Here is a 144,179-nt window from a genome sequence, read left to right on the forward strand (position 1 = left end):
AATAGTACAAGGAGAGGGGTAGGGAGAGAGTTAGAGACAGAGAGAGAAGGGGATAGGGAGAGAGGAAGAGAGGGAGAGAGATAGGGAAAGAAAGAGAAGGGAGAGAGGGTGAGAATAGGATTAAGAGAGAGAGAGAGAGAGAGAGAGAGAGAGAGAGAGAGAGAGAGAGAGAGAGAGAGAGAGAGAGAGAGAGAGGGATAAAATAGTACAAGGAGAGGGGGTAGGGAGAGAGTTAGAGACAGAGAGAGAAGGGGAGAGAGAGAGAGAGAGAGAAGAGAGAGATGAGAGAGAGAGAGAGAGAGAGAGAGGAGAGAGAGAGAGAATGGAATAGGTAGAGAGGAGGAGAATAGGATAAGGAGAGGGGAAGGGAGAGAGAGTTAGAGACAAAGAGAGAAGGGGATAGGAAGAGAGGGTGAGAGGGTGAGAATAGGATTAAGAGTGAGAGATAGAAAGAGTAGGGGATAGGAAGAGAGTGATAGAATAGGATAAGGAGAGGGGGAGGGGAGAGAGAGTTAGGGACAAAGAGAGAAGGGGATAGGAAGAGAGTGAGAGAGATAGGGAAAGAAAGAGAAGGGAGCGAGGGTGAGAATAGGATTAAGAGAGAGAGAGAGAGAGTATGGGGTAGGAAGAGGGATAAAATAGGATAAGGAGTAAAATAGGATAAGGAGAGGGGGAGGGAGAGAGTGTTATAGATAGAGAGAGAAGGGGATAGGAAGAGAGTGAGAGAGATAGGGAAAGAAAGAGAAGGGTGAGAGGGTGATAATAGGATTGAGAGAGAGAGAAGGGGATAGGAAGAGAGGGAGAGAATAGGATAAGGAGAGGGTGAGAAAGGTAGTTAGAGAGAGAGTAGGGGGAGAGGGGGTAAGATAGAGAATAGGGAATAAGAAGAGAGGGAGAGAATATGATAAGGAGAGGGGGAGGTAGAGAGAGGGGAGAGAGAGGGAGAGGGAGAGGAATAGAGAGAGAGGGTGGAGATGGGGAGAATAGGGTCGAGAGAGAGAGAGAGAGAGATAGAGAGAGAGAGATAGAGAGATAGAGAGAGAGAGAGAGAGAGAGAGAATAGGATAAAATTACAAGAGGGGGAGGGAGGGAGATTAGGAAAAGGAGAGGAGAGAGAGAGAGAATGGGATAGGAAGAGAGGGAGAGAATATGATAGGGAGAGGGGGAGGCAGAGAGAGTTAGAGAGAGAGAGAGAGAGTAGCGGGTAGGAAGAGAGAGATAGAATAGGATAAGGAGAGGGGGAGGGAGAGAGAGTTAGTGACAAAGAGAGAAGGGGACAGGAAGAGAGGGAGAGAGATAGGGAAAGAAAGATAAGGGTGAGAATAGGATTGAGAGAGAGAGAGAGAGAGAGAGAGAGGAGAGAGAGAGAGAGAGAGAGTAGGGGGTAGAAAGAGAGCAATAGAATGGGATAAGGAGAGGGGGAGGGAGTTAGAGAGAGAGAGAGAGGGGATAGTAGGAAGAGGGATAGAATAGGATAAGGAGAGGGGGAGGGAGAGAGAGTTAGAGATAGAGAGAGAAGGGGATAGGAAGAGAGGGAGAGAGATAGGGAAAGAAGGAGAAGGGAGAGAGGGGAGAATAGGATTGAGAGAGAGAGAGAGAGAGAGAGAGAGAGAGAGAGAGAGAGAGAGAGAGAGGAGAGAGGAGAGAGGAGAGAGAGAGAGAGAGAGAGAGAGAGAGGAGAGAGAGAGAGAGTAGGGGTTAGAAGAGGGATAAAATAGTACAAGGAGAGGGGTTGGGAGAGAGTTAGAGATAGAGAGAGAAGGGGATAGGGAGAGAGGAAGAGGGAGAGAGATAGGGAAAGAAAAGAAGGGAGAGAGGGTGAGAATAGGATTGAGAGAGAGAGAGAGAGAGAGAGAGAGAGAGAGAGAGAATGGGATAGGAAGAGAGGGAGAGAAGAGGATAGGGAGAGAGAGTCAGAGAGAGAGTAGGGTGTAGGAAGATAGGGATAGAAATAGGATAAGGAGATGGGGAGGGAGAAAGAGTTAGAGACAAAGAGAGAAGGAGATAGGAAGAGAGGGAGAGTAGGAAGAGAGGGAGAGAGATAGGGAAAGAAAGAGAAGGGAGAGAGGGTGAGAGTAGGATTAAGAGCGAGAGAGAGAAAGAGTAGGGGATAGGAAGAGAGGGATAGAATAGGATAAGGAGAGGGGGAGGGAGAGAGAGTTAGGGACAAAGAGAGAAGGGGATAGGAAGAGAGTGAGAGAGATAGGGAAATAAAGAGAAGGAGAGAGAGAGAGAGAGAGAGAGAGAGAGAGAGAGAGAGAGAGAGAGAGAGTAGGGGGTAGGAAGAGGGATAGAATAGGATAAGGAGAGGGAGAGGGAGAGAGTGTTATAGATAGAGAGAGAAGGGGATAGGAAGAGAGGGAGAGAATAGGATAAGGAGAGGGTGAGAAAGGCAGTTAGATGGAGAGTAGGGGGAGAGGGGGTAAGATAGAGAATAGGGAATAACAAGAGAGGGAGAGAATATGATAAGGAGAGGGGGAGGGAGAGAGAGGGGAGAGAGAGAGGAGATTGGGAGAGAGGGAGAGGGAGAGGAATAGAGAGAGAGGTTGGAGATGGGGATAATAGGAGAGAGAGAGAGAGAGAGAGAGAGAGTAGGATAAGATAACAAGAGGGGGAGGGAGGGAGATTAGGAAAAGGAGAGGAGGAGAGAGAGAGAGAGAGAGAGAGAGAGAGAGAGAAAATAGGGGAGAGAGAGAGAGAGGAGTGGGTGAGGAGAGGGTGAGAGACATGAGGTAGAGAGAGAATGAGAAGGAGAAGAGGGTGAGAGACTTGGTAGAGAGAGAAGTGTGAGGGGGAGAGATATGAGATAGAACTCAAGAAGGATAATTAGGGCTCAGAAAAGACAAAGACGGTGATGGGGGAAGGAAGACAAGAGAGAGGAATAGAAGAGAGACATGCATGTATACAAACATATATACATATATCTATATAAATATATGTATATATCACTATAGATATGCATATATAAATACATAAACATATATTATATATGTGTAGTATATGCTAAGTTTACAAGCATACATTTTGATGTCTTCATAACCCGTACGAGTTTTGTGAAACTAAAAATGATGTTTTTCATAACTCGTACTAGTTTTGTGAAAATCAAAATAATGGTTTTCATAACCCGTATAGGTTTTGTGAAACTCAAAACCATAATTTTGGTTTTTCATAACCCGTACGGGTTTTGTGAAATTCAAAATGATGGTTTTAGTTCTACCTAACTCATACGGGTTATGTAGAACTATGAATGGTACTTTTTGTTTTTCAAAACCCGAGTAGGTTATCTTGCACGTTAGAACCCATGCGGGTTTTGGCTTGGTAAGAGGGTTGGAAAATGACCCTAAGGCTTGCAAGTCCATTTTCCCTCCATTTTTGTCCCTTTACACGTTTTTTCATCTTCCAACATGATTTCTTGAATCATCATCAAGTTTACAAATGATCAAGTGGGTATCTCTAAAATTTTCACCATAATCTCACATGTCTTCTCATCTTTCTGACCATATAATTTTTTCTATTTTTAGACAGCATTAGCATAGTAAACTTTAACTTTCTTTACCAGTGCCTTGACAGTCCTCACAGACATACGTCTTCCATTTTATTAATAACTTTTGATATACTTGTCAAATTCAAAATAAATTACATATTATTGTTCTACACTAGATTCTATACAATTAAAAAAAAAAAACTTTTCATTTTTTATTATTTTGATGCAAGTTATGCCCAACGCACGAACAGGGTACCAAATTTTCAAGATGCGGTCACTTCAAAAAATCATTAAAAAAACAATACTCAATGAAAAATTACAAAAAAATACACAACTTCTAGATCTCAATCTTACCTATCATCCTACCAAAGGGTTTTACAAAATACTAAATCTAATTATATATTTTGTGCAGCGCATGAAAACAGCTATGTTATGTTTTTCAGAAAAAATCAGGAACAATTTTTCGTGCGAGAGAGGTTTGACCCTCTTAATCTTATCCAATTTTAAAAAACTTTAATAGTTTAGAAACTAAATTAAAAGTACTAAAATTCTTATTCTTTTCTCAACTCCTAGTTTTGAGTCTATGACCTTCGAATATCTCTTTGAAGTTTAGGTTTACCTGTTTTCAGAAGAAAAAAAAAGTGGCCACTTATACCCCCCTTTTTGTTCACCATCTTGGTGCACTTACCCTGTAATCTTCCAATAATCTTCACCAAGACACTTCAAATGAACTTTCCTCTGGTCCTTCCAGACAGTATAATTATTTCCATCAAATCTAGGACTCTCCTTCTTAAACACATAGGTTGCCATCTCGGATCTCCTGAAGCGGTTGAGCTTGTTTCGGAGGATCTAGCTCTGATACCACTTGTTGGCAACAACAAGAAGGAAAACTGACAGGGGAGGTGAATCGGTTTTCACCAGATTAGATCAATTAAGCACAATCTCAAATATGATCAACTGCATTAAAAATAAAGATAACAACAACACACATAACACCAATATTTTTGACGTGGAAAACCTGGTTAAGGGAAAAACCATGGTGGGAATCTACCCACAATGAGATATTACTCTGCAGTAGTATGTAAAAATATTACAATGGGGAATGCACATGCATTCAAGCACACTACCTAAAGCTCACTGCTCAAATTACAATGACCCAAAAGGCTCCAACCCTCAGGGAAGGTTCACTACCTTACAAAAATATTCAGACTACAATCTAGAGAGCGTGAATTGAAAGAATGGAATCTGCTAATGCCTGATGATAGTTCTAGTTAAGCTCAAATGTCTTGTCTTCACCAATCTCTGCTCAACACACCACACTAAAAGATGAATTCACTTGTTTGCACATACACTACTCTCTGATAATGTAGACTCTTACACCTTTGACACCAAATTACATGAATATTACACCCATTTATACAGATCATCAACCTTGACTACAAGGTTGACCAAACCCATAACACCGAATTACAAAATTACATGACACGATACATAAATCAACCACCAAACCAATACAATGACATAGATAGCATAACATGGACCTAAATCAAATCTTCAAACACTCATCACCACCGAAAATCACACCAAGACCAACCACAACACGTTATACCACCAAGAATACCGCATAACACGAAGAATATCACCGGACCATGAAGATCATCCGAAACTCGCACAATAATAATTATGGATCACCAAGACATATAGGACATGATTAGGAAACACCAACAAGCATGTTAGAACCATCCGCAATAGCTGCACCAACACCACTTATGAAAATCTTCATCGGTCAACACACTAATGTCCAAGAACACTCAACAACAAAAACTCAGATAAGAAAGGTAGCTTCTGGAGCACCAAATTGTGAACCACTTAAAATAAAGATACACACGAAAATTACTAGGGCCAAAATTAAGTGGTATTCCCTTGGCCCTAATTTTAAAATTCCAATTTCCTTTCATTTTTTGAAATTGTGTCATCCTCTTCCCCCAACAAAGTTCAAATTGTGTAATCATTATTTTCTTGAATTTTGCATTACTCAATTTTGTAAGCCTTGTTCTACAATTCAAAATTCAAATTTTCCCTCTAGTGCATGAGTTTTACCACTATTAGTCCTACCTATCCTATCCCCGTTAGACGAAGCATTAGAATTAAGGCTTCCCAAGGTTTAATTACTAAAGAGATGGAGCCTAATTTGGGTGACTTATTTAATGAGAATCATGCTAATTCTTCCCATCCTAATCATGTGCCTATTCACCCCATTGATGGATCCCATGATGAAGAAGAAGCTTTAACTAGGGTTTCTTTAGATCAACTTTCTACATTAGACAGTCAATTTGACAACTTTCAACAATGGATGTCCCAAGAATACCCTAATAGTGAAGCTATTACATTAATTGAAGGTCTTAAACGCATGCTTCAAAGTGATAAGAATGGAATTGATATATTGTGTGGCACTGCACATATTATTGATCTAATGTCATGCCTATCAAGAGTTGTGTCGAAATCCTAGGTTATTCACAACCTTCAACACAAGTCAATTCCTCTATTCCTTTGACTAATCCTATGACTAGTATTCCTACCTTCACATCTAACATCATGGCTACTTCAACTCAAAATGTCATTCCTACAACCATAGGTCATGGGGGAAATCCCTCTTCTTCATTTAATCTTCCATCTTTACCTATGTATTCCATGAGTGTTCTTGTTATTCCTCAACCAATCAGTGTGACACAAGGGTGCAATTCCTTCAACAACTTTATTCCTCCTTTAAGTGTTCCTTTTACTACCCAATCATCACCAATGCCTACTTATCATAATGTCCCAACACCTTATTCTCAGTCCATGTCTTCTTTCAACAACATCACACCACCTTCTCAATCACCTATGTCTAACATCAATTCTTCCACCGAAATGACAATCAACAATCTTTCTCAAAACCATGTCTTCCTTACAACAACAAATTGCTTCCATGAGGTAATTCAAGTTTAGTGTGCCCACCTTTAATGTTGCGAGCCCACTTTCTCTTGATATTGTTAAAGTCGTGGCACCTAAACATGTGGAGATCCCTCAATTGGAACTCTATGATGGAAAAGGTGATCCTCTAATGCATGTCAAAACATTTCAAACCTTGTGTACTAATTTTTCTTATGATCAACGATTGGTTGCAAATTTGTTTACAAGAACACTAAGAGATAAGGCCTTACAATGGTATGTCTCTCTGGCTTCTTATTCTATCACTTTCTTTCAACAATTGGCAAATGCTTTCATACAACAATTTCAAAACAACACTGGTCCTAAAATCACTTTGACTGATTTAATGCATTGTAAACAAGGTGTTAAAGAAAAAGTGACTGATTTCATTGGAAGATATAAGGATTTGTGTGCTCAAATTCTTTTCATGTACCTGATAATGATATTCAAAGAATTTTCATTTCTAATTTACAAAAAGATATCAAGGAAAATCTTCTTTTGTCTGAGTTTACTTCCTTTTGGCAGTTGTGCCCAACACTCCACAATTATCGACTGGTTGTGAGTCAAATGGAGCAATCCACTCCTATGGCTCTGAGTGATAAGGGGGAGAGTGTTCAACAACTGTTTGTGAAGTTCAAACCAACAAAAAGCTTCATCAAGTTCAATGATCCAATCAACAACAACTGTGTGAATGCTAGGTGTGCCTTCTATTTCAAAATTCTTCCAAAGAGAAAGACATTTTACTCCTTTGAATGAATCTATACATAGTATTATGTCTTAGTTATTGCACATAAATGTTATCAAACTTCCTCCTATAAAACAAATTGATCCTTCCAAATTTGCATCTCCTTATTTTGATAACAATTCCTTTTGCCATTTTCATCGTCAGCCTGGTCATGATACTGAGAAATGTTTTGCATTGAAAAATAAGGTTCAAGACTTGATTGATAATAATACTATATATGTGGCAGGTGTGAATGATAAAGGGAATAAATTAGTTGCTCCTCCTAATCAAAATCTTAAGATTTTCACTGATCCCTTGCCATCTCATACCTCTAACGTTATTGAGATTGTGCCTAATTCTCTCACTTCTAAAGAATTCACCTCTATGGCTCCAAACTTGGTTAATATGGTAGAAACAAAAGATACGCCTAAGGTTCCTTGTATTACATTTGACCCTAGTGAGACCATTAGAGCACTCGATGGCCCTTTATACATAGTTGCAAAGGTTAAGGATATCCCTTGTCGTGGTGCCTTGATTGATCCCTCTCGCATGGTTAATGTCATAACTGAAGAGTATCTTTTCACTTTACGATTGCATAAGCCACTATATGAAACTTCTAATGTGGTTGTGAAGTTATTTGATGGCTTCTCTTGTCCTACCATTGGTTCTATCACTCTTGTTGTTGAATTTCATGCTAAGTCCATGGATGTTGACTTTATTATCATACCTTCTTCTGATCAATTCTGTGTGAAGTTGGGCTATCCTTGGCTATCTTTCATGAAGGCTATTGCTTCTTCAATCCACAAGTGTCTTAAATTTCCTCACAATGGAGAAATCATAACCGTGAACCATACTTATTTTGTCCATCCGAAAGAAGTCCCGATGTTCCTATTGATCTCTTTTGGCTTAAACAATTTCAATCTCTTCCATCAAGGAGCAATGCTCTTTTTCAATCTTATGAAAAAAGGAAGAAAGATATGATCTTATCCTTAAGTCAACCTAGATCGCCAACACGACATTCCTATTATTCTTCAAGATGAGGTTCTTCCCCTCTCGGATAGAACTAATCTCCCTCTTAAGGAAAATTGTCCACCTACTCCTATGGATGTGACTTTACCTTCTCTTAAGGAGAACACCACTATTCTTCCTAAGGTTAGACCTATACCTCCTCCTCATGATGGACTTAGTCTCCTTCCTACACCTAATATTCCTCCTTTCTATGGTGCAGTTCCACCTCCTTCCTCTCATCGTGAGAAGAGGCCTACTTCTCCTATTGTTCAACCAAAAAGACCTCAACCTCAACCTTCAACTACCAAGGAGAGAAACATCCCTACTTTTTCAAGTGTTCCTCCTTCTCAACCTTCCACTAAGACTCGACAGAATCGTTTGCGAGAGAACACCGATGAAGACGTTGTGTTTGAGCTCGTGAAGCTATCCCTCAAAATACTCAATCTCCTCAGACTCCAACAGTTGACACGATTCCCTTTTCTCCTAGGCAAGATGTTCAACCTACATCTCTAGATCATAAGTTGCATAAAACATGTGTTGGTTTTACTCCTATTCATGTTCTTGCTCCTATTTCTCTAAAATTTGATAAAGAAATGGGTGAAAAATGTTATTCATAATGGTAATACAACTCCTAATGCTTCTGATAGTGAGTATGAGTATGTTGATGTGGACAAACAATTATCGGATGAGTTTTCACAAACCCTAATCCTAGCTCTTAGAATCGAATAAAGTAACTTACAACATGAGCATAGTCCTTGTTTGGATCTTGTGATAGCTCCATCTATTGTGCTTGATATTGCTCCTCTGGCGTGTTTCTCACCTTCCTGAAATAGTGATCAACAAGATTGGGAGGCAAATGTCGTGCTAGATTAGCGATATTAGCACTGTAGATATTTCTCCCTCTCCTTTATTTCTCTTTTGTGACCATTATTATATATGTATCCCTGTTCTTCTATTGTTCCCTTAATGTCTACTTGGGGATGTGTTAGACACAATGCACCACTGAGAGGGGGGGGTGAATCAGTGGTTCTCAATCTTTTCCCTTTAATTGTTCTAGGTGAGCATACTGGTTAACAGATTCTAACTCAATGCAGACTTACCTATTAGTGAGGAGACTAAACATAAATACATTCACACACAAAGGGACATCACATAACACTATCATGTACGAGGAAAACCCAAGATGGGAAAAACCTCGGTGAGCAATGCTTCTGGAGTCTACTGCTCCAATCCAGCCTCACAATCAAAACTCTGTTAAAGTGTTCAGGGCTACAACCCAAGGAGCACCAACCCCTGATTTAGGGCACCAACCCAAGGAGCACCAACCCCTAATTTAGGGCACCAACCCAAGGAGCACCAACCCCTAACTGATTTATGGGCTACAACTCAAAGGAGCTACAACCTCTGCACTGAGGTACAACTCAGTGTTCACAGAGATAAATTCAAATTCAAAATTAGTACTACTGTTACAAGTGAATCTTGTAACCATCTCATATACCTCTCTCTACTGGTGAGACACCTTCTCTGCTACACTGGTTCACCTCTCTCTACTACTCTGATTGTTGGTAAACACTGCATGTTCACCTCTCCTCTATTCTACTCAGCTGGATCTCCTCCTCAGTTCTCTACTCTTTACCGATTCTATACTCTGCCAGTTCTATGTCTGCCTTCTCTGCATCTTCCTTCACTTCTACTCTATCGATATGGACACTACCGGTTCTGCACTACTACCGGTTGAACACCTCAACCTGATTCTCCCTCACTCTCAGTCTCTTCTCAGATACTCATTGAGAAATTGACTGTTTTTTCTGTCACATGCAGAAGCAACACTTAATCACTTCGCAACAACACTATCTTCTTCTATTCAACAACTCTACCCTCTCATCTAACGACAACTGTCTTTGATTTTGGCTTGCATATTTATAGACTGGTTTTCCTGCCAAAAACCAATTCAAACTTGGGTAGTTAGAGTTTCCTCACTTACCTCGAGGCAAACCAAATCCAATTAGATCTTGTTCGATCTGATCTACCAGACAACAAACTATACATTTCTGCCATTGTCGCGCCTTCCAATACACATTTTCCAAATATAGATAACACGACCCTTTATCTCGACTTGCATCTGTCAAACGGCCATTAATATCTCTACTATTTCCTTCTTGAGGTCTTCTCACAAACTGATTTTCTTGCTTTGATCCAGGTGCCACCAACTCCCTGATTTGTCTCTGTCGCTCATTCTTCCTCGAGCCACACTCTTCTGATCCGATCCACAAATCAGGGGATCCATATTGAATGCATAATATTGGAGACATCTATCTCTACATGACACTCCATTGACCTCTGCATGCTTGCCACCTCATCTCTTTGTGGCATCCATGTCGGCATCTAGCTCTGCTTGAGTCACTATGTCAGTATGGATTGAATCACTGACCAACTCCATTACCGGGTTCATCTACCTGTATACTAACCCTGCCGGTATCTCACATTCTACCGGTTAATTCCTCAAGTCTTCTCTTTGCTGAACTGCCGGTAGAAACACCTAAACTAGTCTTCAGACATGTCTATCCAAAGCATGCACATTCCCATGAAGTGGGAATTCTTCTGCATCTACACCTTGTCCATATTACTGGTGGACATACATACTGTTAAACACTCTTGATGACACCATGTCATCAATATTCAACAAGCTCCATCTTCAACCCAACCTTTCTCCTCTGACTACATCTTCTTAGCCTTGCCTTCTCCCAGATCATCTCAGACCATATCACAACCCATCACTCTTCTACTACACCGACATCCCAAACATTCCTTCTTAGTCAGTCTAGTGCATATCTCTGATTTCATGCACTTGAGGTATTCCTTTGATTCACCGGTAGATCCGGTGTGAGCCGTCAAACACCCGTCTCTGCCTCATCGGCCTTATCCCATGGAACTATAATACACACTATGCATAATAGGAGATAAGTTCCACTTACTGGTGGAGGGACACCTTGTCTTCTGCATCCTGCATTTCACTCATGTGACTTCCCTATTTGTGTAATGCATCTTCAAATAGGCACATGTGATCCGGTGTGGGCACATTCACTATCAATCATTGCTTCTCATGATGACTACATCTTCATCTAGTGGGAGTCCTACTATTCTGCAACCACACAACATACCAGTGACCTATTCATCCTTCTCCTTCTATGTTGATGTGATTTAGGTAACATTATTCCTCTTCATCACAAACAACATCCAAGCACCTTGCTCATCCTGCTTGTACACTGGTCATGACCTTTGCAAGCTGACAACCACTTACCTGGTTGATCTGACTTTTCCATGTCAACACATCACTTACCAGTTGACATCCGGTGATACACTATACCGGTACCGGTAACCTTACCATTCCATTCACACAAGTCAGGCACTAACTTGTGTACCGATAACACCAATGATCATTCCTCTGAATGACATTCTCTTCCTTACCTTATCGGTGTCCTGCAACACAAAGTGATATCAAAGATATCTCAACCTATACTCCTCCATGACAGTGTTGCACATACATCTCTCATACCGGTAGTCATCCCATATCGGTTGACATCAATGGCAACCCAATGCCAATAGGATGATGCAAAGCATTGAGATCTTTCCTTGGTCTCTTCCATGTTGACTCAAAAGACATCCTCTCTTCCCTTTCTTCTAAGGTAGTGTCCTTCTTTGGGGAATGAATATTATTATATGCATATACATACATGATATACATGAGTTATCATACAACATACTGACCCCGAGGAAAATGACACTACCTCATGTTTTGTATTCATTATCCTTGGGTTTATACCTCGATTGGGGGCTAAATCCTTGCAATAATGTGCTCCCTTCCTTCTCTCTCTTGGGTGTATCCTACCTTAAAGCAATCTCCCCCGATAAGGCGCGTGCAATCTCTTTAATGTGGGGGAATACACTCCGCTCATACTTTCCTTCTTGTGATACTTAGAATTACTTAGTGAACTTTGTTTTGCTTTGCAATCTTTTGCATCCTTGCTTTCATGATTCATAGTGAAGGGAACTTTGCTACTTGTAGTCATGGTTCTCCCTTTCTCGATATTCCCTTTTACTTTGTCAATCGAAGTCGTAAGATCCTAAGTCCATTGGGGGCTTGGCGCATCTTGCCTCCTTGATGTGGTAAAAGTCTTTCAATCTCGTTTCTTTGTACTTCACTGATAGTATTGGTGTACGCTTATACTCCCGCTAAAGTGGGGGCTAAATGTTAATTTTCGACTACATTAGGGTCCTCACGCATGTGAATTCGAATCCTCTAGCCTAATCGGAGATTGGAGATTTCTCAGCTTACACAAACAACTTCTTCCTTGGCCTTTGCATCACCCCGTCCACACTCTGCCTTGGAGAAAGGGGTAGGACAAGGGTGTGGCACCACTGTCCCCCCTTGGACAGGGGCGTGACACCCTTTTCCTCCTAGGATAGGGGCGTGGCTCCCTTATCCCTGCCTTATATTGGGGCAGGACCCTTCCTAGGGTTGCATTGTTGGTTGTGCATCAGGTAGGAAATTCCCCCGATGTCGGTCCATGACGAAATTCAAATCCACAAACATGTATTTAAGGGGCAGTCATCCTCTCATTTTCATAAGTGGGATAGGTCAAAGTTGGAGAGATTTAAGTTGCACAAGTGATCAAGCATTCAAACATTCTTTTCCAGCATTGAGCATTCTCAAGTCTTCCTTCAAGGCTAGGTGTTGCATTCAAGTCAAGGATTCAACCATTGAAGAGGAGATTTATTTCAACATTCAATTCCACACAAGCATTTCTATCAACATTGCTACTACAAGCTCCCTTGAGGTGATTTACAATTCAGTCTTTTATCTACATCTACTTGCAAGTACTTTCTTTCATTACTTGGGTGATTCCAAAACTGGGGTTTGACCTAAAGGCAAACCCCCAATCCCAACCCATTTTCCTTTCTTTTCTATGTGTAGGTTGTAGGTGCACAGTTGTACTTTCAGATTCGGGCTCCATTTGTAGATGCAGGAAAACCCTTTTTGTTTCATGGATTTTTTGGAGGACTGTGTACATTCCCGCCACGGTCCAAACAACTTTTCTTCAAACTCATAGGGCAACTTCATCTCAACATTTTACTACCAGATCCAAGTGCACAGCTTCATCCCATATTCCGATCTGAAGTTATAATCGATTCTTTGTCACTTTTGCACTACATAATTCAATCAATTCCTTTCTAAATCAAACAAGAAAGAGGGGATCAACTTAGCATTCCCAATTCATTCAGAATTCAATATGCCATATTTGTGTGGAGAGATTGAATCTAGTGAATTATCCTCTCCTCTTTCTAATGTCATCTCTCTTTGAGGGAAAGGGTAGTTTCCTTCTTGATTTATCATTCACCATTTTCCCACCGTTACATTCATAAACTTGGGGGGCATTAATCTTTTTTTATCCTTTCTAAGGATCTACTTTTCATTTGTTGAGTGGCGTTTTGATTTCATTCCTTGTGTGAAGTCATTGTTTTCTCAAGGATTCTCTCTTATGCAAAAGGTGTCTATCCTTGACTACAACCTCTTTTTCACTGTGCAATGTATATCTATTATAAACAAACCCTTCACTTTGGGTCAAAAGTGTTGGTATTATGGATATGTTGCATTGGTTTTGTCATTGATGTCAACACTTATCAACACTTATCCTTCTGGAGATCTTTGGTTATGTTCACCGGCAAGTTTAGTGACTTATGCACAGTCACCGGTATTTGGTTCACCGATAGGTTATATTGTCCACCGACACTTAGGATGACTTGTTATCATATGGAGATCATTTGGTTATGTCAAAGACTTGGTTTGAACACTTGGTTTTGGTGTTTTGGTTAGTGGTCTAATTGGGTTGACATATTTGTTGTTACCGACAAATTGGTCTAGGTTATGGACCGACATGCGTTATCTATTCCAGATCAGCACGACGCATTATGAAGATGATTTAATCAATTGGTATTGTTGTAATTACATTGAGCCGACATGATGCATCACATCTTGACTTACTTGTTGTAATTGAATTTATTGTAATATTCTTAATTAGCCGACCTACACATTTGGTCTTAGGTTTTGGTATATTTGTAAGATCTCAATTATGAGATGAAAATATATATGTAAGGTTATGGTATTGTAACATGGTATGCGTGAATATTGAAGATCATATGAGCAAACCATATAGAAGGTTCAAGGAAGGTTTGAAGGAGATAATCAGAGCTTAACCAGTACTGAATCCAGCATTGGAGATGCTACTTTGAGTAGTACATTATCATTGGATTTAATCATCCAATTGTAGTCAGTGAGACTTCCATCTTGTGATTGAGCAGTGAGCTCTAGGCAGTTGGTGTTGGAATTATGTGAACTGGTATGTGGACATAATGACATTGTATGTTGTCATTGATGTCAATATGATGAAGAGGTGTGAACCGGCATATGTGAGAACCGATATAACACTGTGAACCGGAATTTGTGCCAAAGTGAAGCAGTGTGCTTGTTCATGATGAATCGGCATATGGAAGTATTGTATGACTACCGGTTGGTAGTCTCAACTTTAAGATTTCCGGTTGATGTGCTTCAAGCCTGTGTGGCTCAATTGATGATATTGTGTGATGAGTTAGAATTGTAAAGAAGAATAGATCATGTTGCCACGCAAGCCTATGTGCGTGAAGGATTTTGCATGAGGGAGATTGTTCCTATCTACCTTGGGAATGTGCGAAGTCTGTAAAACGGTGATAACATGTGATGGGTTATCAACCGCCATAAAATCGGTGGAAATGGACAATGGAGAATGTCTTGAGTTTGGATCAAGATCTACTGCATTTAATGCAGCGTGCTCAACGGTCAGGATTGAATCGTTTGAATTCCTTAACCTAATAGGTTTAGGGTTTAGGGTTTATGCTATTGACCTATCTGTTTTCCTATAAGGTCGATGTTGTGTCTCTTTCTGAGGTTGTTGGCAAAAGTTGTGTGTGTGTATCCAAGAGAAGGGATACGTAATTCTTTCTAGACCAAAAGGAGAGAAGTGATACCTGCAGAGTGTAAGTGCAGAAGGTGAAGAGGAGCTTAAGCGGATCTGCATTGGCATTGAGTGCTATTACGAGATCATTGTAATACTTGTTGATCTCTAACCACCTCAACAGTTGGAAAATCCCTTAATAGAGTAGCCTTAACCGGCTTGCTGAAAATCCTTTAACAGGGTAACTCAAAGCTACTGAGTTCAGAATCCTTTAGCTATTGAGTTCTTGAAATCCTCTAACAAGGTAACCTTTAACAGGGTTTAACCCTTAACCGGGTATTGTAGCCATCCCTTAACCAAGTGATCTCTAATAGGATCAGTTCCTAGCAGAACCTTTTGTAATGTCTCTAACCGGACAAGGCTCCTAACAGAGTGGACTTCTAAAGAGTTCAAAAACAGCTTGTGGGTATTCATCCCCACCGTGGTTTTTCCCAGTTGGGTTTCCACGTGAAAAATATGTGTGTCATGTGTGATGCTTTTATCTTGTGATGCTTTGCTATTGTTTGTCAAGCATATGATGGTTCTGTGTTTTATGCCTATCAATAAAACATGTTGAACTAGCTGTTATTATGATCTAATGATAGATTACTTGTTTATGCATAAGGGTGAAATGGTAGTGTAGTCTCGAGTTGAGTGAAAAGCTAAGTGAGTAACCGGTTAATGCTTGTCTCAGACATTCTTAGCTTTACCGGTTGCACTCTGTTTCAAACTGGTGTCACTATCTGCCAGTCATTTGAAGTGTCTGCTGTCAAACCGGTTTTGGACTGTATTTTTGTTTATACTGATTCAACCCCCCCCTCTCAGTACCAGTTTGGTACTATTCGCTCATCATTAAGTTATTAGTTGGCCTTTCTGCATGTGCAGACCCCATTTGTATACACGTACTATCTATAGTAGTATCATCTGATTGTGGGTAGGGTTTCCCACCATGGTTTTTCCCCTTACAGGGTTTGCACGTACAAATCTCTATGTTATGTGTTGTGGATATTGTTTCTCTTTCTGTTTCATGCATTAAGTTTCATCGGTATTGATATTAACTGTTAATCTGTTAATCGACATTAAGTTTGGTTTACCAGTATTATGTATCAAGTTTGATTAAGTAATAATTGGGTTGAAATAAATAGACAACTGATTCACCCCCCCCCCCCCCCCCCCCCCTCAGTTGCCTCCGGGTCCTAACAAAAAGTGTGTCATCCTTCATCAAGAACCTCTTTCACCTAGCATTAGGAGGAAGGTAGGCACTTTTGTTCCCCTTCCCTTCTTTTGGTAGAAGATGTGATGTTTGTTCAATAACTCCTCTTGAGGGTAGATGTATTTTGAACAAAGATCTCTTCTCCTCCAAGGATCCTCTTTACACTTGTTGTTGTTGGAATCAAAGAACACTGAGAGGGGGGGAAGGGTGAATCAGTATTCTTCTAGAATGGATAAATTTAACCTTATTAATACAACAACTCAACAACCGGTAAACATAAAAGCATATAACAATAAGAAATAGTGCAACCACAAAGATGAACACCATAACACCATAGATTTATACGTGGAAAAATTCAAGGAAGAAAAACCATGGTGGGATTGGAGACCCACAACATCTATCCACTGATCAGATGAATAAATATTACAATAAGGGGCTTGCACATGTAGGAAGGCACACTACCTAGAGTTCACGACTCATCACAATGGAGTCTCACTAACTACAAAAGAGGTTAACCAACTCAAAGTATTCAGACAACAATTCGGAAAGAAGAACCTCTTATGATAGCATCAAACATACCAGATTACAGTTCCAGTTAAGCTCAATACCAGAGGTCTAAAACCTCTTACATAAACCCAACTCAATCACCTATGATCGACCAAATCCTCTGCACAAATGATTATTACATTATTTGCTTCTTGCCTATGTATGTGTATCCTGCAATGAGATCTTACATCACCCACCCAAATGATAATTCAGTAGATACATTACATAATCCATAAATAAAATCATAAGACATGTCAGCCTAAGGCCAAACAAACATCATCCAATCAATAAAACATTCGGGAAGTGCATCAGAGGATCCACCAACACATTTCATGAAACTGGTCCATAACCTAGATAGCACCGAACCCAAATTAGATCCACATGCCAAAGAAATGACACCAATTAGTCGAGGCATGGACACTATCACCATCAGCAATCCCTTCTAGAAGCTGCACCAAGACCACTTATGCATTACATCAAGGATCTTCAATAAAGCTCTGCCAGTGAAACCCTTATCAGACCTACAAATCAGGCTTACTAGAACATAAGATAGCATCTGATCGTCAAGTCAATACCAACTGAATGTGGTACACATCAAAACACATGAATAACCAATCCAAACCAATTCCACCAACCAAAGCATACTAGATTAATATTGTAATCCAACCACTCTACCAGAACCAACTGGAAATCGGTAAACAACCCAAATAGCTAGTGTTACCATCAATGACAAAACATCAATACAACACAATAAATTCCTCCAAATTCCTCTGCACCAATTAACCATCCATAGACCTGAACCAAACTCCCCTAATGGGATACAACCAATCTAAAATTTTGTTTCTCCTCCTTGTGCCAACAATCTTCCCCTTTAGACTGATATCTTGTTAAGCTCTATTCTTCACATATATATCTCTCCTCCTTTGACATCAATGCCATAAATATGACATAAGCACCAAAGAAAAATCATAGAGCCTCTGAACCACACAACTGAATACTCCCCCTAACTAGTAGCACCAACTCATCAATCCAAAATGAATAGAACCTCTGTAAATGCATATCAGATTGATGCTAATCAACATCACTCAAGTTTCTACCAGAGGGGTAGAAACTCCCAATTTTTCTCTCAAATGCTCAAATGATTCCTCAAACCAATCTGACTATCTTTCCTTCTCCATCAAAAAGTTATACTTGATAGAAATGTTCTTAGTCTTGGAGTGAAATACCAGATTGTTTGATATGTCAATAGCTGCAGAGTTATCACAATGAATAACAACCAGATCATTATAACTCACTTGTATATCCTTCAACATCTACTTCATCCATAGAACTTAAGTGCAATTAGTTGTGGATGCAACATATTCAACTTCAGCAATAGATAAAGAAATGTATGACTGCTTCTTGTTGATCCATGAAACCAACTTCTTTCCAGGAAAGAATGCTCCATCGGATGTGCTCTTTTGGTCATCAACATTACCTACCCAATCTACATCTGTATATGCTCATAGTGTAAAATCCTCATATACCAAAAACTATACCAGAAAAACCTTGAAAATATATGAAAATCCTAGCTACCGGAGCAAGTATTCAACATAATCAATTCCTTCCTTCTGAGAGTATCCTTTGTAAACCAATCAAGCCTAGATCCAAAAACATCTAAGTCCATGTATTTTCCTTTTCTAACTGATCCAATTTCCCTTACATAGTTTACATCCAACATTTATCTTTACAAGCTTCAATTACTGATGTCGGTTCAACTTGAGAAATTAAACATACCTTATCAGCTGCCAACCATCTTCTTGCCCAATTATCTAATCTTCTGAATGATTCAACCTTACATACCTAGGAGTCTTCTGACTTTCTATTTCTCTGCTCTGATCTTCAGTTACAATTGAGTTTTCTAATGATGCTGGGGTAATTGGTTCAACATTATGTTCTGGTACAGGCATTACCGGATCAGTTATGATCATCTCCACTGTCGGTTCTCATTTATAAGTTTTGATTAACAATCTTCACAATTCTCTGCAGTCTTTTGTTATAACATCTATATGCTTTGCTCTTAGTTGGACAACCAATAAATATTCCTTCATCACATCTAGGTTCAAACTTCCAATTTACTATCAAGGATTTTGAAATACTTAATTGGAGATGTATGACCAAATCATAACTCATAAAGTGACTTACCGATAAACCAAACCATATCCAAGATCCAACAAATCTTCGTCGTTTATCCTTCAATTTGACTTCTCCAAAGATCTGAAACGAGCTTTCAGACCACTACCAGGGGAAATGCAAGATCCTTCATTAATTTGCCTCCCCTTAAGGCGAATGCCTTCGTTATCGGATGAGTTTCTTGCTGGTGCAGGAACATTCTGCTCTGTCGGTTGAGTAATCGGGGTATATCCTTCATCCAAATGAACATATGGGGTAATTGATTCTACTGGTTGAGCCTCTGAATTCATAACCCACTTCTTCTCATGCTCCTCTTGAATGTCATCAACCTTCTTCTTTCATTTTTCATCAGATTTATCACTTCGTGTAGGTAGGTTCTTGTTTCTGCAAAATTTAGTAATATGTCCTACTTTATTGCATGCATAACAAGTGATATTATTCTTCTGAAATGCCTTATTGTAACCTTGACCATTCATTGACCTACATTGATTAGCCATATGTCCAAACTTTCCACATGCATGACATTTCACATTCATTCTACAATCTTCTACCTTGTGACCATACCTTTTACAATTTGAACTTTGACTAGGAACTACATTGTTATCCTGATTTGCTCTATTTCTACAATGTCTTGCCATATTACCAATTTCATTGCAAACAAAAAATCTACCATTGAATTTATGTGCATTGGGTTGCCTTACCAGCGACCTCTGATTTCGGTTGACCTTCTGATCATTCTGCATACCGGATGTCTGATCTTCATTTGCAGTACAAGAGCTCTGACCTTGTTCAAATCCAAGTCCTCTAGTGTCTCCCTTGTACCTTTGATCCTTCAATAGCTCATCAAGTTTAGCAAAACTTATCTTGAACTTATCTTTGTATTCATTTGTAGAATCCAAATCTCCTCTTAGGATTATCATCATTCTTTCCAGCTCTTGCTCATTGTTCCGTGATTGCACCAATTTAGTTTTCAACATATCATTCTCATGTGCCAACCTAATGCATTCCTCAGATCTATCTTTCAGAGATATAGCAAGATTTTCTTCATTCTTCTTTCGATCTTCAATCTCCTTGCACATCCTCATAGTTAGGACTTGCATTTCATTCTTCATTACACCATTCTCCTGACTCAACTTTTGACATTGTTCCTTAAGGGCATCATTCTCTTCATCATCCTGATTTTGCATAAGTTCCTTCCTTTTAGCTTGAGCATTCTAGATAGCTTTTCTTGTAGAGTGATAATGAATTCTTTTGTAGATCTAAGTTCATCTTCCATCTTTATGTTCTTAAATTTTTCAGATTGAAAATCTTCAAGAGCAACTTCAAGCTGCTGCCTTAAACACATCTCCATGGATTCCGGTTTCAGGATCCTCCTCAAGCTTTTAGGCTTCTGCAAAAAGAGGACCAGGCTTTGATACCAATTGTTGGAATCCAAGAACAATGAGAGAGGGGGGGTGAATTAGTGTTCTACCAGAATGGAGAAATTTAACCTTATTAATACAACAACTCAACAACCGGTAAACATAAAAGCATATAACAATAAGAAACAGTGCAACCACAAAGATGAACACCATAACGCCATAGATTTATATGTGGAAAACCTCAAGGAAGAAAAACCACAGTGGGATTGGAGACCCACAATATATATCCACTGATCAAATGAATAAATATTACAATAAGGGGCCTGCACATGCAAGAAGGCACACTGCCTAGAGCGCACTGCTCATCACAATGGAGTCTCACTAACTACAAAAGAGGTTAACCACCTCAAAATATTCAGACAACAATCCAGAAAGAATAACTGCTTATGATAACATCAAACATGCCAAATTACAGTTCTAGTTAAGCTCAATATCGGAGGTCTAAAACCTCTTACATAAACCCAACTCGATCACCTATGATCGACCAAATCCTCTGTACAAATGATTATTACATTATTCGCTCCTTGCCTATGTATGTGTATCCTACAATGAGATCTTACATCACTTTTATAACCCGGGACCTAACCAATTAGGTCGGCCACCCAAATGATAATTCAATAGATCCATTATATAATCCAGAAATAAAATCATAAGACATGTCGGCCTAAGGCCAAACAAACATCGTCCAATCAATAAAACATCCCAGAAGCGCATCGGAGGATCCACCAACACGTTTCATGAAACCGATCCATAACCTAGAAAACATCGGACCTAAATTAGATCCACACACGCCAAAGCAATGACACCAATTAGTTGAGGCATGGACACAATCACCATCAACATCCTGAATCCCTTCTAGAAGATGCACCAACACCACTTATGCATTACATCAAGGATCTTCAATAAAGCTCTGTCGGTGAAACCGTGACCGGACCTACAAAGCAGGCTTACTAGAATATAAGATAGCATTCGATCATCAAGTCAATACCAACTGAATGTGATACGCATCAGAACACATGAATAACCTATCCAAACCAATTCCACCAACCAAAGCATACCAGAGCATACCAGATTAATATTGTAATCCAACCACTCTACCAGAACCAACTGGAAACTGGTAAACAACCAAAACAACTGGTGTTGCCATCGATGACAAAACATCAATGCAACACATAGTCAATTCCTCCAAATTGCCAACAGTTGCAAGATATCCCTTTTTCAAATATCTTATCCTTTCTTGTAAGAGTATTACCTCTTTAGCTTGGATTTATGAACATTGTTGCCTAAAAGGATATCTCCTTGGTGTTGAAGGTGGGTATCCTTGTTTCTAGTTTCCTTAAGACATCAACATAGGCCTATGTTGACATCTTAAAGGGTGCGGGTAGAGCATATCGCCCTCTTTGTACTATATTGTACTATATTTTTGCATGTCTTAAACATGGTGTTCATTCTCAAAACTAAAGCAAACAAACTCTCACATGAGATGCTTCATACTTGAAAATGGACATAGCATTTATATATGTCTTATACGGGGTGCACATTCTCGAAACCAGAGTGAACAAACTCTTACACAAGATGTCCTCAAAACCAGACATATATTTGTCTTACATGGGGTTAGACATTCTTGAAACCAGAGAAAAAAAACTCTTACACGAGATGTTCCTGATACCAGACACACATTTGCATTTTCATTTCATGTCTTACAAAGGTTGTTGCATGCTTGAAACTAGAGAAAACAAAGTCTTATACAAAATGCTTAACACCTAAGATCAGACACTAGTTGCACACACAATAGGATGAGTGGAACTAGCAAAACACAGCTAGACTATTCCTACTCTCCTCCCCAACATGGATCACCTAGAAAAACACATCTAGAATGTGTATCCATGTCTTCTCTCACTCTTCTTCTCATGGATCACCTAGAAGAAACACAACTAGAATGTGTTTCCATGCCTCTCTCTTTTCTTCTTCTCATGAGCTCATAGCTTTTGCTATTTGTAGTTCATGGATGATGTGCGCTCTTGCTTTTTTTATGTGATTTCTTGTGTTCTTGAGATGGCATTTTCAAGAATGACATTAGTGGTTGAGACATTTTGATATCGAGGTCTCTTCGACTAGTTGACTTGAGGTCTTGTTTTTGGTTTTTAGGTTTTTTAGTATTTGAAAATATAGAAATTAATTTCTATATTGAAATTATTTGGTTGGTGATCACTTTCTTTTATACACTAGAGCTATGATTTTCTCTTAGAACGTGCTTATGCAGATTTACATGCAATCTCACAAAGTTGTACATACACAAGAGCTTCTTAACCAAAAGGGTAATATTTTCTACTTGGCTACTAGCTTCCTAACTTCTTCTTCCCCACTTTCAATGCTTAAGCATCATCATGGTCAATCTACCTAATGAAATTGTGGATCCCAATCTCAAGGCTCTCAACTATAAAGTTGGAAGGATCATGTTGTCCATGGATGATCTCCTCCCTCTTAACCACCTTTTGCCTTTTATTCATGAGTGTGATGCTCTTAATTGGCCATATTCTAGCAAGTTCCCTCACTTACAATTGAAAATTTTCCCTATTTATGCTCAACAACCTACAAAGGATAAAGAGGATGAGGGTGTTCTTACTAGTTGGAAGCCTATTAATGATGGTACTTTCCTTGTTGATATATGTGATAAACTTTATGACTGTGATGTCCTCTTATGATTGTCGCTCTTTTACTTAATGATTTTATCTATGTTTATCATTGATCAAGTTCTTGATCTTACTTAAGACTCTAAGAGTACACCTATCTATCACCCAATTTTTTAATACTATATTTATAATAGGGAAAGCATGCCACCTAACTTAGAAAACATGTAAACTCTCCAAATTAGGTGATCTTTGTAGCATTACTCCTAGATTAATCTACATTTGAAAGAAGTGTTTTGATGTGGTTTTTCTATTGTGTGGTCAGTGGAGCAATCCGTGCAGAATCCATCTATAATATTATGAGTTCTGTTATTCATGTCTTGTCCATTTCAACTTTTCTATCATTCATTCCTGCCCACGACTAGTCTCGGTTATATCAAATTTGAAGAAGGCTATCCATTCATCACATGGAAATTAAAGCAGGACCATTCAAACTCGTAAGGTGTGTCGTGAAGTTGAATAAAGGCAGGCCCATCACTAAAAGTCGTCCAATTTGTACTTGACTGTTACGAATACCAACTCCATGCTCGCCCACATTATTTGACCACACCATGCACAAAAATAATCATTTTCTTTTTCTTTTTGAAGTTTGAGTCATAACTTTGAACTCTCCGATTTTAACTATTCCCCAAGTGGGGCATGTGGATACCTAGTTGTTTTCCATGACACTTTTTAAAAACTAATCTCTTTTTGACCTTTCCAAAATATGGTTAAGAATGTTTTTGGATATACCTAATTATGTTTGTGTTTTTTGTTTTGTTAAGCATGATATGATCGTTAGTAGTGATTAAATTATAGATCATTGATTTGAATTTTCTTATTAAGAGTTACATCGAGTCTTGTAAAAAAAAAGTGGGTTTTTATGTCTATTGTATAATGTTGAGAAAAAATGAAATAAATGTTATATTTTAATGATTAAGATGTTAATGATATCAGTTTTCCATAATTCTCACTGATTTTTGCTGTTGATTAAGATGTGCTATTGTAAAGGTAAATATTGTATACCTTGTACTTTTGAGTCTATTTTATACTCACTTTGAGGTTATCCATTCACTTATATAGATAAAATTCTTGATATAGAAATGACACCGATAGTTTTAATTTCAAATTTAATGTTGAAAGTATTGCATCTTAATTGGACTAAAATAGTAATTAATTGGGTAGAGCATGTTATTTATTTGGTCATTTTTACTATAATTTTGTTAATATTAGTAAATGAATATTTATACTATTAAGTGTTAGGTCAAATGAATATTTAAATAATTGCCAACAAATAAGTGGATCTGGAGGAGGTTATTTAGGAAGCTGTTTGGTAGGTGGGAAGTTTATGATGGGATTACTTAACTAGCATAAATTATGTAGAAAACAACATAGATATCATTATTGAGGCGATTAAAATCAAATCGATATTAATTTATGCTTTTCAAAAACAAATAAAATCTAATTTTTGCTTTCTAAGGTGGTCTGTTTTTTGAAAACAAATCAAGTCCAATTTTTGCTTTTTAAAAACAAATCAAATTTAATTTTTGCTTTTTAAAAGAAAACCAAATCTAATTTCTCTCTATACAGTGGGTCTCTTTTAATTTTTCTTACACAATTATTTTATAAACCCATTCTTTTAGTTTGTTTCTTATCATAATCAATTATGATGTAAATTGTTTTCCTTTTTTTTTTTTAATCTATTTACCAATTTAATATGGTAAAGAAATTAGAAAGGAAATTTCAACTACAACTTTGTTTAAGTGATAAAAAATATATACTTTCAATTGCTTTTAAATGCATATTATTTTGCAATAGTTTTGGATATGAATGTGGGTGTTTGAATTAAAGACACATTTATTAAAAAAAAGACATTTTTACATAGCATTAAAAATATTTAAGATCCTAGCAATAAATGTGAAAATTTTATTTGTGTAGTTTGAAAAGTTATTTAAGTGAAAACACAAGGAGTTATTTTTATTTTACTTTTTAAAGCATGTGAAAAAATATATAAAAAAAGGTTAGTGGAGAAAATGAGCTTTGTATTTCCCACACAATTTTATTACCAATATTTCTAGAAAAAAGTACAAGGTTCAAGGTTCATTTTTTGGGTTATATTGTCATTATCAAGAAATTGCCTTTGAGACATTGTATTTGATTTTCTAAAAAAAAATAGCATATCAAATAAAAATTATGATCTAGATGAGTTGGACGAAAAAAAAATTCTAATATTTGTAGAAATATTTAAATTGAAGACAAGATTTAAATCTCATAAAAATTCAAAGTTCAATAAACATTGATGGTTTCAGAACCACTTTAAAAGGCTGAAAATTTGCAAATGGCTCTTAAGTGTTTGAAGCTTAGACAAGACTTAATGGATTTTTAGAGGCGTGGAGGGACTCAATAATATTTCTAAGGACTTAAAACTTTTCATTTAATGGGTAATTTTTTTAAAAAAATGAATGAACACATCCAATGCGACAACTAATTTTGATAAGGGACAAAGACTGACAAGGATGTAGAAGGGACTAAAACATCTATGGTTTGGACTAGCCATTGAGTAGCAAAGTCAAAGAAGCATGGCCAATGACATTTAAAGGACAAGAAGGATACAAACCAAAACTAAGACTTAAAAATATCTAACACTAATGTGTAAATACATGGGATACCTGCTTTAAATTTGGTACAACTTCAAATCTTCCCCATTGTAAGGAAGATGCAAGATTGTGCCATTGGGATATGCCAACTTAATAGAATTATTTCCACATACTTGATTGATCTTGAAAGGACCCTTACATAGAGAATCAAATTTACCATGTGTACCTCTAGGCTCTCTTTTCTTATTTCAAAGCAACACCAAATCTCCTACAATGATTTTTTTTGGCCTAGCCTTTCTATTAAAGATCTTCTCCACTTTGGCTTGATGTAGAATAATTTTGTCCACCATGTCTTCCATTTTCTCCTCAATCTTACTCAAGTACATGATCCTCTTCTCCAAATAACTCTAAAATTATTGATCTTCTATGATAGTTTACAATTTACTGGCTAGCAATTTCAATACTAAAGGTAAAGTCCTACCAACACCATGCACCAACTAAAAAGGATACATACCTATTTCCCTTTTTGATATAGTCCTATTGGCCCACAAGGCTCCATATAGCTTCTTATGCCAACTTCTCTACTTTTCATCAACTAGCTTCTTCATAATAGAAACCAATTTTTTGTTGCTAGATTCAGCCCATCCATTACCACGAGGATAGTAATCGGACGAATGATACAAGGTAACTTCATGTTCATAAAAAAAAAAACTGTTTTAGAAGATAAAAAATTGGAGGAATTATTTGTTATGAGATTCTGAGGCTCTCTAAAGTGTACTAAAATACTATCTTTTATTAAATTTCAAATTATCTTAGAAGTTGTGTGATTTACAAGCATTACTTCCATCCTTTTTGTGAAGTAGTTTGTAGTTGTAATTATATGAGTATGACCAAAATTTCAAGTTAGATTAATTGCCCCTACAAAATATAGACCCCACTATTGAAAGGGCTTTTCAATCACCACAAGTTTCAAAAGGAGAGTTGCCAACTATGGCCTACCAACAAATTGTCTACACTTTTTACACCTAGCTACCAAATGATAGGTACCTTTGAACATATGTAACCACTAATATCATTTTATGAGTATCTTAAAGTAGTAATAGTTGAAGGAAAGGGTCTACCACATGCTTCATCATGAAAAGCTTCTACTAGCTTTTGTTGTTGACCTAAATATCCACACATCTTAGGAAGGTTCCATCCAAGGCTTTTTTGCACACTATGTCATTCTAGTTAACATTTTTAGATGCCTTTAAATTTAGATTTCTTTTCTCCCTTGGGGACAGATGTGAAGGACATTCTCCATTATTGGGATAATGGGCTACATTAAAAAACCATTCATCTTCTAAATTTACAAATGAGACTAGTGGATTCACATCTTCTAACTCGAGCTCATTTTCAACTATTAGCTTACAAAGATCTCTATCTCTAACCAATTTTGTAGGTTTGATCTTAAGATCATTTTATTTCAATTTTTCTACCTAGGCTTCCCTCTTATTACAACCTGTAGACACCTAAAAATGGTCAACGCTTGCAGGGTCATACTTTAACATTTGCGCATTGCCTCATTTTAGGTTTTTGCGTCGCATTAACATTTCTCCTATGTCACGCACTTGGTTTTTATCATTTGCAAGCATCGAGTCATTCTTCTATCATCTCGCCTTCGAATTTGGTCTTGTCGACAACAACCTTCAGTCATGATTTTGGTCGATCTTTGTCCTTGTCAATCTTGTCATATTGCGATCGATTCGTCATCGATCCTTGTCCTTTCCAATCATGTCAATTTGGTCAATTTGTCATTAATTTTTGTCAACCAATCTCAATCAAATCATTTATCAACACTGGTCATTTATCAATTCAAAATCATGATCGAATCAATATCAACGATCCTTTGTCAAGACCTAATTGTCATCCTTGTATTTCTAATTCATCTTCCAAGGTTTTATGATTTATTCATTTAATCTTGTTTGGCATTTTCCCTCTAGGTTAAATAATTTATTTATTTATCCTAAGTCTTCTTGTCACAATTAAATGTTTATTTAATTGGCTAATTATTCCTCTTTGTGAATTAATTAATAAATGACAAATTATTAATTAATTTACCTAATTTCTAATTTCATTATTTCCTCATTTCCTAATTTCTTAATTGTCTAATTCTTAATTTCAATTTCCTCCTACTTTTCTCCAAAATTCATGGAAATGACATGTCAATTTGTCATAAATTTGTCATAATTGACAATCAATCAATTTTGACATAGAAGTTGTCATAATTTGTCATAAATTATCAATCAACAAATTTTGCATAGAAAGTGCATAATTTGTCATAATTGACATAATTGATTTGCAATTTCCATTTGAATTGAATCATGCTAATCTTGTCTTTTCTCCAATTTATCTATAAATTGGATGAATTTCTTCAATCAAGGCCCTTAATTAATAATCCTTAATCAGACTATCGAATTTATGCTTCTAGTACTCTTGATCAAAAATCTCGTCTACTTGCTTTCAATTGTGTGTGCACTTGTAGGTGAGATCCACAACTATTTGGAGAGGAAAGAAGAACAATGGAGCTGCATGAAGGAGTATTCAAATCTTGCCTATGGTTTGCATAATCTTTGCTTTTGAATGCTTTTGTTTCATGTCTCTATTGAGTGTGTCTTAGGATAGATTCATTGCAATGGATGCATTTGTGATTGAGCTATTATGTTTATCTTGTCTTGTGATGATCTCCTATTTCCTAACGTACATTAATTGGTGAACCCGACGTGAACACTAACCTTCTAACCTCTATATGGTGTTTTGAGTGCTCTCAAGTTGATTTGCAGGCCAAAAAACCGAAAAACAGGGTCGTGCAGGGTTTTCTGGAGACTCTTGCACCTGTGTGAAGCAACCTGCGCCTATGTTGAGCATTCTGTGCTTGTGTAGATGACATTCTGCGCTTGTGTCATGGGTTCTGCACCTGTGTCATGAGTTCTGCGCCTGTGTAAAGTCCAGAACAGAGGTAAAAAAAATGCAGTGTTTACTTGAAATTTGTTTAGTTTTTGCATTCTGTTTTCTGTGCTTTGGTTTTTTGTACTAATTATTTGTGCAGAATCTTGGCATACGCATGGCAAAGACAACAAATCAAATTACTAACATGTTTATGCAGAATCGATAGTCAAAGACAACAAATCAAACTTCTAACTCGGGTTTTGCAGGTTGCCTTGGAGAAACAATCAAACTTTGTGTTTGCATTTAATTTTTAGGCACCTAGTGATTCTAAATAGGTTGGAATGAACATTTGTTTGCTTTGATTGTTAAGTATGACATTGGAGTAGGAGAGTATGCTCTCATCCTTCTTAGGGTGATCAGAAATCCAGATCTTCGATACCATGCTTGTGTTGTTGATTGTGTGTCACATTTAGAGGGCCTGCCTTCCTGACCACTTTGCTTTTGCAAGCAAGTGATAATCGTGAGAAGGGAATGACCCAAAGTGAGTACGGCTAGAATTCCTTGGCATTCTAACTCACTATAAAAAAATACCCGATGAGCGAAAGCTTTGAAGGAAGTGTTACATGGGAATTGCAGTTACTTGGGAAGTGATGACCCTTGAACTCTTTCTCATATCAACATCTAAGTAGGGCCTCTTGGTCTAAATCGTGCTTGCGCGACTACATTTGTTTGGTATCTTGATGGGCTTAATGTCTCAATCACGCTTGCGTGACATCAAGGAGTAATGCTTAACATAAATCCTTACTAAACACCTTGTTTTAGAGGCCAAAAACCCTTCTAGTTGCTTGAGAAGGACAAGTTCGGATACTTGGAAGAGATACTAAGTTCGCCATGGGGAGATTTCCATGGGGACTGATGCTTGGCTTCCCTGAGAAGTGAGTGCCGTGGAGGGGAGCCCGTGGGGTCAAGCATCTATGTATTCTCCTTGAATCCCATAATGAGTCTACCTCTCAAGTACCTAATGTCTTTGCCTACCATAAGAAATGTGGAAATGAGCATGATTGTCTTGAGTCTAAGTTGCAATATCTTGTATTCTTTGTTTGTCAAAAGTTGAATTGTGTATCATTCCAAAAACAAGACAAATTGATTCAAAACAAGGTTAAACATAAGAGCATTTCATCCAACAAAGATTCAAAACTCATCTTCAAACATGGTTGTCAAATATTGTTCAAAATCTTGTCTCAACATTCATGTCACTTGCATTTAAGTTCATCCTAGGTTGCATTTTGCAAAGGTCATTGTCAAGTACCAAGGTTAGGTTTCACCTAAGTCATATTCCTTTGCATATCAATAAGAGTCATCCATTTGCATGTGTCCTCTTGCATTAAAGTCATACCATTGTCATACATTCATACATTGCATACCTTAGGTCTCTTCATCAAGCTTAGGTCATTATCATATCATATTAAGGTCACTTGCATAGTAATTTCCTTTTGCATATAATCTCAAAACTAGGTTTTGTCATACTTGAGTAATCCAAATATTTGATAAACTCTAAGTCATTGTTAGGAAGTCTAGACCTTATTAAATCTTTTATCCTTTTGTCATCAATATCATTTGGTCAAACCTAGCTTAGTATCCAAGCATATAGGGGAGACTTTGTCATTTGTCCTTTTGTCACTTGCGTCCTTTTGTCCTTTAAGGTCTAGATATCATTCCAATTTCCCAAGGGTCCCTTTCTTAGATTTGCATTCCAAAAAGTTTGTCAAAATCTTCAAAAACAACCAAAAACATAGGTTGCATTCTTGCCATAGATTGCATTCTCATTTATTTGGTTCGCATTTAGTTGCATATCATACATTATCCTTGAAAAATTCCAAAAATATTGCATTTGCATAGTGACATGTCTATTGAAACAAGGTTCCAAGCACCAATGATGCAACAAAGTTTGACATATCAACCGATAATGCAATCGCAATTACATCCAACCCAACAACAAAGCAACATTGGTCAAACTTATCATGATGATGTAAATGTCCAAATACAAAAACTAGAGGAGAAACTAGCTCAAGAAAATGAGATATTGGAACAAAGATTGAAAAACATTCAAAAGAATAGATCACAAATGTCCAAAATGTTTCGAAAACTTCCAGGTCGAAATCCAAATATTGAGCCAATTGATGTCAAATCTCTTCTTGAACGATCAGACATACCAGCTCTCCTCTCCCAAATAGAGATGATGAAACAATTTCAAGAAAAGAGACAACATCAATTTCAACATTATGTGCCTCCACAACAAGAACAAGAAGGTGTTTACTATCAATCAGATTTTCAACCAATACAACCAATGGTTCAACCAATTGTTCAACATATACATCCAACACAACCAATGGTTCAATTTCAACAATATGTCCAGCCAACTATACAATGTCAACAAATAGTTCAACCAATGGTGGAATATCAACAAGTTCAATCAACATATCAATGTCAACAACTCCAACCAAACATTCAAAAACAAAGGTTGCAGCACACACCAACCCATGTCTCAAGCATGTCGGAACAATTGAATCAAGTCCAATATCAAAACATGACATCAAACCAAGACCAAATTCTTGCCAAACAAGTTCAAATTCCAGATACAACTATGTCAAAACCTCAAAAGAAAGGTGGCTTTATTGCAATGATCTTAAGGAAACGACCAAGTGAGTTCTTTGAGGAAGATCAAAATAATACAATTCTGTCTAGCAATGCCTCATCCCCTTGCAAGCAAATTGACTCTCCAGTGGCATCTATCCCTACACCTTTAGAAGTTTCACAGGAACCTTCCATATTGTCCTCATCAAACAATACCCCCAAGGATGCAATTACCCAAGAGCTATCCATAATTGATTGCCATGATAATCCAATTCATGATGCACATCCTTGTCATGTTTCAGAAATACAAGACCCAATGCCACCATGCACTTTATTGCCATTACCTATTTTAGAGGACCCCATTCGAAGTCACTCTTCCTCATGTTTAAGCATTGATTCCTTGCCAAAATCTATCACAAATGTTCAAAGTGCATCCCCTTCATGCCAAATCATTGATCCCTTGTCAGAATCCCCCATGCATATCCAAAGTCCAACCCCATGTCAAGAGGATAATTTAGAGCATGAAGAAATGTGTCTTAAAACAAATCAAGATCAAGATCCTGAAACCTTATCATCCCATCCAATTGTTGACCAGGACTCCATGTTCCCAGACACTCACGATGATTCCCCTATTCTTGTCCATCCTATCCAAAGTCCTATTGACACTCCATTCCTTGAGCAAGATCAAGATATCCTAGTCCATCCAATCCCAAATGATCCCCTTCCATTTCATGAAAAAAATGTCCTTTCAAATCCCATTGACATTCCAAATATCCCTTCCATCCTTTCCGATGATCCCATTAAAAGTCAAGAGCAAAGCAATTTTAAAGAGGAATCCAATGATCTTCCTCCTTGTCAAGGTCAAAGTATCCTTCCAAATTCATTTCCAACACAAGACCCTATCATTCCTTTAGATCCTCCACAAGATCCACTTGTTCCTCCATCTCCTCGTCCTAATCCAACATATACACTCCAAGATCACATTTCTTGTGATGATCCCATTATGTCTCCCATTCCATCTCTTGAAGAGCCTGTCATTGAACCATGTCCACTACACAATCCTAGTCCCCCTCATGATCCTAATCCCCCTCATGATTCTAACGTGTCAGTGCAAGATGTTCATGAACCCTCGACATGCATAATGGGTTCTTCCACTTTGGTGCAATCCGATCCACTTCAAGATCTCATTATTTCTCTCATATCATATCCACCTCATAATGGACTCGTGTCTTCATCCCAAAGAAAAGAGTCTCCTACAAGTCAAGATATTCATAAAGGCAAAGGAGTAGACCTCCATGAGCAAGAACCCCTTCATATCAAAGAATATACTAATGGTCATGGCTACAGAGCTCACACTCAAGGCGTTGGTATCCCTTCAAAGTCAAAATCCAAATGTCCACCTTCCCCATCATCCCTTCCATCCATTCTAGGTCCCTATATCCCTCCATCTCCTATGCAACATCAGCAAAGGCACACATCCTTGAGTAAATTCCATCCATACAAAAGAAATCCATTTCATTCATATCCATCCATGCATTCCTTTCCTCCTCCAAGCAATTTGGATGCCAAGTATAAAAGTCATAAGTCTAAAAATCCATATGTATTCAAGGATCAACATGTCCAATATAATCGACATGTCAAAACAAAGAAAAATATGATCTATAAAGAAAAAGAAATATCCAAAAGGCCACAAAGGCCCATTGAGCAAAATAAAGCAAAGTCAAAATATATATGGGTTCCTAAATCCCTTGTGCAAGCAATGCACTCCAAGGAACCACAAAAGCATGAAAAATAAAAAACCATGTGGATCCCTAAGCAGCTCCTTGAAGCACAAAATCCTAAAGAAACATCAAAATTGGCATCCAAAATTGCTATTCCTCCATCCAAACCTTCCAAGTCTGTTCCTCCATCACCTTCTTCATCCATTTTGGGCCCTTATGTCCCAAAATCCCAAGCTATTCCTCCATCCAAATCTCAATATCCAAAATACGTCTTTCCTCCATGAGTCCATCACCCCTCAAGGTGTGTGCCAATGTCGATCTTGCCAACATTTCCATCCACTGAAGCACAATTCTTCCAATACCCTATCCATTATCCAATGCATATGTTTCATCCTTCGATCCCTTTGATCCAATCCTTTGCATAAATCCTTGCCTTAGTTTCATGTCATTTTCCATGTCCTTATCCTACCAACGTCTTTGAGCATACTTTTAAAGGTCATGGTCCATTTATTTCAAGGCTACTATCCAAAAAAAAAAAAAAAAAAAGATGCTTGAGTCCTTCTTCCATCCCCTATCATGTGTCCATCTTCTATTGAGAAAGTCAAAATACAAAAAAAAAGTAAAAAAAAAAAAAGACAAAAGAAAAAAAAAAAAGTAAAGAAAAATAATTCGTCCACTGGTGAAAACCTGGCAAACAGGTGCCTTGGGCAAGTACCATGATGAAAACCTGGCAAACAGGCGTCATGCGTAATTTATGAACTTCTTGCACAATCACACTTGGGGGCAGTTTTCCTCCTTCATATCCTATTGCCCTTCATTATCCTATCATACCATGTCATTACCCTTCCTTGTCCTATCATCCCTCATGTTCATTTTCCCTTTCCACATTTGATCTTGACAAGGTTGAGGATCATCATGAGCATCATGCATCTTGTTTGCAGCTTTTAGTCTATCATAGCTTTTGGTCATTTGCCCATTTGCTTATTTCAACCTTCCATCCATATTCCCTGGCTTATTGCAACTTTCTGCCACTGTCCCTTAGCCAATCCCGACCTTCAATCCATGTCCCTTATCCATTCTTGGTCTTGCTTATCCTATCCATATCTTATCACTATCCATACACTCTTTTTCATTCCTTGATCTTGATCTGACATAAGGACGCAAAATTTAAACATGGTTTCAAACACCTCTTGACATGTCCCTCATGCCATGTCACTACTTTACATTATCATATCTAGTCTCTTGTCCCATCACATAATAGCCCTTGAAAATTGCATCCGCATTGTCTCCATAATAAAAGGCCTTTGTCTTCCCTCTATCCACCAACATTTCAGCAAGCCTATTTATTCACCTGTCATATTCCTTGCCTTGCTAGACACTGGGGGCAAAGATCATAAACATTTAAAAATGTCCTGAAAAAAGATCATAAACATTTAAAAATGTCCTGAAAAAAGATCATAAAAAATTTAACAATGTCCTGAAAAAAGATCATAAAAATTTAAAAATGTCCTGAAAAAAAGATCATAAAAATTTAAAAATGTCCTGAAAAAAGATCATAAAAAATTGAAAAATGTCTTGAAATAAAAACAAAAAAATGGAATAATGTCCTGAAAAAATCTCACAAAAATTGAAAAATGTCCTAAAATAATCCCTAAAAATCATATAAAGTCCTGAAAAAATGAACACAAAAACATTTCAAAACATTAAAATCCAAAAAACAAGCATTTTGCAATAAATGATCCCTTTTGTGCATAAGACAAATCACTGAGCATACATCCAACAACTTGCAATCCAACATTGCACTTTAATGAAATCATGCGTACACAGATGAACTTTTTCAATCAAACCAGACATTCAAATTGATCAAAATTGTCATATCAATCAACCTCAATATCACTTGTCCTTGGCACACTATCATGGGTCTTATACAGGGTGTGGTATACTCGAAACCAGACTATGTCCTGTCTTAGACGGGGTACCGCAATTCCTGAAACCAGACAGCATGATTGTCCTATCAGCGCTTTCAACTTTTGACAATGAAGATCAAGATGTTTGTTTGATTTGTTGGAATTTGTGCATCTTATCTCTTTACTGATTTATCTTTGGCTTCGATCATGTTCCTATGTTGCTCAATGATGTCACTGAGTGATTTAGAGTGACCGGGATGGATCATGGTCCTTTTTTTTTGATTGTGAGTGTTGCTTGTCTATGTTGTGTCTATCTTTTGCAAAAAGGGTTGCATTTTAGCTCTGGCCTTCAATGCCATGATGCTACACATCCATTTTGCTACATAAAAAATAAAGGTTCTCACCTACAAAGTACATTACTGAAAGCAAGTTTTCTTCATCTTTAACTGTCTTCTGTCTCATTTTCTTCTTACTAACATTTCTTCCGTCAGTTCGGATAGTCAGTTCAGTCTAGTGCTCCGATTTCCCCGCACACATATACTACATCCTGCATCCATTGGTTAGTACATTTGCATTACATCAAGCATCATATCAAGCATTTTATCCATGTCATATTATCAATGCATCAAAAACACAAAAATATATCCATACATGTTCATAAACAGTGCATAAGTCATCCATACATGGAAAATAACATCAGTCATAGCACATTGCATCCCATCATATCAATGCATATCATATCCACATAATATCGGAGTACAAAATTGGACTGTCTGTCCTAAGTATGGCCCGCAGGCTGACTATATAATGTCAAACTACATAATGTCCACTGTCTGTCATAAGGAGCACGTGCCTCTGTCACTGGGTTCTCCCTCTATCCTCCTCATCCCTACCATGTCTCAAGTCCTGCTAATATATCTCTGTTCGTGCTTCTGAGTCTATGTCGTAACATGAAGCAGTCAGGTCGGTTCTCCTGCGTGATCAACGGATACTGTCGACTCTGCATCACAATTGGGGCACATTTTCTCAGTTTTAGGGTTTGCTCCTACGGGTTGCATTTCCTCATTTTCATGTCCACCTCAGGGTGTTTTTCATCCATTCTGACCTATCCTACCCTTATCCCCCCTTTTCGGATCATTTGCGTGTTGTTTTGGACCAAAACTGAGTTCCCAATGCACAACTGCGCTTGTGTCAAGGAACCTGCACTTGTGTCATGTAACCTGTGCTTGTGTACCCTTACACAAGCGTAGAAAACCTTACACAAGCGCAGAAGACCCTACACAAGCACAGAAGTCAGTTTCTGCATCCCCTGTGGGCCCCGCAATGTCCCGCAAGCAAGTCAAATTCATGAAATTGAAAACATGGGTTTTTGAGATACATATCGCTGCTCCCACATCATCCGATCGTTTGTATGTGCGTACACATTCTCCGAGGTGATCTACCATTTGAATGTTTTCCATCTCTCTGCAAGTGTCCTTTTCCAGAGCAACAAACCCTCTTCTTGGGCTAGTGCAAATGAACAATTTTCACTCTCTTGGTCCCATTTATAGATCTTTGTCAGTGCATAGATGGACGTGTGTCCTCTCCATCTTATGTTGATCGCGGTCTTGTGCACCTTAAATTGCTTGTCCTTCATGTATCCGATCTCCGATTGTCAGTCCGTTCGATCCTATCATTTTTATCGATCAATTGGCCTCTTTTTTTGCATGTTTCCGGCCAATTCCTCGAGGGGGGCATGCATATGTCATTATTATTGTCTGGGGCATTTTTATTATTGTTCTTTGAAACAACGCTTAAAATCGCATTGTCTCAAAGAGGGGCAAAATGTAGACACCTAAAAATGGTCAACGCTTGCAGGGTCATACTTTAACATTTGCGCATTGCCTCATTTTAGGTTTTTGCGTCGCATTAACATTTCTCCTATGTCACGCACTTGGTTTTTATCATTTGCAAGCATCGAGTCATTCTTCTATCATCTCGCCTTCGAATTTGGTCTTGTCGACAACAACCTTCAGTCATGATTTTGGTCAATCTTTGTCCTTGTCAATCTTGTCATATTGCGATCGATTCGTCATCGATCCTTGTCCTTTCCAATCATGTCAATTTGGTCAATTTGTCATTAATTTTTGTCAACCAATCTCAATCAAATCATTTATCAACACTGGTCATTTATCAATTCAAAATCATGATCGAATCAATATCAACGATCCTTTGTCAAGACCTAATTGTCGTCCTTGTATTTCTAATTCATCTTCCAAGGTTTTATGATTTATTCATTTAATCTTGTTTGGCATTTTCCCTCTAGGTTAAATAATTTATTTATTTATCCTAAGTCTTCTTGTCACAATTAAATGTTTATTTAATTGGCTAATTATTCCTCTTTGTGAATTAATTAATAAATGACAAATTATTAATTAATTTACCTAATTTCTAATTTCATTATTTCCTCATTTCCTAATTTCTTAATTTTCTAATTCTTAATTTCAATTTCCTCCTATTTTTCTCCAAAATTCATGGAAATGACATGTCAATTTGTCATAAATTTGTCATAATTGACAATCAATCAATTTTGACGTAGAAGTTGTCATAATTTGTCATAAATTATCAATCAACAAATTTTGCATAGAAAGTGCATAATTTGTCATAATTTGTCATAATTGACATAATTGATTTGCAATTTCCATTTGAATTGAATCATGCTAATCTTGTCTTTTCTCCAATTTATCTATAAATTGGATGAATTTCTTCAATCAAGGCCCTTAATTAATAATCCTTAATCAGACTATCGAATTTATGCTTCTAGTACTCTTGATAAAAAATCTTGTCTACTTGCTTTCAATTGTGTGTGCACTTGTAGGTGAGATCCACAACTATTTGGAGAGGAAAGAAGAACAATGGAGCCGCATGAAGGAGTATTCAAATCTTGCCTATGGTTTTCATAATCTTTGCTTTTGAATGCTTTTGTTTCATGTCTCTATTGAGTGTGTCTTAGGATAGATTCATTGCAATGGATGCATTTGTGATTGAGCTATTATGTTTATCTTGTCTTGTGATGATCTCCTATTTCCTAACGTACACAACCAATTTTTTTTTGTGAGTACACCTTTTATTATGGGGTCAAGCACATAAACCACAAAAGGAGAATGCATAATATCAAACTTGAATAATTTAACAACCTTGCCAATAGAAAATGCATGTTTCTCTATCCGAGAGTAGTTCAAGTTATGCTTTTTGAGTGGGACACTCATGAAAGAAATTGGAGTTTCTATATTTAAAAATTTCAAATTAACCTGCAACAAGATGACTGACATGGTATGTTCTAAAGCATAGCAATAGATAATGAAATCTTTATTGAAATCTTAATACAATAAAACATGAGCATGAGAAATGACTTCCTTTATATCCTTGAATTCTTTCTTTCCTATCTCATTCCACTTAAAGCCTTGCTTTTATTTCATCATCTCCACGATGTGTTTGGTGATATAAAAATAATTATGACAAACTTTATCAGAAAATTCACTTGTCCAAAGAATGACTTTGATCACTGATCTTTTGGAAGGAAGATTTAACTATTGAATTGCCCTTACTCTGTTTGGATCAATTCTGATTCCTTCCTTAGAGACACTGTGTCCTAAAAAATATCCTTTTGTGATGCCAAAAATAGATTTCTTGGGATTGCTCAGGAAATACCATGTTCCTTACACCTTTACAAGATTCTCTCTAGATCTTTGAAATGATTCTCCCTCTTTTTTGAAATTAGAGTGAAATTATCAAGGTAAATAAATATGATCTTGTTTATGAGATCTCCAAATTATAGATCCATAGATCTCTAGAAGGTAGCTCCCACTGTAAAAAAATAAAAGGAATGCGGTATTAGGCAAAGGTTCCCCATGGTGTAATATAAATTATCTTATGTTGATCTTCTTTTGCCACACTTATTCGGTTGTAGCCTGAAAAACCATCCAACATGGACATCATCTCTACCCCTGTTATATTTTGAATTACAAGGTCTATGATAGGGAGTGGGTAGTGTGGTGGCCATTTGGTGGAATTGATTATGTGTTGCATTGATGTTTTGTCATTGATGCTAACACTATCTATTTGGATGCTTTACTGACACCCTTTTGGCCTCGGTAGGTTGAGTGGTTTCTGGTTGATTTGGATCTGACATGATTTTGTAGACTTAGGTATGATTTGGTGATGGAATTGGCTTGTTCATGATACTCGAGCTCATATTCAGCCAGTTGATTTTGGTCTAGTGATCGGATGCTATCCTGCTTTCTTAGAAGCTTAGTTTATGGTTTCGGTGAGGGTTTTACCGACAAAGCTTTTGATGAAGATCTTTGATGAATTGCATAAGTGGTGTTGGTGCAACTTCTAGTGGAGTTTCAGGATGTTGTTGGTGATCATGGTCGAGACTTGGCGGATGGAGATCGTTGTTGTAGCATATGGACCTATATTGGGTCTCGGTTGATCTAGGTTATGGACCGACTTTAATGTAACGTGTGGATTGGACCTCTCAATGTGTTTCTGAGATGTCTTATGTGTTGGATATTACTTGTTTGGTCTAAGGCCAACATGGTTTGCAACTATGTAATTGGTTTGTATATATATTATGTAAGATCTCAATGTGGATCATCATGGTACGAGATATGGCTATGTAATGTGCAAATAATGTAATATCATTCAGGTAGAGGATTTGGTTGATCATTGGAGATCGAATTGGGTGTATGTAAGAGGATTTAGTCCTCCGATATTGAGCTTAACCGAAATTGTACTCAGGCATAGGAGATGCTATCTTTTTCAGTTCAACACTTCTCCGAATTGTAGTCTGGATTTCTATGTAGTCAGTTAGGCTCCTTTTGTGATGAGAAGTGTGCTCTAGGTTGTTGGCCTTCCTGCAAGTGCAAGCCCCTCAATTGTAATTCACATACTTACTGCAAAAGTATTATCTGACTATGGGTAGGCTTCCCACCGTGGTTTTTCCCTTTATCGGGTTTTCCACGTACGATTCTTGGTGTCATGTGGATGGTATTTATTTTATGATTATTATTTATGCTTAATTGGTTTAACTGCTATTTCGGTATTAATGTTTTGGGTTCCAATCTTAAAGTTTAAATTGCTAATAGTTCTGATAATCTGTGACAGTTGATTCACCCCCCCTCTTAGTTGTCTTCCGGTTATTTGAATTGTCTAACAATTGGTATCAGAGCTTTGGTCCTCTCTGTAGAAAGATTAACCTCTTGAGGAAGATCCTATGATGACTAACAATACAAGTTCATCCAGTTCTTCTAGAGCTATCTTTCAGAGGGATATTCCGAGGCTTGATGGAACAAATTACACAGTATGGAAGATTTAGATGGAGACTCATCTGAGATGTCTTGGCAAGGAGATTTGGGAGATAACATAGAATGGTGTCACACCCTATAATCCGGGATCTGTCAATCCTCCTCCAGCAAACCTGGACAAGGAGCTTGAGAATGATTGTAGAGCAAGAGAAGCCCTCTTATGTGCACTTTCTGATCATCAAATAATGGGATTAACTGACAAATCATCTGGAAAGGCTATATGGGATAAGTTGGAGACTCTTAATAAAGGTGACCCTAAAGTGAAGATTTCTAAACTTGATGGTTACCGAGTGAGATATGAAAACCTGAAGATGGAAGAAGATGAAAGGATTACTACATTCATGGAAAGGGTAAATGAGATTGTGATGGGAATTCAATGTTGTGGTGGAACTCTGAGTGAAGATGAAATTGTTTCTAAAGTTCTGATGGCCCTACCACTAGCTTACAAAATGAAGGCTACTACTATCAATGAGTTTAGAACAATGGCTAATACATCTATCAACAGAGATACTTTGGTTGGGAAATTATTTGCTTTTGAGCTTGAAGAATTTTGACCTTCTAGAGCTGTGAAGATTGAACCTTCTTTTCATGCATCTACATCTACAACTGGTAAACAAGATTGGAAAGCTTTATATGTAAAGGAATTAGAAGATATGAAGAGAGAAGATGACGAGTTTGAGAAACTTGAAGCACTATTTGCTAGAAGAGTACCTAAAGGACCAGTAGGAAGTAAGTATGTAGGAAAAGCACCTTTTAAATGTTTTGAATGTAATAAGATTGTTCATTTTACATCTAGATGTCCTACAAGGAATTAAAGACTTGAAGAAAGAGCTAGAAGATCATTTAAGCCTAACCCTAGATATTAGAACAAGTATAAGTACATGAAAAACATAGACAAATCATGCTATATAGCGGATGAGGAAGGCATTACTGATTCTAATGATGAACTGACAAAAGACTCTACTAGTGGTTTCGATAATGGGGAGGAATGGGTGTTCCTGGCTATCAAAGAAGATGATCTGACGCTGGAAGTGAATGTACCTAAAGAGAAGGCACTTGCTGCTAAAATTCAAGACAAGGATGAATGGGTAATTGACAACGGTTATTCACATCATATGACTAGAGATAAAGAGAAGTTTCTATCTTTGCAAGAATTTGATGGCGGTCTAGTTAGATTTGGAGATGACAAAGCATGTATGATCAAAGGAAAAGGAACTTTATCATTAGATGGTAAGAACAATACTGACAATGTTTATTATGTTGAAGGTTTAAGGCATATTCTTTTGAGTGTAGGATAATTGGTAGGTAAGGGATTTCAATTACAGTTCAAGGATGGAAAATGCAAAATCATTAACAGATCGGGTTCGGAGATTGCAATCGGTACACAAAAAAAGGGTAATATATTTCATTTGAACTCTGGTGAGAAGACATGTTTGATTACACATATTAATGAGAGTTGGCTATGGCATAAAAGGCCGTGTCATGTAAATTTTGATTTCATTGTGAAGATCAGTTCAACTAAGGCAGTTAGGGATATACCTAAGATTATGAAGCCCTATAATCTGGTATGTAAAGAATGTCAAATGGGTAAATAGGTCAGAACCTCTTTTAGGACTATACAAAATAAATCAGATGATGTTCTTGATCTTATTCATACTGATTTGTGTGGCCCTACTAGAGTTAAAAGTTTTCAAGGTGATAGATATTTCATGCTAATCATTGATAATTATTCTAGATTGGTGTGGGTTACTTTTCTAAAAGAGAAATATGAAGCATTTGAAAAGTTTAAAATCTTTAAGGCTAAAGTGGAAATTGAGATAGGATTGAAGATCAAATGTTTGAGGTCAGATCATGGTGGAGAATTCACATTCGGTGAGTTTAATAACTTTTGTGAGAAGCATGGTATAAGAAGACAATTTTCTGCTCCACGGACACCTCAGCAGAATGGAGTTATGGAAAGGAAGAACATAACTATCTTGGATGCTACTAGAACAATGATGATGGAAGCTAGTATACCTCATATCTACTGGAGAGAAGCAGTGAGCACAACGGTTTATACATTCAACAAAGTACAAATCAAAGGAGAAACTGGTAAGACACCTTATAAATTATGGTTTGGCAATACACCTATAGTTAAGTATTTCAGAATTTTTGGTAGTAAATGTTATATCAGGAGAGATGATATCATTGGGAAATTTGATCCTAGATGTGATGAAGGCATATTTTTTGATTATTCTAATGAAAGAAAAGCATATAGATGTTATAACAAGAGATTGCAGAGAATTGTGGAGAGTACTAATGTCAAAGTAGATGAGCTGAACATAAGTCAAATCAGAGTTTATGAGAAGGAACTGACAGTGAAAATGATTATATCCAAACTGATAATACCTTTATCGGAATAGAGTGTTGAACCAGTTACTCTGGCAGTATTAGAGAATTCTGCAGTAACTGAAGAACAGGGAAGAGGAACAGAAAGTTAGAAGACTCCTAGGTATGTGAGATTGAATCATTCAGAAGATCAGATCATTGGGGATAAGAGCAATGGAGTGATGACAAGAAGAAGACTGACAACTAATGAGGTATGTTCAAGTTCACAAGTTGAACCGGTATCAGTAATTGAGGCATGTAAAGATGAATATTGGTTGAAAGATATGGAAGAAGAATTAGATTAGATTGAGAAAAATAACACATGGACCTTGGTTCCCCGGACTAAAAATAAAAATGTTATTGGAACTAAATGGGTTTTTAGGAATAAATTGAATGAGGATGGTCAAGTTATAAGGAATAAGGCTAGATTGGTTTGGAAAGGATATTCTTAGAAGGAAGAAATTGATTATGGAGAGACTTTTGCACTTGTAGCTAGGATTGAAGCTGTAAGATTATTTCTTGCCTATGTTGCTTATAAAAACTAAAAGATTTATCAGACGGATGTTAAATGTGCATTTTTGAATGAGGATCTTGATGAGGAAGTTTATATTGAGCAACCTAATGGGTTTTCACTATCAAATGATACAAATATGGTTTGCAGGTTAAGGAAAGCTTTATATGGATTGAAACAAGCACCTAGAGCTTGGTATGCAAGATTGGATAAATATCTTTTGAAGCTTGGTTTTAGTAAGGGCAGTGCTAACAATAATTTATATTATAAGATCACTGATGTATATTGATTATTGAAGTATTTGTTAATGACATTATTTTTGGAGGTGAAGATAAGTTATGCATAGAATTTTCTAAGAATATGGAGAAAGAATTTGAGATGTCTATGATAGGTGAGATGAAATTTTTCTTAGGTTTACAGATTACTCAGACTGCCAAAGGTATTTTCATCTGTCAAACTAAATATGCTAGGGAATTGTTGAAGAAATTTGGTATGGGAGATTCTAAACTGTTAAGTACTCCTATGGTTACAAGTGAGAAATTGACAAGAAAATATGCTTTTGCATCGGTGAATCCTATAGGATACAAATCTATGATTGGAGGTCTACTTTATTTGACTCAAACTAGGTCTGATATTATGAATGTTGTTTGTATTGTTTCAAGATTCCAAAGTGATCCTAGAGAAAATCACGAGATTGCGGTGAAAAGGATTTTTAGATACTTGCAAGGTACATCAGAATATGGTTTGTGGTACCCTAAGGATGATAACTTTACTTTATGTGCATATACAGATGTTGATTGGGCTGGAGATATTGATGACCATAAAAGAACTTCTGGTGGACCTTTCTTTCTTGGAAAGAAGTTGGTTTCATCGATTAGCAAGAAACATTCATGTACTTCTTTATCTACTGTTGAAGCTAAGTATGTTGTTGCTGCTACTAACTATACACAAGTCTTATGGATGAAGCAAATGTTGAAGGATATAAGGGTGGATTGTGATGCACCGGTAGTTATTCACTGTGATAACTCTGCTGCTATTGATATATCAATGAATTCAGTATTTCATTCTAAAACAAAGCACATATCTATAAAGTATAACTTTTTGAAGGAAAAGTTGGAAACAAATGAAGTTAGACTGATTTATGTGAACAGTAAAGTGTAGATTGCAGATATTTTCACTAAATATTTGCCCAAGGAATCATTTGAGTACCTGAACGACAGATTGGGAGTTTCTACCCCTTCGGTAGAGACTTGATTGATGCGGTTTGGCATCAGTCCAACATGCATTATTAGAGATACTATTCATTTCGGCATTGATATGGGATGCTACTGCTTAGGGGGAGTAATCAACTTTGTGATTCAATGGTTTATGTTTTTGCTTTGATATTTTTGTCAGATTTCTAAAATTGATGTCAAAGGGGGAGAGATATTAATGTGAAAAAGACAAAGAAAGAAAAAAGAAAAAAATCATTAGGGAAGAGATATGAATAAGAAAAGTAAAAGGGAGAGATATTGACATTTAGAGCTATATGTAGGATATTATTGGCTATCTTCCATTGGGGGAGACTTGTTTGGCATTTCTTGGTACTTAGATGTTTTTCACATCTAGTGTTGCCATCAATGCCAAAGGGGGAGATTGTTGGCCATTTGGTGGAATTGATTATGTGTTGCATTGATGTTTTGTCATTGATGCCAACACTAGCTGTTTGGATGCTTTACCGTCACCCTTTTGGTCCCAATAGGTTGAGTTGTTTCTGGTTGATTTGGATCCGGCATGATTCGGTAGACTCTGGTATGATTTGGTGATGAAATTGGCTTGTTCATGATACTCATGCTCATATTCGGTTAGTTGATTTTGGTTTTGTCATCGGATGCTATCCTGCTTGCTTAGAAGCTTAGTTTCTGGTTCTGGCGACGGTTTCACCGACAGAGATTTTGATGAAGATCTTTGATGAATTGAATAAGTGGTGTTGGTGCAACTTCTGGTGGAGTTTTGGGATGTTGTTGGTGATCATGATCAAGACTTGGTGGATGGAGATCATTGCTGTAGCATATGGACCTATATTGGGTCCCGGTTGATCTAGGTTATGGACCGAATTTAATGTAACAAATGGATTGGAACTCTCGATCTATTTTCGAGATGTCTTATGTGTTAGATATTACTTGTTTGGTCTAAGGCCGACATGATTTACAAATATGTAATTGGTTTATTATCTGGTGGCCGACCTAATTGTTTATGGTCGAGGGTTTGTATATATATGATCTGTAAGATCTCAATGTGGATCATCATGGTATGGGATATGGATATGTAATGTGTGAATAATGTAATATCATTCAGGAAGAGGATTTGGTCAATAATTGGAGATCGAATTGGGTGTATGTAAGAGGATTTAGTCCTTCGGTATTGAGCCTAACCAGAACTGTACTCAGGCATAGGAGATGTGTTGGTGTAAATAATTATTCATCAAGGATATTATTACACTATACTTAAGTTTACTTAGGAAATGCATTTCATAATAGTTTGGGTATGAGACACTTGGGTGTTTGTGCCACATTGGGATAGTGTGTGTAGGAGAATTTTCACCTTTTATGGTGTGATCTTGTTGTTACACTCCGCATTCAGTGGGTGATCCACCTCATGTGGACTATTATATTATTTCTCCTACCTACCCTTGTTTCTTATTGAGCCACATGTCATGTTTGTGTGCTCACATATCCATATAGCCTTGCCTATATAAGCAGGCTTATATTCATTGTATGTAATGCTTAATGATCCAGTTGATCATATTTTTCATCTTGATAGAATATAGTTTATTTCTATCATCTATTTTGTTCTCTCTTATTTGTGCTTTCCATTGCCTCTTGATCTTGGCAAAATCTCACATGGTATCATAGCCATTAGAGTGTCATTGGTTTGCTAACTGAGAGAAATTTGATGCTATTTGGGGTTGTGTATTTTGGAGTTTTTTTTATTGCAGGTTATTATTGAAGCTTGATGGGTCAAATATGAGGTTACCATTGGATTCAAGAGGTCCAAGAAAGTCAGTTTTGCCTTTTGTTTCATCCAAATCAAACTTCGGAGGCCAAATCTAGAGGCATTTGAAGTTTGACGCTGTGGCGGAAATTTTCCAGAAATTATAATTTTGTAGGCAATTTTCAAATAGCGATATCTCACTCATCCAGACTCGTGTTTACGAGCAATTTTTTTGTTTTGGGGTAGAATTTCGTGATCTGTATAGTGGTGCAGAATTTTTCTGATTTTCGGATATAGGTGTAGACACCTAAAAATGGTCAACGCTTGCGAGGTCATACTTTAACAATTGCGCATTGCCTCATTTTAGGTTTTTGTGTCGCATTAACATTTCTCCTATGTCACGCACTTGGTCTTTATCATTTGCGAACATCGAGTCATTCTTCTACATTCTTCAATCATCTCGTCCTCGAATTTGGTCTTGTCGACAGCATTATCCAGTCATGATTTTGATCGATTTTATCTTGTCGCATCAATGAGCATGCTTATTTGTCATCATTTTGGACATCGTCAATCCTAATTAGGGTTTTGTCCTCTTTTCAATCTTGTCATCATGTGATCGATTTGTCATCGATCGTTGTCACTGTTTGATCTTGTCATCTTGCGATCAATTTGTCATCGATCGTGGTCCTTTTCAATCTTGTCGTCTTGCAATCCATTTTGTCATCAATTCTTGTCTTCTTGTCGATTTTGTCATTTTACGATCATATTGTCATCAATCGTCATCTGTCTCAATTATGTCAATTTGGATCAATTTGTCATTGTTCCTTGTCAATTGGCGCATTTATCAAAGCATTTATCACATTGGTCATTTATCAATCCAAAATCAAATCAAATCGAGTCAATTGTCTTTCAAGACCTAATTCATCTTTCAGGGTTTTGTGATTTAATCGTTTAACCTTGTTTGTCATTTCTTCCTCTAGGATTACTAAATTATTTATTAATCCTAAGTTACAATTAAATCTTTATTTAATTGGCTAATTATTCTTCCTCTTGTGAATTAATTGATAAATGAAAGATTATTAATTAATTTACCTAATTTTCATTATTTCCTAATTCCTAATTTCATTATTCTTAATTTCCACCTAATTAACTTGTCTTTAGTGCTCCCTATTTTTGTGCTTCATGTGTCATACTCTTGACATAGCAATTTGTCATAGAGTCTTGTCTTGACATAGCAATTTGTCATAGAGTCTTGTCTTGACATAGCAATTTGTCATAGAACTTGTCTTGACATGGAAATTTGTCATAAAATCTGTCATAAAATTGTCACAAGCCTCTTTGCATAGCAACATGTCATAACTTTGCTATTATTGATTTGAATTTCTATTCGAATCTATTTCATGCTAATTTGTCCATTTCTCCAATTTATCTATAAATTGGATGAATTTCTTCAATCAAATCCCTTAATAACCTTGATCCTTGAATCTTGATCCTTAATTAATAATCCGAATTTCCATTAAACTACCGAACTTACGCTTCTAGTACTCTTGAGCTTTTCATCAATCTTGCTTTCAATTGTGTGTGCACTTGTAGGTGAGATCCACAAACCCATTGAAGAGGAAAGAACAACAATGGAGCCGCATGGAAGAAGCATATGGTTTGCATAATGTTTTCTTTTGAATGCTTCATTTTCATACCTTCATTGAATGTGCTTTAGAATTAGGTTCATTGCAATGAGTATTTCTTTGATTGAGATATCATGTCTTGTGTTTTGATTGATCTACTTATCTTTTGATGAATCCTAATTTCTACGCTACATTAATTAGTGAACCCGACGTGAACATGCTTGGATCTAATATTTTTTTGAATGTTTTGTGAAGTTGCAGATTTTTTTTGTGGAGAATTGCAGATTTTTCTTCGAAGAAAAAAATAGTCATAATCAATTGATAACGTAAAAAATATCGTATAGAATTAAAATAAACGATTTCTGGGTTTATTAGATCATGTTGTTACCTTTCCAGATCATTTTATGGTTTGTAATTTGGATAGATATTGACAAAGTTATGACATTTTTAATTACGCTTCTGTAAATGGTCAAAATTTTGAAAAAAACAAAATCATGCAACTTTAATCTAGATTAATTTAGCTTGGCAAATTAATCATGCATTCATGCAAATTTTATCTAGATTAATCTAGGGTGGTAAATTTGATAAATTTCACATAGATTAATCTAAGAGGACAAAGAATCACAAAATTTATGGATTAATTTTGATGGTGATTCATTTCTCCTGATTTTCTAACATTGTTGGTAGCTTTGTGGCGAAACGCTTGACAAAGAATTATTTCACAAATTACTAACATACTTTATGCAGGTTCGATAGTCAAAGAATAAGCATATCAAACTTCTGACATGTGTTTTGCAGGTTGCCTTGGAGAAACAACCAAACTTTTGTGTTTGTGTTTTTTTAATTAGGCACTTAGTGATTTATAAATAGGTGGGAATGAACACTTGTTTGCTTTGATTGTTAAGTGTGACATTGGAGTAGGAGAGTATGCTCTCATCCTTCTTAGGGTGATCAGAAATCCAGATCTTCGATACCATGCTTGTGTTGTTGATTGTTTGTCTCCATTAGAGGGCCTGCCTTCCCGACCACTTTGCTTTAGCAAGCAAGTGATAATCGTGAGAAGGGGACGACCCAAAGTGAGTACGGCTAGAATTCCTTGGCATTCTAACTCACTATAAAAAAATACCCGATGAGCGAAAGCTTTGAAGGAAGTGTTACGTGGGAATTGCAGTTACTTGGGAAGTGATGACCCTTGGACTCTTTCTCATATCAACATCTAAGTAGGGCCTCTTGGTCTAAATCGTGCTTGCGCGACTACATTTGTTTGGTATCTTGATGGGCTTAATGTCTCAATCATGCTTGCATGACATCAAGGAGTAATGCTTAACAGAAATCCTTACTACACACCTTGTTTTTAGAGGCCAAAAACCCTTCTAGTTGCTTGAGAAGGACAAATTCGGATACTTGGAAGAGATACTAAGTTCGCCATGGGGAGATTCCATGGGAACTGATGCTTGGCTGCCCTGAGAAGTGAGTGTCGTGGAGGGGAGCCCGTGGGGTCAAGCATCTATGTATTCTCCTTGAATCCCATAATGAGTCTACCTCTCAAGTACCCAATGTCTTTGCCTACCATAAGGAATGTGGAAATGAGCATGATTGTCTTGAGTCTAAGTTATAACATCTTGTATTCTTTGATTGTCAAAAGTTGAATGTTATCCCATTTCAAAAGCAAAACACATTGATCAAACATAAGATTTAAACACCAAAGATATTCATCCAACAAAAATTCAACAAGATTCAAAGATCATCTTCCTAAAACATGGTTGTCAAACATTTGTCAAAATCTTGTCTCAACATTCATGTCACTTACATTTAGGTTCATCCTAGGTTGCATTTTGCAAAGTCATTATCAAGTATCAAAGTTAGGATTCACCTAAGTCATACTTCTTTTGCATATCAATAGAAGTCATCCATTTGCATATGTCCTCTTGCATAAGAGTAATATTATTTCATAATTAAACCTTAGGTTTCATCTTAGGTTGACATTGTCATACATTTGCATTTGCATATCCCAAGTCTCTTCATTAAGCCTAAGTCATTGTCATATCATATTAAGATCATTTGCATATTAATTATCCTTTCGCATATAGTGTCAAACCTAGATCTTGTCATACTTGAGTAATCCGAATCTTTGATAAAACCTAAGTCATTGTTGGGAAGTCTAGACATTATCAAACTTTTGTCCTTTTGTCATCAATATCATTTCGTCAAACCTAGCTTAGTATCCAAGCATATAGGGGAGACATTGTCATCTTGTCCTTTGCCATTTAAGTCCTTTTGTCCTTTGAGGTCTAGACATCATTCCAATATCCTAAGGGTCTCTCTTAGATTTGCATTCCAAAAGTTTGTCAAAATCTTCAAAAACACCAAAAACATAGATTGCATTTTCATTTATTTAGGTTGCATTTAATTGCATATCATACATTATACTTGAAAAATTCCAAAAATATTGCATTTGCATAGTGACATGTCTATTGAAACAAGGTTCCAAGCACCAATGATGCAACAAAGTTTGACATATCAACCGACAATGCAATCAAATTTTAATCCAAGGCAATCACAATTATATCCAACCCAACAACAAGGCAATATCGGTCAAACTTATCATGATGATTTAAATGTCCAAATACAAAAACTAGAGGAGAAACTAGCTCAAGAAAAGGAGATATTGGAGCAAAAAGTGATAAACAGTGAGAAGATAAGATCTCAAATGTCCAAAATGTTTCAAAAATTTCCAGGTCAAAATCCAAATTTTGAGCCAATTAATGTAAGATCTCTTCTTGAACGATCAGACATACCAGCTCTCCTCTCACAAATAGAGATGATGAAACAATTACTAGAAAGGAGACAACATCAATTTCAACATTATGTGCCTCCACAACAAGAACAAGAATGTGTTTACTATCAATCAGATTGTCAACCATCACAACCAATTGTTCAACATATGCAACCAACACAATCAATGGTCCAATTTCAACAATATGTCCAACCCACTATACAATGTCAACAAATGGTTCAACCAATGGTGGAATATCAACAAGTTCAACCAACATATCAATGTCAACAACCGCAACCAAACATTCAAAAACAAAGGTTGCAACACACACCAACCCAAGTTTCAAACATGTCAAAACAATTGAACCAAGTTCAAAATCAAAACATGACATTAAATCAGAACCAACTTCTTTCCAAACAAGTTCAAATTCCAGGTCCAACTATGTCAAAACCTCGAAAGAAAGGTGGCCTTATTGCAATGCTCTTAAGGAAACGACTAAGTGAGTCTTTTGAGGAAGATAAAGATAATACACTTATGTCTAGCAATGCCTCATCCCCTCACAAGAAAATTGACTCTCCAGTGGCATCTATCCCTACACCTCTAGAAGTTTCACAAGAACCTTCTATATTGTCCTCATCAAACAATACACCCAAGGATGCAATTACCCAAGGGTTATCCATAATTGATTGCCACGATAATCCAATTCATGATGCACATCCTTGTCATGTTTCAAAAATACAAGATCCAATGCCACCATCCACTTTATTGCCATTACCTATTTTAGAGGACCCCATTCCAAGTCCCTCTTCCTCATATTTAAGCATTGATTCCTTGCTAGAATCCATCACAAATGTTCAAAGTGCATTTCCTTCATGCCAAAACATTGATTCCTTGTCAGAATCCTCCATGCATATCCAAAGTCCAACCTCATGTCAAGAGGAGAATTTAGAACATGAAGAAATGAGTCCTAAAGAAGATGAAGATCAAGATCCCGAAACCTTATCATCCCATCCAATTGTTGACCAGGACCCCATCTTCCCAGACACTCACGATGATTCCCCTATTCTTGTCCATCCTATCCAAGATCCTATTGACACTCCACTCCTCAAGCAAGATCAAGATATCCTAGTTCATCCAATCCCAAATGATCCCCTTCCATTTCATGAACACAATGTCCTTTCAAATCCCATTGATATTCCACTTCCTCAGAAAGATCAAGATATCCCTTCCATTCTTTCCGATGATCCCATTGAAAGTCAAGAGCAAAGCACCTTTAAAGAAGATTCCAATGATCTTCCTCCTTGTCAAGATCAAATCATTCCTTCAGATCCTCCACAAGATCCACTTGTTCCTCCATCTCCATGTCCTAATGCTCCATATACACTCCAAGATCGCATTTCTTTTGATGATCCCTTTATTTCTCCCATTCCATCTCTTGAAGAGCCTGTCATTGAACCATGTCCACTACATGATCCTAATCCCCCTCATGATCCTAATCCCCCTTATGATCCTAACATGTCAGTGCAAGATGTTCATGAACCCTTGACATGCATAATGGGTTCTTCCACTTTGGTGCAATCCGATCCACTTCAAGATCTCATTATTTCTCTCATATCATATCCACCTCATAATGGACTCGCGTCTTCTTCCCAAAGAAAAGAGTATCCTAAAAATCAAGATATTGTTAAAGGCAAAGGGGTAGACGTTCACAATCAAGAACCCCTCCATATCGAAGAATATACTAATGGTCATGGCTACAGAGCTCACACTCAAGGCGTTGGTATCCCTTCAAAGTCAAAATCCAAATGTCCACCTTCCCCATCATCGATTCCATCCATTCTAGGTCCCTATATCCCTCCATCTCCTATGCAACATCAGCAAAGGCACACATCTTGGAGAACCTTCCATCCATCCCACATGCCTCCATATCATTCCCATCCACACCGACATTCATTTCCTCCTCCAAGCAATTTGGATGCCAAGTATAAGCATCATAAGTCTAGCAATCCACATGTATTCAAAGATCAACATGTCCAATCTAATCGACATGTCAAAACAAAGAACAATATGATCTATAAAGAAAAAGAAATATCCAAAAGGCCACAAAGGCCCACTAAGCAAAATAAAGCAAAGTCAAGATCTATATGGGTTCCTAAATCCCTTGTGCAAGCAATGCACTCCAAGGAACCACAAAAGCATGAAAAATCAAAAACCATGTGGATCCCTAAGAAGCTCCTTGAAGAAAAAAAAGAACAATCTAGATTGGCATCTAAAATTGTTGTTCCTCCATCCAAACCTTCCAAGTCTATTCCTCCATCACCTTCTTCATCCATTTTGGGCCCTTATGTCCCAAAATCCCAAGCCTTTCTTCCGTCAAAATCTCAATATCCAAAATACATCTTTCCTCCATCAATCCATCACCCCTCAAGGTGTGTGCCAATGTTGATCTTGCCTTCATTTTCATCCACTCAAGCCCAATTCTTCCAATACCCTATCCATTATCCAATGCATATTTTCCATCCTTCCATCCCTTTGATCCAATCTTTTGCATAAATCCTTGCCTTAGTTTCATCTCATTGTCCATGTCCTTATCCTACCAACGTCTTTGAGCATACTTTTAAAGGTCATGGTCCATTCTTTTCAAGTCTACTATCCAAATAAAAAGACGCTTGAGTCCTTCTTCCATCCCCTATCATGTGTCCATCTTCTATTGAAAAAGTCAAAATACAAAAAAAAAAGAGAGACAAAAAAAGTCAAAAAAAGAAAAAGAAAAAAAAAAGACAAGAAAAAGAAAAAAAAAAAAAGAAAAATAATTCGTCCATTGGTGAAAACCTGGCAAACGGGCGCTTTGGGCAAGTACCATGATGAAAACCTGGCAAACAGGCATCATGCGTAATTTATGAACTTCTTGCACACCACACTTGGGGGCAGGTTTCCTCCTTCATATCCTGTTGCACTTCATTATCCTATCATACCCCTGTCATTACCCTCCATTATCCTTTTGTCCCTCATGTCCATTTTCCTCTTTCCTCCTTTGATCTTGACAAGGCTGAGGATCATCATGAGCATCACGCATCTTGTTTGCAGCTTTTAGTCTATCATAGCTTTTGGTCATTTATCCATTTGCTTATTACAACCTTTCATCCATATTCCCTAGCTTATTGCAACTTTCTACCATTATCCCTTAGCCAATCCCGACCTTCAGTCCATGTCCCTTATCCATTCTTGGTCTTGCTTATCCTATCCATATCTTATCACTATCCATACACTCTTTTTCATTCCTTGATCTTGATCTCGAATCCGAATTTCTATCAAACTACCGAACTTTCGTTTCTAGTACTCTTGAACTTTCTTGCTTTCAATTGTGTGTGCACTTGTAGGTGAGATCCACAAACCCATTGAAGAGGAAAGAACAACAATGGAGCCGCATGGAAGGAGTGTTCAATTCTACGTCTGGTTTGCATAATTTTCATTTTGAATACTTTGTTTTCATACCTCCATTGAATGTGCTTTGGAATTAGGTTCATTTCAATGAGTGTTCTTATGATTGAGCTATCATGTCTTGTGTTTTGATTGATATACTTGTTTTGATGATTCCTAATTTCTATGCTACATTAAAATTGAAAAATAAAAAGCCCTGAAAAAAATCTTAAAAATTGAAAAATTGAAAAAAGTCCTGAAAAAATTCATAAAAATTGAAAAATGTCCTGAAAAAATTCATAAAAATCAAAAAATGTCCTGAAAAAAATCAAAAAAATTGGAAAATGTCTTGAGATAAAATCTCTAAAAAAAAAATCAAATAAAGTCCTGAAAAAAAGAATGAACACAAAAAAATTGTAAAACTCAAAAAACAAAAACAAACATTTTGCAATAAAGTATTCCCTTTATGCATCGACAACTCACTGAGTATACATCCAACGAATCGCAATCAAACATTGTGCTTTAATGAAATCATGCATTAATAGATGAACTTTTTCAATCAAACCAAACATTCAAACTGATCAAAAATTGTCATATCAATCGAACATCCGCATTAAAAATTATTTGTCCTTGTTCTTATTATCATGGGTCTTATACAGGGTGTGGTATACTCGAAACCAGACTGTGTCCTGTCTTAGACGGGGTACCGCATTCCCTGAAACCAGACAGCATGATTGTCCTATCAGCACGTTCAACTTTTGACAATAAAGATCAAGATGTTTGTTTGATTTGCTTGAATTTGTGAGTCTTATCTTTTTTATTGATTTATCTTTGGCTTCGATCATGTTCCTATGTCGCTCGATGATGTCACTGAGTGATTTAGAGTGACCGGGATGGTTCATGATCCTTTTCTTTTTTTGATTGTGATTGTCGTTTGTCTATGCTGTGTCTGTCTTATGCAAATCGGGTTGCATTTCAGCTCTGGCCTTCAATGCCTTGATGCTACGCATCCATTTTGCTAAATAAAAATAAAGGTTCTCACCTACAAAGTGCATTACTGAAAGCAAATTTTCATCATCTCTAACTGTCTTCTATCTCATTTCTTCTTACTAACATTTCTTCTGTCCGGTCGGATAGTCAGTTGGGTCTAGTGCTCCGATATCCACGCACATATATTGCATCCTGCATCCATTTGGTTAGTACATTCGCATTTGCATCAAGCATTACATCAAGCATTTTATCCATTTCATTTCATAAATACATCAAAAATCAATAAAAATACATTCATACATGTTCATACACCAGTACATAAGTCATCCATACATGCAAATAAGACACAAGTCATAACGCATTGCATCCCATCATATCGATGCATTTCATATCAGAGTACAAAATCGGACTCTCTGTCCTAAGTATGGCCCGCAGGCTAACTACAAAATGGCAAACTACATAATGTCCACTGTCTATCCTAAGGAGTACGTGCCTCTATCACTGGGTGCTCCCTCTGTCCTCCTCATCCCCGCAATGTCCCGTAAGCCATTAAAATTCATGAAATTTAAAACATGGGTTTTCGAGATACATACCGCTGCTCCTGCGTCGTCCGGTCGTCTGAATGTGCGTACACGTTCTCCGAGGAGATCTACCCTTGGAATGTTCGCCATCTCTCTGCAAGTGTCCTTGTCCAGAGCAACACATCCTCCTCTTTAGCTAGTGCAAATGAGTCATTTTCACCCTCTTGGTCCCATTTATAGCTCTTTGTCATTGCATAGATGGACGTGCGTCCTCTCCATCTTATGTTGGTCGCGGTCTTGTGCACCTTAAATTGCTTGTCCTTCATGCATCTGATATCCGATTGTCAATCCGTTTGATCCTATCATTCTTATCGATCAATTGGCCTCTTTTCCGCATGTTTCCGGCCAATTCCTCGAGGGGGCATGCATATGTCATTATTATTGTCTGGGGCATTTTCATTATTGTTCTTTGAAACAACGCTTAAAATCGCATTGTCTCAAAGAGGGGCAAAATGTAGACACCTAAAAATGGTCAACGCTTGCGAGGTCATACTTTAACAATTGCGCATTGCCTCATTTTAGGTTTTTGCGTCGCATTAACATTTCTCCTATGTCATGCACTTGGTCTTTATCATTTGCGAACATCGAGTCATTCTTCTACATTCTTCAATCATCTCGTCCTCGAATTTGGTCTTGTCGACAGCATTATCCAGTCATGATTTTGATCGATTTTATCTTGTCGCATCAATGAGCATGCTTATTTGTCATCATTTTGGACATCGTCAATCCTAATTAGGGTTTTGTCCTCTTTTCAATCTTGTCATCATGTGATCGATTTGTCATCGATCGTTGTCACTGTTTGATCTTGTCATCTTGCGATCAATTTGTCATCGATCGTGGTCCTTTTCAATCTTGTCGTCTTGCAATCCATTTTGTCATCAATTCTTGTCTTCTTGTCGATTTTGTCATTTTGCGATCATATTGTCATCAATCGTTATCTGTCTCAATTATGTCAATTTGGATCAATTTGTCATTGTTCCTCATCAATTGGCGCATTTATCAAAGCATTTATCACATTGGTCATTTATCAATCCAAAATCAAATCAAATCGAGTCAATTGTCTTTCAAGACCTAATTCATCTTTCAGGGTTTTGTGATTTAATCGTTTAACCTTGTTTGTCATTTCTTCCTCTAGGATTACTAAATTATTTATTAATCCTAAGTTACAATTAAATCTTTATTTAATTGGCTAATTATTCTTCCTCTTGTGAATTAATTGATAAATGAAAGATTATTAATTAATTTACCTAATTTTCATTATTTCCTAATTCCTAATTTCATTATTCTTAATTTCCACCTAATTAACTTGTCTTTAGTGCTCCCTATTTTTGTGCTTCATGTGTCATACTCTTGACATAGCAATTTGTCATAGAGTCTTGTCTTGACATAGCAATTTGTCATAGAGTCTTGTCTTGACATAGCAATTTGTCATAGAACTTGTCTTGACATGGAAATTTGTCATAAAATCTGTCATAAAATTGTCACAAGCCTCTTTGCATAGCAACATGTCATAACTTTGCTATTATTGATTTGAATTTCTATTCGAATCTATTTCATGCTAATTTGTCCATTTCTCCAATTTATCTATAAATTGGATGAATTTCTTCAATCAAATCCCTTAATAACCTTGATCCTTGAATCTTGATCCTTAATTAATAATCCGAATTTCCATTAAACTACTGAACTTACGCTTCTAGTACTCTTGAGCTTTTCATCAATCTTGCTTTCAATTGTGTGTGCACTTGTAGGTGAGATCCACAAACCCATTGAAGAGGAAAGAACAACAATGGAGCCGCATGGAAGAAGCATATGGTTTGCATAATGTTTTCTTTTGAATGCTTCATTTTCATACCTTCATTGAATGTGCTTTAGAATTAGGTTCATTGCAATGAGTATTTCTTTGATTGAGATATCATGTCTTGTGTTTTGATTGATCTACTTATCTTTTGATGAATCCTAATTTCTACGCTACAATAGGTTTTTCAGAAATCATGAAATTTTGATTTTTACAACTTTGGAGGCTTCAATTGGGCTCATATGGACTCCTTTTCAGGTGCCATTTTTTTTGAAAGTGCATATTTTTTCATCTAATTTTATAATCTGCCATTTGTTTGTAGTAATTTTAAGTAGAAATTGTACTTTCATTATTTGGCCATTTTTGGCATATTTGGTACTTGCATTTTGCTTGGATCTCAGTTTAGATCACTAGCAGTATTTGTTGAAGTCTCTTAGATCTCATTTTGAGAAGTTGTAAATTGAAATCAGAAGTCCACTTAGCCTTGTTTTGCAAGTGGCCTATTGTACACGCACTACATATAAAGTGCCAAAATCATCATTTTTTGGGGGTACTTTGATTGAGTTAATTTGGGGGTGTCTCTTGTGCTTTTGTGCTCTTGTGTTCCTTCCTTTTTGCTACTATGGGTTCTTCTAAGTTTCCTCTCTTAACTCCTCATAATTATGCTACTTGGAAAATTGATGCATGGAGTAAACTTATGGAAAAAGGACTAACTCATTACATTGATGGAACTATTGTTGCTCTTGCTGATCCTTAGGTTGATCCAGTTGGTCACTTGGATTGGCTCACTAAAATTGTCATGGCAATTGGTACCTTAAGAAAGTATGTATCAAAGGATCTCATTTTTCATATTGAGAAGTGTACTCTAATCAAGGATGCTTGGAAAAAGTTTCAAGACTTGTATGGTCAAGTTGATGAGATTAGGGGATATCAAATTGATAGTGATCTCACCATGTTAGATCCCAAGAACTTTGATACTATACAAGATTATGTCACTAAGGAAAATGAGTTGAGGGCACAACTCAAAGATTGTGGCATTGATAAGAAGGATACTCAATTGATATTCAACTTGATAGGCAAGCTTCCACAAGAATATGCAGCATTTGTTTCTAGTTTCCAAACTCATAGGATGACAATGGGTTCAAGCTACACAATGCCTACATTTGATGCTTTCAATGAAATGTTGATGATGGAACAAACTAAGTTGATAAGCATGGGCATTCTTAAGGCTTCTAAGTCTCAAGCATTAGTGGCAAATCAAGGGAACAAAGGAAATCAAGGAAAGGACAACTCAAACAAGAAGAAATGGCAATTAAAGCCTAAGGACAAAGCACCATCTTCTCCACAAAAAGGGGATACATCCTCTTCCAAGAGGGATAATTCACCAAAGAGGGAGAGACCTACTTGTGCCTATTGTAAAAAGTTTGGTCATGAGGAGTGTCGTTGCCATTTTAAAAAGATTGATGAGCTCACACATATCATCAAACAGAATAACATTGATTTGCCTAATGTCTACAAGAAGGATGATTCATCAACTTCCACTTCCTCGCATTCAAAAGGAAAAGGGCAAGCATTCATGGCTTCTACAAGTGGGAAGACTCACTTTTTGGGGACAAGAAAAGGAAAAGCTCTATGTGCTACTATGAGTCATGATACAGAGAGATGGCTTCTAGATTCAGGTGCTTCTCATCATATGGCATCTTCGCAGTCTATGTTCTCTACATTTGAGCCTTGCACCATGCCATAGATTTTGATGGGCAATCATACATACATGGATGTGATTGGGAAAGGATCTATTGACATTGGGGATAACTCCTTCAATAATGTGTTGTGTGTACCCCACTTGACAAACAATCTCCTTTCTATCTATCAAATCACACATGGTGCAACTAAGAGAGTTGTGGAGTTCACACCTGAGTTAGTTTTCATTAGAGACTTGGAGACTAGAGCTATCATTGCAACTGGGGTGGTTGATCATGCATCTTGGTTATACTCCTTTTTCAATTTTTGTTGATGATGATGAATTCACATTTGATGATTCTACACATGATGATCACACTTCTTGTGATGGTTCAATTTTTGAGGAGAACTTTGGACACTTGAACATGGGGATTCTCACATGTGACCCCGTTCTTGAGCCTTGTATTTCATCTCCTCATATTGATACCACATCACCTATTGCACCTGATGATGCAGATAGTGCGACAGTTTTGCCTTCATGTGATTCAGTGCAGCACGATATTCATTGTCTTCCAGCTTCAGATTCATGGGATGATTACTTGACAGACATTGTAGGTTTGTTTGTGGAATCCTACATTATAGATTTGGGAGAAATCATTGATGACATTCATCTTCTCTTTGATGAAGGTGATCCTTCTTCGATTGTTGCGAGGGAACACTATGACCCTCTTGTTCATTCTCTACATGATCATTCTTTCGAGGTTGACATGATTGTGGATACTTATGTACAACAGTTGGAGGAGGTCTCCTTATTTTTTGAGGAGACATGTGAGTCTTTGGGACATGTTCTACATCTGTCTCCACTAGATCTTGGAGTGCCTTTTTCAGTAGTGTGGCACAGTTTACCACCTTTGGAGGGGGTATCTTTCAACATCAACATGAGGACACTTGAGCAGTTTTTAGAGATTCCTTTCATCATGAGTTTTCTTCATACATCTTCCCTTCATGATTGGGGAGACTTCATGGATACACCTTTGGTTTTATTTCTTCCTAAGGGGAGGAATGTTGTTTGATGATCGTGGAGCAGTTTCTTCATACATCGAGCTTCTATCATTGGTGTAGATTCCACATCAAGGGGGGGCTTCCTAGTCTCTCTTCTTCTTTTTCTTCTTCTCTCATATGGGGGGGACTGTTTCCTCACATAGGGTTTTGTTCTTCACATTCTTCTATGAGAGTTCTCTTGTATAGCTTTCATCTCTCTTTTGGGGGAGGGTTTTTTCCCATTGGGTTTTTCTCTCTTTCCCCACTTTGTGAGAGATTTCATTGCATTGGTTTTCATGCATTCACATTTGTACATGGGTACCTAACATGGCCTAGTAGCTGGGACCCATCTTGCATTGCTTAGTTGCATTCTAGACTTAAGTGCATTCCCCTAAGTTGCACTTAAGGGGGGGTGTTGGTGTAAATAATTATTCATCATGGATATTATTACACTATACTTAAGTTTACTTAGGAAATGCATTTCATAATAGTTTGGGTATGAGACACTTGGGTGTTTGTGCCACATTGGGATAGTGTGTGTAGGAGAATTTCCACCTTTTATGGTGTGATCTTGTTGTTACACTCCAAATTCAGTGGGTGATCCACCTCATGTGGACTATTATATTATTTCTCCTACCTACCCACACCTATTTCCTACCTACCCTTGTTTCTTATTGAGCCACATGTCATATTTGTGTGCTCACATATCCATATAGCCTTGCCTATATAAGGAGGCCTATATTCATTGTATGTAATGCTTAATGATCCATTTGATCGTAATTTTCATCTTGATAGAATACAATTTATTTCTATAATCTATTTTGTTCTCTCTTATTTGTGTTTTCCATTGCCTCTTGATCTTGGAAAAATCTCACAAGATGCTATGTTTTGCAGTTCAACACTTCTCCGGATTGTAGTATGGATTTCTATGTAGTTAGTGAGGCTCCTTTTGTGATGAGCAATGGGCTGTAGGTTGTTGGTCTTCCTGCAAGTACAAGCCCCTCAATTGTAATTCACATACTTATTGTAGAAGTATTATCTGACTATGGGTAGGCTTCCCACTGTGGTTTTTCCCTTTACTGGGTTTTCCACGTACAATTATTGGTGTCATGTGGATGGTATTTATTCTATGATTATTGTTTATGCTTAATTGGTTTAACTTGTATTCCGGTATTAATGTTTTGGGTTCTGGTCTTAAAGTTTAAATTGCTAATAGTTTCAATAATTTGGGACAACTGATTCACCCCTCCCTCTCAGTTGTCTTCCAGTTATTTGAATTGTCTAACATAGTGTGTATATTGAAACATGAACCTATTGTAAACTCACCAAAAGCCCAACCACAAGCCTAGATTCTACAAACAATTCAACAAATTCAATAGAGCTCTAAATCAAGTGAATGCAAATGAAATAAACTATGTATACTTTCACACACATGATAAGATTGACTCCAATATTTTCCAATCCTCTAAGACCTTGTGAATAATAGTATTTTCTCTAGACATTAAGAAATAGCACAAGATTTGTATATTGAATAATGTTGGGAAAAAATAAAATAAATGTTAGTCATAAATGATTATGATGTTTTTTTTTGGCAAGGTGGCAATGCCACTTGATTTATTTTATTAATAATATATAATTTTTACAATATATTTAAAAACTAGTTCAAACTGAGCTCCCAGAGAAAATAACCAGCAAGAAAAACTCCGGTCATTGCTCATCAACATGACTGTAGAAGAGAAGTAGTGAACAATCCTCTAGTCGGAGCTAGTTACAAAATAGAGATCAACAAAGGAGCATGTAGGCTCATTTACAAATAGGAGCATGCAAGCTCATTTTATAGAATGGGAGGATGCAAGCTTATTTATGAAATAAGGACATGAAAAAGAAATAACATAGGCTGCCAAAAAGCAAGAGGACTAAACCAACATCGAAGGACAGATCCATCTTCATGGGATATCTTGAAGGCCCTGCAACAAAGAACTCCTGCAACCAAAATTGACATACCCCTGCACCAAAAAATACCTGCAACCAATATATATATATACTACAAAACACAGAGAATTTACAAGAAACACCAACTTGTATAAATGAGAAATCATTTAATAAGAAAGATTAAATGCTCAACTCTCTACAGGCTATACTTAATAGGTTTGGGAAGCTCATCAAATCACACCCCAATCAAGAGGAATCAATAACAGTTTTCTCACAACCCATATTAGCGAGGCAGTCAACCAATACATTACCTTCATGATAAACATGTGAGATGATGAGGTGCTCAAACATATCAAGAAGAGTCGATATTTGTTCAAGAATATACCGGAAATGCCAATTATCATCTTTTCTTGCCTTACAAGCATTAATGATAATAGCCGAATCACCTTCAATATGAAGGTATTTGAAATTCAAATCCTTAGCCATAACAAGACCTTCTAAAAGAGCACAAGCCTCGGTCATATTATTTGTGCCAGAAGAAATTAGCATAGCTTTTAATGCTAATAAAAAACCCAAATGATCATGAAAAACTATCCCTATTCCTGAATCACTAGGATTTCCACGGGAGGATCCATCAAAATTCAATTTACAAAAAGGGGCATTAGGAGGATGCCATTTTATGGAATTTCTATCTACAGGTGTTTTCTGAATCCTTGGAAAGGCGGATGATACAAGAATAATGATACTTTTCCAAGAAGAAATCATAAAATTGTCCCAGGAAGAGAACTCTGAATTCATATTGAAATATTTCTGAACATGAGCATTAACTTGCTCAATAATACTTCTTTCTAAAATCCCAAGAACAACAGAGAAATCTGATGAATCACATCTAAAAATGCGCTTGTTTCTTTCCCACCAAATGGCCCATATGACTAAAGAGGGAGTTATAAACCACAAACAAGCAAATAGAGAAGATGAATACAGAACTGGCCAAGACTGAAACATGTCCCATAAAGATAAAGGCAAAGGGAATGAAAGAGATAACTTTTGGAGTACAAAATGCCAACAACTACTCGCAAACTCACAATGAAGAAAAAGATGATTGACATCTTCAAGAGGTTTACCACATAAGACACAAGAAAAGGAGGCTGCTATATTAAATTTGACTAAACGATCACTAGTCAAAATTCTATTTTGTAGCGCAAGACAGGAAAAAACACTAGCTTTAGGTAATATTGAATTATTCCAATAGATCAAAAAGGTACGATGAGGAGCATTTTGATTGGCCATTTGTTGAACATCAAAATATCCTTCTTTAACAGAGTAGTTTCCCGATTTAGAAGGACACCAATTAAGTTGATCTTTGATGTTAGAAAGGAAAGCCACTCGGTCTTGTAAAACAGATTTAAAATTTTGAATTTCCTGCAAGGACAATGGAAGAGTAGAGGGATCCTTCCATGAGACCTTGTGAGAAAATAGATCAACACTATCTACATAATCAACCAATCTAACTCCCCATGATTGAGAAAGAACAACTAAAATAGAAGCAAGAGAATCATGTTGTGAAAGAGGGGGAAAGCCATTCCAGGAGTCTTTCCAAAAAAGAATATCCTCCCTCGAATGGACCTGCTAGGAGAGAAAATTAGAGACCACTTCCCTACATGAGATCATAAAGTTCCAAATAGCAGACCCCTGTGGAGGATTGAAATTGTGAAGATCCTAGCAGGATTCTGGGAATCCAAATACTTAGCCTACATAATTTGGCACCACAAAGATTGGGGCTTAGTATACATAGACCAAACTAGTTTTCCCCCAAAAGCCCTATTTCTTTTAGATAAGTCATGAATCCCAGCACCACCAACTTGCTTGGAAAGAGACATCTTGGTAAAAGAAATCAGTGGAATCTTTTTGTTGGTATTTTGGTATGGTTTTTTCATTGATGTCAACACCTATCAACACTTATCAACTCTGGCACTTTGGAGGATTGGCAAATATTCACTGGCAAGCAAGTGACTTTATGCACAATCACCGGTATCTGGTACATCGACAAGATATATTGTTCACCAGAACTTGGAATGACATGGAAAACATCTGGTTATGTCGAAGACATCTCTTGGACACTTTGTCTTGGAGATTTGTTCATTGGTATATTCGTATTTGCATATTTGTTGTTACCGGCAAATAGGTCCAGGTTATACACCGGCAGGCTTATCTATTCCAGATCAGCATGACACGCTTTGGAGATGATTTTGTTGTTATTGTAAATGCATTAAGCTGACATGTTGAATCGAATATTGCATCAGTTATTGATTTACATGTAATTGTTTTATTATATAATCTTTTAGAGCTGACCTACTAAAATTGGTCTTAGGTTATGGTATATATGTAAGATCTTATTTATAAGATCGATATGCGATTGGGATAAGGAATTCTAAGAAGGTATATGCGAGATTAAGTAGAGCTATACACATAGACATCATTTGAAGGTGAAGCAAGGTTTTTGTAAAGACAATCAGAACTACACCGGTACTGAATCCAGCATATGAAGATGCTATTTTGAGCAGTACATTCTTATTGGATTTAACCATCCAATTGTAGTCAGTGTGACTCCTATTTGTGTTTGAGTAGTGAGCTCTAGGAGCTTGTCCTTTCTGCATGTGCAGACCCCATTTGTATACACATACTATCTGTAGTAGTATCATCTGATTGTGGGTAAGATTTCCCACCGTGGTTTTTCCCCTTATAGGTTCTCCAAGTACAAATATTGGTGTTATGTGTTGTTGATGTTATTGTCTTTCTGTTTCATGCATTAATCTTTACAAGTACTGTAATTAACTGATAAACTGTCTACCGACATAAAGTTTGGTTTACCGGTATTAAGTATTAAGGTTGGTTAAGTTGTTTTGGTTTTAATTTATTTGACAACTGATTCACCCCCCCCCTCTCAGTTGTCTCCGAGACCTAACACTTTTTATCTTCTGTCATGTTATTTTTCCAAAGAAAAGATCGAATAATCTTTTCAATTTGGGAGATGACTGATCTAGGAGCTTGAAGAACTGAGATATAGTAATTAGGAATGGTAGATAGGACCATTTTAATAAGAAGTATCCTACCTAAAAGAGACAACCACCTAGCCTTCCAAGCAGAAATACAAGATTTAAGTCTCTCAATAACCGAATTCCAAAAAGAAGACTTAGCAGATCCCATAAAGAAAGGAATCCCCAAATAGGTAGAAGGAAGAGAGTCTACTAGGAAACCTAAGATATTCACAAGTCTATCAGCCACCAACTAAGGAGTATTAAAAATAAAGATCCTGGATTTATGGTGGCTAATCTATTGGCCAGATCCAACAGTATAAGTATCCAAAATAAATTTAATATGAGTAGCCTCTTGAATAGAAGAAGACCCAAATAAAACTGTATCATCAACAAAAAGGTTATGAGTGACTGAAATATCAGAATTAGGAATTAACACCCCTTGCCAAAAGCTCAGATCCCTTTGCTTAATAACCAATCGACTAAAAGCTTCTGCCATAATGATAAATAAGAAAGGAGATAAAGGATCTCCTTGTCTAACACCCTGGGTTGAAGAAAAGTATCCAGAGGGAGCTTCATTAATGATGATAGAATATGAAGCAATAGAAATACAACTCTTGATCCATTTACACCAGCTTTCAGAGAAACCAAATTTTCTCAAAACTTTGAGCAAAAAATCCCAACAAACTTTATCATAATCCTTCATCATATCAAATTTGACCACAAAAGCTAGGATATTGGACAAATTTATGGAATGCAAAGTTTCATGAGCAACAATTGCTCCCTCACAAGTTTCTGGACCCGGAAAAAAACCTCCTTGTTGAGGAGAGATGATATGAGGAAGGAGAATTTTAAGTCTTAAATAAATAGCCTTGGTGAAGATTTTGTAAATAGAGTTGCACAAAGAAATGGGTCTAAATTCAGCAAAAGTTTGGGGATTCTTAGATTTTGGGATAAGGGCAATATAAGTGATGTTATATTTTTTAAGGATATACCCACCCCTCCTAGACTCTTCCAAAGCCATTAATAAGTCAAAACCAATAAAATCCCAACATTTCTGAAAGAACAAGATAGTAAACCCATCAGGACCCGAAGCTTTGTTAGGGGCCATGGAAAAAACAACAGAATGAAGTTCATCTAAAGAAAAAGGCCTCATAAGAAAGTCATTATCCTCATGAGAAACAAGGGAGGGGATAGAATCTAAAAGAAAATCCACATGATGATCCATAGAGGAAGAAGAAAAAGGAGATAACAATTCCTTAAAAAAAGACACCCCTCCTATCTAATCTGCTGATTTGAATTAAGGACATAACCAAACTTAGAATCCTTAAGACTAAAAACTATAGAAGCAACTTGTTTAAGCTTGGTTGCAGCTTGAAAGAAGGCAGTATTCCTATCACCTTCTTTAAGCCAAACCTCACGAGACTTTTGCCGCCAATAGATTTCAACCCGGGAGCAAAGGATCTCCCAGTAAGCTTACAATTTCTTTTGAGCATCATTAGTGGAGGAATTAGTGCCATGTCTAATAATCTCCTCATTAACAACCTTCAAATCATTGGCAACTACCTCTTTTTGATGAAAAAATATTCTTAAAGACCAATTTATTCCAAGCCATAATTTGAGATTTCACAAATTTCAGTTTGGAATAAAATTGAAACATCTTAGTACCTTTGCAAAATGGAGCACTTATCCACCATTACTTTAATAAAGAAAGAAAATGAGGATGAGTGAACCACATTTTCTCAAACTTAAAAGAAGGTCTAACAGAGGAAAGATGATCCAATTTATCAAAATTGAGCAAAATTAGGAAATGGTCAGAATCTGAGGAGGTAAGAATCTTAGAAAAAAAGGAAAAGTTGCTCAAACGTAGGTTTAGGGAAATAAGAAATCTATCAAGGCGAGAGGCAATCTGGCATTTAGATCTCCTATTAGTCCAAGTGAAAGAACCATTAGAAGGAAAAATATCGAATAACGCACTGTCTTGTACAAAGGAAGAAAAGTCGTCAATAACCTTCTGAGCTGTAGGATTACCCCCTCTTTTTTCATCCAAGGAAAGGGGAGCATTAAAATCACCCCCAAGCACAATAAAAAAATCATCATATCGTAAAAACAATTCAGATAAGGAATCCCATAAGTCGGTTTTATCTGAAGGAGATGTCGGGCCATAAATATTAAACAGAACAAAAGAGACTTCAAACTAGTCAACCTTTAACAACTGCTAATGAGAAGCAAAAGATAACATCTCAACTTTGACTGATTTAGGATTCCATAAAGTTATAAGACCACCAGAAGCACCCAAAGAAGGAACATGAATAACTTTCCAAAGGGACCATTTGGAAATTATGTTATCAAAAGAATCCTGAGAAAGTTTAGACTCTTGCAATAAGATGATATCCACTTTTGAAGAATCAAGAAATTTCTTGATCCTTCCCCTTTTGTTAGGGGCATTTAAGCCCCTGACATTCCAATATAAAATCCTCATTTATCACAAGGAGATCAACATGCCCTCCTTGTTTTGACTTGGGAAGAAAATTTCTCTACAATAGTGGATTGAATACGATGTTAATGATATCAATTTTCCATAATTAATTCCAATTCTTGTTGTTGATTAAGATGTGCTATTGTAAAGGTGAATATTGTATACCTTGCACTTTTGATTCCATTTTATACTCACTTTGAGGTTATCCATTCACTTACATAGATAAAATTCTTGATATAGAAATGGCACCAACGCTTTTAATTTCAAATTTAATGTTGAAAGTATTACATCTTGTTAGAGTTATCTTGTATTAGCTAATAATTATTTATTTAATTATTAGTCTATTATACTCCACGCTTAAGCTAAACTTAGGTATTTAATAATATTGTAGGTATTTAATAATTATTCTAATTATTAAATACACATTATCCCTTTAGGGTTTCTTTAGGGTTGCACACCTTTATGGTTGCAAATATCCTTTTATAAGGATTGTATTGTACTTTTTCATTACTGATTTCCCTCTCTAAATGATAATCTTTTTTTCAGAGCCATCATTGTGTTTTTGTCTCCAATATTCTCTTGTGACAGGTATTTTGCTTGCAGGTGTTCTTGGGATCTCTGAAGCTATATTTTCTCAACTTCTTCACATCTTAATTGTACTTAAATAGTAAATAATTGGGTAGAGCATGTTATTTATTAGGTCATCTTTACTATAATTTTGTTAATATTAGTAAATGGGTATTTATACTGTTAGGTGTTAGGTCAAAAGAATAATTAAATAATTGTGAGCTTATAAGTGGGTCTAGAGGAGGTTATTTAGGAAGTTATTTGCTAGGTGAGTAGTTTCTCATGGCATTACTTAACTAGCATAAATTATGTAGATAAACAATGATAGATATCATTATTAAGGCAATTAAAAACAAATCAAATCAAATTTTTTCTTTTCCAAAACAAATCAAATCCAATTTCTACTTTTTAAAAATAAATCAAATTTAATTTTTTCTTTTTAAAAACAACCAAATCTAATTTATCTTTATATGGAAGGTTTTCTTTTTATTTTTCTTACACACAATTATTTTATAAATCTATTCCTTTAGTTTGTTTTTTATTATAGTTAATCATGGTGTAAATTGATTTTTTTAAATCTATTTACCAATGTAACATGATACAAAAATGAGAAATGAGATTTCACCTACAACTTTGTTTAGGTGATAAAAAAAAAATATTTTTAATTGATTTTAAATGCACATTATTTTGCAATAGTTCTGGATATGAATATGGGTGTTTGAATTAAAGACACATTTATAAAACAGAACTTTTTACATAGAATTAAAAATATTAGAGTTTAAAATCTTAGTTATAAATGTGAAAATTTTATATTTGCTGTGTGAAAAGTTATTTAAGTGAAAACATGAGTTAATTTTGTTTTACTTTTTTAAAGCATGTGAAGAAAAAAAATATATAAAAGGTTAGTGGAGAAAATAAGCGTTGTATTTCTCACACAAATTTATTACAAATATTTGTAGAAAAAAGTACAAGGTTCAAGTTTCATTTTTTGTGTTATATTGTCATCATCAAGAAATTGCCTTAAGAAAGCAGTCAATAGCATTGTATATGATTTTCTAGAATTTTTCAGCATATCAAATAAAAATTATGATCTAGATGAGTTGGATGGAAAAAAATATTATAATATTTATAGAAATATTTAAATTGAAGACAAGATTTAAATCTCATTAAATTTTCAAACTTTGTAAACATTGACAGTTTTATAACCACTTTAAAAGGTTGAAGCTTTGCAAAAGACTCCAAGTTTTTGATGCTTAGACAAGACATAATAGAATTTTAGAGGCATGGAGGGTCTCAATAAGAATACTAAGGACTTAAAAAAATTATGTAATAGGTAAACAAATTTTAAAAGGGAACGACCATATCCAATGCAACAACTAGTTTTGACTAGGGACACAGATTGGCAAGGATGCAGAAGGGACTAAAAAATCTATGGTTTTGACTAGCCATTGATTAGTAGAGTCAAAGAAGCATGACCAAATTACATTTAAAGGAATAGAAAGATGCAAACCAAAACTAAGACTCAAAATTGCCTAACTAATAATCTATAAATACAAGGGATACCTATTTTAAATTTGGTACTTCAAATCTTGCCCATTGTAAGGATGAGGCAAGATTGTGTCATCAAGATATGTCAACATAAAGGAATTATTTCCACACACATAACTGATCTTGAAAGGAACCTTCCACAGAGAATTAAATTTACCATGAGCACCTCTAGGCTCTCTTTCTTATCCCAAAGCAACACCAAATCTCCTACCATGAATGTTTTTGGCCTGACCTTTCTATCAAAGATCTTCTCCACTCTGACTTAATGTACAGTAATTTTGTCCACCATGTCTTCTATTTTCTTCTCATTCTTACTCAACTAAATGATCCTGTTCTCCAAATAACTCTAAATTTATTGATCTTCTATAACAATTTACAATTTACTAGCTAACAATTTCAATAGTAAAGGCAAAGTCCTACCAAAACCATACACCTACTTAAAAGGAGACATACCTATTACCATTTTTGATATAATCCTACCCACCCACAAGGATTCATATAGCTTCTTATGCCAATTTCTTTGATTTTCATCGGCTAGCTTTTTCATAATAGAAACCATCTTTTTGTTGCTAGATTTAGCCTATCCATTACCTTGATGGTACTAATCAAATGAATGAAATAAGGTAATTCCATATTCATATAAAAAAACAACAATTTCAGAAGATGACGAATTGGAGGCATTATCTATTATCAACTTCTGAGGCAGTCCCAAGCATACTAAAATATTGCGTTTTATGAAATTACAAATTATCTTAGAAGTTGTGTGCTTTAGTGGAATTACTTCCACCCATTATGTGAGGTAGTTTGTAGTTGTAAGTATATGAGTATGACCAACATTTGAAGTTGGATTAATTGTCCCTACAAAATATACACCCCACTATTGAAAGGGATCTTCAATCACCACAAGTTTTAAAAGGAAAGATGTCAAATGTTGCCTACCACCAAATTGTCTACACTTTTCACACCTAGCTACCCAATGATAGACATATTTGAACATATCTAGATAGTAATAGCATTTATGAGTATTGTAAAAGAATTAATAGTTGAATAAAATGGTCTACCACATGCTTAACATGAAAAGATTTTAATAGATTTTGTCAGAAACCTTTATCCATACATCTTAGAAGGTTCCATTCAAGGCTCTTTTTTACACTATGTCATTCTAAATAACATTTTTAGATGTAACTTTAGATTTATTTTCTCCTTGGAGATAGATGTGAAGGACATTCTCCATTAGTGAGATAATGAGCCATATTATTCAAAAACTAGTCATCTTCTAAACTTACAAATGAGACTACTGGATTCACATCTTCTAATTCAAGCTCATTTTCAACTATTAGATTGCAAAGACCTCTACCTTTGACCGATTTTGTAGGTTTGATCTGAAGATCATATTCTTTCACTTTTGCTACCTAGGCTCCCCTCTTACTACAACCAATATTTTGTTGTGTGAATACACTTTTACTATGGGGCCAAGCACATAAACCACAAAAGGAGAATGAAAATATATAACTTGAATACTTTGACAACCTTACCTATAGAAAATGCATGTTTCTCTATCTAAGAGTAGTTCAAGTCATTATTTTTGAGTAGGACACTAATGAAAGCCATTGGAGTTTCTATATTTTTCTTATTAACCTGCAAGAAGATGGGTGACATGGTATGTTCAAAAGCATAGAAATAAATAATGAAATCTTTATTGAAATTTGGATACACTAAAATAGGACCATGAGTAATGACTTCCTTTATATTCTTGAATGATTTCTTTGTTGGCAATTGACACTTAATTGGTTGGTTTCACTATGTTGTCATTGATGGCAACATGGTATTGTGTTCCGACTTCATGTTTTGGTTTAGTTGTGTACCGACAGTCACTTCACAGACACTACACTGGCCCCGACACTGGTATCGACAGGACGCAAGGATTTCTTTGGTTACCAACAATGCATGCCGACATGGTTTAGTAAAAGGTTATTAGTATTAGAGACCGACATCTCTTGGATCCAACATCAACAATTGATTTTAATATTTATGCATTCATGTTATCTAGCCGACATGTAATTTGATATTGTATATATATTTGTAAGCTGACATAAGGCATGAGAAATGGTATAGGGTATATAGATCAGTTTGATAGATCATAAAATAATATATTGACAGTGCCCTTTGCCATTGTTGTCAAAGGGGGAGAAGGATTCTGTAGTATGCCAGATACTACATGTGTTGACATCAATGCCAAAGGGAGAGATTGTTGGCATTGTGTTGTCATTGATGTCAACCGGTATGGGATGATCACCGATAGTAGAGATGTGTGTGCAAAACTGCCATGGAGGAGTACAGGATGTGATATCTTGGATATCACCTTGTGTTGCAAGAACACCAGTAAAGTAAGGAGAATTTGTCAACTGTTAAGAGAAGTGTTGACAATGGGCAAGGTGTTTGAGTGGTCGTTTGTGATGAAGAGGTAGAATGTTACCTGAATCGCATCAACACTGGAAGAGTAGAATGAACCGGTATGCTGTGAGGTTGCAGAACAACATGACTCCCACTGGATGAAGATGCAGTCATCATGAGAAGCAATGACTAAACAGTGAGTGTGTCCACACCAGATCACATGTGCATGTTTAAAGATATGCTGCAGAAATAGGGAACTCACATGAGAAAATGAAAAGGTGTTACTCCACCAAGTAAGTGAGGCTTATCTCCTATATGCATTGAGGCAAAAGCAAGGACTTAAAGGATCACACTAGATCCACCGGTGAATTGAGGAAATGTCTTAAGCACATGAGATCAGATTAATGCACTGGACCGACATAGAAGGCATGCTGAAGAAGAGTGATATGTTTGTCATTCAGACAAATTGGCTAAGCAGATATAGTCAGAGAAGAATGGCCTGACCGATGAAGGAGTCTAGCAAAGGTTGATGACTGGTGCCATCAAGTGTGATAACTGGTAGGTAAAGCTCATCGATAATATGAGCAAGGTGCAGATGCAGATGACTCTCCACCTTGGGTTAATGAGAAAATGAGATTGCTCAAAGAAAGATATGTCTGACGACCAGTCAAGGTGTTCCACCCATAGTTTAGTAGGATGCAGACATGATGAGGTTACCAGTATAGTGTATGATATTTGACAGGGTTAGTAAACTAGCAGGAAAAAGGAACTGGTTGAGTGGTTGGTTGGTAATCCCATTTGGACCAACATGAAGTGCCAAGTTGGTAGTTAGTCGATATGAATGCCATAGGGAGTTAATGTGGAAAACCTACATTTGGATAAAGATGGAATGTACATCGATAGGGTTGTTGTAGGGTTGGTGGTTCAAGGTCTGGAAGACAAATATGAGTCAGCCAAGAGTGATTGAGAAGATCGTGGCAACATAGGAAACAACACAATAGATCTTTCGTGATTGACCAAGGGATCAACCATTAGGGTAAAAAGCAAGTCGCCAGAGGTGGAAAGCGTGATCCAGGAGATGCGAATATGGCGGAGTTGTGCAATCGGATGTTAGAAAGATCAGATCATGCAAGATATGATTGGATTCTGGTTTGCCTCGAGCATGGTGAGGAAACCCTAACCACCTAGATTTTGAATTGGTTTTTGGAGGGAAAACCGGTCTATAAGTATGTGGTAGAATAGAATGTTTGGTGCTGTTGAAGAATAGAATATTGTGTGTTTGTGAAGTTGAAGGCTTCTGCACATAAGAGAAAATTAGCCAACTGCTCAAGAAGCATCTATAAAGAGATTAGGAATGAGAGAGAACCTAGTTGAAGTATTCAACCGGTTGGAGAAAAGAACCGACAGTGCAGAAGTGAAGGAGGCTGTACAGAAGATACACAAAGAATCAATAGAGAGAAGAATTGGTGAAAAGCAGAGCAGTGAAGAGGAAATTCAGTGAGAGTAGTACAGAAGAGAGATAAACTGGTAAGTCTTACTAGCAGAGAAGCAGTAGGTGAAGAGCAACAGAGAAGTGAGTTGGTGAAGTAGAGAAGGTATCACCACCAAGGGTAAGATATATATAATGGTTGCAAGATTCACTTGTAACAAGATAACCACTTATGTATTTTATGTTTACTTTGTGAACACCGAGTTGTAGCTCGGTGCAGGGGTTGTAGCTCCTTGGGTTGGTACCCTAAAGTCAAGGTTGGTGCTCCTTTGGGTTGTAGCCCATAAATTAGTTAGGGGTTGGTTCTCCTTTCTTTGGTGCCCTAAACTTTGTAACTATGTTTACTGTGAGGTTGGATTGGAGCAATAGACTTCAACAACATTACTCATTGAGGTTTTTCCCATCTTGGGTTTTCCTCGTATATGCTGATGTTATGTGATGTCTCCTTGTGAGTGTGTTTGCATTTAAGATAGTCTCCTCTATAACTGGTAAGTCTGCATTGAGTTAAATCTATCAACCGGTATGCTCCCATAGGATTGCAAAAAGAAAAGAGATTTGAGAACCACTGATTCACCCCCTCCCCCTCTCAGTGTTGCATTGTGTCTAACAATTGGTATCAAAGCCTAGGTTCCCAGTTAGAAGAGTGTTCTCCAACTTGGGTAGATTATGGCCCAAGGACACAATGGTTTGTCTAGTATCAATCTCCGCTCTTGTATTTGATGGTTCAAACTTTTCTGTTTGGAGCTGCAGAATGAAAAATTTCCTATCCTCCCTAGGGTTTGATGTATGGATGTCAATAGTTGATGGTCTCCCTAGAAAGGTCAATCTTACTATCGGATTTGTAGAAGAAATAAAAGACCAGTGCAATGAAGAAGCCATGAAGGCTATTTTTAGTGGACTCATCAGTGATGTCTCTTCACAGGTGGACAAGTGTAAAACAACAAAGAGATTATGGGAAAGATTGAAGAAGCTCTATGGAAATGAACCTTCAAATGTACAACCAGAAATTGAAGCAAATATGAGAAATACCTCTCATATTTATCTAGATGATGAACATAGATCTACTAGCAACCATAGTAGTGATGAAGAAGGAGATCATCTCTTCGTGGCTCAAGAATCTGAAAGTGGCTAGGCAAATAGTTCCCCTCAATAAAATATGTTGAGCAGTGATGATGATGAAGAGGAAGACATGGAAGATAGATCTTGCCATCAAGATCCTTCTGATGATGAAGAATCAACAGAAGTTGACCTTGAAGGAGAACTTGTAAATACTCTTGAATAACTCAATAGAGTTAAAAGGGAATACAAGCTATTCAAGAATGCTTCTATTGTGGAGCAGAACCGGTTAGTCAAATGCCTTGAAGAATATGAGAAATGCATCTCAAAGTTGAAGACTCAGGCAAAAGACACCAAGAAATGCCGGTGTGAAGATCTAGCCTCTTAGCTTGAGATAAAAGACAAAAAATTTTAGTGGCTGCTTGAAGAAAACAAAGGCCAAACCTCTCCAGTTAGAAATGTTCCTCTAAAGAAGGTTGACCTGACCACAACTGGTGTGGACTTGTAGACAAAAGTGAAGATCAATGCTGCAAGAAGACATCTTCATACAGATCCTAGAGGTAACGGGAAGATGGAAGAAGAAAACTCCACCAGAAGTAGGAAGAAGAAGAAGTAGCAAACGAGATCCTCCATCGGCAGAGGACATAAAAATGCTACCACCCATAGGGGGAAGCAAGCATGGGAGAAGAAGAAGAGATCAGATGGAAGAGGTTCTCAGAATGGATAGCCAAGGATCCATTCTCAAAAGGGTGAAGATTGGGATGCAAAACCAGCAAGATCTCCTCATGCATGGCAAAGTAAATATGTAAGTCATATACTGTCATTTACCGATTACTGCTTTACATGTAATGATTATGACCATAAGGAAAGGGAATGTAGAAAGAGATCTAGAAAGAATAATGTAGGATCTCTTAGAAATCATGTTTATGGGAAGGATGTATCTAGAATTAGATACATGCATGTTCCTTCTCCTGATTATGCAAAAATTGTTTGTCATAACTACAATGGATCTGGCCATAGAGAGTTTGAATGCAGGAAGAGGAACCTATAGTTACATGGAGACCAACAAAATGGTCATGCTCTGCAGATAAGTGAAGACAAAGCATATGGAAGGCAGAGATCTGCATGGAACCAAAGGAGAAATGTCCCTGTAGGAGTAAGAGGTTCACTAGTTTTGGTTGCTAGTCAAAGCAACATGACCAGGAGAAGATGGTCAAACCGGCATGTCAAGAGATTTCCCAATCATAAGGTTGGGATGGATTTTGTGTGCTACTATAGCACTACTTCTGGCTATTATGGATAATCCGCAAGTGCAAGGATTAATCAACAGGAGAAGAAGAGACCTACTGCCAAGCATGAAAAATAGGAAGAAGAATGAGTCCAAGTAGGTATGGAGGAAGAAGACTATGGACCGACATTGTGCACTCATTGCACAGGTGATATCTCCTAAAGCCTAAAGGAGATGCAACTTCTCAGGGGGAGCAATACATTGAATTCATTATTCACCCCCTCAACAAAGAAGGCAACATGGAAAAACATTATGTTGTCAGTGTGAAGAAAGAAGAAGAGAAGATAAGTGTGTGTAGAAGCTGCGTTGACTACACACCTATATATTAGTGTTGGATCACCACTGCATGTTTAAATGAGTAAAAGTTAACAAATGGTATCAGATGTTACTGACATGTATGCTAACAGGTACTTGCAGGTTATGGAAGAAAATGAAGCTGGAAGTTCATTGCATTAGCCCCAGTAGCATGGAATGTGGAGTTCATGTCTCAGGATCATGTTATAGGCTATGGTGGATACAATGGAGTTGAAGGATCATCAGATGATTACTTATGCATAGCTAAACTGGTAAATGGTGAAGAGTGGAGTCTCGGTACTGTACCTGACTAGAGATAAGAACCTGAGATGTATGACTCAGGGGGAGTTCAAGTGCTCATCATGAAGAGTCTCATAACGAAGAGTCGGCTTGCTTGAACTTGCAAGGATACCGATTGCCCAAACTGCAGGAGATGGAAATTGCAGAGGTGTTGTAGGTTGACCGGTAGATTAGTAGTATTCACTGACACATCAACAATTGGTATCAGTCATTCTGCAAAATGAGCTCAAATGGTTTCGGACTTGCATACTCAATCAGTGTTAGCTGATGGTTAAGTTCCCCATCTCAAGTGCTCTGACTTGAGAAGATGTAACAACCGGTGACAAGATAACAAATGATATCAAAGGAAGTGTTACATCCAATAATGACAAAGGGGGAGAAAATAATATACTGACAATGCCCTTTGCCATTGTTGTCAAAGGGGAAGAAGGATTCTGTAGTATGCCTGATACTACACGTGTTGACATCAATGCCAAAGGGGGAGATTGTTGGCATTGTGTTTTCATTGATGTCAACCGGTATGGGATGATCACCGATAGTAGAGATGTGTGTGAAACACTGCCATGGAGGAGTATAGGATGTGATATCTTGGATATCACCTTGTGTTGCAAGAACACTGGTAAAGTAAGGAGAATTTGTCAACTGTGAAGAGAAGTGTTGACAATGGGCAAGGTGTTTGAGTGGTTGTTTGTGATGAAAAGGCAGAATGTTACCTAAATCACATCAACATTGGAAGAGTAGAATGAACCGGTATGCTGTGAGGTTGCAGAACAACAGGACTCCAACCGGATGAAGATGCAGTCATCATGAGAAGCAATGACTAAATAGTGAGTGTGTCCACACTGGATCACATGTTCATGTTTAAAGATATGCTGCACAAACAGGGAACTCACATGAGCAGATGAAAAGGTGTTACTCCACCAAGTAAGTGTGGCTTATCTCCTATATGCATTGAGGCACTCTAGTTTGGTGAGATAAGAGTGAAGAGGCAAAAGCAAGGACTTGAAGGATCACACTAGATCCACCGATGAATTGAGGGAATATCTTAAGCACATGAGATCAGATTTATGCACTGGACCGACATAGAAGGCATGTTGAAGAAGAGTGATATCTTTTTCATTCAGGCAAACTGGCTGAGCAGATACAGTAAGAGAAGAATGGTCTGACCAATGAAGGAGTCTAGCAAACGTTGATGACTGGTGCCATCAAGCATGATAACTGGTATGTAAAGCCCATTGATAATATGAGCAAGGTGCAGATGCAGATGAATCTCCACCTTGGGGTGATGAGCAAATGCGATTGCTCAAAGAAAGACATGTCTGATGACCGATCAAGGTGTTCCACCCACAGTTCAGTAGGATGTAGACATGATGAGGTTATCGATATAGTGTATGATATTGGCAGGGTTAGCAATCCGACAGGAAAAAGGAACTGGTTGAGTGGCTGGTTGGTAATCCCATTTGGACCAACATGAAGTGCCAAGCTGGCAGTTAGTCGATATGGATGCCACATGGAGTCAATGTGGAAAACCTGCATTTGGATAAAGATGGAATGCACATTGATAAGGTTGTTGTAGGGTTGGTTGGCTTTAATGAAAGGTCACACAAATCATAGGACTTGCTGCAGAGTGATTGCAGGGGTTTGTGGCTCGAGGTCTGGAAGACAACTACGAGTCAACCTAGAGTTATTGAGAACATCAAGGCAAAAGAGGAAACAAAACAACAAATCTTTTGTGATTGACCAAGGGATCAACCATTAGGGTAAAAAGCAAGTCACCAGAGATGGAAAGTGTGATCCCGGAGATGCGAATATGGCAAAGTTGTGCAATCGGATGTCAGAAAGATCAAATCATGCAAAATCTGATTGGATTTTGTTTTTCTCGAGGATGTTGAGGAAATCCTCACCGATAAGATTTTGAATTGGTTTTTGGAGGGAAAACCGGTCTATAAGTATGTGGCAGAAGAGAATGTTTGGTGTTGCTGAAGAATAGAATATTGTGTGTTTGCAAAGTTGAAGGCTTCTACAAGTAAGAGAAAATTAGCCAAGTGCTCAAGAAGAATCTATAAAGAGAGTAGGAGTGAGAGAGAACCTGGTTGAAGTATTTAACTGGTTGGAGAAAAGAACTGGTAGTGTTCATACTGGCAGTGCAAAAGTGAAGGTTGCTGTAGAGAAGATACATAGAGAACCGACAGAGAGAAGAATCAGTGAAAAGTAGAGCAGTGAAGAGGAAATTCAGTGAGAGAAGTACAAAAGAGAGATAAACTGGTAAGTCTTACCAGCAGAGAAGTGAGATGGTGAAGCATAGAAGGTATCACCACCAAGGATAAGATATATAATCTGGTTGCAAGATTAACTTGTAACAAGATAACCACTTATGTATTTCATGTTTACTTTGTGAACACTGAGTTGTAGCTCGGTGCAGGGGTTGTAGCTCCTTGGGTTGGTGCCCTAAAGTCAGGGGTTCATACTCCTTTGGGTTGTAGCCCATAAATAAGGTAGGGGTTGGTTCTCCTTGGGTTGGTGCCCTAAACTTTATAACTGTGTTTACTGTGAGGTTGGATTGGACTAGTAGACTCTAGCAACATTGCCCACCGAGGTTTTTCCCATCTTGGGTTTTCCTCGTATATGTTGGTCTTATGTGATGTCTCCTTGTGAGTGTGTTTTCATTTCAGATAGTCTCCTCTATAACCGGTAAGTCTGCATTGAGTTAAATCTATCAACTGGTATGCTCCCATAGGATTACAAAAAGAAAAGAGATTTGAGAACCACTAATTCACCCCCTCCCCCTCTCAGTGGTGCATTGTGTCTAACAATTTTGATATAGAAATGCCATAGGAGATTATGTGTTAGGTCCCAGAGACAACTGAGAGGGGGGGGGGGTGAATCAGTTGTCTAATAAATTCAAACCAAAAACAACTTAATGCTTAATACTGGTAAACCAGTTAAGTATGCCGGCAGACAGTGTTAACAGTTATTTGCTATACCGGTAAATATTAATGCATGAAACATAAACACAAAGTCATCCACAACACATGACACCAATATTTGTATGTGGAAACCCTGTAAGGGGAAAAACCATGGTGGGAAACCTTACCCACAATCAAATGATACTACTACAGATAGTAAGTGTACATAAATGGGGTCTGCACATGCAGAAAGGCCAACAACCTAGAGCTCACTACTCAATTACAAAAAGGGAGTCACATTGAATATAGTTGGATGGTTAAATCCAATAAGAATGTACTGCACAAGATAGCATCTTCATATGCTGGATTCAGTACTAGTGTAATGCTGATATGCTTTCACAAAAACCTAGCTTCACCTTCAAATGATATCTTTGTGTATAACTCTTCTTAATCTCGCATCTACCTTCACACACTTATTTTTTGCATTCCACATCCGATCTTACAAATAAGATCTTAGATTTATATCATAACCGAAGACCAATTTTAGTAGGTCGGCTCTACAAGATATTACAATAAAAACATTTTACAAACAATATAATATCTAATGCAATAACCGATTAAACATGTCGGTTTAATGCATTTACAACAATAATTAATCATCTCCATAGCATGCCATGCTGATCTGGAAAAGATAAACCTGCCGGTGTAACCCTAGGTAACCCTGGACCTATTTGCTGGTAAAAGCAAATATGCAAATATGAATATACTGATGAACATAACTCCAGGACAAGATGTCCAAATGATGTCTTCGACATCACCAAGTGTCTTCCACATAATTTCGAGTGCCGGTGGTCATTATATCCTGTCGGTGAACCATATACCAGTAACTATGCAATAGTTACTTGCTTGCCGGTGAATGCTCCTGGATCTCCAAAGTGCTAGTGTTTTAGTAGGTGTTGACATCAATGACAAAACCATACCAAAATACCAACAATCTCCCCCTTTGGCATTGATGGCAACACAAGATGGAAAAACCATCAAAGTGCCAAAACAGAAATGCCAAAAACCAATAATCTCCAAAAAGATCATAACCAGAATACAGAGAGTAATAGTCTCTCTCAAACAACAATCTCTCCCCCTGGGAGTAACATGTGTTATCCAAAGTTCTTTAAAAGATAATGTATTTTTCCATAGATATCTCTCCCCCTTTGACATCAAATGCCAAAGTTATAATAAAACCAAGTTCATATACAAAATACCAATCAATTCAATATACCAACTACTCCCCCTGAGAAGTAGCTTCCTCATCAAAGACCGGAGTAAAAGATTTGTCTATTAATTTTGCCGGTTGATGACAATCATCAACTGTCTAAGTCTCTATCGGTGGTGGTATGACTCCAAGCTAATCTCTGAGATATTCAAAAGTCTCCTTAGGAAAAGGTTTTGTGAAAATATCTACAAGTTGTTCTTTAGTATTCACATAAACCAATTTTATCTCCTTTTCTTCAACTTTTTCCCTTAGAAAATTTAGTTTGATAGAAACATGTTTTGTTTTAGAATGTAATACCGGATTCTTAGATATATCAATTGCTGCAGTGTTATCACAATATATAGTAATAGGTTCCTTGCATTTTACCTTTATGTCTTTAAACATTTGCTTAAGCCATAGTACCCGTGTACAGTTAGTTGCTGTTGCAACATATTCTGATTCTGTTGTTGATAAAGATGTACAACTCTGTTTCTTACTCAACCAAGAAACTAGTCTGTTTCCAAGAAATAATGCTCCGCCGGTGGTGCTTTTTCTATCATCCACATCTCTTGCCCAATTTGCATCTGTGTATGCACACAGATCAAAATTTTCATCTCTAGGATACCATAATCCATGATTTGCAGTGCCTTGTAAGTATCGGAAAATCCTTTTTACTGCTGATTCATGATTTTCTCTAGGATTACTTTGAAATCTAGAAACACTACATATTGCATTCATAATATCAGGTCTGGTTTGTGTCAAATACAGTAAACCTCCTATCATAGATTTGTATCTAGTTGGATTAATAGGTGTAGATTCATCCCTTTGAGATAATTTGTCATTTGTAGTCATAGGTGTGCTTACCAGTTTAGAGTTCTCCATCCCAAATTTCTTTAGAAATTATTTCAAGTATTTGGATTGACTAAAAAATATACCTTTGTCAGTTTGTGAAATCTGCAATCCTAAAAAGAATTTTATTTCTCCAATCATAGACATTTCAAATTCTTGTTGCATTTTAATAGAAAATTCTTTACATAATCCATCTTCTCCTCCAAAGATTATATCATCAAGAAATACTTCTATAATCAAGATGTCATCATTAGTTATTTTGTAATATAAATTGTTGTCTACATTTCCTTTAGTAAAACCAATCTTCAAAAGGTATTTATCCAATCTTGCATACCAAGCTCTTGGAGCTTGTTTTAGTCCATACAGAGCTTTTCTTAACCTGCAAACCATATCATTATCATCTGTCAAAGAAAATCCATTAGGTTGTTCAATATAGACTTCCTCTTCAAGATCTCCATTCAAGAATGTAGATTTAATATCCATTTGATAAACTTTGTAGTTCTTGTGAGATGCAAAAGCCAAGAATAATCTGACTGCCTCAATTCTAGCTACCACTGCAAAGGTTTCATTGTAATCAACTCCTTCCTTTTGAGAATATCCCTTACACACTAGTCTTGCTTTATTTCTGACAACCTTACCATCTTCATTAAGTTTGTTTCTAAATACCTATTTGGTTCCAATACATTTTTATCTTTAGGCTGCGGAACTTGTTATCACTGTTTTAGAAATGGGTTTTCTTTTCCCCATGATTGGCTGAGTTTTGAAATTTTTGGGTCAGGTATGCTATTTGTTGCTTTGAATCTGTTCTAGGTCTTTAAGGGTGGTACAATTTCACACCTAGTTTAGCACTTGCTAGGGTGGTACAATTTCACACCTAGTTTAGCACCCGCCTTGGCACATTTTGCATTTTGCATTGCATTTCCCCTTTAGCACTTAATTAATTAAATTAATTAGGTCTAAGGTTCTATTTTATCATCTCCCATATCATAAAGTTAGGCCCTTTTCATTAAAGCGTACCCCTTTCATTTTATTCTTCCAATACATCATTTAATCTAAAACCCTAATTAGGTCCTATTTTGAACTTTAAGGCCTCATTTCGGTGGTCAAAACATCTTGAAATCAGCTGTAACTTTGGGATTCTCTCTAAAATCATCATATCCGACGGCCCTGAAAATTTGGTGAAAAGTTGTTGGGACCATGGCGCCCGGAGTGCACATGGTCCTGGACATTTCTCCCAAAATTTTAGGAGCGCGATCCAATCATAAAATAAAGCTTAACCCCAAGAAATTGGTGGGAGATTCAATCTCTAAGTCGGCCTAAATTTGAAATTAAGACCTAGGGTTTCATATATAAGAGCTCTCTTTCTTCATTTGAAAGGATCCAAATTTTGGTTTTCAACGGCCTTCTACGCAGCGAAAGAGCAGATCTTTGAAGACTTCAACAATATCCAACATCCATCCATCAAGCATTCATCAATTTCATTCATCCATTTAGGGCTTTGAAGACATTGAAGAGCAATAGGGGATCACCGACTGAAGATTGGCTTGTACCCCTCCCTTGGGGTTGGGTATGATTTCATGTTGTTTTCATGTCTTTGCATAAGCCTCATTATATCATTTGTATTCATGCTTTAAATCACTTTTCATCTTGATTTGGAGCATTTACATTATCATTTACAAGCAATTAGGGTTTACTTTCTAGGTTGCTCTAGTTTGCTTACTTGCATTTTAGGATCTTGCACACACACAAGGTCTGCACACACATTACTTTTATAATACAACTTGGCTATTCATGGAGGTGGAAATCACCAAAGTGGGGGTTTGACTAAGGCAAAACCCTATATAGCCGCCCACCATACCTTTTCAGACATAAGTGCAGATTTCTATATTCGAAGGATGCCGCAAGTTGCAGATCCGACGGGAGCAGATGGAAACTGAGCTACACACCAAATTCCAACCCAGAAAGCTAGGACAGGGGCGTGGGGCACCTTGGTCTTGCCAGGACAGGGGCGCTAGGTGCCCTGGTCCCTGGGATAGGGGCGCTGGGCGCCCTGGTCCTTGTCCATTTCAGGGAATTTTAGTAGTTTCAGAGGTAGCAGCTTCGGTATTTCAGGCTTCCGGCTTCAGCGACAGATCTTGCAGAATCAAATCCATTCAAGGTACACATTTACATTTCTCCTCTTATCCTTACAATTGTTCATCATTAAATCTCAATTCTACAATCTTGTGCTCAAAGTTACTAGTTCATACTTACACTTTAGGGTTAATAGTTGAACTTGCATCATTCTATCTATCATTTGCAACAAAGGAATAGAAATCCTAATAGGTAGCCCGTGGCTCTCTCTTCCACAAAAAGAAGTAGCCAATTGTGTGATACCTCTAGGCTCTTTCGTATTCCACAAGTGTGTGATTGAAAGTGAGATTAGGGCATGTTTGCTTAGTGTCACTTTTTCCCCCACACATTTTGGTGAACCCGACGTGAATTCCAATCTTCTCTAATTCTGATTTATGTTTTCAAATTTGAGTGTTTATGCTATTTCAAATTCAAATTTGTATTTACAAGTTTTAATTTCTTGCAAGATTCAAAAAAAATTTAGAGGAAATTTTTGCTAAAACCCTAAATTTTTCAATTCAAAGTTGAACTTGTGGATAGCTTAATTGGGATCAATAATTTCAAATCTGATTTAGGAACTCATTTGAATCATAAACTTCATTTTCTAAATCTACATTCTAAGTGCTTGCATTGATTAAAATTAAACATTTCCTTCTATTTTGCATGTGTTATCATTTGAAAGAGAAAAATTGTTGTCATGATGCATTCATTTCATAGATGTGATAATGGGTTAGCTTCCCTTGTTTCAATTTTTCCTTCTCCTAAAGAACCTCTCCCCATCTATAACAACATTTTAGTGCCTAAAAGAGTTTCCACCAATCCCTTTGATACTCTCCCATGCTCTAAGGATGAAGACTTTAAGAGTGATCTTGACAATTCTCCTAAAATGTGCCATTCCTATTTAGCTATCCTAGAGGAAGAGAATGATATCATAAACACCTTTCTTAATGTTACTTCACCTTCCCTACATGATTCCTCTCTAAGTGAAAAGGTATTGATTGACATTGACTTATTTTCTCCTAAAGTTGGTCCTTCCAATGGGGGCATGTTAGTGCAACTAGAGGTTATGAACACTTCTTTCAAAGATCTCCTTCCTAAGCATGAATCTTTGGAGAAATATGTTCATGTTCCTCCTAAAAAACACTCCCTTCATGAGGATCCTTTTGTGCAAGAAGATGGCATTATCCCCACATTTCCTAGTGATGGCATTTCCTTTTCCAACAAAATTCCCACTAGAAATGATGAATTAATGATAAATGCTTACCCTTCTCCTAAAGTTTGTTTTACCCATAAGCATCCCTTAGAGAAAGAAGATGAAATAATAAGCAATTTCCTTAATTCTCTCTCCCCTAAAGATCATATTGAACATATTTTGAGGAAAGAGGATGAGTTTAACACATCTATTGATGCTCTCCCTCCTAAGGATGAGGAATTAATAAACAATGTTATCTCCTCTCCCGAAATTGACAATACTTCAAACATTCCTTTCAACAACCTCACTATGTGGGATGAACCATTAGAAGAAGGTGTAGATTATTCTCTATCCCATGAGAGAACCCTAGCCAAAGGGGATGAAATCAAGATTGAAAACTCCCTTGATAGTTTCTCACCTTCCTTGAATCTCAATTATTCTCCCTCTAAAAATAAAGCATCTCCCTCTCCTCAACTTGGTTCTACTCATAAGGAAACCCTAGTTCAAAGCAAGATGGTTAACATCTCTTTCAAAGATCTCCCTCTCAAAAGTGAGACTTTAGAGAGTAATGTTGATCCTTCTCCTAGAGATTTTATTCCCCATGTAGATCCTTTGATGATAGAGGATGATATGATCTTTCCTAGTATTACTCTTCCTACTAGAACATCAATGCCTACCCCTTGTCTCTCTCCTAAAATTTATTTAATCCGTGATAAGATTTTAGTGCAAGAGAAGACTATCAATAATTCTTCCAACACTTTTGTTCATTCCTCTAAACCATCCTCAATCAATTTGATACATGTGAATGAAACACCTAACAAACCTCTCTTCACTATCCAAGGTGCTTGTCCTTCTCAAAATTCTCAACCTTTAAATAAGCCTATCTTAGTGGTTCAAGGTGGTTATGCTAATGATTCTTTTTGCACTCCTAAGAAACCTATTATTACTGTGCAAGGAGGTTATTCTTCTAAGAGCCCTTATGAGTATGCTAAGAAACTGACTAGAGAGAGTTATAATGCGGTTGCTCATACCTATAATACTAGAAATAATAGGCAGCCTAATCCTCCTCCTGTTACTCTAGTTTCTCTTCCTAATCCTCAACCAATTCTTCTGCAAGCTCCGTGTATTTCACAAGTTCTTGGTAAGGAATATGATCTCATAGAACAACTTAAAGATACCTCTGCTAAGATATCCCTTTGGGATTTGATCCAAACTTCTTCCGCTCATCATGGAATGTTACAAGATGCCTTGAAAGATTTGAATGTTTCTCCACCTAATACATCTAGTAATATAGTGTCTTTGGTTAACTCCGTGATGAATCCTAAAGCTCAAATTGTGTTTACTCAAGATGAGTTGCCTACTAGTGAAATTCAACATCAATATGATCCCTTGATGATTGTGGTTATCATAAATGACACTGCTATAAGATGAACACTGGTAGATAATGGTTCTAGCCTTAATGTGTGTAGCATTAATCTATTGCATAAGATGAATGTGGATACATCCCTTATTGAGCCTGACTCTCATCCCATTCGAGGCTTTGAAAATGTGGCTAAGTCTTCATTAGGTATTATCACCTTACCCATCACAGTGGGACCTGTTACTTTGCCTACTCCTATCCATGTTATGTCGGGAAATCTAACATACAACTTGTTATTAGGGAGACCTTGGATTCACAATATGCAAGCTGTCCCCTCTACATTGCATAGACAAGTTAAATTTATTTATATTAATAAGACATATACCTTGATAGGTGATACTAATTTTCAAACTTGTTTGCAAACATCTACTTCCAAAGGGAGTTCTTCTAAGCCTTCCTCTTCTAGTGATGACTCGTTAGACAAGATACCTATGGATGAATCATTACCCTCTGATAATCAAAATTCTTTGGATGAGTCTAAAGTTCCTGAAGAAGATTCTTCTCAACTTGAATCTACACATGAAAAGGCTTTTGATCCTGAGAAGGTTCTTGCAGAAGACGATTGGGGATCTCTTGATTTCAATCCCACCTTTGTAGGTGAGTATAGGGTTCCTCCTAGAGAGCTTAAAGTTAAAAAGAAGGAAGAAACTAGAGATCAATCAGTCTTACCTGAACCTATGAGCAATAATTTTGTGGCCACTTCTCAAACTTCTTCTCCTCACACCTCTAATTCTGAAGAATTTGATTCTTTGTCTTATGAAAAACCACCTTTTCTTTCTAAAATGGCTAATCGTTATGGTCGTGGTTTTCATATTTTGGCTAAGAGTGGCTATAGTGGAAATGGTTGTGGCACAAATGAACAAGGAATTAAAGTTCCTTTAGAACATAACATGCATGAATATTCATTTGGACTTGGATATAATCTTTCTAAGCCCACCAAAGAATCTAAAAGACCATCTCTCAATGTGAATGCTATATTTAGTAGTGATGATGATCTCACTTCAACTAAATCATCTTCTACTTCTATCAACTCTCATTCCCCTCATAAGGAAATCTTGGCAATGAACAAATCTCTTTATGACTCCCCTCAAATTTCTAAATCCACTTATGAATCTTTATCTCCTATTCATCATAAAGTCCTTTCCTCCAGGGATAAGGCTCTAATAAATTACACTCATCCCTCTTCTAATATTTCTTGTGACTTTTCTTCTTCAATTTTTATCACTTTATACATGTTTTTGATCTCACTTATAGTTGAGCATTTAGCATGTCATATTCAAATACCTCATTCAATCTATCATGTCTTTAAATAACATTAATGGCTGTTGTGTTGCTCATCATTATGTGACATTTGTAGCTCATTTACTGGGGCTCATTGTCATTCATGATGGTACAATTTCAAGTGCAATCATATTTTTGAAGCAACATAATAGCCTAATTTTTCTATGTTATCTCTTGTTCCTATGGGGTAATAGTGTGGAAATATTGATCATCTTTTAGAATTCTCTTTTCCTAGATATGGGAGAAGATGTGTATTCTCTTTCTTATCCTACCCACTTCTTGTGAGGAGCATTTTACATACACTAATGTCTTGCTTGCATGAACTCATGTGAGTATGTAGTACATTTTGCTTATGTCTAAATCTCTCCCTAGAAGATTGTGTAAGTCCTTCTCATTGACCTTATCCTTGGGAGGCAATGATCTTTCCTTATTTTTATCTAAGGATCCACTTTTTCCTATTTCGTGGATGGTGTGAACTTTATTACTTGATGTTATTCCTTGTATGCATTTGTTGTTGTTTGTTCAAGGATTCTCTCTTAAAAGAGGTGCAAGTCCTTGACTACAACCTCTTTTGCACTTGGTAAAATACATCCATAATGAATTCACTCTCCCAATTGGGTTAAAAAAAGCGTCATCCTTCATTAAGAATCACTTTCACCTCGCAAAAGAAGGAAGTATTGCATTCTTATTCTCTTCTTTGTCTTATTCTAGAAGATGTTATATTTGTCTAAGACAATTCCTCTCAGGGATAGGTGTCTTTTGTACAAAGATCTCTTCTCCTCTAAGGATCTCCTTTACGCATACTAAAAGATATCCCTTTTCAACTATCTTATCCTTGCTTAAAGAGTGCAAAACTCTCTTGCTTGGATCTATGACATTGTTGCATTTTTGGGGGTATCTTCTTTCGTGATGAAGGTAGGTATCCTTGTTCTACTTTGCTTATGACATAAACATTACACTTTTTGAGCAATGGGTCATTCTCGGAACTAGAGTACAGACTCTTAGAGCGAGATGTCTCCATTTTTCTTTTATGCAAGGTGATTATTCTCGGAACCAGAGCACAGACTCTTAGAGTGAGATGTCACGCTTTTGTACTATACATATACAGGTTGTAGCATACTCGGGCATAGACTCCTATGAGGTGCTTCTAACCTCACTTACACACACATGCACGAGGTTGAGTGGAACTAGCGGTATAAGGCTAGACTTTATCACTCTCCTCCCTTACATGGATCACCTAGACAGACTCTAGGGGCTAGTTTTCCATGTCCTTTTCCCATGGATCACCCAGACAAGATCTAGGGGCGAGAAGTCCATGTTTTCTCTCTCACTATTCTTCTCATGGATCACCAATGTGTGTATTCATGCTTTTTTCCTTTCTTTTCTTCTCTTTGCATTTTATTTCCATTCACATCCTTCATCTTGTGTTAGAGAACTCTCAAATCCTCACACTCTTTGCTGTGTTGGAATTGAGATTTAGTCCTCTTTCTTACCAAATGATTCTCCATTAGTTTTTGATCTCATATCAAATCTTCTTGTGAGCATTTGTCATCAATATTCTTTGACAATTCGAAGTGGTAAACATGATACCCTATTTCAACTCACTAAAATTAGCAAGCCGAAACAGGGGGGGGCATATAGCTACCCTCAAATTTTCATCACCTTCCTTAGTAAGCATTAGGTGATTTTGTGATCTAACATGTGGTTTTGTAGGTTGTGGTTCCTAACTGAGTACTGCAGATGCTGCTGGGGGCTTCATCCGACAACTTATGGATATATCCTTTTTCAAATAATGTTTACTTTTCTGTACTTTAGGTTGCATATGCACGTAGTGTTCGTATGACTGCTAAAGTGGGGGCTAAATGTAGTGTCGTAAATTGTACGCACTTGCTAGGGTGGTACAATTTCACACCTAGTTTAGCACCCGCCTTGGCGCATTTTGCATTTTGCATTGCATTTCCCCTTTAGCACTTAATTAATTAAATTAATTAGGTCTAAGGTTCTATTTTATCATCTCCCATATCATAAAGTTGGGCCCTTTTCATTAAAGCGTGCCCCTTTCATTTTATTCTTCCAATACATCATTTAATCTAAAACCCTAATTAGGTCCTATTTTGAACTTTAAGGCCTGATTTAGGGGGTCACAACATCTTGAAATCAGCTGTAACTTCGGGATTCTCTCTAAAATCATCATATCCGACGGCCCTGAAAATTTGGTGAAAAGTTGTCGGGACCATGGCGCCCAGAGTGCACACGGTCCCAGACATTTCTCCTGAAATTTTAGGAGCACGATCCAATCATAAAATAAAGCTTAACCCCAAGAAATTGGTGGGAGATTCAATCTCTAAGTCGGCCTAAAGTTGAAATTAAGACCTAGGGTTTCATATATAAGAGCTCTCTTTCTTCATTTGAAAGGATCCAAATTTTGGTTTTCAACGGCCTTCTACGCAGTGAAATAGCAGATCTTTGAAGACTTCAACAACATCCAACATCCATCCATCAAACATTCATTAATTTCATTCATCCATTTAGGGCTTTGAAGACATTGAAGAGCAATAGGGGATCACCGACTGAAGATTGGCTTGTACCCCTCCCTTGGGGTTGGGTATGATTTCATGTTGTTTTCATGTCTTTGCATAAGCCTCATTATATCATTTGTATTCATGCTTTAGATCACTTTGCATCTTGATTTGGAGCATCTACATTATCATTTACAAGCAATTAGGGTTTACTTTCTAGGTTGCTCTAGTTTGCTTACTTGCATTTTAGGATCTTGTACACACACAAGGTTTGCACACACATTACTTTTACAATACAACTTGGCTATTCATGGAGGTAGAAATCATCAAAGCGGGGGTTTGACTAAGGCAAAACCCTATATAGCCGCCCACCATACCTTTTCAGACATAAGTGCAAATTTCTGAATTCGAAGGACGCCGCAAGTTGCAGATCCGACGGGAGCAGACGGAAACTGAGCTACACACCAAATTCCAACCCAGAAAGCTAGGACAGGGGCGTGGGGCACCCTGGTCCTGCCAGGACAGGGGCACTGGGCGCCCTGGTCCCTGGGACAGGGCGCGCTGGGCGCCTTGGTCCTTGTCCATTTCAGGGAATTTTAGTAGTTTTAGAGGTAGCAGCTTCAGTATTTCAGGCTTCCGGCTTTAGCGACAGATCTTGCAGAATCAAATCCATTCAAGGTACACATTTACATTTCTCCTCTTATCCTTACAATTGTTCATCATTAAATCTGAATTCTACAATCTTGTGCTCAAAGTTACTAGTTCATACTTACACTTTAGGGTTAATAGTTGAACTTGCATCATTCTATATATCATTTGCAACAAAGGAATAGAAATCCTAATAGGTAGCTCGTGGCTCTCTCTTCCACAAAAAGAAGTAGCCAATTGGGTGATACCTCTAGGCTCTTTCGTATTCCACAAGTGTGTGATTGAAAGTGAGATTAGGGCATGTTTGCTTAGTGTCACTTTTTCCCCCACACAGTTTTTGTAATACTTTCTGAAATAATATCAATACACAGACCATTGGCTTTGAGTTTAAACTTTGTGTTGTCTTCAAATATGTTTGCAAATGTTTACTATTTCATTCTGAGTAATCTAGGGTTATTCCTTTTGAATATGGGTTGTAAGGCAATTCCAAGTAGATATGCTTCTTAGCTTTTATTTTTCAGGAGGGGAATTAAATATGCGGGAATCATTTCTATCAGTAAATTCTTTGTGGTATACTTTGAATTTGATAAATGCAGTTTAGTTTGGTATGAATAAATTCTTATGTATGTCAGGCATATGTGGGGATCTGCAGAAGCCAAGCTAATAGAATGTGTGGGGATATTTGATTGTGGGAGTATTGCCTAAACTTAGATGACTCTGTGGCCAATGGATAAGGCACTGGTATCTATTGAGGTTGTCTTTTTTTACATATCTTGTAGGTCAATGCTGAACATGAGTACAAGTTTTATTTCTTTGTTTCAGTTGGTTTTAAGGTGATAAGATCCACTGGTTTTTGGACTGGTTTTTTCTGTGGATTTGTCTTTTAAAAGTGTGAACTCAGTTCACAAAAGGGTATACCCACTTGAACTTTGGACAAGTTCGAAGTGTAGAAGGTTAATCAAACCTTGTCATATGTTGTTCTGAAAGTTTCCTTCTTTTTGGTCTCTCTTCTGCAGACAGAGTTTATCATATTACTATAAGAGTCTTAAGGGGAACCAGATTTTGGGAACAACAAAAGTGTTGACTCTGCTGGGGAAAGTCACAGTGAGAATCCAGATGTAGATTTATACTTTAAATTTATAAGGAAAATCAATGTGTGTTTGTGGAATAGATTGGTGCCTCAGTAAATATAGCAATGGTGTCTGTTAGTCTCTATTTGGAAGTTCCCTCTATTTCTTTTGGTATATGATTTTGGTCTTAAGATTTGCAACATTTTATTCAATGCTTGTTTTCATATTTCCCACAGTCTAGTGGGTGGCGACTCTGTTATTTTGTAACTAGTCCTTGTGAAATAAATACAATTCTAAAAGGGAGACAAGCATAATGCAAGGAGGAAAAAACACCAGATCATTCATGAAGAAGCATCCTCATGAAACCTTGCAAGAAGGTTTGCCTGAACAGTCATGAAGAGGTCAGAAGAGATTAGTGCTCCATGAACCATCAAATGCTACTTGGGTGCAGAAAAACAACAATACCGGTAAGGTACCTGATCGAACTATTTATGCAAAATCTAATTCTTCTTCCAGAGAATCTGAACATGATATATTAGGTTTCCATTCTGGATTATTTGGAAATATAGATAATGTTCATGCTTTAGATCAAGATATATCTCATGTTAGCCTTTCTGGGAGAGATAAGACTAGTTCAAATGCAATCAGACATTCTGTGCCCAGAACAGTTGATGGAAACATCAGCTTGATTGATATAGACCAAGTTAATGTATCTGACTCTGATGAGAATTTCCCTGATCGAGATAAAGTGTCACAAGAAATAGAAGATTTAAATAGAAAGGTTCATCACTTAATCTCTTTAAGAGCCCAAAAGGAAGCAAATAGGGAAAAAGAAGTCAAAGCAAAACTAATGGAGAGAGATAGGCTTCTTAGACAGATAGCTGATCTTGAGTTGTTGGCTCTAGAAAAGGAAAAGAGTGATGATGAAGGTCCTGTGATTAGAGAAATTCTAATCCCTAAGGCCAAGCCAGCATGTAGGTCAGTAATCCAACCAAATAGGGAAGTGCTTAGTGATCAACAACTCCTAAGAATAATGTTGATAAAGGAAGGTAGAAGTGGGTGGATGATGGAACTGGATCTAGAAATATAGAGGAAATCTCTCATAGACTATCAGCACATGAGAGAGAGATGGAAAGAATGAGGAAGGAAAAGGAGGATCTACAAATGGAGTTAGAGAAAGCTGAGTTGGAAGCAACTAATCAGGAAGTTAAAAGAAAAATTAGTTATCTAAAAGCTCCCCCTATCATTTTTCTATCAGAAGATCTTAGTAAGCCCGATTCTTAGCAAATTTCCCTCCCCTCAGTTAAAATTCAGCCTACTTTGCCTGTTAATACAACAACAGTTAATCAAGCCCCTATAAACAATCAGCATAACCAAGTCTCTCAGATCCCCAATGTCAGAATGAACATGGGTAATAATAATGTTGTTAACCCTTTCCAAAGGAGACCCATCAATTTAGAGCAGTATAGGCAATTGTTTTTTGATGGGATCCCAGGATATCCCAACCATGTTCCCACTGAGTTAAGGGAAAAACTCCATAAATTTGCTAGAAATATTGCAATTAGTGCTGAGGAGCACTTAAAATCTTTTGGTGACTTAATAAATGATTATGAGATAGTGGATGAAGATGTTATAATGAAATTATTTGTTCAGTCCCTGGTAGATGATGCAAGAGATTGGTACAAAGGTCTCCCAGTTAATAGCATTGGGTCTTGGGAAGACTTTAATAATTGTTTTCAAGAACAATACGGTGACAAAACTAATGTGAGCTTCATGCTCAATGAGTTTAATAACATTAGAAAATCTGATAATGAAATGGTCACCAATTTCAATGCTAGATTCCAGAAAGCCATGCATAGATTGTATCAAGTGATGAGGTTAGATGATAACATGTGTCTGAACACCTATTATAATGCATTTGATTCTAAAATGGCTTATATCTTAAGGGATAAAAATCCACATAGCCTGAGAGATGTATTTAGAATTGCTATTAATGTGGAGAGAAATAGGAAAGCATCCAGAAAGTTAGGAAGAAGAATTGATGGTAGGCTATGGCAAGAAACAAAACAACAACCTAACAAAGTTGTTAAGGAGGAAGACAAGATAGAGAAGTTGGTTACTGCTATGAAGGATCTAACTGCCAAGGTAAATAAAAATGATAAGCCTCATTATAATTGGCAAGATAGACCCCCTAGGCTACATGATATGCCCTATAATACCAACTGGAAAGATGGCAAGCCCCAGAATGAGAAGCCTAAAATTGCTCAGAGTCAGGATACCCTAGATCCATAAAAAGGGAAAAATTTCCATAATATAGAAAACACTCCTTGGTGTATTGCTTGTGATGGGCCACATTCTCCTCATCAGTGTGCAGTAGCTCAAGCCCTTGAAGAATCCATGAGACAAGAAGCTGAACCTGACATTAATATGTTTGAGACCATTGTAGAAAGTGATGAGGAATCTATACAAAGTGAATATAGTGATGTGTCGGATAGTGAAAAGTCTTCTCAAGGACAACTAACACTCGATTGGCATCCCACTTTGAATGTGGTGACTATTGAAGATGAAGAAGTTCATCTAAGAAGGCCTAGTGAGGAAGAAGTAAAAAATCTCACTAAATCTGCTATTGCTAAAGCAAAGCACAATTACAACTTAAGGAGCACCAAGAAGGACACTGATCAAGGTGAGCTTGGTTCTATGTTTATAAAAGAGTTTTTTCAGAAAAAGGCTACAAGTATTACTATTTCCCCTCAAATTCGTCAAGAGAAGAAAGAGCAAATTAAAGATGCAGCCGAGAATGCAGATGATAAAAGTACCAATGATATACAAGGAGCTACCACAACAAAAAGGGCGAGTCAGCCTAAGGCAGAAAGAATTAAAACTAATGCTGAGTTGAGCGACAATTCCACATTTGATATGGCTCAGGCTCTTACACAGATGAAAGTTATTGTCCCATTAATAGAATTACTGAAAATAAAAGAACATAGGGATGCTTCCTTGTCTTTGTTTTCTAATATATCTGACAGTGACACAGACCTACCCACTGGTTTAGTTAAAAATGGAAAGGATCAGGAGTTCCAAACCCCAGAGGTTTATGTTGGAACCACTATTACTCAAGAGCCTTCACAGGTAGATCCTTTTTTATGTTACTTTGTTAGTGAATAACCGGCTGATAAAAAACTGTATGATAGACTCAGGAGCAGCTGCTAATGTAATGCCTTATGGTGTTATGAAAGAACTAGGATTGTCAGTAACTACTGTATATGGAAAATGCTATGCTATGGATAAAAGAGAAGTACCGATGTTGAAGTGAAGATAGCAGCATTTCCTGAGGCAACTTACAAAATCGATGTTATTGTTACTGATACCAAACCCCATTATGGCATGTTGTTATCCAGGCAGTGGGCAACAACAGTAGGAGGAAATGTCCAATTAGATTTACCTTATGCCACTATCCCAATCAATGGGAATCAGGTCAAGTTGTATAGAGAACCACATGCTCCTAGAGTAATTGAAAAGGTGGATCCTAACATGCTCAATTGTATGATAGATGTTGATCTTGATAATTTTAGAGTCCAACCAATTTTACCCCAGTTGAAGAATTCTGACTCCATTGTGATTGAATTAGAGTCACAATAGCATGGTTTATGGCAGATGTATTTTTATGGAGCTTGCTCCAAAGAAGGGTCTGGAGCAGGAGTCCTTTTTGTATCCCCATCAGGTATAACTTTTAAATATTCTTTTCTATTAGCCTTTCAGTGCACAAACAATACTGCAGAATATGAAGCTCTGTTATTAGGGCTTGAAGTTGCAAAGAGGCATGGGATACAATTGTTGAAAGTTTTAGGAGATTCAGAATTGGTTGTCTCTCAGGTAAGATCCAAATATGCATCCAAAAATGATAGGCTAAAAAGGTATAAACATGCGGTTTGGGATGTCATTGAGCATTTCAGTGCACTTTCTATTAATTGGATAGAGAGATCAAAGAATATCATGTTAGAATTTTTAGCTAATGTTGCATTGAAAAATGATGATGCAACACTAATTGGCATATCCATTGTGGAAATTGTAGACATCTAAAACTCGTCAACACTTGCAGAGTCGTATTTTAACATTGGCACATTGCCTTATTTTAGGTTTTTGCATCACATTAACATTTCTTCTATGTTGCGTACTTGGTCTTTATCATTTGCGAGCATTGAGTCCTTCTTCTACATTCTTCATTTATCTCGCTCTCGAATTTGGTCTTGTCGACAACAATCTTCAGTCATGATTTTGGTCAATCTTATCCTGTCGTATCAATGTGCAAGCTCATTTGTCATCATTTTGGACATCGTCAATCCTAATTAGGGTTTTGTCCTCTTATCAATCTTATCGGTTTGCGATTGATTTGTCATCGATCGTTGTCCTCTTATCAATCTTATCATTTTGTGATCAATTTGTCATCGATCGTTGTCCTCTTATCAATCTTATCATTTTGCGATCGATTTGTCATCGATCGTTGTCCTCTTATCAATCCTATCATTTTGCGATCGATTTGTCATTGATCGTTGTCATTTTCAATCTTGTCGTTTTGCGATTGATTTGTCATCGATCATTGTCCTCTTATCAATCTTGTCGTTTTGTGATCGATTTGTCATTGATCATTGTCGTTTTCAATCTTGTCATCTTGCAATCGATTTGTCATCGAATCGTGGTCATTTCCAATCTTGTTGTTTTGCAATCTATTTTATCATCGATTGTTGTCATTTTTGTCATTTTGCGATCGATTTGACATCGATCGTCGTCCTTCTCAATCATGTCAATTTGGATCAATTAGTCATTGTTCCTCATTAATTGGTGCATTTATCAATCAAATCATTTATCAATTCAAAATCATGATCGAATCGACATCAAATCAATCTTACATCAAGACCTAATTGTCATCCTTGCATTTCTAATTTATCTTCTAGGGTTTCATGATTTATTCATTTAACCTTGTTTGTCATTTTCTCTCCATTTTTCTCTTTAGGATAAATGATTTATTTATTTATCCTAAGTCTTCTTGTCACAATTAAATGTTTATTTAATTGGCTAATTAATTCCTCCTATTTTTGTAAATTAATTAATGAATGAGAAATTATTAATTAATTTACCTAATTTTCATCAATTTCCTAATTTCCAAGTCATTATTTCTAACCTAATTTTCTAATTTCTCCTAAATTCCTAAATGTCTATTTCTATTTCAAATTCTTATCATAATTCCTTGCATAGCAATTTGTCATAAATTGTCATAAATCATTGCATAGCAATTTATCATACACTTGTCATAATTTTGCTATTTCTGATTTGAATTTCTATTCGAATCACTTTCATGCTAATCTGATCTTTTCTCCAATTTGTCTATAAATTGGATGAATTTCTTCAATCAAAGTCCCTGGTCGAATCAATCATGCTTCTAGTATTCTTGCGCTATCATCTTGTCTACTTGCTTTCACATCATGCTTATGCACTAGTAGGTGAGATCCACAAATAAAGCTATTTGAAGGAGAAAGAAGGACAATGGAGCCACATGAAGGAGACATTCAAGTTTGCAATGGTTTGTGTTTGAATCGATGTCTTGTTTTCATGTCTTTATTGAATGTTTTTAGGATTGTTATCACTACATTTCAGTTTTCGTGATTGAACTAGGCCAAATTCCTATTTGCTTTGATGATTTCCAATTTCCTAGCTACAGAAATAAAGTCTAAGCCTGCCATCCCTGATAATTTGTATAATTGGCAAGTTTTTGCCGATGATGAAGATATTCTTAGGTTCATTCAATGTGTTGATGATTATGATGGATAGAAGATTGATTGCGATGCATTGGTGGAAGTGGTTGACAACAAGGAAACAATGTTCGGAAATGACTTGGTCCAATTGGAAACAAATGAGATACCTAAAGTGTTGGTAGAGCTAGAAAGTATGTTCAACTATAATGACAGTCACTTACATTAGCAGTATACCACCAAGTTAAAAGAATTGGAGGAGGTAAACCTAGGAGCTGAATCATCCCCTAAGTTAGTATACATTGGGAAGAAATTACCCCCTCATGTCAGAACTAATCTTATTAATTTATTGAAGAGATATAAACATGTTTTTGCTTGGTCTTATGAAGACCTAAAGGCATATAGACAAGACTTGTTTCAGCATGAAGTCCCTTTACTTCCAGATGCTAAGCCTTTCAGACAAAATCAGAGACCTATTAACCCCCTGTTAGAAACCTAGATGTAGCAAGAATTGAATAAGTTAAGAGAAGGGGGGATTATAAAACCTATAAGACATTCTTCATGGGTCTCCAATTTGGTCCCAGTAAGAAAGAAAAATGGGGACATAAGATTGTGTGTGGATTTTAGAAATTTGAATGTTGCTTCTTTAAAAGATAATTACTCTTCCCCCAATATGGAAGCCATGCTGCAGAGAGTAACTAGTTGTGATCTTTTGTCCATGATGTATGGTTTTTCAGGATACAATAAAATGTTGGTGAAGGAATCAGAACAATTCAAAACTGCCTTCACTACTCCATGGGGAACATATGTCTATGTAAGAATGCCATTTGGATTAAAAAATGTTGGAGCTACATTTCAGAGAGCTATGGATGTAGCCTTTAAAGAATTCATCAACATCATCATGGTGGTTTATCAAGATGATTTAACTTGTTTCTCCAAACAGGCCGATGACCACTGTGGACATTTAGAAAAGGTTTTCAATAAGGCTTAGGAATTTGGTGTGTCATTAAATCCCAAGAAGTGTCATTTTGGTGTCACTAAAGGAAAATTATTGGGGCATATTGTGACCAAGGAAGGGGTAAGAATAGACCCTGAAAGAATTGAGGCAATAAACAATGTGCCTGCACCAAAAAAAGTCAAAGGTATCCAATCTTTTTTGAGTAAGGTTAATTTTGTTAGAAGATTCATTACAAATTTTGCAGAGATAGTGAAGCCCATTGTAAAATTGCTTAAGAAGGATACAACATTTTGTTGGGAGCGAGAAGCATCAAGGGCTTTTGATGAGATTAAAAAGGCCATTTAGGAAGCACCAGTGCTGAAATCTCTGGATTACAATAAGCCCTTTTCTCTGTTCTCTTTTGCTTCATACCATACAATAGTTGTAGTTTTGTTACAAAAAGATAATGAGGGATATGAACATCCCATAGCTTTCTATAGCAAGTCTTTGCAAGCAGCAGAATTAAGGTATGAAACCATGGAAAAATAGGCTTATGCTTTAGCTAAAGCTGTTAAGGCTTTTAGGCCATACCTTGTGAATGCAAAAGTCACTGCTTATGTCCCACATGCTACAGTTAAGGATATTTTGTCCTAGTCTGAGGTTACATGAAAAAGGTGCAGATGGATCAATAGAATCGAAGAATTTGAGTTGGAAATAAAGATCACCAAATTGGTGAGGGGCTTAGGTCTAGCCAAGCTTATGACAGAATCTAATCTTCTGAATGTTGAGATAAATAATGTTAAAATCAAAAGTATTTCAGTCACTAGTATTGAAAAGCAACCCTGGTACTCAGAGATAGTGCCTTTCTTAAGGGATGCAAAATTTGCAGAAGGGATGACACACAATCAAAGAAGAACCCTGAAATTGAAGTCTCAGAAATATGTTCTCATTCAAGGTGACTTGTTTTGGAGAAATAGAGATGGAGGGTTGTTGATGTGTTTAGATGAATTCCAGGCGAAGAGAATGCTGATTGAAATGCATAATGGAATATGCAGGGGTCATTACTCTGCTAAGACAACTGCTAGAAAAATAGTCCAGGCTGGGTATTATTGGCCTACCCTATTCAAGGATGCTCATGAATATATCAGGAGATGTGACCCATGCCAAAGGTTTTCATCCAAGCTAAAATATGAAGGAGCTCTACCCTTGAATCCGATTACAATGGAAGCCCCTTTTGTCCAATGGGGGATAGACTTTATTGGAGAGATTGTTGAAAAATCAGGAAGAGGTCACAAGTGGATTAGAGTAGCTACAGATTATTTTACAAAGTGGATTGAAGCTATTCCTACTAGAAAAGCTACAAGAAAAATTGTTATTGATTTCTTGATGGATTGTATCATAACTAGATTTGGGGTTCCTGTGAAATTAGTAATGGACAATGCTATGAGTTTTTGGTTAGAAGAGTTTGTCAATTTTTGTACTAGTCATGGGATACTCATGTCTTACTCTTCACCCTATCATCCTCAAGGGAATGGACAAGAAGAATCCAGTAATAAAAGCCTCTTGAACATTATCAAGAAAATCTTAGAAGAAAACAAGAGGTCATGGGATCAAAAGTTGAGACTAGCTTTGTGGGTGGACAAAATCACTATCAAGAAAGCCATTGGAATGTCACCATTTGAATTGGTATATGGTGCACAGGCTAGAGTGCCTGTAAACAATCTTCTCCTAGTGTATAAGTTCTTGCAAGATGAAGACCTGGAAATGTTAGAGCCTATGGAGGATCGAATGATTCAGCCAGTCGAAGTGGAAGAAATTAGGTCATTAGCCCATAAGAGGAACTTGAAGATCCAATTGCAGTCTAAGTACCTTTTTGATAAAAGGAAATCATTGAAGAAGTTTTAATTCGGTGATGTTGTTCTTCAATGGAATGCAAGAGGCCAGGACAAAGGAAACATAAGAAATTTGAATCATTATGGATTGGCCCTTTTGTGGTCAGTGATTTAAATGGAAAGGATTCATATTTTATGAAAAATTAGGAATTTCCAATGCATGGACAATTCTTGAAACATTATTTCTCTTGAAGTCCATGCACGGTAGGTCCTCTATTTGTAGATATTTGGTTTTCTTTTGTTGTTTTTTTTTGGGTTTGTGTTTTGGTCTATTTCTCTAGAGTTTCTTGAGTTTCTTGTGTTGACCTTGCGATCAACCATCCCCTGTCAGAGCCACTATTATCACTATTTTAGAAATGGGTTTTCTTTTCCCCATGATTGGCTAAGTTTTGAAATTTTTGGGTCAGGTATGCTATTTGTTGCTTCGAATCTGTTCTAGGTCTTTAAGGGTTAAGGGTTTAGTTTTTAATCGCTCAAATGTTTGATAAAAACCCTTTGGCTTCTATTTCTGCATTACTTTATTCACTTAAGTAATAGGTCTGTAAGTCATGTAAAGTGTCCCCTCTTGTTGCTTGCCTAGGCGGTCGCTAATTAATTGTAAAATTTTTACGCCTATCGCTAATACCTTTTCTTGAATATTGTCGGGTCTTGTAAGTGTCGTACAACTCTCGGATTAATCTACGCCTTTCACTATTTCCTTAGGTGAAGTTGCGGGTGTGTTAAGCTATGTGAAATAGCAAAAAGCAAAAGCAAAAGCAAGAGTGATCGTGTGCATTGACGGCCAGCTTAACAAGACCCCATCTCATTTTGAATCCAATGGCTCACGTTGATTCACAGCCAAAATAAGAAAGTAAGTTACCTTTCGCGAAATGGCGAAAAGGTTTGGCAGGACCCAATAGTGAAGATTTTTCCACGGATAAAAGGTGATCGAGTCCTCAAAGATCTAACGGTCCGCGCTGTTTCACGGCTGAGATATGCCTCTATTTTACTCTTCGCAAAAAGGCAAAAGGATAGTGGGCCTGGGCAAGGAGGTTTTAAAAAAGCATAACAAATGTGCAAGTCCTCGAAGATCTATTGGCTAGCACACTTTCGCAAGGTGAAGATGCTTGAAAAATAACTTTCGTGAAGTGCCAAAAATGACATGGCATTCCAACTGAGTAGTCCAACTCTTTTAAGTGGCAAGTAGGAAAGTGACATGTGGCCAAAGATCAAAGTGTTCAGTGAATTAAAGTTAAGGGTTAAGGGCCGATGGGCCCAGAGGACATGCAAGGCATGAGGATAAATGATTATAAACTATGTTTTGATCCAAGGGTTCTCGTTGTTTCGTGGCTGCAAACCAGCCGAAGATTAAAGCCTGCGAAAAGGTGAAAGACAAATGGAGGTTCTATCCGACATGATGTGGCATGATAGTTGCTATTGTTTGTGGGGCTCGATGGTGTTTTGTTGGATGACACGTGGTTTTAAAAGGTGATTGAAGCCACGCTAAGGTGTAACCAGTGGTTATGTGGGAATAGCGAAGTAAAACACGTGGCTGACTCAGAACTGAACCTGAAGGGGCTTCCAGGGCTAATGGCCAAATTCCACGTGGCATCTATTTACCGGTAAACATGTGGAGTATGTAATACCCAGATAAAAGGCCCGCTTAAAAGACATTCATTTCAAGACTGATCCAACAGTTCTCGTTGTTTCGTGACCCAAAGATGAAAGCGGATTAACCTCTGCGAAATAGCGAAAACCATTAGCTATTAAGATGAGGCGCAGTTAGTTAAAAGAGTTAAAGGCCGGGTGGTTAGAGTTCTATACCACACTTGGCGTGGCTTCACGAAAGAAGAATGCTTGAGGGATAAAGCCTGCGAAGTCGCAAAAAGAAGGTAGGGCCTGACATTAAGGTAAAGAAGTAAAACAGAGATAAAGACCGATCAAGTCTCATTTGATCGGACGACTGGCATAGTTTCGCTAGGTGAACGTGCAGGGATGTTATGCTTTGTGAAATAGCGAAAGAGCAGAAGAGAAAATACATAGGTTTGTTATGACCTGTTGGAGCGAAATTTTTGAATCCTTCTATGAATTCAATTCTGAAGGGATGACCGAAGCATGTGGTATCAATGTCATAGTTAAGAGCCCGACTATCGTATATGATCTTGCATCGATTGAATGAAGGAATCATTTTGAAGAGCTATTGCAGAGAAGCGGGTGTGGAGCGGATTTTTTCAGGTGCAGAACATAATTCTTCAAGCCAAGAACAGGTTCTCTTGTACTCTTGCTTAGCAATTACTTAACAGTTTGTTTAAATTGGGGTTTTGATCTGTTTTAGAACTATTATGGTTAGTAATTAAGTTGGTTGCATAATAATTTTAAGATGGCACCTAAAAGGGAGTTCTCAGGAAAGGTTAATTACCAAGAGAGGGCAATCTGTGATGATTTCCTAGAACAGTTGACCATGTCAACTAATGTGGCAGCTAAGGTAAAAGAATTAGTGCCAAGAGTTCCTTGCCTGAAAGTAGGAGAAGGATTGTACAACAAAGGTAATTGGCTGAGAGACTCACAGATTGGGTTGTTTGGGTTGGGTTTATTCAAGATCAGACTTGGTATGAGACACTCCCCAGCCCCAATAAACAACATTTGGGAGTTAGATGTAGGCAAATTGGTAGTTCTTGGAGTGTTCATGGATGTGGACCTTCTAACTCAGGTTGCACACAATTATGACCCAATTACAAAAAGTATTAGGGATATAAATGGAAAAACCCTCATTGAAATAAATAATGAGGAATTCAGAAATGCTTTTGGGCTTACGAAAGTTTCCAATTTTTTAGAACCCATCAACTTTAAATCACTAGCTCAGGTTTACAATGCACAGAGGAATCACCTTAGGGATGGGCCTCTTAAAGAATTCTTCGTGAAGATAGGTGGATTAATAGTTGTAGGACCTAATTCTATGGAGCCTTTCTCCTTAAATCTATTCACCCTAAGAGCTAAAAAATTATACTAGTCACTCTGCCAAATTCTTGGAGAGGATGCTGAAGGAAAGATGCCAACTCATTACATGTTAATGATTTCTCAAATTTTGAATCCCTCTCTGGCAGTGACATTTGATTATGCCTTCTACATTACTAGTGCCATTCATGAAGGCTTGATAGGGATAAAGAATGGGAAAGTGGATAGGCCTTTTGGATGGTACTCCCTCCTCATGCACTTATTTTTATTCAAGGGTGGTGACTATTTTGCAAATGGAATGGATCTTGTGAAAGAAAAGGATGGAGAGAAGATGCCAGTTAAATTATGGAGTACAACACTTTGATGGGACAGAGAAGATGCCAGCTACTTGAGATTTGATAAGTGCTTTGCATCCAAGATTAGGACTCTTATATGTTCAGAGAATGTAAGAGTCCCTAAGGTTCTTTTGGAATTCATTAGGCCAAAAGAGTTTGCTGACAATATTAAAATTGTCCACAATTGGGGTGATATGTACTTATACCCTATCTCCACAGTTTTCAGAGTGTATGGTTTCAAAGGCACTCCATTTTTGTTGCCATATCAGGTCTCTCTCAAAGTAGGAATTGCAGAAGTTCTCAGGCAGATTGGTAGTGTGCAAGAGGCAGAGCTAACAGGTAGAGGTAAAGGGCCCATTTTCCCTACAATACCCATTTCTCATCAGTTTATAATAACTAAAGGGGGCTGGAAGTGCTTTGAAGATTTCCTTCAACCATACCATTTATCAACTGCAATATCAAGGTGTGTCAACCCTGAAGATTTCTTCAACTACATGTTCAGAAGAGGGCAGTATGTAGAGGTAGACCTCAACAATTCCAGTTCCCTGAAGACCTCATCAGGAATGAGTTTGATTTGGATGAGCAAGAGCTAAGGAAGGAAAATTGGGTGGTCTACAAGAAGTCCCTAGATTTTGTGCACCGGTTTGACACCAGCTATGACCCTTTGTCTAGTTTCCACCCCTTTGAAGAAAAGGTAAAATTCTTAATTCTTTGTTTTGAAGATGCAATGCAGACATTGAAAGAGAAGAGGGAGGTTGTGAATAAGAACAACCCTAAGAAAGAAAGACTAGTTTTAACTAGGTCTACATCTACTAAAGCAATTCCTCCAGGTGATTACATATTACATAAGAAGTCCAACTATAGTGTGTTGATGCCAACAACATGGGAGCCTTCTACCTAAAAAGGGAAGTGGAAGATACAGGATGTCATTGACATTCAGGAGAGCCCAAAGAGGAAAAGAATGGAAAAGGAAGTACAGTCTGATGAACCCTTGTATTCCCCATCTCAATCCCCTATTCATATAGGAGATGAACTGGTAGCAGCTGAGCAACTGTTACAATTAGGCAACCTTGGAGCGATAGCCTACACTTATTATGAAGTGGAAGAGGGAATGCCAGAAGAGCCCCTTAATGCTGAGATGAACATAACTACTAATGAGTTCAAAGGCCAGGAGTTGGATCCTGAAATTAAACAAGCTAGTGAGGATTTCTTGGTTGATAATAACTTTGTCACATCAGGAGCTTTCATGTAATTCATGTGGAAGCAAAATGTCGATCAATTTAATGCTAGGTGTGAGAAGAGGAAAGGTGAGTAGCCTCACAAGGATCCAACTATGGTGGAGGAAGAAATAAAGCAAGAAATGGTCACTGAGTTCAAGACCATCACTCCCGAGCAAGGAAGAGACATGGTAGCAAAGGCTGGTGTACTCATTCTCCCTAAGTGGGACATAGCAGATGCCTTGGTTCTAGAGGCTGTAAGGAAGGAGACTAAACCTATGGAGGGAGTCACTTTCAGCAAGGATAATGCTCTGCCCTGTTCATGTGGTCTTTGAAAAGAGATAAAAATAGAAAGAATAAGGACACCCCAGGGTCAAGTTACCTTGGAGGTATGATAGTGAAAAGAGTACAAAGCACTGGGGTGGTAGAAGCTGCAAGCACAGTCCTAGAGACTGCAAAGTTTAGTGTTGCAGTAGAGGAAAGAGAGGCCAAGGAAAAGGTAGATCTCCAAGTTAAGTTGGAGACAGTTTTAAGAGCTTACAACAATGCCAAGGAAGAGGTAAGGGGTAAAGATAGCATCATTACCAAGCTGCAAAGCCAGTTGGTAGGACAATACCATCAAGGTGAGTACTCAACACTGATGATCTCCTCTTCTCCTGCAAGGCCTCCATCGACCAGCCCCATTATTGAATTCCCACCATCTCCAACACCTTCTAGTTCCTAGTTGATCGAGATCACACCCCATGAATTGGAGAAGCTAAAACAAGCTCAGACCCTGTATGCAAAGAAATATGAAGAGAGAGTAAGGGCTACAATTTTGAGTTTTGTAGACACCATAGGGTCGTCACTAATGTACAATAACATGAGTAAGATTTTGGAAATGTGTGAATGAGCTAAATGGAGACAAGGCTGTTCTAATGCCTATTTTTGACAAGTGGAAGCCTAGAGGGTAGGATATAGAACTTATTTGTGTATCCTATGATGAGGCAGGGGCTGACGCCATTATTAAATCTACCAATGATATGACAAAGGATTTAGTAAAGTTATCAGAAGGAGTAGATAATGCAGATAGAAAGATCAACTTGTACAAGAAAGAGTACATTGATCAAGTTTTTGAATTACTCCCATGGGGTTTTGCCAGTCCAACCCAATTAAAGGACAAACAAATATGGCTTAAGGAATTAGAGGCCAAATTATCACTAAGAATAAAAGGAATTATTAATTCAGAGGATGCTTCCATATTTATCAAAATAATTGAGGAGATTGCAAAAATCAAATCTCATTATGGTTTTCTGAATTCAGAGGTCAACAAAATGAGGAACTCTTGGAAAAGATTAGCCAAGACAAAAGGAAAAGTGATTAACTTCGTGTGGCCTACTGATGATGTGTACCAGGAATGGACAAGATAATATGCAGTATTAGATGTAGAGCAGTTAGAAGATGTTGCAACAAAACAACAAGAGGAAGAAGCCACGGATGTTGAAAAAGACTTGTAACCGCATTTGGAAAAGGTTTTGTAACTACTTCTTCAGAGAAGTAATGATTGTAACAAACTCTCCTACGAAAGTCCGAAGCTTTTTATGCATCCATGTTATTATAAATGGATACCAGGACTAGTAAAAGAAGGATCACAAGGAATTGTAAGAAAATGCTGCAGAAATTTATCCGAGCTTTTTTCTAAGTCTTAATGGAGAACGTTCAAATATTTTTGTAATACTTTCTGAAATAATATCAATACACAGACCATTGGCTTTGAGTTTAACTTTGTGTTGTCTTCAAATATGTTCGCAAATGTTTACTATTTCATTCTGAGTAATCTAGGGTTATTCCTTTTGAATATGGGTTGTAAGGCAATTCCAAGTAGATATGCTTCTTAGCTTTTCTTTTCAGGAGGGAAATTAAATACGCGGGAATCATTTCCATCAGTAAATTCTTTGTGGGATACTTTGAATTTGATAAATGCAGTTTAGTTTGGTATGAATAAATTCTTATGTATGTCAGGCATATGTGGGTATCTGCAGAAGCCAAGCTAATAGAATGTGTGGGGATATTTGATTTTGGGAGTATTGCCTAAACTTAAACGACTCCGTGGCCAATGGATAAGGCACTGGTATCTATTGAGGTTGTCTTTTTTAACATATCTTGTAGGTCAATGTTGAACATGAGTATAAGTTTTATTTCTTTGTTTTAGTTGGTTTTAAGGTGATAAGTTCCACTAGTTTTCGGACTGGTTTACTGTGGATTTGTCTTTTAAAAGTGTGAACTCAGTTCACAAAAGGGTATACTAATGGTAATGGGCTTGGGATAGACTAGCCTAGTCTATGCTCTTGGTTCCTCTCCTTGGATCACTAGGTGTTCCAACCACAGCCTAGGGTCTCTAGGTCTTCCCTTACTTGTGGGATCCCCTGAACTTGTCCAATCCACCCACCAACAACATGTGATCCTTCTCCTAAGCTCTTACCTACTCACAAGCTTCAAAACCCTTACATAGGCTAATAAGGGTTTACTCTTCCTACACCTTCTCAAGTCCTAGCAAGGATATGACAGGTCTTTGACATGTTTTTGCAACCACTCATGTGCCCCCAAGAGGTTTTGACATTCCTTCTTGTTACCAATTTCACAATTTTGCTTTTTCCCTACAAAATAGGGCTACAAGGAATGAACCCCTATTAGGCCTCCATTCTAGACTTTTAGGGCTTCCTCTTGCAAACAATGCCAAAACTTGTAAAACTTCCCAAAGGGATTGCTATTCATTTATCAAAGGCTCAAGGATTTTTCTGGTTTTGGGACCCCAAATGTTCGTACATTGCCCTAGGTGAATTTAAGGGTTTTTGAGGGTTTTTAAGTGTTTTTAGGCCTGCCTGGGACACAGAGATGGTTTGCTGTCTTCACCACCTTGTTTGGCTTTGTGGAAGCTCCTCCTTCTCACCAATGATGCTCCACAAAACCATCTTCAACTCCTCCAAAGGGTGCCTCCTCCCTTGTCCTTCCTTGCTCTCACGGAACTCTGCAACCTTGACCCTTCCTAGCCAGGCAAAGACTAGTCCCACCTAGGAGTGGGTCTTTGAAGGGGTTGCCTGCATTTTCCAAGGCCTTTCTTCCTCTGAGACACTGTATAGGGTCTGTACTCCTATACCCCATGGTTTCATGGTGTTTCCATAATGGGGATAGGAGTTATCAACTCATTTCCACAAAATGGTCCAAAACTGGACAGTGAAGGAGTAATTCACAAAATATTTACAAAGCACACAAAACCTACACAATAAACCTAATCTAATTGCTCAAAATGAAAGTATAAACACTATACATGACTCTCAACATTGTTTAGTTTGTAGAACAATCCGTTATCAATCTTTTAATGCTCCATTTGTGCCGACTGGCAACAAAAACACAATCATAGTCAAGGTCTTTTTCCTTTGGCTGTACAATCTGACATCCAACCCATCATTTTAGGGTTTGAAACACTTCATAATGTTTTTTCCTTGGTTTGTGTGCCAAGTTTAGGGTTCCCAATGCCAAGCTAGGGTTATGACCAATTTTGTGGAAAAGTTGCATGACAACTTTGAAAAGTTGTCATTCAACTTTTTGCAACTTTTGAGCAACTCTTGCAATGTTGCTTTTCTTGGCTTTTGCCTTCTTTAGGCTATCCTATGGACACAACCATGCCAAAAGGACCCCAAACTCATCAATAGGCTCACATACCCTCAACTCCAAGAGAAAACTCATCCTAGACTTGTGAACCTAGGACCTAAACTAGGACCTAAACAAAACCAATGAGTTCCTGGCTCTTATTACATTTACTTGGCTTCATAAAGAAGCAAAATCACAACAAAATCAAATGGTGGGAGCCCTTATAAGGGTTTACATGGCTTCATAAAGAAGAAAAATCACAACAAAATCAAATGGTGGGAGCCCTTAGAAGGGTGCCCCTGCACCATACTTCCCCTCTGCACAAAATTAAGGAACTAGGGGACAGATGAGAGCCAAAACAATACCAAGTTTCTTGAACCTGCCCTCTTCAACCCAAGTGGCTTCAGACTCAAGTTGACTTGCCCGCTTCACCAAGTGTTCCATGTAGACCCGGTGTCTAGTATAATTCTTCACCCTTGACTCCAAGATCTGCTCTGCTATGGGCTGCTTCACTTGAGGCAAGGCATTCACATCCAAGTCCTACAGCACAGTGGCTTGATTCTTAGTCTGCCCACCTATTTCACCTTTGTACAATATCAGATCAGCAACATTGAAGACTAGTGATATAGCCAAATGTGAAGGAAGATCCACCTTGTAGGCATTCTCACCATACTTGGACAGAATTCTACAAGGTCCTACCCTCTTCATTTGCAACTTATTAGACTTGCCACTTTGCATTCTAGCTTTACTTAAATAGACCATCACATAGTCACCCACTTTAAACTGAACCTCTCTCCTTTTCTCATCCACTTTAGCTTTCAGTTTTTGAGTAGACTCTAGGATGGCTCTCTTGACTTGTTCTTAGACTTCCTTAATGGTTTGAGTGAAGTCCTCTGCTTGCCCACTCTTCATCTCCATTGAACCAAGTTCTCTTAGTTCACACACCCTTCTAGGGTGTCTTCCATAGACAACCTCAAAAAGACTCCTTCCAGTGGTCCTATTTACACTATCATTGTAGGCATACTCAGATTGTGGAATAACTAGATCCCATGTCTGCCCATACTCCTTGGTTAGACACCTCAACAAGTTGCCTAACACCCTATTAATGACTTCAGTTTGACCATCAGTTTGTGGATGGTAAGTTGAGCTGAATGATAGATTAGTTCCTAGTCTTCTCCATAAGGTTTGTCAAAAATGGCCCATGAACTTGCTATCCCTATCTGAAACAATACTTAATGGGAGTCCATGAATCCTTACAATCTCCTTAAAGAAGAGATGTGCAATATAACTAGCATCATGAGTAGTTCTACATGGAATGAAGTGGCTCATCTTAGAAAACCTGTCTACCACCACATAGATGCTATCCATACCTGTCTTTGTCTTGGGGAGTCCTACCACAAAGTCCATGCTCACACACTCCCAAGGCCTATTTGGGACCGGTAATGGCTGATAGAGGCCTGCATTGCTTGATCCTCCTTTTTCCCTTTGGCACACACCACATTGCTCCACATACCTTCTCACATCCCTTGGCAACCTAGGCCAATAGTAGTATCTTTGTACTAGATCCAAAGTTTTATTGATTCCAAAGTGTCCACTTAGGCTTCCATTGTGTTTCTCTTGGATGAGATTTTCTCTCATGGATCCTCTAGGCACACATAACTGATTGCCTTTGAACAAGAGACCATTTTGAAGAGTGTAATTTGCATACTCACCATGAAAATGATTCTCAAACTCCTTGCAGACCTTGTAGGCTGATGAGAAGTCATCATCTTCTTCATAGAGATCCTTGAAACCTTCTATCCCTATGCTCTACAATTGTAATTCTTGGATAGTCAATAACTTCTGGCTTAAAGCATCTGCCACCTTGTTGAGTTGCCCCTTTTTATGCTTGATGGTAAAGGTAAAGAATTGGAGGTACTCCATTGACTTCAAATGTCTATTGCTAAGCTTCTCTTGAGTGTTAATGTAACTCAAAGTATGGTTATCTGTGAACACCACAAATTCTTTTGGAAGTAGGTAATGCCTCCACTTCTTGAGAGACTGAACTAGTGCATACAACTCTAGATCATATGCTGAATACCTCTTCTTTGCCTCATTAAGCTTCTCACTGAAAAATGTCATAGGCCTTCCCTCTTCTTTGCCTCATTAAGATTCTCACTAAAAAATTCCATAGGCCTTCCCTCTTGGCTCAATACACCCCCTACTGCAATTCCACTTGCATCACACTCCAATGTGAATAGCTTGTCAAAAGTAGGTAAGAGTAGGATGGGTTTTGTGGCTATTTATTTCTTCAATAATTTGAATGCTTCATCAAGTTGTTCAGTCCATTTGAACTTAGTTTTTAGGCCTCCTTTTATGGTGTCAAGTACTGGTGCACATATGCCACTGAAGTTCCTCACAAACTTTCTATAGAATTGAGCTAAACTATGGAAACTCCTAACTTCAGTCCCTGTTTTAGGGGCAGGCCAATTCAAGATTGCCTCCACTTTGCTTGGATCCATCTTCAAGGTTCCCTTAGACACCACAAACCCCAAGTAGACTAACTCTTGTTTCAAGAAGTTACACTTCTCTAAGTTGATTGCCAGCTTCTCTTCATGCAACCTCTCTAGGACTAACCTCAAATGTTCAAGGTGTTCCTCTTTGGTTCTGCTATAGATGAGTATGTCGTCTAAGTACACCACCACAAATCTGCCTGTGAAGTCCTTCAACACCTCATTTAGCAACCTCATGAAGGTGCTTGGGGCATTGGTAAGTCCAAATGGCATCACAAGCCATTCAAACAACCCTTCTGTGGTCTTAACAATGGTCTTCCACTCATCACCCTCCTTAATCCTAATTTGATGATAACCACTTTTAAGGTCCAACTTAGTAAAATACATGGCACCCCCTAAATAGTCCATCAAATCCTCTATTCTAGGAATAGGGAATCTGTACCTTATGGTGAGCCTATTTATTACCCTTGAATCAGTGCAAAGTCTCCACTTGCCTCCCTTATTTGTTGCTAGCACTACCGGGACTACACATGGTTTGATGCTCTTCTTGATCAGTCCTTGGTCCAAGAACTCCTACACTTGCCTTGCCACCTCCTTATTTTGGTCAGGTGTGAGCTTATATGCTGGTTTATTGGGCAGAGATACATTGGGGACAAAGTCTATTTGATGGCTTATAGACCTTCTTGGTGGAAGTGTTGCAGGTGCTCCATCACTCACTATGTCTTTATATTCTTGCAACATTTGCTTTACCTCCTTAGGTACCTCTGTCTGCAACTTACCTTCCTCCTCCTTTTGCTTCACAAAGATGGCACATCCCACTATCTCCTCTTCATGCAGCAGGTGTAAGAACTCTTTACCAATATTAAGTAAGACACTAGGTGTTCTTGAGGTTCCCTCATTATTCTCTGTCAGAGACTGAATCTTAGAGGTTCTGCTGTCCTTCTTGAAGGAAATGGAGTTCTCCTCTCCATCATAGATCACCTTCCTATCAAATTGCCATGGTCTACCTAGTAGTAGATGACAAGCATCCATGGGTAGCACATCACAAAGGATCTTGTCCTTGTACCCTCCAATAGAAAACTCCACCCAAGTCTGTTCATTGACAAGCACACTCTGCTCTTGATTCAACCATGTCACCTTGTAAGGACTAGTGTGGGGTATCTTTTTGAGTTTCAACTTGTTAGCTGCCTCATCTAATATGATGTTATCAGTTGACCTTGAATCAACTATCACCTTGCAAACCTTACCAAGGATTTTGCATCTCATCCTAAACAATGCTCTCCTATGCTTGGGTTCATCCTTAACTGGTTGTCTTATCAAGACCCTATTGAACATCAGATTTTCTCCAATTTCTGATTCAATATGGTCCACCTCAGGTGTTTTTCTGCTTGAAGTGTCTTCTTGGGCATAAGCAACCCTCTTTCCACTATTTGATGAGGTAGGCTTGTCAGGGCATCTATAGCCCGGGTGTCCCAATTGACCATAATTGTAGTATTTCATGGTTGCAAAGTAGGAATTACCCCTACCAGTACCTCTGCCCCTATTTGGACCCCCTTGTGCACCTCTTCCTCTAGAATGGCCTCCTATGAGAGTGGTTTCACTGTTATGCTCAGTCAACTTGGACTCTCCTTGATTCCTTTGCTCATTTGCCTTGCTTTGGTAACCACCTCGGTGACTCATTTGATCTCTACCTCTACCTCTACACCTGTTGTTGGAGTCTCCCTTCCTTTTGTTCCTCTCTTCCACCTTAGCAAAAAGCTGATGACACTTTTGGACGGTGGTAGGAGTCCATAGGCTTATGTCCTCTTGGATGTTCCACTTTAGGCCACTTAGATACCTAGCCACCTTGATAGATTCCTCTTCTTGGACTTTGGATCTAAGACAAAGCTTCTGAAACTCCTCTATGTAAGAGGTCACATCAAGATCTTTCTACTTCAATCCCTATCTCTTCTTATGAAGTTGGACTTCATAATCCTCTGGCAAGTAGTTCTCCTTGATCTTACTCACCATGGCCTTCTAGTTTGCAATAGGTAGCTTCCCCATGCTAATTCTCTCCTCTTGCAAGTACTTCCACCATATCAAGGCTGCTCCCCTTAGTCTTGATTTGGCAACCTTAACCTTTTGGGCTTCTGTCACACCTTCACACTCAAAATGGTTCTCCATACCCTCAATCCATTCCATGACGGTGTCAATATCCATCCTTCCACTGAAAAGTGGCAATCCTTCAAAAGATTTTGTATTCAAAGCCTTAATGGCCTTTATAAAAGGTTCTTCATTGATCAAGGGGTTTGGTTTAGGTATGATGTCATCTATATCAATAGCTTTCTTACCTCTATCATTGGTGTCCGCACCCTAGAGTCCTTGTGCCCTCTGATCAACCACTTCTTGCAGCTTGTCCCTTATCTCACTCATAGCATCTTCAAGCAGTCTATTTTTCTCCTTTTGTTCTTCTACCTCCCTAGCCAGCTCTGCATTAGTGACCATTATGTTCTCTCCTACTGATTCACCAGAATATAGAGACATGCACAGTCCACCAAATCTTTAACTTGGCTTTGATACCAATCTGATGGGAATGGGCTTGGGATAGACTAGCCTAGTCTATGCTCTTGGATCCTCTCCTTGGATCATCAGGTGTTCCAACCACACCCTAGGGTCTCTAGGTCTTCCCTTGCTTGTGGGATCCCCTGACCTTGCCCAATCCACCCACCAACAACATGTGATCCTTCTCCTAAGCTCTTACCTACTCACAAGCTTCAAAACCCTTACATAGGCTAATAAGGGTTTAACTCTTCCTACACCTTCTCAGGTCCTAGCAAGGATAGGATAGGTCTTTGACATGTTTTTGCAACCACTCATGTGCCCCCAGGAGGTTTTGACATTCCTTCTTGTTACCGATTTCACAGTTTTGCTTTTTCTCTACAAAATAGGGCTACAAGGAATGAACCCCTATTAGGCCTCCATTCTAGACTTTTAGGGCTTCCTCTTGCAAACAATGCCAAAACTTGTAAAACTTCCCAAAGGGGACTGCTATTCATTTATCAAAGGCTCAAGGATTTTTCTAGTTTTGGGACTTCAAGTGTTTGTACATTGCCCTAGGTGAATTTAAGGGTTTTTAAGTGTTTTTAGGCCTGCCTGGGACACAAAGATGGTTTGCTGTCTTCACCACCTTGTCTGGATTTTTGGAAGCTCCTCCTTCTCACCAATGATGCTCCACAAACCCCTCTTCAACTCCTCCAAAGGGTGCCTCCTCCCTTGTCCTTCCTTGCTCTCACGGACCTCTGCAACCTTGACCCTTCCTAGCCAGGCACAGACCAGTCTCAACTAGGAGTGGGTCTTTGAAGGGGTTTCCTGCATTTTCCAAGGCCTTGCTTCCTCTAAGACACTGTACAGGGTCTATAATCCTATACCACATGGTTTCATTGTGTTTCCATAATGGGGATAGGAGTTATCAACCCATTTCCACAAAACAGTCCAAAACTAGATCGTGAAGGAGTAATTCACAAAATATTTACAAAGCACACAAAACCTGGACAATAAACCTAATATAATTGCTCAAAATGAAAGTATAAAGACTATAGATGACTCTTAACACAGTTTAGTTTTCAAAACAATCCATTATCAATCTTTTATTGCTCTATTTGTGCCGACTGGCAACAAAAACACAGTCACAGTCAAGGTCTTTTTCCTTTGGCCATACAATCTGACATCCAACCCATCATTTTAGGGTTTGCAATAATTTATAATGTCTTTGGCTCGGTTTGTGTGCCAAGGTTAGGGTTCCCAATGCGAAGCTAAGGTTATGACCAATTTGGTGGAAAAGTTGCATGACAACTTTGAAAAGTTGTCATTCAACTTTTTGCAACTTTTGAGCAACTCTTGCAATGTTGCTTTTCTTGCTTTTAGGCCTTCTTTAGGCTATCCTATGGACACAACCATGACAAAAGGACCCCAAACTCATCAATAGGCTCACATACCCTCAACTCCAAGAGAAAACTCAACCTAGTCTTGTGAACCTAGGACCTAAACTAGGACCTAAACAAAACCAATGAGCTCCTGGCTCTTATTACATTTACATGGCTTCGTAATGAAGCAAAATCACAACAAAATCAAATGGTGGGAGCCCTTAGAAGGGTTTACATGGCTTCATAAAGAAGCAAAATCACAACAAAATCAAATGGTGGGAGCCCTTAGAAGGGTGCCCCTGCACCATATACCCACCTGAACTTTGGACAAGTTCGAAGTGTAGAAGGTTAATCAAACCTTGTCATTAGTTGTTCTAAAAGTTTCCTTCTCTTTGGTCTCTCTTCTATAGATAGAGTTTATCATATTACTATAAGAGTCTTAAGGGGAATCAGATTTTGAGAACAACAGAACTAATGTCCGAGTGTTATTTTTCTCAATTTGTTCTAATTCTTCTTCCATAGCTTTAATCCAAAATTTATCTTCACATGCCTCATTAACAGATGATGGTTCAATTTAAGAAATAAGACATAGCTCTTCATTTGCCAATCTTCCTCTTGTCATAACTCCTTTAAATTTGTTTCTAGTTATCCGATCTTCTGAATGATTCAATCTTACATACCAGGGTGTCTTAGTTTGTTGTTGTTCTTCAATTACTGTGGAATCCTCTGATGGTACCGAGGTAACTGGATCTTCATTCTGTACCGGTGGATTTAGTGTAGGTTCATTTATCACAATTTTTGTTACCAGTTCAGAGTCTATATACCTTGAAGTTCATCTGAATTTTTCATCAATCTTTACATTTGTACTCTCAACAATTTTCTGCAATCTCTTGTTAAAACATCTATATGCCTTGCTCTTAGATGAATAACCAAGAAATATTCCTTCATCACTTTTAGGATCAAATTTGTCGATATACTCATCTCTTCTGATATAACATTTACTTCCAAAAATTCTCAAATACTTAAGAGTAGGAGTATTACCAAACCATAGTTCATGAGGGGTCTTACCGATTTCACCTTTGATGTGAAATTTGTTGAATGTATAGACCGCTGTGCTGACTGCTTCTCTCCAATACACATGTGGTAGATTTGCTTCTGATGACATACTTCTTGCTGCATCCAAGATAGTTCTATTTTTCCTTTCAACAACTCCATTTTGCTGTGGTGTCTGAGGTGCTGATAGTTGTCTTCTGATTCCATTCACTTCACAGAATGTATTAAAGTCATTTGATGTGAATTCTCCTCCTTGATCTGATCTTAAACATTTGATTTTGTTACCGGTTTCATTTTCAACCATTGCTTTGAATAGTTTGAACTTTCCAAGTGCTTCTGATTTTTCTCTGAGAAAAGTAACCCAACACATTCTAGAATAATCATCAATAATTAGCATGAAATATCTATCACCTTGTAAGCTTTTAGTTCTAGCTGGACCACATAAATCAGTGTGAATCAAATCAAGAGCATTATTAGATTTTTCTGGAATACTTTTGAAACTAGCTCTAACTTGTTTTCCAAATTGACATTCCTTACATATTGTATTATGAGGTTTCACAATTTTAGGTAGATCTTTAACTGGCTTAGAAATACTAATCTTTACCATGCAATCAAAGTTTACATGAGAGAGTCTCTTATGCCATAACCAACTTTCATCTATATGTACAATCAAGCATGCCTTTTCACTGTTATTCAAATGAAAGATATTACCTCTAGTCTGATTACCAGTTGCAATTTCTAAACCAGTTCTATTCATGATTTTGTATTTTCCATTCTTAAATTGTAATTGAAATCATTTCTCAACCAATTGACCAACACTTAAAAGATTATGCTTTAATCCTTCAACATAGTTGACATTGTTAGTGTTATGCTTACCATCAAGAGATATTGTACCCTTACCTTTGATTAAACAGGCTTTGTCATCTCCAAATCTTACTAAACCTCCATTGTACTCTTGAAAGTTCAAGAATTTACCTTTGTCTCCTGTCATATGATGTGAGCATCCTAAGTCAATGATCCATTCATCCTTTACTTCAACTTTAGCTGCTAGGGCTTGTTCTACAGGTTGAACAGTAGGTGTCGGTTGATCTTCTATTATAGCAACAAAAACCCATCCATTGTCTGCCGGATCCTCATTAGAATCATCAGTCACACCTTCATCAACAATGTAACAAGATTTGTCTTTGTTCTTCTTAAATCTGTATCTCTGATATTTAGGATTAGGCTTGTATGTTCTTCTAGCTTCTTCTCTTAGTCTAGCATGTCTATCAGGGCATCTCAAAGCCATATGACCAATCTTATTGCAGTTAAAATATTTAAAGGGTTCTTTACCTTCATACTTACTTCCAACTGGACCTTTAGGCATTTTCCTTGCAAATAGTGCTTCAAGTTCTTCATTCTCCTTCCTAGTTTCTTCAAGTTCTCTTGCACAAAAGGCTTTCCAACCTGATTTGTCAAATGATGGAGCAGATGATGTTGATGCTTTAAAGGCCAAATCTGTCGTTATAGTAGCAACAGGACCAAACTCCTCAATTTCAAAAGCTAAAAGTTTTCCAATCAATGTGTCCCTAGTTACTGATGTATTAGGCATTGTTCTCAACTCATTTATAGTAGTAACCTTCATTTTATATGCCGGTGGCAATCCTCTTAAGATTTTTGAAACAATTTCATCCTCACTTAAGGTTCCTCCACAACATTTAATACCCAAAACAATTTCATTTAATTTTTCCATAAAAGTAGAAATCCTATCATCTTCTTCCATTTTCAGATGTTCATACCTGACTCAGAAGCTATCAAGTTTTGCAATTTTGACTATGGATTCTCCTTCATTCAGTGTTTCCAAATGATCCCAAATAGCTTTAGCAATAGACCTGTCCGATAGTCCCATGATTTGTTGATTTGATAATGCGCTCAAAGGTGCTTCTCTTGCTTTGCAATCATTCTCCTCATCTTTAGCTAAGGTAGTTGGACTAGGTTGACTAGCTACAATAGTAGTATAACCTTTCTTTGTAACTTCCCAGATGTCTTTACCAATGCAATTTAGATGTGTCTCCATCCTGATCTTCCATATGCCATAGTTGGTTCCATCAAGTTTAGGACTGTCCTTCCAGAAATAATTAGTAGACATTAGATCTCCTCAAGTTGTTAAACTTCTGCAAAAAGAGGACTAAGCTCTGATACCAATTGTTAGGTCTCGGAGACAACTAAGAGGGGGGGGGGGGGGTTGAATCAGTTGTCTAATAAATTCAAACCAAAAACAACTTAATGCTTAATACCGGTAAACCAGTTAAGTATGCCGATAGACAGTGCTAATAGTTATTTGCTATACCGGTAAAGATTAATGCATGAAACATAAACACAAAGTCTTCCACAATGCATGACACCAATATTTGTACATGGAAACCTTGTAAGGGGAAAAACCATGGTGGGAAACCTTACCCACAATCAGATGATACTACTGTAGCTACTAAGTGTACATAAATGGGGACTGCACATGCAGAAAGGCCAATAGCCTAGAGCTCACTGCTCAATCACAAAAAGGGAGCCACACTGACTACAGTTGGATGGTTAAATCCAATAAGAATGTACTGCACAAGATACCATCTTCATATGCTGGATTCAATACCGGTGTAATGCTGATATGCTTTCACAAAAACCTAGCTTCACCTTCAAATGATATCTTCGTGTATGGCTCTGCTTAATCTCGCATATACCTTCACACACTTCTTTTTCACATTCCACATCCGATCTTAGAAATAAGATCTTACATTTATATCATAACCTAAGACCAATTTTAGTAGGTCGGCTCTACAAGATATTACAATAAAATTTTTTTTACAAACAATATAATATCCGATGGAATAACTGATTAAACATGTCGGCTTAATGCATTTACAACAATAATTAATCATCTCCATAGCGTGCCATGCTGATCTGGAAAAGATAAACCTGCCGGTGTAACCCTAGGTAACCCTGGACCTATTTGCTGGTAAAAGAAAATATGCAAATATGAATATACTGATGAACATAACTCTAGGACAAGATGTCCAAACGATGTCTTCAACATCACCAAGTGTCTTCCACATAATTCTGACTGCTGGTGGTTATTATATCTTGTCGGTGAACCATATACTAGTAACTGTGCAATAGTTACTTGCTTGCCGGTGAATGTTGCTGGATCTCCAAAGTGCTAGTGTTTTAGTAGGTGTTGACATCAATGAAAAAACCATACCAAAATACCAACATTATGGATATGCGAATGTAATATGATGTGGAATATATCAGAGAGATTATTTATGTAAGGAAATTGATGTAAGGGTTATTCCGGTAAAGGGTTTAAGGTTTCAGATCGGAACAGATGGAGCTTAAAGCAGAACTGTATTCTGGAATAGAAGATGCTATTGTTAGGTCCCGGAGAAAACTGAGAGGGGGGGGGGGTGAATCAGTTGTCAAATAAATTCAAACCAAAAACAACTTAACCAACCTTAATGCTTAATACCGGTAAATAAAACTTTATGCCGGTAGACAGTTTATCAGTTAATTATAGTACTGATAAATATTAATGCATGAAAGAAAAAGACAATAACATCCACAATGCATAACACCAATATTTGTATGTGGAAACCCTATAAAGGGAAAAACCATGGTGGGAAACCTTACCCACAATTAGATGATACTAGTGCAGATAGTATATGTATACAAATGGGGTCTGCACATGCAGAAAGGCCAGGCGCCTAGAGCTCACTGCTCAAACACAAATAGGAGTCACACTGACTACAATTGGATGATTAAATCCAATAAAGATGTACTACTCAAAATAGCTTCTTTCTATGCTAGATTTAGTACCGGTATAGTTCTGATTGTCTTTACCAATACCTTGCTTCACCTTCAAATGATGTCTAAGTGTATAGCTCTGCTTATTCTCGCATATACCTTCTTACAATTCTTTATCCCTATCGCATATCAATCTTACAAATAAGATCTTACATTTATCATAACCTAAGACCAATTTTAGTAGGTCGACTCTCAAAGATATTACAATAAAACAATTACAAGTAGATCAATAAGCGATGCAATATCCAATTCAACATGTTGGCTTAATGCATTTACAATAACAACAAAATCATCTCCAAAGTGTGCCATGCTGATCTAGAATAGATAAGCCTGCTGGTGCATAACCTAGACCTATTTGCCGGTAATAGCAAATATGCAAATACAAATATGCCAATGAACAAATCTCCAAGACAAAGTGTCCAAATGATGTCTTCGATATGACCAGATGTTTTCTATGTCATTCCAAGTACCGATGAACATTATATCCTGCCGGTGTACCAGATACCGATGACTGTGCATAAGTGACTTGCTTGTCACTGAACATTGCTGATCCTCCAAGGTGCCAGAGTTGATAAGTGTTGACATCAATGACAAAACCATACCAAAATACCAACAATCTCCCCCTTTGGCATTGATGGCAACACAAGATGGAAAAACCATCAAAGTGCCAAAACAGAAATGCCAAATACCAATAAACCAATAATCTTCTAGAAATCAAAATTCAGAATCAATCTCTCCAAAGTAACAATCTCTCACCCTGAGAGTAACATGTGTTTTCCTTGTGTTTTTCCATATCAATCTATCCCCCTTTGACATCAAATGCCAAAGCCAATACAAAATCCAGGTTCAAATACAAAATACTAGCCAATTCAGTATGCCAACTACTCCCCTTGAGAAGTAGCTCTCCTCATCAAAGCCAGAGTAAAAGATTTCTCTATTAGTTATGTCGGTTGATGACAATCATCAACTGTCTAATTCTCTACCGGTGGGGGTATGACCCCAAGCTGGTCTCTAAGATATTCAAAGGTCTCCTTAGGCAAAGGCTTAGTGAAAATATCTGCAATCTGCTCTTTAGTATTCACATAAGCCAGTTTTACTTCTTTTGCTTCAACATTCTCTTTTAGAATATTCAATTTGATAGTGCAGTCACACAAATCTGTCCAGCTTAATTAAATAAATATTCGCTATTTATTTGATTAAAAATCCACTAGCCATCAGTTAATTAAATAAATATTTAATTAATTCATCTCCAAACATTCTTCTATTAATTAAATAAATTATTGAATTTATTTTAATTAATTCATTAAACCAAATACAAATCAATTAAATAAATAAAATCTATTTATTTAATTAAATCCCCTTTTCCTTTTTTAAATAAATTAAATAAAACATTTATTTAAATCATTATCCCCACCCCACTTGCATTTTCCTACAAATGCAACTTGCACACATTTATTGGAATAAATGAATTTTTATTTTAATAAAATCCTATTTTCCCTCACCCACCAAATCCAATTTCAAAATCTAATCCCCTTCTAGATTCTTCTAACCCCTTCCTAATTAGCCTAATCCATCCCCTAATTATTGTCACATTCCTAAGCAAAATGGAGTCACTTCTCAAAGACTCCAAAGTCTTTGAAAAGCATTTAATGCTTTGTGTGTTCAACAAATTAACCCCCAAAGTCTTCCAAGACCACTAATGGCTCTTACATGACCATTTATGGCTCTTACATAACCATTTATGGTTTTTTCAAACTTGTCCCCCCAAACATTTATTGTTTTGACCATATTCATCCATTTCACATTTGCACAAGAGTTTATCCATTGGATAAAAGCTTTATTCTTTGAATAAAGAGTTTATTCATTCAACTAACCTTGACTCTAAATCTCAAAGTCATATCAAGCATTTAATGCTTATTCCCTCCCCTCTCAACCAATTTCTAGATTACAAAACACATTGCTTTTGAACTTAAAAAGAACACCATGGCTGTTGGAGCAACATCTCCAAATAGTTAGATCACATTGCAATGACAAGTTAAAAGGAACAAGTGAATTTTGTGTTTGGCATGGTTGTCCAAAAGGTCGGTCGAGTGGTCCCACTTCTAACACACACTCTCCTCTCCCTTGGCTTTCGTGGTCCTAGGTGCAAGAGAAAAGTGTTAGTAACACTCAAATTTTATCCTTTTAAGAGAGGCCTACCAAGGGATCGATACTCTTGGGAACGACCTCGAGCGGTAAATCCTTCGAGCCGCTATAGAAATCAGGTGAGAGTGAAAGCTATAGCCTTGGGTATAGCTGTTCCTACAGTGTAACTGGCCGAAAGGACAAATGGGCTCCACCACCAGTTACAAGGCTCTTAAGTGAGTCACTGCAGAATGAACTTATGTCCAAAAACATCGAACATGACTAAGCACCTTTAAGGAGTATCCCACCCGTTCTATTGATTGAGGATATTTGTGATATAATTTAGTGCAAGAGCATAGATGGTTTTGCTCCCAAGATACTCACCATACATATTTCCTTGAGTAGAAACACAGCTTTTTGAAAAGTCACTTGTGGCTTGATAAAAGTGGTGACTCCCCCATCATAGGGATCATCTATCTGTTATGCTCGTGCAAGACTTAGTATATCACATCCTTACCTGCCATGGCGGGATTCATAAGGTATGTAGTACCAAAGTCAAAGAAATATCAAGATGTGGGCTAAATTTATCACAACTGGCCATTTGACCTTAGGGATAAAAAGTGTTTGAAGTGTGTTCGTTTTAAAGACCAAGTGGAAATTGAGCTGACTTCAGGCTTTGGAAATACACCTTAAAATACATCTAAAGGAAGGGTCATATACAAGTCCAAGGATTGGGTTGATCTAGACCCATACTCATTTGTGCCTTTGAGGCTACATTCTTGTGTTTGTGTATTTGCTTTGTTTTCTTGTCAAAGAAAAATAAAAAATCACTTTCAAAACAAAGTATTCATCCAACCAAACATTGTTCAAAACAACCAAAAAAAAAAAAGAAAAACAAAGTGCAAACAATAAAGAGTCAAAATTTTATGACCATTCTTCACATCTTGCGAAAGAAGAAGCATCATCAGAATATCAACTTGAAAAGAAGACCATTAAGCTCAAAGGCTTTGATCAAAAGGAGGAAATTCTTCTATATCAATAGACAAATCTTTGTCTCCCATAGAGTTTTTCTGCATCACATGCGTCTCTACCTTCAAGGCAAAACAAACGAATTTGATTCAGAATCATTGAACCGCAGAGCTTTTATGCAATATAGAGCTCTGAGTTATCACAAAAACCAAGGAGGTAAGATTAATCCCAACTTTTTCCCAAACGTCTGTATCACCTACAACACAGCTCGAGAAATACCACCAACACCTGAAAGGGAAGAGGTAGAGTTTGTCCCATTTGTAACACAAAGTTTTTATTGAAGTTGAAAACATTTCATCCATCATCATATTCATACATCATCACTTCATCATCAATTCATTCCAAACTCTCAAAACATTAAGAGGTTCTTATTCCAAAGTTCTCTTTTAGATATTGCTTGAATCAAACACATCACATCACTTTTTTAGATTGTTTCTACATCTAGGATAAGCTCATCCTAAGAAACACATCTACGCAGGTTAAAACTAGTTTATGAGTGAATTCTCTAATTACTAGGTAGTTCAATCTGTAACACATCTCAGATTTCTCTACACCTTATCACATCAAATCTTATAAAAAACAAACAAGCAATTCAAAGAAGGAATTTCGGTTACATCTACCTTAAAAGTGCTAGAGATCCACATGCAACACAATTCACCAATCATCAATCTCTCATTTCATCAAAAACTCATCATCATTTTCACTCAACTTCAACAAAGACTCATAAACAAAATGGCTCAAACCCGATCACAGTCAAGGCAACGTGAAATAGAAATAGAAGAAGAAGAAGAAGAAAATCTCATTGAATTTCAAGAAGCACTTGGAGGAAATGCGAATAACGAAAACCCAAGTACTCCTACTCCTGCAACAATAGAAAGGGCTCAGCATAACCCTCTCTTTAACAGACTGTTTGATGAAATACTCAGGAACAATGCGGATGCTCACTTCTTAAAACTCGCTCAAGAAGGAGCAAAACTCCCCTCTGACTTTGATCTTGCCTAATTAAGACAAGCATCAGAAAGACAAAGTCACCATGAAGAGGAAAGAGGTAGAGATCCCATCAGATATAACATTCCTCGAGGTAACCCACCACCTCCTCCTCCAAATGAAATGGAGATGTTGCGGCAACAAGTTGAGAATCTCGCCCAACAACTTCATAGTGGTGTCAAGACTAACCAATTCTCACTCAATGACATCTGTCCCTATCCTTTTGATAGGAATCTTTATATGCCACCCTTTCCATGAGGATTTGAAACACCCAAATTTGAAAAATATAGAGGAAAGGGAGATCCTCGTGATCATGTCAGAGAATTTCATTCTGCTTGTCTCGAAGTGGCATATGAAGACACATACCTAATGCACCTTTTTCCCCAAAGCTTGGGAGGAACAACCACATCATGGTTTTCCCGACTATCAGGTGGCATTAGAACATTTGAGGAACTCATCTAGAAGTTCCTAGCTCATTACTCTCATAACATTGAACGCGACATTACCATGGCTGATCTGTGCAACACTAAACAAAAACTAGGTGAACTATTCTCAGTATTCCTGCAACGATGGCTCCAAATGTCTAGCAGACGTTCTCTTTAGTTACCTGAACGAGAACTAGTGGAAATATTCATTTCCAACTTAAACGAAGAAATGAAATTTCACCTGGATGTCAAAGACACAGACTCTTTTAATGATATGATCACCAAGGGTTTGAAATGTGAAAGGGCACTTATCAAGAAAGGACTCATCAAAATCTTTAATGAACCAAAAGATGGTCCTCGCCCGCGCTTCAATAGCGATAAAACAAACTTTTGGAATAAAAACAAGAATATCGTCAATGATGGGGTTGTGGATGCCCGGACTATCCAAAATGCACAACCTGTGGTTCAGTTTGCAGGACAAAATCCTCCACCTCAGAATAACACAAATATTCCTTCCAATCAAGGTCGCATCACATCTCATGATGAACCTAGACCTCGTCAGCAAAAACAGAAACGAACATACACTCCCTTAGGGGAACCCATTGAAACAGTATTGCGACAACTCATTTCTCAAAATTTGGTCACTCTACCTAAACTATCAAACTATGAGCCTCAGGTCAAACCGGCATGGTGGAGAGATACTGAACACTGTGAATTCCATCAAGGAAGAGGACACAAGACAAGTAATTGTCACCAATTAAAAGATCTTATTCAGGATCTTATTGACCGAGGAGAAATTGAAATTGAAGGACATGACCCAAAAACAACAAATAATGATCATCTAATGTTCAAAAATCCACTTCCATCACAAGATCAAAGGGGTCCTTCCACTTCCAGGCGAGGCACTGATACCACTGATTATACACAAGCTGCGTATAATTACACTGTAAATCACCTGTATGAGGCCAGTGAACAAATTGCAACAATAACCTTCAAAAATCCCAACTCAAATTGCAATGTTGTTACATGTCGTGGCAAGGTTACCATAAAGGCAGCTCCACAAGGCACCACCTCCATCCCAAAGTAGTACAATCTTGTGGAACAATTAGATAAAATGCTTGCGCTTATATCCATTTTAGAGCTATTGCCCCTATCACCCTCTCATAAAACTATCTTGGATCAAGCACTCCAAGAGGCGTCAATCCCTGCAAATCTAAATACAGACTAATTTCAAGCCATGGTTGGAAGTCTAAAGTCATCACCTTGTCTCACTTTTTCCGAAAGTGACAACTCTTCCTTCCAACAACCTCATAACGCTTCACTACACATTGAAGGCTTTATTAACCAGCATAGGATCAAGCGAGTCTTGATAGATAATGGAGCAGGCCTAAATATTTGTACACTACAGTTGGTCACAACATTGGGATATGTGGTAGAATTAGTGGATCCTCGTAAGAAGATCACAATCAAAGCCTATGATGATGTAGAGCGTTCATCCAAAGGAGCTGTGGTACTACCAATCCGAGTGGGCCCTGTAGTAAAGCACATCATCTGTCAGGTTCTGGACCTTCCTCTGCCATACAATCTACTGTTAGGGAGACCTTGGATACATGCCATGCAAGCCGTTCCATCTACCTACCATCAATGTATCAAGTTTCCACATAACGGTGTAGAGATCACAATCCTGGGCGATGCAAATCCCTTTGCGTGCTGCCATAATATCAGCCATCAACCAGAGATTACCGTTCCTAATAATAGAGAAGCCATTTCCTCCACATCATATATAAGTCCCACCTCTCTTGCCAGTTCAAACACCACTATACCCAAGCAAGAAAAGCTTAAAATGAAAATAACAGAGGAAGGTCCTGGGGAATACAACTTGAGTCAACTCTTTTGTGTGGGACAAATGCCCACTTCTCCTAGAACACATGGTAAACCATAGCAGTTACTCCAACAACCACTAATCACGCCAGCATGTGCTTTGACACCTTTCATCCTTAGAAATATTCAAGAAGAAGAAAACCAAGATGAGGACTTAGCGGACTGGATCTATAAAGATCCCATCACCACTGATATACCGCAAGTTAAACTTCCTACTGATTAGTAGGGCAAAGGTCTCCTCATTATGCAAAGAATGGGGTATGATGGTTAGAGTGCTTTGGGATATTGCAAACAAGGACGATATGAACCTCTGATGCCGGAATTAAAGCCCAAAGGTAATACAGGCCTAGGCTTTGAAAAAGAGATTTTTCCTAAACTCAAATTCAAAGGAAAACCCAACAAACCATTATATCAGCCTACTGCCAAAAGGGCACCTTTCATTATCAAAGCAACATCGAACACCATCACAACTGCCCCACCGAGGCTCAGAACCCCAACACAACTATCACCAATGCCACTCATCCCAGCAAACAAACTTGTAATCCCATTAGCAGCACCATTAGCAGTAGCAACTGTAACAGAACCCGCAGTAGCATCTATGGCACCAACAGTTCCAATAGAAGTAACTGATTCAATATTACCGATACTCTAGGTACCATATTCTTTTATCCCCATCAACCGTCCTGCAGCACTGATCACTACAAAGGTACATCAACCAGAATTTGATTCTGTACAGCTTAATACTTCAGATGAGGAAGACACATCACCACCTCCACCATGCAAATACATCCTTGTTTACGGAGAAGCACAGATAAAGACCACTTGGGTTCCTAAACTGGAAACATCTTCCACAAACCCTACGTCTCATCCTACGCTTGATTCTGACAGGGAGAGTACCATTAACGACCTTCACCATAACATCTTAACCCTCACTGATACATCTAACGCACTTAACCTAATCGATGAAGTAATGCCCATTATCCACCCTAAAATCATCGAGTGGAACCAACCAAATCCCCCATGTCTTGACTTCTTCCAAAACGATGAGGCCATCATTGACTTTTTGGAATTAAGGGATAACCTACCAAGCGGGGATCACAAAGCTGGATTCGCCATTGAACTTAATAGCGCAGCATACTTCGGGGCGGATGCCAAACCTTTCAGCTGCAAAAATATAACAATAAAACATGGATCTTCCAGTGAAAACCACACTGTGGCACTATTTGATCTGACAAAAGTAAAAAGAAAGAGTGTATCCAATGGTGAAAACCTCTCTGAGGCGCCTGAGGATGAAGGGTTTGACACTCTCCCTGCTAGTACACAATAGGAACGATCAACGAATCTCATCGAGGAAACCAAAGAGTACAATGTGGGGACTCCTGAAAATCCTCATCTCATACATCTAGCATCTCTTCTCACTCCAGAAGAACAACCTAAGTTTATAGAGTTCTTCCAGAAGTGTCAGATCAACTTTGCATGGTCATATGCGGACATGCCTGGGCTTGATCCTGATTTAGTCATGCATCACCTTACCGTAGCAGAAGGAGCCAAACCTATCAAGCAGAAGCTTCATAAGATGCATCCTCAGATTGCAGTGTTAGTCAAAATAGAACTCAAGAAACTCCTAGATGTTGGTTTCATTAGACCAATTGATTATGCAGAATGGATCTCCAATATTGTGCCTGTCAGCAAACCAAAAGGGGGCATCTGCATTTGTACCAACTTCAGGGATCTAAATAAGGCATGTCCTAAGGATGACTTCCCCCTACCAAATATCGACATCATAGTGGATCTGATAGCAGGACATGCCATGCTTTCACTCATGGATGGCTTTTCCGGATACAATCAAATAAAGATCGCACCAGAGGACCAACATAAGACAACCTTCACATGTCCATGGGGCACATATTGCTGGAATGTGATGCCTTTCGGTCTCAAGAATGTAGGAGCAACCTATCAAAGAGCAATGACCACCATCTTCCATGACATGATGCATACTATGACGGAAGATTATGTTGGTGACTTGCAAAATCACTCACCAGAGAAGGGCATCTCCACATCTTAGATAAAATCTTTGATAGACTGGAACAATACCATGTTCGACTCAACCCAAAGAAATGTGTCTTTGGAGTAACCTCCGGGAAACTTCTAGGATACATTGTCTCAAGCAAAGGCATTGAGGTCGATCCAGCAAAGGTTAAGGCAATCATGGACATGCCACCACCAAAGAATATCAGTCAACTAAGGACATTATAAGGACGACTTCAATCCATCCAAAGATTCATTGCACAATTGGCTGATAAGTGTCATCCTTTTACACACCTGCTACACAAGAACATCCGCTTTCAATGGGATGCCAAATGCCAGCAAGCATTTCAGATGCTCAAAGACTATCTCATGAATCCACCATTGTTGATGCCACCAGATCCAAGTAGACCGTTGTTACTCTATATCTCAGCAACAAGTACAACATTGGGTGTACTACTGGCACAACATAATGTAGAAGGAAAAGAGTGTGCTATTTACTACATCTCTCGCACACTGGTGGGCTATGAACTCAATTACACCCCTATTGAGCGAGCTTGCCTAGCAGTAATCTTAGCAGCCACTAAACTGAGGCACTATCTATTAACCCACAAAGTACAACTCATTGCAAAGATTGATCCACTCAAGTATTTACTCAGCAAAGCAGCATTGACAGGTAGCTTGGCCAAATGGGTGATGATTCTAAGTGAATTTGACATCAAATATGTAGACCGTAAAGCTATCAAAGGGCAGGTTATTGCAGATTAGTTGGCTGACACACCTCTCATAGGTGATCATCCTCTCATTTCCAATTTTCCAGATGAAGAGATATTCATGATCACAACAACACAACCATGGAAATTATACTTTGATGGTTCATACACTAGGCATGGCTCGGGGGTAGGCATTCTGTTTATCACACCTCAAAGTGACAGCATCCCGAAGTCTTACAGGCTCACATTTCCATGCACTAACAACATAGCAAAGTATGAGGCCTTGATCACAGGACTCAGGTTAGCCATACAATGGAAATTACAAGAACTGCAAGTATATGACGACTCACAACTGATCATTCGACAAGCAATAGATGAATATCAAACCAAGGATGATAAAATCATGCCATAAAAGCAAATGGTGGACAATCTAAAGACATCATTTTCTACTATCACTTTTGAGCAGATACCAAGAGATCAAAATCAAGTTGCTGACGCTATGGCTACCATCACATCTTTCCTAGATCTTCCACAAAATTCAACACGCTATGAGTTCTTGGTAGAACAACTTTGGATCCCCACTTATGATATCCCTGAATCCGAAATGATATGTCACCTTGTCGGTTCTGAATCCCCATGGTATGGTGAATTCTACACCTATCTCCGCGATCACACCCTTCCTCCCAACTAATCGAATAACCAACGTAAAACCTTCATTCGCCAAACTGCTCGATATACCATTATTGTTGAAACCTTATACCACCGCAGTCTTGATGGTACTCTCCTTCGATGTCTGGAACAGGATGAGATAACAAAGGCTTTGGAAGAAGTCCATGAGGGAATTTGCGGGACTCACTCGAGTGGTCTGTCACTCGCCAAGAAACTCCTACACAATAACTACTATTGGCCATCTATGGAAAAGGATTCCTACTACTTTGTCAGAAAATGCAAGAAATGTCAAGTTCATGGCGACCTGATACATGCACCAGCCCAGGAACTGCAACCAATCACAACACCATGGCCTTTTTGTCAATGGGGTCTTGACCTTGTGGGTAAAATCCATCCATCTTCATCCAACGGCCATAAATTCATTATTACCACCACCGAATATTTCACCAAGTGGATCGAAGCTGTTCCACTTACCCAAGTCACCGGCAAGTAGATCGCCTCCTTCATCCTCAACTACATCATCTGCCAGTATGGTGTGCTGATGTCCATCATCACAGATAATGATCTTCCTTTCAAAAATTAGGATGTCCATGAACTTTGTGAGAAATTTCATATCCAACACCGCTTTTCCACTCCCTACTACCCACAAGGCAATGGTCAGGCTGAAGCATCCAATAAAAACATATTGAGGATCCTAAAAAAGACAGTCAACGATGCCGGTCATGATTGGCATTTTCAACTGAATCCAGCACTATGGGCATATCGAACTAGCATTCAAACCCCTACAGGCACAACTCCCTACTCATTGGTCTATGGTGCCGAAGCTATCCTACCTATTGAGGTCGAGATACCATCACTACCAGTTTCCTTGCATAATCTGATAGATGACGAAGCCTATAGATTATCCCATCTTCAAGACTTAGAGTTACTTGATGAGAAGCGACAAGTTGCATACAATCATCTCAAAGCCTATCAGCAGTGCATGAGTAGAAGCTACAATCACCGAGTTAGACCTCGTACATTTGAGGTAGGTGATCTTGTTCTACGAGAGAATCCTCGCAACCAACCAAACAGAGAACATCAGGGCAAGTTTGAATCAAACTGCCTGGGCCCATATGTTGTCACTGCTGTGTTCGGGTCCGGGGCATATCAGTTGGCTACATCAGAAGGAGAACCACTTGCAGATCCAATCAATAGTATGCACCTCAAATGGTTTTATACCTAAGGTGTACAGAGCATCAGGCTCCCCTGCATACCAGAAAATACCAAAAACATTCAAAAAAATGTCCTGAAGAAATTACAAAAAACACCAAAAAGAGTAAGAGAAAAATCATGCATCCAAACGGTGAACAACCACTCCGGTGGCACCTTGGGTAAGTACGATGGTGAAAACCTGGCAAATAGGTGCCACTCATAAAGGCTATGGCTCCATTGTCTTTTAGACTTGTTGCGATCACATCTACTTCATACATACATCCATCCATCCAAAACCATGGCTTGTTATTCATCTGCAATTATGATAGTACTCCATGCATCTTGCATCCTGCTTTTTCATAGTCATGTCTAAAACTGGGGGCAATGCCCTTAACCTATTGATGGAAGTGGATTCTACATTGTCTTATGATTCATTAAGTTCTTCATTCAAACAATCATCAAAATACCAAAAAAATTGGAAAATGTCTCAACAAAATCCAAAAATATCAGAACACATCGATAATCACACAAAAACATGGCAACACCTTGTACATACTCATCCATGCAGATACCAAAACAAACATTGACATAATACTCACACAATGACCATTTATCAATCAAACCACACAATCAACATCAACACTCAAGAAACTGTCTTCAACAAGGATGCATCCTTCCTTACCAAAACAAAGACAAAAGTGACGTTTTCTTTGACAAGAAAATTATGTTAAGCTATCAAATACTTGGTTGATTTGTGAGTACAATCATTCATTTATCTGTATTGGGATCTTTCAGCATTGTTTTGTATCGTTTGCACATTATTTCCAATGAAGTTCTGGGGCATGTACTAATGGTGTCTACGTGGGAAGTTCACCAAGCTACATGATCTTATGCCAAATACAGTCACGAATCATTACGGCTTGCCGACTACAGCATATACCTCAACCATATGGGCATGAACCATTACCAAGGATCCATATTCTTTATTCTTTATGTATATACTATTTGTTTGCAGGTACAATGCTCTTTCTTTGGTTCCTCCTACCTCATCCAATTTGGATAAAGGTTTTTATCTCTTAGTACGGTATGCACTTGTCTCAGGATATGATCAGCATAAGATCAAGGAGGATGATCCAAGTCATGCATGAACGGAGATAATCCTTGTCTGTTCTGTAAGCAATACTTTGGTCGATTTGACCCTTATATCAAGTTGTTTGTATTAACTTGCTATATTAAAATCCATGTAAGGAATACTCAGGTCATCTTGAATCATTATGTCAAGATGCTTGTATTCTCTTCCAACATTTTAAAGCTCAATGATGAAAATAGAGCACTATGGATCATCATTTCATCTCATCTATTTATATATTGCATTCCATTGCATATCACCCATCCATTCACTCATTCATATATAGGCTTTTTATGCAAAAAGTGACCATTAAAAGCTGGTCTTGGATACAATCACGACCGAGTACTCTGATACATCATCAATGCATCATGCAAAGTCTCAAAAACCTTGCATTCCTCATGGTCATATCATCATCACATTTAGTTGCATCTTGCATTAAGTACATTCATGTCATTTCTAACTTAACATTGCATATAGTTCATTTTGGACATTAATTTTCATTAAACATTTGCATCATTGCATCAATCATAAATAATTAGATCCATTCGTGGGATTAAATTGTCTTTGATTATATTAAGCCATTTACTAGGCATTCATATAGTGTCGATTATCCATCATCATTTTATCATCCTTTATCATTTATTATTTGCATACATTCATTTATAGTTCAAAGGTGCATTCATTCATTAACTAAGTATCTTATTATGCTCATTTTAGGATTCATTCACATTGCATTCATTATCCTCTTTTTTTTAATTGCATTAAGGTGCAGTTATTAAAACCATAAGTTATAATATCATCACATTATCATTTGTACTTAAATCATATTTAAAGCATTTAGAGTCATAAATCCATTTGTTTCCAAAACACATTGGTTCATACCATTTTATATATATCCATTATACATAAGCATTCATTTAAACATTATCATTTAAACATTTGTACTTTACATTTTGTTTATCCATATTATATTCATCTAAAAACATCTAGATGCATATTCATACATAACATCATTCATTCAACCATTACATTAACATCATCACATAAATCATCTCATCATTATATCAAAATAGGAAACACCAAAATCCTGTTCATAAATTATCATAAGCATACATCATCATCATGGCATTACATACATAAAAGCATTACATCAAAAATCAAAACAAATCATACATATATAAACCTGCATTCATATGTCAGTATCCAACATCATAACTCATCATAAAAACATGCATATAAGAAACATCTCATCAATGCATACATATACACATATCCATCTCAGTAATAAACTCATCATCCTGCATAAACATCCATACATAATCAATTGCATATCATCCAACTATGGGATCTCCTCATATATATCTCATCTCATATATCAGAGTGCAATGAAGTCTATAAAAATCGGCTACCAAGAGCCATCCAAGATACAGTCCAACAAAATAGACAATGATACAATACATATATGCATGAATGCTCTCTCAAATGCCACTTTGGCCAGATGCTGTCCCAACACCTCCACCTGCTCCACCACTGGTGCCTGCACCACCTGATCCATCTCTCCGTGGAGGCCTCATCGAACCACCACTCACTCCTGCTTCCCCTAATCTCTCCCTCTGCAGTGGACCCATCACACCCCCACTACTCTGCACCCTCTGCGATCGCTCTGATCTGGCCTGTCGTATCTGCAAATAGCTAAGAGCTCGCTGACTAACTGGCACCGCCTGCTCATATAAACCCCGACAGTACTCTATCTCAGCCTGTGCTCATTGCATCTCCCTCATCACCTCCCCCGTAGGCCCCTGTGCTCCTACTCCAACCCGCACTCTCTCCTGCAGCTCTGCCAATCTCTCCACTGCACTATCTCTCTCCCGCAGCACCACCGCCAGCTCTGACTCCCGTGCATATAGCTGCACATCTCTAGCTGCCACCTCCACCTCCAAATCCTCTATCCGAGTCTGCAAACGTACTATCATATGCTCTCACAGATCTCCAGTGGCTCCCTCCCCAGTATCCGTGGCCGCCTCCCCTGCACCACCCTCTCTAGTAGTCCCCTCCCCTCTATCCATCGGGATCTCACTCTCCATCCCCCTCCCATTTAGCTAAACTCCTCCTTGTATCAATGGTCCCTATGATATCTGTAGAGGCAGTCCACCTCTCCCTCTCCACTGACTCCGCATCCCCAACCCTCCTCCTCCTCCTCCTCCATCTCCTCCTCCTCCATCTCCTCCACTTGCCCTCGGTCCTCGACCTCCTGCCCTCCTCTGTCTTCATCCCCTCTCATCCTCAAAAGCTGGGATCGGCTCTGTTGGATCGAAGATCCATAAGATCGGGTGCGCTGCTCAGTACTGCATGTACTCATCTGTCGCACCTGCATCTGTTTAGGGGAAAAAGCGAGACTAGGCTGACATGTCCAAATCCTACCTTTTGACACACATTGTGGAATACGAAAGAGCCTAGAGGTATCACACAATTGGCTACTTCTTTTTGTGAAAGAGAGAGCCATGGGATACCTATTAGGATTTCTATTCCTTTGTTGTAATTGAAAGGTAAGATTATGCAAGTTCAATTCCTAACCCTAAAATGCAAGTATGAACTAATAACAAGATTGCAGAATTGAACTTAAACAATGGAAGGCTGTAAATACAAAGATAAGACAAGAATGCAAATGCGTACCCGGAGTCAAAATCTGAGTGGAAATGTTTGGGACGGGGGTGCAGGCGCCACTGTCCTGATTCTGCACCTCAAACTGCACCTGGAACTGCTGTTTTGCACTCTGGAAAACTATCTGAACTGCTAAAGATTGCTGTCTGTTAGGAGGACCAGGGCGCCCAGTGCCCCTGTCCCGGGGACCAGGGCGCCTAGCGCCCCTGTCCTGGCAGGACCAGGGTGCCCCATGCCCTTGTCCTGGTCTTCTGCTCCGAAACTGGGTGTGTGGTTCCGTCTCCGTCTGCTTCTTTCGGATTTGTAACTTGCGGCGTCGTCTGAATCCCGAAATCTGCACTTATATCTGAAAGAGGTGTTTGGGCGGCTATATAGGGTTTTGCCTTAGTCAAATCCCCGCTTCGGTGATTTCCACCTCCACGAATAGCCAAGTTGTATTGTAAAAGTAATGTGTGTGCAGACCTTGTGTGTGTGCAAGATCTAAAATGCAAGTAAGCAAACTAGAGCAACCTAGAAAGTAAACCCTAATTGCTTGTACATGATAATGTAAATGCTCCAAATCAAGATGCATAGTGATCTAAAGCATGAATACAAATGATATGATGAAGCTTATGCAAAGACATGAAAACAACATGAAATCATACCCAACGCCAAGGGAGGGGTACAAGCCAATCTTCAGTTGGTGATCCCTTATTGTTCTTCAATGCCTTCAAAGCCCTAAATGGATGGATGTTGAATGTTGCTGAAGTCTTCAAAGATCTGCGCTTTCGCTGCATATGAGGTTCCTGAAAACAAAATTCGGATCCCTTCAAATGAAGAAAGAGAGCTCTTATGTATGAAACCCTAGGTCTTAATTCCAACTTTTGGCCGACGTAGAGATTGAATCTCCCGCCAATTTCTTGGGGTTAAGCTTTATTTTATGATTGGATCGCGCTCCTAAAATTTCGAGAAAAATGTCCGGGACCAAGTGCACGCCGGGCGCCATGGTCCCAACAACTTTTCACCAAATTTTCAGGGCCGTCGAATATGATGATTTTAGAGCGAATCCCGAAGTTACAGCTGATTTCGAGATGTTTTGACCCCCGAAATCAAGCCCCCAAGTTCAAAATAGGGCCTAATTAGGGTTTTAGATTAAATGATGTATTGGAAGAATAAAATGAAAGGGGCACACTTCAATGAAAAGGGCCCAACTTTATAATGTGGAAGATGATGAAATAAGACCTTAGACCTAATTAACTTAATTCATTAAGTGCTAAAGGGGAAATACAATGCAAAATGCAAAATGCGCCAAGGCGGGTGCTAAACTAGGTGTGAAATTGTACCACCCAAGCAAGTGCGTACAATTTACGATGCTACATTTAGCACCCACTTTAGCGGTCATATGAACACTACGTGCATATGCAAGCTAAAGTACAGAAAAGTAAACATTATTTGAAAAAGGATATATCCATAAGTCTGTCGAACGAAGCCCCCAGCGGTATCTGCAGTACACGGTTAGGAACCGCACCCTACAAAACACACGTTAGATCACAAAATCACCTAATGCTTACTAAGGAAGGTGATGAAAATTCGAGGGTAGCTATATGCCCCCCCCTGTTTCGGCTTGCTAATTTTAGTGAGTTGAAACAGGGTATCATGTTTACCACTTCGAATTGTTAAAGAATATTGATGACAAATGCTCACAAGAAGATTTGACATGAGATCAAAAACTAATGGAGAATCATTTGGTAAGAAAGAGGACTAAATCCCAATTCCAACACAACAAAGAGTGTGAGGATTTGAGAGTTCTCTAACATAAGATGAAGTATGTAAATGGAAAAATGCAAAGAAAAGAAAAGAAAGGCAAAAAAGCATGAATACACACATTGGTGATCCATGAGAAGAATAGTGAGAGAGAAAACATGGACTTCTTGCCCCTAGATCTTGTCTAGGTGATCCATGGGAAAAAGGACATGGAAAACTAGCCCCTAGAGTCTGTCTAGGTGATCCATGTAAGGGAGGAGAGTGAGAAAGTCTAGCCTTATGCCGCTAGTTCCACTCAACCTCGTGCATGTGTGTGTAAGTGAGGTTAGAAACACCTCATAGGAGTCTATGCCCGAGTATGCTACAACCTGTATATGTATAGTACAAAAGCGTGACATCTCACTCTAAGAGTCTGTGCTCTGGTTCCGAGAATAATCACCTTGCATAAAAGAAAAATGGAGACATCTCGCTCTAAGAGTCTGTGCTCTGGTTCCGAGAATGACCCACTGCTCAAAAAGTGTAATGTTTATGTCATAAGCAAAGTAGAACTAGGATACCTACCTTCATCACAAAAGAAGATACCCCAAAAATGCAACAATGTCATAGATCCAAGCAAGAGAGTTTTGCACTCTTTAAGCCAGGATAAGATAGTTGAAAAGGGATATCTTGTAGTATGTGTAAAGGAGATCCTTAGAGGAGAAGAGATCTTTGTACAAAAGACACCTATCCCAGAGAGGACAAATATAACATCTTCTAGAATAAGACAAAGAAGAGAATAAGAATGCAATACTTCCTTCTTTTGCGAGGTGAAAGTGATTCTTAATGAAGGATGATGCTCTTTTTAACCCAATTGGGAGAGTGAATTCATTATGGATGTATTTTAACAAGTGCAAAAGAGGTTGTAGTCAAGGACTTACACCCCTTGTAAGAGAGAATCCTTGAACAAACAACAACAAATGCATACAAGGAATAACATCAAGTAATAAAGTTCACACCATCCACGAAATAGGAAAAAGTGGATCCTTAGATAAAAATAAGAAAAGATCATTGCCTCCCAAGGATAAGGTCAATGAGAAGGACTTACACAATCTTCCAGGGAGAGATTTAGACATAAACAAAATGTACCACATACTCACATGAGTTCATGCAAGCAAGACATTAGTGTATGTAAAATGCTCCTCACAAGAAGTGGGTAGGATAAGAAAGAGAATACACATCTTCTCCCATATCTAGGAAAAGAGAATTCTAAAGCAAAGATGATCAATATTTCCACACTATTACCCCATAGAAAAATTAGGCTATTATGTTGCTTCAAAAATATGATTGCACTTGAAATTGTACCATCATGAATGACAATGAGCCCCCAGTAAATGAGCTACCAATGTCACACAATGATGAGCAACATAATAGCCATTAATGTTATTGAAAGACATGATAGATTGAATGAGGTATTTGAATATGACATGCTGAATGCTCAACTATAAGTGAGATCAAAAACATGTATAAAATGATAAAAATTGAAGAAGGAAAGTTACGAGAAATCTTAGAAGAGAGATGAGTGTAATTTATTAGAGCCTTATCCGTGGAAGAAAGGACTTTATGATGAATAGGAGATAAAGATTCATAAGTGGATTTAGAAATTTGAGGGGAGTAATAAAGAGATTTGTTCATCGCCAAGATTTCCTTATGAGGGGAATGAGAGTTGATAGAAGTAGAAGATGATTTAGTTGAAGTGAGATCATCATCACTACTAAATATAGCATTCACATTGAGAGATGGTCTTTTAGATGCTTTGGTGGGCTTAGAAAGATCATATCCAAGTCCAAATGAATATTCATGCATGTTATGTTCTAAAGGAACTTTAATTCCTTGTTCATTTGCGCCACAACCATTTCCACTATAGCCACTCTTAGCCAAAATGTGAAAACCACGACCATAACGATTAGCCATTTCAGAAAGAGAAGGTGGTTTTTCATAAGACAAAGAATCAAATTCTTCAAAATTAGAGGTGTGAGGAGAAGAATTTTGAGAAGCGGCCACAAAATTATTGGTCATAGGTTCAGGTAAGACTGATTGATCTCTAGTTTTTTCCTTCTTTTTAACTTTAAGCTCTCTAGGAGGAACCCTATACTCACCTACAAAGGTGGGATTAAAATCAAAAGATCCCTAATCATCTTCTGCGAGAACCTTCTCAGGATCAAAAGCCTTTTCATGTGTAGATTCAAGTTGAGAAGAATCTTCTTCAGGAACTTCAGACTCACCCAAAGAATTTTGATTATCGGAGGGTGATGATTCATTCATAGGTATCTTGTTTAACGAGTCATCACTAGAAGAGGAAGGCTTAGAAGAACTCCCTTTGGAAGTAGATGTTTGCAAACAAGTTTGAAAATTAGTATCACCTATCAAGGTATATGTCTTATTATTATAAATAAATTTAACTTGTCTATGCAATGTAGACGGGACAGCTTGCATACTGTGAATCCAAGGTCTCCCTAATAACAAGTTGTATGTTAGATTTCCCGACATAACATGGATAGGAGTAGGCAAAGTAACAGGTCCCACTATGATGGGTAAGGTGATAATACCTAATGACGACTTAGCCACATTATCAAAGCCTCGAATGGGACGAGAGTCAGGCTCAAGAAGGGATGTATCCACATTCATCTTATGCAATAGATTAATGCTACACACATTAAGGCTAGAACCATTATCTACCAGTGTTCGTCTTATAGCAGTGTCATTTATGATAACCACAATCATCAAGGGATAATATTGATGTTGAATTTCACTAGTAGGCAACTCATCTTGAGTAAACACAATTTGAGCTTTAGGATTCATCACAGAGTTAACCAAAGACACTATATTACTAGATGTATTAGGTGGAGGAACATTCAAATCTTTCAAGGCATCTTGTAACATTCCATGATGAGCGGAAGAAGTTTGGATCAAATCCCAAAGGGATATCTTAGAAGGAGTAGTTTTAAGTTGTTCTATGAGATCATATTCCTTACCAAGAACTTGTGAAATACGAGGAGCTTGAGGAAGAATAGGTTGGGAAGGAGGAAGTGAAGTTGGGATAACTGGAGGAGGATTAGGTTGCCTATTATTTCTTGTGTTATAGGTATGAGCAACTGCATGATAACTCTCTCTAGTCAGTTGCTTAGCATACTCATAAGGGCTCTTAGAATAACCTCCTTGCACAGTAATAATAGGTTTCTTAGGAGTGCAAAAAGAATCATTAGCACAACCACCTTGAACCACTAAGATAGGCTTATTTAAAGGTTGAGAATTTTGAGAAGGATAGGCACCTTGGATAGTGAAGAGAGGTTTGTTAGGTGTTTCACTCACATGTATCAAATTGATTAAGGATGGTTTAGAGGAATGAACAAAAGTGTTGGAAAAATTATTGATAGTCTTCTCTTGCACTAAAATCTTATCACGGATTAAATCAATTTTAGGAGAGAGACAAGGGGTAGGCATTGATGTTCCAGTAGGAAGAGTAATACTAGGAAAGGTCATATCATCCTCTATCATCAAAGGATCTACATGGGGAATAAACTCTCTAGGAGAAGAATCAACATTACTCTCTAAAGTCTCACTTTTGAGAGGGAGATCTTTGAAAGAGATGTTAACCATCTTGCTTTGAACTAGGGTTTCCTTATGAGTAGAACCAAGTTGAGGAGAGGGAGATGCTTTATTTTTAGAGGGAGAATGATTGAGATTCAAGGAAGATGAGAAACTATCAAGGGAGTTTTTAATCTTGATTTCATCCCCTTTGGCTAGGGTTCTCTCACAGGGTAGAGAATAATCTACACCTTCTTCTAATGGTTCATCCCAAATAGTGAAGTTGTTGAAAGGAATGTTTGAAGCATTGTCAATTTCAGGAGAGGAGATAACATTGTTTATTAATTCCTCATCCTTAGGAGGGAGAACATCAATAGATGTGTTAAACTCATCCTCTTTCCTCAAAATATGTTCAATATGATCTTTAGGGGAGAGAGAATTAAGGAAATTGCTTATTATTTCATCTTCTTTCTCTAAGGGATGCTTATGGGTAAGACAAACTTTAGGAGAAGGGTAAGCATTTATCATTAATTCATCATCTCTAGTTGAAATTTTGTTGGAAAAGGAAATGCCATCACTAGGAAATGTAGGGATAATGTCATCTTTTTGCACAGAAGGATCCTCATGAAGGGAGCATTTTTTAGGAGCCACAAAGTTATCAAGGGAATCATCCAACAAAGCATGATCATATCTATTAAAAGGTTTATCTTTTGATTCAAAAGGAGATATATCTTCATAGAGGGGATCATTGAAAACAACCATGCTACTAGATTTAGTGGAAGAGTTGATAGGAATGTACCCTTGAGAGGAATCATTCGACTTATCTTTCTCATCACAACGAAATGGCATAGTAACAATGTTTATGAGTTTTTGGTAAAATGAAGGTTTGGTATCTTTAGGTTTCAAAAAATCATCTAAAGCTTCATCTAACTCATAATCATCACAAATATGAACATCTTGCAAATAAAAATCTGACATTTTGAAAAAGTTGCATAAAATTTAAACACACAATGCACACTCCTTTTTTTTTTCTTTTTTTTTTTTTTTTGAAAATGGACTTAAATGAAACACACTAAATCTAGATCTAGATCTAATAAATGCAATGCAATAATAAGATTCACGTCAGGTTCACCAAAATGTGTAGGGGAAAAAGCGAGACTAGGCTGACATGTCCTAATCCTACCTTTTGACACACATTGCGGAATATGAAAGAGCCTAGAGGTATCACACAATTGGCTACTTCTTTTTGTGAAAGAGAGAGCCACGGGCTACCTATTAGGATTTCTATTCCTTTGTTGTAATTGAAAGGTAAGATTATGCAAGTTCAATTCCTAACCCTAAAATGCAAGTATGAACTAATAACAAGATTGCAGAATTGAACTTAAACAATGGAAGGCTGTAAATACAAAGATAAGACAAGAATGCAAATGCATACCCGGAGTCAAAATCTGAGTGGAAATGTTTGGGACGGGGGTGCAGGCGCCACTGTCCTGATTTTGCACCTGAAACTGCACCTGGAACTGCTGTTTTGCACTCTGGAAAACTATCCGAACTGCTAAAGATTGATGTCTGTTAGGAGGACCAGGGCGCCCAGTGCCCCTGTCCCATGGACCAGGGCGCCTAGCGCCCCTGTCTTGGCAGGACCAGGGTGCCCCACGCCCTTGTCCTGGTCTTCTGCTCCGAAACTGGGTGTGTGGTTCCGTCTCCGTCTGCTTCTTTCGGATCTGTAACTTGCGGCGTCGTCTGAATCCCGAAATCTGCACTTATATCTGAAAGAGGTGTTTGGGCGGCTATATAGGGTTTTGCCTTAGTCAAACCCCCACTTCGGTGATTTCCACCTCCACGAATAGCCAAGTTGTATTGTAAAAGTAATGTGTGTGCAGACCTTGTGTGTGTGCAAGATCTAAAATGCAAGTAAGCAAACTAGAGCAACCTAGAAAGTAAACCCTAATTGCTTGTACATGATAATGTAAATGCTCCAAATCAAGATGCAAAGTGATCTAAAGCATGAATACAAATGATATGATGAAGCTTATGCAAAGACATGAAAACAACATGAAATCATACCCAACCCCAAGGGAGGGGTACAAGCCAATCTTCAGTTGGTGATCCCTTATTGTTCTTCAATGCCTTCAAAGCCCTAAATGGATGAATGAAATTGATAGATGCTTGATGGATGGATGTTGAATGTTGCTGAAGTCTTCAAAGATCTGCGCTTTTGCTGCATATGAGGTTCCTGAAAACAAAATTCGGATCCCTTCAAATGAAGAAAGAGAGCTCTTATGTATGAAACCCTAGGTCTTAATTCCAACTTTTGGCCGACATAGAGATTGAATCTCCCGCCAATTTCTTGGGGTTAAGCTTTATTTTATGATTGGATCGCGCTCCTAAAATTTCGGGAAAAATGTCCGGGACCATGTGCATGCCGGGCGCCATGGTTCCAACAACTTTTCACCAAATTTTCAGGGCCGTCGAATATGATGATTTTAGAGCGAATCCTGAAGTTACAGCTGATTTCGAGATGTTTTGACCCCCGAAATCAAGCCCCCAAGTTCAAAATAGGGCCTAATTAGGGTTTTAGATTAAATGATGTATTGGAAGAATAAAATGAAAGGGGCACACTTCAATGAAAAGGGCCCAACTTTATAATGTGGAAGATGATGAAATAAGACCTTAGACCTAATTAACTTAATTCATTAAGTGCTAAAGGGGAAGTACAATGCAAAATGCAAAATGCGCCAAGGCGGGTGCTAAACTAGGTGTGAAATTGTACCACCCAAGCAAGTGCATACAATTTACGACGCTACAGCATCCGCGACCCTCGGTCGTATGTCCCACGGTCTCGCCTGCAGTGTCCAAAACTCTGCCAGTGCCTGATCATATGGTAGCACTGGCCCCCATGCGTACCTCTCCCGAATAACTTGAGCATACTCTCCTGATCCCCTGGGCAGTCCCTGCTGCCGCCCAAACTGTCTCAGCACTCTCCCAAGCACCTGTCTCTCCACATGGTATGCGGTCCTCCCAATGAGGAATCAGGTCATAAACACGTAAGGCAGTGCCTCTGCATCATCATCCCATGGCTCGCACTCCAAGTAGAGTCGCCATATCACTACATCTAGATCGTCTAGCGCCCACCGCCACCACTCTAACTTCCCTAGGTGGGGTTGACTCATCATGCCGCTATACATGAACATGTATGGCTGGTCTACTGCCCGAAATCTCAGACTCACCGGTCGAGTCACTGGTAGGTGCTCCCAAGCCCAAATATTTAGCAGCATCATACCCACTGCTAAGGAACCCCTCCCCCGGTAAACCACCTCATGGAGCTCCTGGTACAGGTGCGCCAGCATGCACGACCCCCACGCAAATCGGGTCCCCTCGGTCATCATCATCTCGATAACCTGTCCCCATCCGACGGCCAAACCATGTGATCGCCTATCTGGACAAAGAAGTCCTCCTACAATACCTAACAAAACTGTTGGTAGAGGCTCATATAAAGTAGCTATATCCTCCCAAACAATGGAACCATCATCAATATACACCTCCTCATCAAAAAACCTCTGCACTGCAAGAGTCCCCCAGGATCTGTCATATGTGACCAGCTCCCCCCGAATCGGAATCCGTAGGATGTGCCACACATCCTCCAAGGTCACTGTCATCTCCCCCTGTGCCAAATGGAAGGTGCACGTCTCGCTGTGCCACCGCTTTGCTAGTGTTGTGATCAAACCGTAATTCATACAAATCACGGGCATGTGCATCACCTCATATAATCCCGTCGAGGCAATGCAATCAATCTTCGCCTGTATCAATCAATCTCGCAACCCTTGTGTCGTAGGATGGCTCTCGCGTAACTGCAATACGCGCAACTCCTCCTGCACATGGACATTCATCAATCATCATTAGTTATTTTGTTTTCAAACTTTCTTAAGTTTAAACCTAGACTATCAACAAATACTTTGATCAAGTATCTTCAGGTCTCAACAGGTAAGCAATCATGGCCACCTAGACTTCAACGGGCATTTATCCTAACAAATGACCTAAGTCTCATCAGGCTGCTATGGTTCAAAAAAACTCCCACTTCACCTCGCCATCCATCAATCATTGACATCGAGAGATTTTCTTTATCCAAACTGAGGCATCTCTTTATCCTAAGGCAAAAGCGCTATTTTACCATCAAAAGTGCTAGTTTCCCAACAATAGCGCTATAACCCTAACACAAGCACTCAATAAGCTATACAAAAGCGCTCAAACTACAACAGCGCTAAAACAATTACACAGTAGTGCTACTTGAAATCAATAGCGCTC

Source organism: Cryptomeria japonica, chromosome 10 (assembly GCF_030272615.1).
Source record: "Cryptomeria japonica chromosome 10, Sugi_1.0, whole genome shotgun sequence".
Lineage (NCBI taxonomy): Eukaryota > Viridiplantae > Streptophyta > Pinopsida > Cupressales > Cupressaceae > Cryptomeria > Cryptomeria japonica.